Consider the following 121,896-nt stretch of genomic DNA (forward strand, 5'->3'; position numbering starts at 1 on the left):
AACAACGTAGAGTTGAATTTCAATAACCAGTACCTTGAATTGAAACAGGTAAACTGATTGATAGCCGATGGAGTGACTGATATGCTGCTGTAACTTAACACTCACAAATTTTGTGTCTGCATGCATTTCCCAGATGATGTTTATAACATCAGGTCTGAAAAATCTGCTTATTTACTCCTCTGATGAAGAATTCTGGTGAGCTCGAGAGCTTGCACAAGTCCTAATAAAAGATATGCATTCAGTAAGAACGTGACATACATGCACCACCTAGCCGGGCTGTGGTGTTCTGTACTAGCTGTAAGTTGAATGATCCTCCTTTTCCTGAGATTGTAAGAGAGCCAGTATAGTGTAGAGAGGTTAGAGTGCCCACACCAGGATCCACTCTGAAAGCTTGGCCAATCAGTCTTGAGCAGCCTAACCACAACAAGGAGGTTGTGAAGATAAAATGGAGATTGATGTGGGCTTCTTTTGGTTTCTGTGGTGGAGAAACATGGGGTATAACTGAAATTAATTCAAGATGGAGAGTGTTAAAAAAAAAAGATGGATAGTGTTTGTCTGTAGCAGTCAAAAAGAGCAAGAGGTCCAGTAGCACCTATAAAACTTAACAAAATTGGTGTAAGCTTTTGTGAGCCACAGCTCACGTCTTCTGTATCTGAAGAATCAAAAAGAGTCCAGTAGCACCTTTAAGACTAACCAATTTTATTGTAGCATAAGCTTTCGAGAATCACAGTTCTCTTCGTCAGATGCATGGTACAGATGCATGGTACCATGCATCTGATGAAGAGAACTTGATTCTCGAAAGCTTATGCTACAATAAAATTGGTTAGTCTTAAAGGTGCTACTGGACTCTTTTTGATTTTGCTACTACAGACTAACACGGCTAACTCCTCTGTATCTGAAGAAGTGAGCTGTGTCTCACGGAAGCCCATACTCTACCACCAATTTCGTTAATCCTGTAAGTGCTACTGGACTCTTGCTCTTGTTAATTCAGACGCCCCTTTACATGCCCTGCGCTATTTCCCTTAACTAGTTTTTCTTCCCCTGAATCCTCCCCCTCAGCAATTGGGGGTGGTCCTCCCCTGCTCCGAAATGGCTGTATTCTGAGGGACAACTTCTCCCCTTTCCCCGTTGCCGGCTTGCATGCGGCGCTCCCGGGCTCCGAGCTGACGCCTCTGAGGGAAGTCAGCTGAGCGCGGCTCACACATCTTTGTTTATCTTTGAGGCGCTGCTGGGCGCTTTAATTTTGCCGCCCCTGTGGCGCGATCGCCTCCCCGACACGCAGCGCAGCCTCTTTTTCGGAGCCGAGGCTCGCCGCTCGGTCGCTTGTGAACTTGGCCTCCGAAAGGCCGCGGCAGCCTGAGGGCCGTGCCCCTGCGGCTCGCGCGTGAGGGGGGGGAGGGGGGGCTGGCCGGGCAGGCCTGAGGGAAGCGCTTCTGACCGGAGCAGCCTCCCCTCAGCCGAGTGCGCGAGGCGAAGCGGGCGGGAGGCTTCTGGCGGGCGGCTGCCCCCTCCCTGCCGGGCTCCGTCCGGGCGCGCCTGCGCAGTGGCGCGTCAGCGGCCCTGGCTGGCAGGCTCCCAGCCCCTCCCGCCCGTCATCATCCGGGTCCTTCCGTGCGGTGCAGCAGGTCGGTAGGCGGGAAATGGCGACTGGCCGCTGCCGGGGCTGCTGAGCGGCGACGGAGCCCCCGGCGGCGGCGCTGCTGCGCGCGACCGACGCGGGGGCCCTTCTGGGCCCGGCCCGGGCCTGCCGCCGGGGATCCGCGCCCCGCGCGGCCAACTGACGGGCGGGCGGACGGACAGCGGGAGGCGGCTCCCCCGCGCCGCGCCTCCGCCTCCCTCTCCGCGCCTCACAGGTAACCGCCGCCGAGGGCAGGGCGGGCGCGCGGGGCAGGGCAGGGCCGCGCGGCCCAGGGGGGGAGGACGGGCCTTGGCGGCCGGGGCCGGAGGGGGCGCCTCGGGGCCGGGCCCGAGAGTGCCTCTGAGCATGTGCCGAGTGAGGCCTCCCGGGAAAGGAGGGCCGGAGCGCAACAGGAGCCCGAGGGGAAGCGCCGCCGGAGCAGGGCCGGGCCCCGCAACCCCCCCCCGCCCCCCGGAGAACGGGCGGCGGGAACGGCGCGGGCGGGCGGCTGCCACGTAACTGCGGGCCGAGGCGGAGAGGGCCGTGGGCGCCGGCATCCCCGCGGTGGCCCCGGAGCCGGAGGGGCCTTTATGATGAGGCTGCCGGGCGCCCCCTCGCATCACAGCGGCCGGTCGCCGCCAGCCTCTTGCCCGGGCAGCCCCGGCGTCGCAGGTGGCGCGTCTGCCCCGAGCTTTGCTTTCCCTCTCGGGGGCCAAACGCCGGGCTGGAAGGCGCTGCTGGCCAGGTGAAAGAGCAGCCCGCCCGCTGCGGGTCGCGGGAGTCTCGGGAAGCGCCGCCGCTACTCGCGGGGACCGGCGTGGAGCGGAGCTGAGGGCCGCAGACCCGGCTTCGGGAGCCCGAGACACAAGCCCCACTGGGCGGCTTTCGCTCTCAGCCTACCTCGCAGGGTGGTTGTGAGTTTGGGGGCAGGGAGAGCCCAGCATCCAGGAAGGACAACGTATACCTTTAATAAATGTCCATTTTGCACAGGAATAATCAAGTTATGAATTTGGGAAGGGAATTATCAGTGCTCTTGAGGGTCACAGTTCTCCGCTGTAATAATAAGTGTAACTTGCAATATAAAACAAAACTTGTTTCATGGAAACACACACACACCACCTCCTAAGTTGCTTTGCTCGCCTGGAGGAAAGTGTTTTCTAATTTGGTGATTAGCGACTTACACATTTTGGCTTGGCTTCCCTTCCACCGAGTCCCCTGTACATGCCAGAGATCTGGATGGGATGGTGCGTGTTATCTCTTCTTGCCCAGGGCTTTGGAGCAGACAGAAACAGCGAGTGTCTCACAGTGCTTCTGCCTGCTTCGAAGCTCAGATGTGCAAATGGAAACCCCTCACCTCTGTACTTACCTGCGTTCCAACTTTATCTCTGAAGTCTCTCTTGGGCTGCAATGACTCAGCAGTGAAAGACTGGGAGCTTTGGGGGTCAGGTGCTGGTAGCACTGATATGGGGAGCCAGAAAGCTCATTTGGTGCTGAGAAGGAAGCTAAGCGGGCTTAAAAACTCGACAAAAACAGAACAAGGAGAGAGGAAAGAGTGGGCTTCCCCTGTGGATGTGTGGCACTGGTTTGTGTGTGGTATGCCAGTATTTCTCACGTCTTGTGAATCCTCCCTGCCATATTTAAAGTGCCTGTGTCTTGAGCACCTTGACAGGATCCACCTGTCACACTTTGCTTCCCTTCTGGATTTCTCCCACCTCCATCACTCTTCGTGGTCTCACTGCCAGACTGAGCCTGTAACAGCCTGTGATTCCAGCCCCTTTCCTCCCTCTCAGAGATTTCCCACACTTAGGAAAACTCTGAACTGCAAAATATTGTTTTGTCCCATTTTCTAGGCCTGGTAAATTATTTCAGATTCTATTGGCGCATATGTATTATTCGTACTAGTTTAAAATCTAGTATTTGAAGAGATACACGATAAAGCTAGTTGGGTGGTGTAGGCCCTCAAAGATCCAAGTTCAGTTCCTACTTGCCATGAAACTCACCTGGTGACCTTGGTCGTGTCACTTTCTCAACCTACCTCATAGTTGTTGTGAGGATATAACTAGGAAGGGAGAACTATAGATCCTACCTGGAGCTTCTTAGAGGAACTGGGAAATTTAAAAAAATGCAATAAAAGAATGTTTTCTAGCATAGTATAATTATGCTGTTGTTGACATCAATCCTATAATTGGTAAGATGGTGTGTTCTCATGTTTTCACTGTATATTCTGTTGCCTTTTCATTTGCACAGGTCTGGGGAATTTTTTTGTATTAATGTTTCATCACCAATTCTGAGTTATTTATAAGAGAGCCAATTTTCTAATAATGAGTAAAGTTAAGTAGATGTTTGGTGATCCTTTGTAATGATTGAAGAGTCCAGTAGCACCTTTAAGACTAACCAACTTTACTGGAGCATAAGCTATCGAGAACCACAGTTCTCTTCGTCAGATGCATCTGAAGAAGAGAACTGTGATTCTCGAAAGCTTATGCTACAGTAAAGATGGTTAGTCTTAAAGGTGCTACTGGACTCTTTTCTATTTTTGCTACTACAGACTAACGGCTAACTCCTCTGTTTCTAATGATTGGTATATGACTAAAAATCTATTTGAAACAAGTATACCTGGGGTATACAGGTAATAGGTATACAGTATTTATAATCAATTAATTGACATGAATTAGCTGCTAGAGAGAAACTTTTCAGTCATTGCCTTGTCTTATACTTGCCAACTTCATATTGCTGCACTCTTAATGAGTTCGAGCAGCATAATCTTGGCTATCTTGGGAGCAGAACTGGGAAAATACTTTCAATCCAAAGTGTTCAAGTAAGATTCTTGAAAGACCTCAAAGTTTCAGGTGACAGCATTAAATGTTTATATGTCTAAGAGTCTAAGCAAATAGGAGTTTTTCAAGAGTGTGTAGAGACAGCAAGTCTCTGCTGTAAGAGACCTTTCCATGTTGGGGTTGGGTAGTTGAATTCTGGAAAGTGAATTAATTGCTGCCTTCTCAGAGGAAGACGAAGGACGTGCATTTCAGATGACTCCTGTGAAATATGACCTATGTATGAGATCTCAAAGTTGTTCTCCTTGAGGTATGGTTTTCTTCCCCACCACCAAACATTGGTTTTGTCTTTGAGCATCCATTTTTAAAAAACTTATTTACATCCTTCACAAAAAGAAAATACAAATGTATAAAGATTTGAAAGATGGATCAAATATAGTTTTATATTAAGAGTACAAATCGCAGAACTAAGAGACTTCCTATCAGGAAGGAATTGCCCTTTAACTTAATATATTTGGCATTCTAGTAACTTATGAACCACATCTATCTTTGCAGTGGAGCTTTTTGTTGCCCGTCTTTAACTTGCATATAGGAAGTGATTTTGCTCAGGGCCATAATTTAATATGCAGCTGTACATAAACTTATTTGGTCTTCCACTGTCTGGCATACACTATTCTTGCAGGCACTGCTATCATATGAAATATTAACATTTGTTGTTTCTTTAAAACTACTCCTTTTAAATATATTTCTAAGCACATTTCAGGGTCTAAAATGAGATTAAAGTTCAGTGCTGCATTTAAAGGACAGATTTTTAGCATCCACTATTTATTTATTTGGAAAACTTATATGCGGCTGTTCCAGAGATCTGCACAGTGCAGCTCACAAAATAAAAAATACAGTACAATCATAAAACTAGCATCAAATTATCAATATTAAAAATACCGCTTTGCTTTACCACAAAATTATCAGCGTTGTAAAAAAACAATATTTATTATGATGATATTTCCAACATTTACTGCTGCCGATGTAGAGCTTAAATGATATATTTGTATATTTCCGAACACTAAATGGTAGATCAGTTTTTAGTGTTTGTCCCCTATTTTAATATATCTTTCCCCAAATTTAATGGCGTATGATAAATCTGTTTCTAGTTGAGGTTTGGTCCAGTAATGATCTTAAAACAACTATTCATTCACTGATTTTGAAAGTATATTGTTTGAAAATAGTTTTTAAAAAGGGGATATTAGTTCTTTGCATTCTGTGTTGTAATTGAGCATTCATCCTAGCATGGCCAATATCCAACTGCAGTATCTATTGAATTTCCAATGTTTCTAACTAGGAAAAGGTTCAATACTACCATTTCTATATAATTCAAAGAAGAGGAGAGTTTCTTGGATGTACAATTTTGAATTGATTGAAGGTTTACAAAATGATACTTTCCTCCAGATTATAGCATTTAGTGGCAAAGTAGTTGAGATGCTGGGATGTAAAGTTTCCAGAAATGCTGAAATTTGGGTGGAAATTACAGCAAATGCTGTATTTAACAACTAAGACTTATTTTACTGATTTTGCAGCATTAAATACATTGTTAAATTTTGCACTCTTCAGCAGTGTAGTATCATTGTACACATTACAGCATTTTAATTGTGGACAAAACTAATCACATTTAAATAAACAATCTTTAAAATAAAGTATAGTCTTTCTACAATTGGCTTAGCATGAAAATCTTTATACCTCATATTTTGAATGAATAAAATGTTGTCTTAAGTATCTCACTCTTTCTAAAAGAAGATATTTCAGAGGAGGGTTTTTTTTTAGTATTCTCCAAAATTTCCAGTTTTCTATTGGGAAATTGAAAGAAAAAAGCCTTCTGTTGGAAAGAAGCCTCCTCCCTCTGAATTTTTTGGGGGGAAACCCCTACTACTTTAGTTAGGGATGTTCATGATCCTGCCATTTAAAATGCTAATAAAATCACTTTGGAGTATTGAAAAAGTAGGTTTCTCCCATCCAGTGCCATTCAGTATATTGAACCTCACCTTCCCCATACTGGTTTTAGCCTAAAGGGGCGGGGGGAAGACAGCCTGTATTTTTGCAAGCCAGTAACAGTGCAGCCTGACGTTGGTTTTGATTTGTGTAATCATTTATTTGTTTGTTTGTTTGTTTGTTTGTTTGTTTTGTTCTGCCCTCCCCGCACAGGCAGGCTCAGGGCAGATTACATTCAATAAAAATGTTACATTAAAATGCACACTTTAAAACAGTTTAAAACAGCAATACAATATAGATATTTAAAAGAATACAAAAATAGCAGCAGTCAACCAGTCAGGAGCAGTCAGTCTGTCACCTAAAACCATCATTAAAAAATAGACTAGATGGTGGAAGTCTAATAGGGAGGGATTCTGATCTTTCTGTTGCCCTCATCCAAATCAGGCCTTTGCATGGCTTATTTTAAAAATTCAGGAGGATCCAGGCATGGAACTTAGTTTGATATAGAGAATATCTATTTCTTGCCTGTTGTAGAAACAAGCAACTAATAATTCAAGGCTCCAGGAAAATCCAAGGTTTCCCAGTGGCTTCCTCTCTGCATTCTAGTATAGTCCCAGTGCTCTCTTCTCTTAAGAAGTGCTTATTTTGGCATGTGAGCGAGGACAGGCAAAAGGAAGCAAATACTAAGGTGTACAAGAAACTTCACTGCAGTTCACACTGGCAAGGAATGGGTGAGAGAGCCCTCCTTTGTCACACTGAATGGTGAGGTGCATAAGGAGAAGATGGCCCAAGTCCTGCGAAAGAGGCAGCATGAGAGCTCTTTGGCTTCTGCAGGGGTGAGTGAGAGGACAGAGCTGATTTCTGGACCAGCACAGGTCTCTGCTTAATAAGGAAGATGGTTGCTACGAACAATTAGTTGCCAATAGGGGCCTGTGCTGGTTTTACTCAGTGAGTTTTCCCAGGTTAGGCAGTTGCATTGACTTGAAATGTTCACTTCCTTTTTTGGAATAGTGACATTTTATATTTGGGTGCCTTGGGTATCGGTAACACATTTTCAATTCCGTCAGTACTTGTTAATATTAGGGACTTGATTTTTTATTTTGCAATCTGAAGCATACTTATTTGAAAATAAGTTCCAGTGAAAATCATGGGACCAATGTAGTTGGGTTAGGACTTTTTTTCCCTTATAGGAGAAAAAAACCCATCACTTTTGTTTTACTTAATTTCCCACTAAAAGGCACATTTAGTGAACAAAACTCAGATGCTGTAAGTATGACTAGGAGCCAGAAGAGTGATGCGTTGTATGGCTTAGAGGCAATTGTTTCACTTATTTGGACCTTAGGCTCGTTCATATATTATTTTATTTATATCATTTATAGTCCACCATTCTCACTGAAACTCAAGGCAGATTACACAGTGCGAAATTAGTACCGTCAGTTATTTGTAGAGACCATGCAGTCCTCTTAAATGCAACGTTGACATCTCTTTCTACAGAATGGCTAGAGTCATAAAGAACCAAGTGTGGCAGATGGGGGTTTATGCGATCTTAACTTTGAGGAGTGTAATCTGAGAATGTCGCATAGGGGAAAAGATGGTTTGCTAGAAGATAATTAAGAGTATTTCTTCCACCACTTTAATCTTTCCAGTTTGTATTCTCTTTCTGTGTAAAATTATTTGCCATTAAGGAAAACAGTTTAAGAACTGTTGCTTTTCATGGGAGTTTCAGAGCTGCCACCAAATCTTAGCTTTCTTTGCTAATTGATGTTTTCCATAATGGCACAGAATTTGTTGTAAAATTTATACTTCGTAACTATTCAGTATCCCCCCCCCCCCCGCAGTTGGTACTTTGTGTCACCTGTTTATTATTATTCTTTTTGAGAAACGTTTGTGCAAAGTCTGATATATGTGATTCCCATATGGGAGATCATTCATACTGTAGTGTAGGCCAGTGGTGCTCGACCGTTTGTATCTTACATCCCACCAGTCACTCTGTCAAAGGATACGCGTCCCACCATGATAGAAACAAGAAGCCCACTTGTTTCAAGAAAGAGACTTGTATGTTTACAGGCATTCTGTTGTTACATTTTGTCATTGTTGGTAAGTTTCTAAGGACAACTCGCACTCTTATTGTTGGGAGTACATTTTATTGCTATGGCTTTAAAACAAACAAAAATAATAGTTTCATTAGTACCTGAAAATTGTAAAGACACGGTTGAGTATAAATTTTACTGCTATGATAACACAGATTAAAAATTGCAGTAGTATTTATTGGGATTGAAGGAGGGAGAATTAGTAATGGTTAGGTAAACCCTGCATCCTGTCTGGACTAATTTCTGTGTCCCACCTATGTATGCCACTAGTTGAGATCTCAGATTGGACAACGTTTTTTTTTTCCCTGAATGTTTGGATGTCTGTAACTTATTTTCACCCATGACTTTACCGTGCAAGACTCCTAATGGGCAGAGTCACTTTGCGGCTGATGCTGCTCGCTTTTTCTTTTTTCCCCGTCATCTTCCCCCCTTCTGCTTGGGAAGGAACAAATGCCTGTCCCCGCAGTGAGTGCTCTGGGCATAGGCAAATGTTCTTTAGAAGATAAGCATATCATGTATGCTTGGAAATAAGGGTGCCTTTGTTAATTTTTAGTGGATATTTAAGATTGCTGTTGGTGGTAGTGATGCGAATGGAATGTCATTTACAAACTAAAAAATGTATTGGCTAGGAGCAGAGTTTAAATAAAATGAATTTTAGTCTCCCTGAAGGAAGAAAAGGATGTTCAGTGTTTAGGCAAAAAATTAGACACTACAGTTATCCTTCAAATTTACTCAGAGGCGTATACTAACAGAAGTAAATTCCAAGGGGTTTTCCAGCCCGTTTTCCAGGTGAGGCCACAGTGGGCATTTCCCCAAATCTGTAAGGTCATTATTGCACTGCACAGTATATGGCTGACCTGTAGAATATGGCATGACTTGCTACATCATAGTCAAGCTTGCATTTTGCTTCCTGCTCAGTACTGTAGAAGCAAAAGCATTGGAAGGTGCAGTGAGCTGAGAGGCCATTGCTAGAATTTGGCCTCTGATGGAGAAGGGCTTTGCCTCATGATGCCATAAAGAAAAATCAAATATGTTCTGGTCTTTGCTGAAAACCCATAAAGCAGAGAATGAATTGTGCTGTCAGCAATTGGGACTTTTTCATTTAGTACAACTGTGAGACTCTTCCTAGTGCTCTTGGTCTGCTTTCCAGATTTGTTCCTCCCGTAGAGGTTTTTTGAGATATTGTAGTTTCATGCCAATAATTTCTGTACTGGCGGTGCATGTGATTCAAAGGGGTGTTTTAGGTGCAAATCAGATCCTCTAGAGAGGTGCTGTATTGTAGAAACATACAGCCTATCATAAAATAATGTACACAACCCTAAAAATAGTGGCATTTGTCTCGGCTTTGATTACTGCTTTTGAAATGCCTCAGGTGTTTAGCTGAGGAGGAACTCTTTCACTTCTGTGTGTTTGCAGAGTGCCAGTCTTGTAATTTGCAAATTACTAAGTGTTAATAGTAAGCAACCCCCCCAAAACAAATCACACATCAAGCACTGTAAAATCCATTTGTACAAACATGTAGGAGCAACAACAGTCAAAGCCATTAAAATGTTTTCTAGAACTTATAATTATTTCACAGCACTTCATTTTATTTAAAATTATGAAGGTGCCTAAAGTAAGCTTTTAAAAAATACCAATAAAGTTGTTATTTGAGGTCATGACTTCTAGTGAAAAACTTTTAAGGAAGCTTTTGGCATTTTGTCTCTGTTACGCTAGTTTTGTAACATGACTTTGTCTGCCTTCCAGATTTATTCCTCTCGTAGAAGTGTTTTGAGATATTGTAGTTTCACACCAATAATTTCTGTACTGGTGGATGCAGTGGATCTTTAACGTCTGAACTTCTATTTCATTCCAAAATCCCAACAGGAAAGTCACAGGTTTTGTTTTCATTTACAGCCCACTAATTACTGATGCAGAGAAGTTAGCCGTGTTAGTCTGTGGTAGCAAAATCAAAAAGAGTCCAGTAGCACCTTTAAGACTAACCAATTTTATTTTAGCATAAGCTTTCGAGAATCAAGTTCTCTTTGTCAGATGCCTGATACAGAGACTGTATCAGGCATCTGTATCTCTGTATCAGGCATCTGACGAAGAGAACTTGATTCTCGAAAGCTTATGCTAAAATAAAATTGGTCTCTGTATCAGGCATCTGACGAAGAGAACTTGATTCTCGAAAGCTTATGCTAAAATAAAATTGGTTAGTCTTAAAGGTGCTACTGGACTCTTTTTGATTTCACTAATTACTGACTAACTAATATTGACTAACACTGTGTAATCTACCTTGAGTCTCAGTAGTAAAGGCAGAGTATGCATAATACTTGTCATACAGCATCTTAAAATTATTTGGAAAATTGGTAAAATTCATTATAAGAAAGGATGAATACCATAAAACTGTCATTATAGCAAATGTGGCTTCGTAGCATTTTCTCTAATGTAGAACCATACTAACAACCTATTAAAGTTTTTTGAATTATACTGATCACCTGTCAGATTAAATTTATTTAAATTTGCATGTTTTAAATATTTCCATATACGTGGGTTTTTCGAGGATGGGGGAGGGGGAATATGATAAACTGATGTGTGCCATTCAGTCTTAGCTACGATACTTATAATGTTAAGCGAGTAAAGTAGGTTATTCTGTTATTTCCACTGATTACTGCTTGCAGCCTTTCAGACACATACATTCTTACAGTGAAATCCTAAGCAAAGTTCCTCCAGTCTGAGCCAATTGAAATCAGTGGTCTTAGACTGGAGTAACTCTGCTTAGGATTTCACTGTTAATGTAGCTTCACGTTAGCCAGAAACCTAGATACAGGGATTGGCACAGTTATTGCTGTGTTTCCATCTGAGGACATGAGTTCCAACTCTCACAAGTCTCCTCTGAAGTCAATTTGCTGAGTTTTTAAGATGCTGCTGGATTGCAGTTTTATCATTGTGAGAGTGGGTGATTCAGTCCATCTGAAAGTGCATCTCCTTTCATCTTAGGCAGAAGTCCTACCTGCATTCTGGGGTGCATCACACCCCGTGACAACCTGACTGGGTAGAGCTAGTTGGGGATGTATCTGCTGGATGTTGACCTCATACCCCATGTTATATTTTCAGTGATTACTCAGAAAAACTAAAAATGTAATATTACTAGCTACATCCTCCCTCTGGCTTCTCTCTAGAATCTGCCCCAATTCATAATCCGGAGGCATGTTTTGCAGGTCTGCTATGCAGGGTTTGCTGTATTCATAGAAGCATTGCCTCATGCCTGCAATTTCAACCTCCACAAGTCTATGCCTAATGGGCTGAAATACACAATGACAGGCAGCAGCAGCTGCCAATTACAACAGCACTTCCGAACTCCTGTTGATTGATTGAACTCCCAGAACTTGTTCTATACAGAAGAGGCTGTAGCAGCAAATGCATCCTCGTGTAGCAAAAGCTTTTCTCAGAATGTGGTGGGAGGAATAAAAAAAGCATTGGAAAAAGGAGCTTTTCCAGTTTTGGGGGGCAGATTCTTTCATTCTTTTGATTGCTGAAAAATATCTGAAACCTGCAGGGAGGAACAATCATTGCTCAATAGGCAGAGAGTATTGGCTTTGCCAACAGAAGGCCCCAAGTTCAGTCCCCGGCATCTCCACTAGCAGTTCCTGAGAAAGACCCAGATAATTGACATCCTCCTCAGAAGTGCTTGAACCCTTTAGAGAAGAGGGGTTTCATGGCTGTAAGGAAACCAGAAAGACTTCTCTGAATGCTTTATAAAGTAGAAAGCCGTTTTCCATGTTGTCCCATCCGTCATGAGTTCTGTCACTATTTTTGGTCTCTCCAGAGTTTCTCAGACTTGTGCAGCTAGTAGTCTTATTACTTCCTGATGTGCTGCCCAAAGCATCTGCAAACCAAAAAGGAAGTGGAAGACTGGCAAAACCTGGACTCCTTTGTAAACCATAGATATACTTGGACACCATGAGAAACTCTCATTAAAACAGAGGCACGATCACAGCCTGGTAAGCCTTAGCTTATGGGGAGAAACAAACTCCAGTTTGCTCCTGCTCCTGCATTCAGACCTTATGGCAAATTAAAACTTGATAAAATGGGAAGTGTTCGCTCAAATTCTGTACAGCAGAAGGAGGGGTATACATGAACACAACAAAGAAACTGTGATTGTGCCTGATGCAGTTAAATCTTTGTTTAATTAGGATTTGTTGTGAATTGTGAATGCAGTTCATATGTGTAACAGCAGTATGTAATTTCTTTCCTTTTTCCTTTCAAGCTCCTTTGATCCAATGATCTCGAGCAGCGGATAGGGAGTCTTTATTTCTTTAAGGAAAATATGGTGGAATATGTAATTTCTGATACCAGGCAGTTCTTTTTCTTCTGTGTTTCTAGCTTGAGAGAGGGTTAGAATTCAAACTATATTCCTGTAAAACTGTGTAACCTTTTCTATGAAGGGGAAATAGTGCATCTGTTGAATTTTTGTTTGCTGCATAGCTATTAATGGTGCAGAATTTCTTTAGGTCCTGATGAAAAATCTACTTATATATTTACATATTTAAAATATTTATATCCCACCTTTTGGCTTGTAAAAGCCACCAAGCTCACAAGCCTGTGTGTTTTCCCTGGAAGTTTGTGTTTGGGTGCAATGCTGTACTACCATTGGGAAGGATACAAAACAGGCCTCCCTGTGGAGAAGGTTTCCCAGCCTTGGTGCTAGTGTTGAAAAGCCGTCCTATGTGGCTACCTGAAAGATTTCTAGTAGGAAGTGGCGAAGGATCTCAGAGGCAGATGATAATGGTCCATCTAAGCGGATGGTTCTTGAATGATCCTGGCACCAGGCTTCTAGGGCTGTAAAGGTCAAAGCCACTACTGAGAATGTCGACCAGAAACCAACAGGCAACCAATTCAACTAGTGTAACATGTTCCCTCCAGTTAGCTTGTTATCTGTGGTTGGAGAGAAGTACTGTAGAAATCAATCTTATGTGAATAGGGTCCACTTTCCAGTTTTGTTCCAGCCTCGTGCTTTGGTAGCCTGAGTATAAGGAAGAAAAGCTTCTCTTTTTTTGCCTTTTGTTCTAGGAACTGCTGGCTTAGATTTAACACCTGCCTGCAAGAATATGCCCAATGTAGGTAGTGATATGTACAAGCAGCACCAGGGATTGCTGACAAAGCGAAGAGGCTCTTACCGCAAGTTTGAAAGAAGTACTGAGACTTTAAATATGGTGAAATCGAAGTGAGTTTTTTAAGGAGAACTTCTAGCACGCTCAAGCAATCGAGATAATGTAAAGTATATAGCAATAATACACACTCCAACACTATAATGCTTGTTTCAGCACTGATATATTTCAGCTGCACTCATACACCATAACTTGTGTTACTCAAGACGGGATGGCAAAAGGCCAAGGAGGTAAACCAAGAGGGTAGATCAGAAGAGATCTCTATCAATCAGTGCAAATCTGCCCAAGATCCAGTGGAGCACAGGTCCAAGCATCCGAGCAACAAAACCATCCCAAAGGGAAGAGAACAGGGTCCTAACCTCACTCTGGAACTAGAGCGGGTCAGTGGGCAGAGGCATGTGATGATATGACTAGAAATAAGAGGCAGTATGTATAGTGGTTAGTGTAAAACTGGGATCTGGGAAACCCAGGTTGAGTCCCCACTCTGCATGGTTGGCCAGCTGCATAACCTGTGCCATAGGATTCTTGTTAGAATAAAATGGAGGAGAGGAGAATGTTATAAGCTGTTTTGGGTTCCCAGTTGGGAGAAAGGCGGGGTATAAATGCAGGAAGCAAATGATGAATAAAGCTGAAGGCCTGGGGGCAGAAAAAAGATAGGTTGATGGGAAGAAGGAAAAGGGAATGGATATGGAGGCTGCCAGCAGAAGGGAAAGAGTAGTATGGGGAGGGGAAGGATACAGGGGGAAATTAGATCTCCCTCTTGTCAGTCCTTGTGGGTTTCCTACTTGTATTTCCAAATAAGGAATAGAGGGGAGGATCCTGGGTAAGCAGGGGCGTGCTGGAGACAGTCTAATTTACTTCATTTGTGGTGAAAAATTTCATCTAGTCTCCAGTTATATCACTGTAGACTGAGAACCTTTTACTCCATTCTAAGTGTCCAGACAGCCACATTCTTCATGCCAAAATACTCCTGACTAATAGCTTGAGTGGTCATGATGAATAGCTTGCCCTCTTCTGGGGGAGGTTCCTCTTCTCTCTTGGCTTGTTCTCTTATCTTGCTGTAAATATGATTCGATTTGGTTCAATTTTGCTGCTTTTCCTAGACCTCGGTTCTCTGAGGTGCTAAGCTGGGAAGATGTGCTCTGGCTCCCTGATGCCTCTTGAAAGATACGGCACGCCTAAGCCGCAGGCATAGTCGAGGAGGGGAATGAAACTTAATCTAACTCAAGCAGTAGACCTATGCTAAGATCAGATGCATTCCCAGCCAACATCTGGATCTCCCTTGCCTGTGCATCCTCATCCAGCATCATAGATCCAAGTCCCTTGTCTAGAAGCCCCCCTCCCTCTCTCGAATCAGATCTGAAAGGACACCCGGGTCTATCTGTCATCAGCATGCTGATAACTGTGCTTCCACAAATGATCTCCCACAAGCCTTCTTTGTAGATGTCATCGGATATTATTGAACATCTGAATGAACATGTCCATCTATTTTCATTTGTGTGTTAAATCACACAAAGTCTGAGAACCGCTCTGAATTCTGGTTGCATCAAGAGCAAACTTCTGTCATCAGGAGGATTGTAGGTAACTGTTGCTAAGACCATTAAGGTATTTATAACTGAGGCTTGAGAGTCAGGATGTGAAATCAGCACTTGCATACAGCTGAATTGAAGGAACTATGCCACAGAGGATAACTTTCAAGGTATAGAGGTTGCTGCTCAGAAACACAGACAGGTGCGTGCAGTCTTCTCTTCTTTTCTGTATGGAACATAGATGGTACTAGCTAATACTAGTTTTAGGGTTTTTTTGTTTATTTCTTCATGGAGTGAACGTATCTGGTGAGGTGTGGGTTCTGACCCACAGAGCCTTCTGCCACAGTTATTCTGTTAGTCGTTAAACAGAGGAGGGCAACGAAGATGCTGAGGGGTCTGGAGACCGAGTCCTTTGAGGAAAGGTTGAAGGAGTTCAGAATGTTTAACCTGGAGAGGAAACGACTGAGGTGATATATGAGAACCATCTTCAAGTACTTGAAGGGCTGTCATATAGGGGATGGTGCGGAGTTGGTTTCCACTGCCCCAGGAGGTCAGACCAGAACCAAAAGGCTGAAATTAAATCGAAAGAGCTTTTAGTTAAACATTAGGAAGAACTTCCTGACAAAGCGGTCCCTCAGTGAAACAGGCTTTCTCGGGAGGTGGTGGGCTCTCCTTTGGAGGTTTTTAAGCAGAGGCTGGATGGCCACCTGACAGCAACGCTGATTCTGTGAATTTGGGTAGATCATGAGGGAGAGGGCAGGAAGGGTTACATCTGTGCTTATTTCTCATGGCCCCTTCCTACATGCCCAGGGTAAGGCCGATTGCCACTTTTGGGTCAGGAAGCAATTTTCCCCAGGCCAGTTTGGCTAGGGATCTTGGAGGTGTTTTGCTATCTTCTGATCATGGAGCAGGGGTCACTGGGGCAGTTGGGGGTGGGGGTAGTTGTGAATTTCCTTCATTGTGCAGTGGGTTGGATTAGATAACCCTATAGGTCCCTTCCAACCCTATGATTCCGTGATTCTATGATTCTAAAGTGTCACAATTTTTTGCTGCAACAAAACAAATTCTGTGGAATTTGTATTCCTGAGGGCACTTGAAGCTTTGGTCTCCTTTTCTGGGACAGAGGGCTTTTTTGTTTTTTGATGATGCAAGTCTGTGTTGGTAGTGCTCTAAGCAAAAATAGTTTTGGATACTGAACTGGTGATTAATGGACTTCCCCAGGAATATTGAGGACAGGCACACAGTCTAAACAAAGTTAGTAAGAACATGACAGCATAGTGTCGTCACTGTGAACCAAATGCTTTAACTTCCTCCTGTTGAGATATATGAGACATCAAGTTACTTAATTTGTCTGGATCGTGCCCTCAGTATCCTAATGGAAATTCCTGAGAGGCATTTTGTAATCTGGTAATAGACTTGCAATAATATGATCTGATTCCAGTAAATTAAAACTGAGCGATCTTCCTCCCCAAGTCTCAACCAGAATCCATAACCTATTTGTTTTGGCTACTTCAGATGTGAACTCAGAGATGCAATTTCACGTGCCACGTGACCCCCTGTGATGTAAGATCTTTTCATTTGCTTCCTGTTTCTCAGGATTTTTAGTGAAGTATTCCAGAAAATTCTTTAATGCATCGGGTTGACCTGCCTTTTGTCAATAGAGAACTTTGTTATTGTTTTAAATAAAAACATGACAGAAGAATTGCTTTCAGCTAGGGATGTGAAGCCCTGGGGAACAAATGGAAAAACCTGTGGGATTCCCCCCTGAAAACTTGGAAATTCTGAGTGAAATTTTTTTCAAAGGCAAGGCTTTGCTCACTTAGAAGGTATAATATGAAGATGGTTGTTCAAGACAATCTACACACTTGAGATAATGATAATGTGTATAGTGTCGACACACAACATATTTTCAAAGATTATTTATTAAGTGTAAGTAATTTTATTCACAGTTTGCTATAATGTTTGCATGATAATATACTATTGAAGAGTTGTGGAGGTGATCTATGGAATATTAGATGTATTTGAAATTTTGCTTATAGACAGCTAAGGCATTTATACCCAGTAGTACAGTTTTATATGTTAACTAAATCATGTGTTTTATGTTAAAGTAGTAAGATAAGTTTAGGTCCGATGCAGTCCCCCCCCCCAAATAAATGTTTATTTGGTCCTCTTTCTCCAAAAAAGAGAGAGAAAGAAAACATTTTTCTCCATGTCTTCAGTGTTTCTGGAAATGTAAGGTCTCTATCTTCAGCTAATTAAACTATTTTAATAACTAAGATTTGAGCGGTTAGTTAACTTTCCTAAGATACTTGCATACAGAGTGCCTGTGGTTAGCAGCTTTATCTGCCCTTTCCTTAAAGTTCACACTATTAGTGGAAGTTGGCTTCCTGTCTTCCTCCCTCTAGCGTGCCACACAAACATATTTTTCCCCAGATGGGAATTGAGGAGTTAACAGGCTGTGGCTTGCCCCTCTCCATGTAGGAAATGTGTAGGAGAGCTGCAAATTGATATGGTGTGTGTTGAGGTGCCAGTTAGTGAATTGCACATTGGCATGTGCCCATGTAGAGAACAACATTTGACCTCCTAGACACAAATGTTCAATTAGGATTTGATTAGGACACCAGGGTTTTTTTTAATGGCAGCTTTAAGTCTTGTTTTGCACTTTGAGAATGCAGCAGAGTAATAAAGCTGTCTGGTACTGCTTGAATCGCTCTGTTCTTTGTGTTTGCATTGTAGTTCTTGTGCAGTCGAAGCTTCTTGTATAAATGTAAGTTGAATTAGTTAGCCTTGGATAAATCCCTTTTGGTTCCCAGTGATTCTATGTTGTCATATTCTAGTGTTCTGTCTTTTGGTGTGCAGATACTTTCAGGTGGGTAGCCATGTTGGATCTATAGTAGAAGAGCAAGATTCAGGTCCATTAGCTCATACCCTGGAAATCTAGTTGGTCTTGCAGAATTTCTGGTGGAGGTTTTGGTGATAATCCTTCTGTGCCTACAGATGAGATGCCTACAAGATAATCCTCCACATACCGGGATAACCTGCAGGAAGGAAAAATACCTTCAGTGCCAATTTGTCCTTGCATTGGGGACACACTGCTTTAAGTTTTTTGAAAGTGAAGTTACCTGGAATAGGAGCAGAACTCGCTTTTACATGAACAAAAGTATCCAGGACTGGAGCAAGTTTTGCCTCTTCCAGTGACAAAGTGCACTCCTTTGATTACTTTTTTCATCTCTGGCAGGTCAGGTAATTGGCACCCTACCTCCCACCCCAAGACCTGGCTTTGATGATCCGTGCCACAGTCACCTCCAGGCTGGACTGCTGTAACTCGCTCTATGCTGGGCTCCCCTTGGACTTGACCCTGAAGTTACAGCTGGTCCAGAATACAGTGGCACGAGTCCATATGGGGACTCTCATTTAGGGCACATTTCCATCCAATGCAGTTCCAGCTGCTCTGGCTCCCAGTCGAGTTCCAGATACAGTTCAAGGTGTTGGTTTTGGTATTCAAAACTGTTAACAGACTGGGACCAACATACTTATGGTACCGCCTCTGCCATTATGTTCCCCGCAGGGCCTTGCTCTCAGTGGATAAGCAATTACTGATGGTCCCTGGCCTTTTTGGCTCTGGCTCCAGCCTGGTGGAACACTCTCCCGTTGGAGACCTGGGCCCTGCGTAATCTGTTGCAGTTCTGCAGGGCCTTTAAGACAGAGATGTTCCGCTGGGCCTTTGGTTGAGGGCTGGTGATCTGTCCCTTCTCTGACTGCCGTGCCCTGTTCCTGGCCGCCCTGAGCGCTCTATCGTGGCTGGACCTGTAGCTTTTTATAGTCTTTGTGCTGTTGATGACGCCTGATAGACTGTTGATTGATCTCTGTAATTTTATGATGTTTTTAACCCTGTAATTTATTGTTGTTAGTTGCCCTGAGCCTGTTTGTGGAGAGGGCAGGACATAAATATAATAAAATAAATACTTTAAAAAAACCCTGAGTGCCTATTGTTTTTCTCCTGCAAGGCATGTTTCCGAAAAGCATTCATGAGGAGTATCATTGGAAAAACATGTAAGAGGCTGAGAAAAAAAAGCTAGTGTGTATTGAGTAGGTGCTGCTGTTGCCTTCATAAATAAGGCTCACCTTGGTGTTAGGGAATATTCTTAGATTTGGTAAGAGTTGTAGAGTCAAATGAATGTCCTTTATCCCCAGTGCGCTCTATAATTTCTCAAATATGTGTGTGCCATCCTCGGTTTCCAGGAGAGCCAGAATTCAGTTGTGAAGGTTACAACAGCTTCCACTTAATGCACAGAACCTGTACGTAGTGTTGGGCTCACCAGAAAAGCTTACAGAAGTTGTTCAGATCTTTCTCCACTTCCTCCAGCAGCTGGCTTTTTATCCCCAAAAATCCTCTCTGAGGGCTAGAAATCCTCACAAAGAATACCAAAGTGTGGGGCACGGTAGCAACAGGTGAGTGGATTCAGATAAAATTGCCCCCTTCTTCTTCCATCAATAGCAGAAGAGGAGCCAGTTTTGCCCAGTGTCCCCCTTGTTGCTTCAGCGTTTCATACTGTAGTGCATCTGATTGTGGTGCTTTGATTTTTGAAGGCTTCTTGGAGAAGAAGATGGGAAAGATCTATTTTACCATCTCCTTCCATTACCTTTTTTGCTGGATCCATCCCATAGTGTTCTGTGTTCTGTTTTTTCACGTTGAATGAAAAAGCATCACACTTTCTTCTGTGTTGGATTAATTCTTGTAAGTGTGATACAACTATAGAGGATTAGTACTTCTAGGTTTAGAGCATTCTCTGTTCTTTTTCTTTTACAGTTTTACATGTGATACCAACAAAAATGAGGCTGAGAACGCGGAAAGCTTCTCAGCAGTCAAATCAAAATTACACGCAGCGTGCATTGAGGGTAAAGAGGAAATACTCAGAGGTGGAAGAAAGCTTACCTGTTGGAGGAGGAAAACCACAGAAGAATGAAACTGGCTTATTGTCTTCAATCAAAAAGTTCATCAAAGGGAGTACTCCCAAGGTAAGGGCTCAGTAGCTATTTCTAAAGTTTTAATTTTCTTTAGAAAAATTTATATGCTGCTTCTCCATCCAAGGAACCTGCTTGAGGTGGCTTACAAAATAAAATATAATAAAAAAACATAGTTAAAAACCCAGCCAGAGCATAAGACAGCACAAAACACTGAGCAGTTAAAATGAGTCTGATAAAACAGTTGCAGACTAAACGCAGACTATAACAGTGATGTTAAAAGATGACACCTTAATCAAAATTAGGCAGATTGCAACCTTGGCATTTCTCCAGGCTAATTTGGCTGGGAATCCTGATGTTTCTTGGCCATCTTCTGGGCATGGAGCAGGGGTCACTGTGTGTGTGTGTGTGTGTGTGTGTGTGTGTGTGTGTGTGTGTGTGTGTGTGTGTGTATTTATGAATTTCCTGCATTGTGCAGAAGGTTGGACTAGATGACCCTAGAGGTCCCTTCCAACCCTATGGTTCTATGAAATCCTAGCCCAAAACATTTTGCCCTGGTGCCTAAAAGAGAGTAGGGTAGGTACCAGGCAAGCCTTGAGCAAAAGCTCTGGTCACTTCCCACCTCACCTTGGAAGGCAGGGACACAGTGAGCAGAGCTGGTGAGGAAAATCTGGCAGGCTGGACTGTATAAGAGAAGGTGGTAGTTCAGTTACCCTGGCAACAAGTCTTTTAGGGCTTTAACGCTAAGAATCAGCACTTTGAATTGTCATCGTAAACAGCAGGCACTTGGGTAATATGATTCCCATATCTTACCCCTGGCAGTATATCTGTTTAGAGAAATAAAGTAAACACTGGACATTTTGAAAATTGCATATTCTTTAGGTGGCCGTGGTCTACATGATTTGACCCCTTGTATAATGGTGATTAGGGGAAAAGAAACATCAAGTTTTGTGGTGTTTTCTTTCAATGCATTCTATCCAGGGCTTTTTTTCTGGGAAAAGAGGTGGTGGAACTCAGTGGAGGAACTCAGGACCGCACAATGATGTCACTTTGGGTCAGCTGGAACAAGGGGAGAGTTTTTTATAAGTTTAAATCGCCCTTGGTGAAAATGGCCACGTGGCTGGTGGCCCCGCCCCCTGATCTCCAGACAGAGGGGAGTTTAGATTGCCTTCCGTGCCACTGAGCAGCACAGAGGGCAATCTAAACTCCCCTCTGTCTGGAGACCAGGGGGTGGGGCCACCAGCCATGTGACCATTTTCAAGAGGTTCCGGAACTCCGTTCCACTGCATTCCCGCTGAAAAAAAGCCCTGATTCTATCAAAGAAATGAGATCTGATAACATCTGAAAAATGTATGGCATCAATTTCCAGTCTAACTCTGTGGGGTTTAGTCTTATTTAATGTGATGTTAATCATTCCAATAAGAGACAGGTTTTTTAAAAAAAAATCAGAGGAAATGCATAAGTGCTTTCAATAATTTCTGAAATTTAATATTTTTCTGAAACACAGCAGTTTCCATAATATAAGAAGGTTACTACTGGATTTGACCAGTTGTCCATCTAGTCCAGCATCCTGCTTCATACGGCAGCCAACCAGTTGCCAAGGAGATCCAATAAACAGCAGTAGAGGTCAAGAGCCCTCCTTTGACATTGCCTCCTAGCTATTGGGGTTCAGAGGTTTATTACCTTTGAACATGGAAGTTCCCTTTGGCTATAGCCAATTTAGTATGAAGCTCAAGATGCACATTTTGTTGTGTAAACCAGCGATAGCAAAGTCCCCCATTCCAACAGAAGAATCTGTTCCAAAGAAGGAGGTTGGTGTTTTCTCCCCTCTTTTCCTAAAAAAAGTAGCCATGATGGATCAGGCTAGCAATCCATCTAGTAGCATTTCCTTTCCCTAAAGCATCTGATTGGCCTCTGTTGGAAGTCCTCATGCAGGTCCTCAGGCAATAGCCAATTCCCAGCATCTCACAGTCAGGGGCATTCTGTGTCAGAATCCAGAGGCCCCATTCAGCTGTCCTGGCTGGTAGCCAGTGATAGATTTATTATTTAGTGATTCACTTCAATTATACCCCACTGTTTTCCACATTGAAAACAAAAGCAGCTTACATCCTTCTCCTCTCCATTTTATCCTCACAACAACCCTGTGATGTTGGTTAGGTTGAGAGGGTGTGACTGGCCCAAGATCACCTAGCAAGTTTCCATGGCCGAGTGGGGATATGAACCTGGTCTCTCAGATTGTAGTCCTCTAAGCACTACACCATACCAGCTCTCATAAATCCTCTATACATTTACTCAACACCTCTAAGCCCAGGGCCATCCCCACTGAGAGTTTCATAAGTTGGCTACCTGTTGTGCGAAGCAGAAATTTGTCTGTCTTGAATCTAGTTTCAGCCAGTTTTATAGAGTTGCCCCAAGTTCTAGTACAATGGGAGTTGGGGGGGTTCTTCACTTTCTCTCCCCCCCCCCCCTGTGCATAACCTTGTGGATCTCTAACATATCATCCCACACTCATCTTTTTTTAAAAAAAAAACTAAAAAGGCCCCGATGCTTTAGCCTTGCCTCATAGGGCAGGTGCTCCAACCCCATGATCATTGTGGTTGCCCTTTTCTGCACTTTTTCCAGCTCTTCCGTATCCTTTTTGAGATGTGGCGACCAGAACTGTACACAGTATTCCCTATGAGGCTGCACCAGGGGTGTCATCTGCACTGTGGAACTCCTCCCAAGGGGAGAGTCACCAGGTCTGCTATGTTGAGATTTTCAGGTGGCTGGTTTAAAAATATATTGACTTCTGTCGGATTTTCCATGAACCTTGAACTGAGTGACTTTACTTTTGGCTTGCTGCAGTTAGTTCTAGATGTACTCGTTTGAAAACTGACTTGCTGATGAGCATATTAATAAATTGAACATAGACAGCAAGATCAAGAATTGTCTGACAGGAACTCCCCAGGGATAGCAAGTAATAGGATCGAACATAGAAACGTAGGGCTGGAAGGGTTCCCAAGGTCATCTAGTCTAACCCCCTGCACAATGCAGGAAATTCCCAACTACACTCCCAGTGATCCTTGCTCAGTGCCCAGAAAAAATGCAGGACACTCCCCCCCCCTCCCCCCAAGGATCCCTGGCATATCTGACCTGGAGGAAAATTCCTGATCCCAAAGTGGTGATTGGCATTACCCTGGGCACATAAAAAAGGCCATAAGAGCTGAGTGCTGTTTCATCCCTTCCTCCCCTCCCTCTCACAAACTGTCTAAATTTATATTGAGTCAAGGACAAAAGCATTGTTGATCAGACAATTGCAGTTTGCTAATTCCCTATGCGGAATTTGAATACTCTGCAAAAAATAAGGCCTGCTATTCCAGCGTTACAGTTAATATCTATATTAACTCTATGGAGACAAATTTGATTCATCACTTGCAGCCGGGGATTTTGCTGGCTGTCAAAAGTGTGGTCAAATCACTGTAATACCGATACAGCCTGTAACCTCAGTGTTAGGCATCAGTAAAGTGGGTCAGATGGTTCCCTTGTCCTTGATCAGAATGGAAAATTACTGGGGAATTTCCTTCTTTCAGAATAATGGAAGTGGGGCAGTCTTTAATTGGGGGAATACAAAGCATTTTGCATCAACCCAAAGGAATGTGTTTGATCCACACTCTCGGAAGGTTCTAGAACCATTTGTAGGCTGTGGTGTCAGAGGCTCTCCTAACTGAATAGAGGGATGAATTTCCATATGTTCCTGGAGTGAAAACCTTCTACGGGGTTTCAAACAGGGACGTGGGAAAGTCTTCAAGATGCTTTTAAGCTGCGAAAAACGTTCAGTGTGCTTTTGTGCTCGTTAAAATCGTATAGGTAATTGATGCTTATAGCAAGACACAGCAAAATCTCAAGAGTATGTGAGGACAGGAATACATCAGCCAGCCTCAAAATTCTTGATAGCATGGCCTTAGAATTTGGTACTGTTTAAATGAAATGAATTGGAGCCTTTTAGTTTGGTTTCCGTTGCATGAGGTGTAGAAATCCTGTTTTTTAAAAATGAAAAGTGGACTTTGGAAGTTGTGTGCTGCTTTCCTCTGCCTTTTAATATGAGGGGGGAGATGCAGATTGATCCTGGCTCCTTTTATTTCAGTCACAATCCCCCCTAAAAAAGAAAATTCAGAAATGAAGCTTGCAGAATGTAATGATTATAAATGAGGCAGATGTTAATGTTTACTGCCACCTTCATAAAAGAGAGGATCGGTAGAAATTGACCTAGAAAATTTGCTAGTAGCTGGCCAAAGAAATTTCTGGTTATGATTTGGTTATGTTTTCTCTTTTAAGGATGAAACAGAACATCCCGCAAAGAGAAGTCGAATTGAACGTGATATAGATGACAGCTTGATTACTTCTACTCCTCGAACAGGAGAGAAACCTAACAAACAGATCTCTCGAGTGAGGCGGAAAAGTCAAGTGAATGGAGGTTTGTGAATATTTCACTCCAGTCTTGCTTACGAAGCCTTTGTTCCTTCGGCATCACTGAAGTAATTAGGACTGTTGGCACTGGTTTAATGGAAGAGAATGATGGAGCTCAAAGTGCCGGGAGTGCACTGGCGACTACTGATACCTTTTATGTAGTGCTTTTATTGTGTAAAATGGGTTATGGTTTTTTCTTGACCCTTACAGCAAACATCTGAAGCAGGCTCCCTTTTTTTCAGGAGGGGGAGTGTGTCAGCATGCAGACAGACTGTAGACATCTTTGCTCGATTCTGCCGCTCCTTCTATGCCTTGTCCAGATAGATAAACTGGCTAGTCTAGAACTAGTCTTAATTCCCTGTGACATCTGAATCGGGTACCTTAACAAATTGCAATTACTTTCTGTAGGGTTCTAAACTGCAATTTAATTCTGGCCTGTAAATGAGAAACAGGGTACAATTTGTTACGCTCCCAAATTGGGTGTCAAGGCGAGTTGCAGTAAATTCTAACCAGGAAGACTTTGTTGGTGGTGCTGCATACAAAAAAGGAGGGAGCCTTGCCTGGGACCACGCAGTGAGCTTATCACTCAGCCGGGATTTGAATCTTGGTCTCTGGGGTTCAGTTCTGATGTACCGGATTGTGCTATGTCACACTAACCCTATGTAGGCAACCAAACCAAGTGCTCTTGGCGTAATAGCCATTATATGGCTTGCTATAGCCTAGGAACAGTATATGCAGTGCGAATGGCCTTTCCTCCTTCATAGAAATGGGCTTGAATGACCATGCTTCTGTATCTTCAACTCTTTTTTTTTTTTGCATAAATTCATCACTTTTAAGAAGTAAATGTTCTCTCTTAAAAAATCAGGATACTGGATATCCCAGCTGTATCGGTCAGTGTATAATTATTGTAATGTGCCACCATTGTATGCTCCTAAAGATTTCTCTAGTGGACATGGTGACTGTATCCTGAAAGGGGTTCCCATTCCCTGATTTGGCAAAGTCAGAAGTGGCCGATTATGATGCTGTCAACTTCATTGCCTTAGAGGCTGCAGGCCAGGCAGTCACACCAGCTCTGATGGGTTGACTGTATATTTATTTATGTAGTGTAAGTCAATATGATCAACAGCTGGGGTGTTCAGTAAACAATACAATAGCATATGGTTAGAAGAAATACGAAAAACAAATCCAAATACAGATCTGAAAACAATGTTGAAACAAAGCATAAGCAACTTGATACGATATATTAAATCACATGGAAACTATCCAGTAGGAGCATTCTTACAGCAACAGAAAATACACAGTAGTGGAGTCTACATTTTTCCAAACCATCTTTCTGAGCCATTTCCTTACAGCACAGCCCAGTTACCTGTTTTAAAAAGCCCTCCTGAATCATTCAGTTTTGCATAGTTTGCAGAAAGCTAGGAGAGTGGGAGCTTTCCTGGCCTCTTCAGGGAGGCAATTCATCAAGGTGGAGGCCACTACAGAGCATGCACATGTATGGGCAGATGCTGGTTTTGCCCATTTGCAGGGTGGTACCTGCAGAAGGCCCTATTCTGATGTTTATGCAGAGCATAAGGGGAGAGGCAGTTTGAATGTTGAGGTGTAGTGAATGGCTGTTCTGCTCTTTATTTCTGCCAGAAGGTTGTATTCTGTATTAGGGATTTTTATCCCCTGAGCCTAAGCGTATGTTTCGGTTGACTTAGAATATTGTCTAGTGATGTTTGGTAACAAAGAGCTTTGTAGCCTACTTATTTTATCATAAGCTTTTATGAGTCAGAGTCCCAGAAGTGGTATTAAATGTAACACTATTTTTCTTTCTATACCAATTTTCATCACATGGTTTAAACGTAAATTCACATCTCTGAAAAATATTTAGAACGGAGGTTTATTTAATAGTATGTTGTAACATTTGTCACTCCAACCACCTAGTAAAATGATAACAGGAACATAGTGGCGTTAAGAGTATTGTCTAGTGCAAGTGTTTTTTGTGTGTGTTCTAGAAGCTGGAAATTATGAAATAACTAACCAGCACGTTCGGCAAAATGGAAAATTGGAAGATAATCCCAACACCGGCAGCCCCCCACGAACTACGTTACTGGGGACCATATTTTCTCCTGTCTTCAATTTTTTCTCACCAGCAAATAAGAATGGCAAGTAGTACACAAAGTTGCACTTACGTATGATGTACTGTGAAATTCCCATAAAGAAAATTTCTCTTCTTTTCAGCAGGAAATGACAAATAAGGATGTGTTTTGGAGATTCATTTTTAAAAATCTTAAATCTAAAATGAAAACATGAATGTTAATTCTCAGACAGCTTGATCTGAACGCAGTGGCAACCTGTAAACTGAAATCTCATTTCAGGAACTGCTGGCTCAGATTCTCCAGGGCAAGCCGTGGAAGCGGAAGAAATAGTGAAACAGCTGGATATGGATCAGGTTGATGAGATCATCACCAGCACTGCAACCTCAGCCAATGGAGCATCTTACACCAGTCAAGCAGTGCAGGTCAGGTCAGCTATCAACAACGGCTTGGAGGAAGTGGAGGATGTGCCTGATCGTGATCTGCCCCCCCTCACTGGTAAGGGCCATGCGTGTTTTGGTTCTCCTTTGGGCACTTGCACCCAGACCCGTTCATCCAGTTCCAGCGCACACCAGTGAAACAAGCCAAGGTGGCCTTGCAGTTTATACGGTTGTCTGTCTGTGATGACAGTGGGAGGAGCGATAAGTGTCTGGGTCATTTGCTAGATCTATTTTTTGTACCAAGCAGATTTCTGGAGAAGTGATGAAACCCTTGGCATGGTCACTTGCTTCCCTGTTAAAGGCAGTGGGTGATTGGGTCCTTCTCAGTCTACAAGGGCCCAGTTATGTTAGTCCACCTTTTGAGACACTGGATCTAGTAAGTTTCCAGAAAGCTGCGGGGGGGACGGGGGGGTGTTAAGATACAGGCCAGTGACTGAAGTAAGGTCTTGATGAGGATTTGGAATTCCAGACTCCTCAAAACCCTGGACAGTATCACCCTCCAGAATGCTCTTGTTTTACCAGTGAGCTAAGACAAATAAAGAGGGTGGGGAGACATCTAGAGGGTTGCTGGCAGAAGACTTAAGCCAAATCAGGGTGAGGATGCCATAGAGCAAGTTTGAAAGTCTGTAAAGTGGCTGTGATTGCAGCAAAGAATTCCTTCTTCTCTGCTGCTGTTGCACCTGCTGAATGCCTTCTAGCTCAGTTGTTTAAATTGTGCACAGCCTGGCAGCACAGAGGCAAGTTTTGGCCAAATTGGAAGTAAAGCCTTCTTAATCCAAGACGGGTAGCAGTGCTAGTCTGTCTGTAGCAGTGGAAAAGAGGAAGAGTCCGGTAGAAGTGAGTTGTGACCCTACCACAAATTCTGTTAGTCTTACGGGTGCTACTGGACTCTTCCTCTTTTCCTCTTCTTAACCCAGTCCAGCTTGCAGTCTGGCTTGGCAGTAGAGGTGTCAGAAGCACCGTCTACTCAAATGTATGTGGATGCTGAGGATTATGGGAGGGCCATTTCATGCAAGCTGGATCTGCTTTAGTCATAGTTGCTAAAATTGCATTGGGAGAAAGTTAAGGCACCTAAGGCTCAGGTTATTGACAGTCTTTTGTTACAGGGATGCTTCCTGAAACCTTTAAGGGAACCTGTTACTGAACTTTTATTTTAAAAACCTACAATGCCAGTACATGCTCAAGCTGGCAGTAGACTGGTGTCAAACCTGTCCCTTTTGTGCAAAGTGACTGAGCAGAGCATCTTCAGGTATTTTGGGATGACACATAGGGTCCTGACCCTTTTCGGTCCACTTTAGGTCAGGGTTGGGAACCAACTGCTGGCTTTAAAAGCTCAGTTTACAAATAGATAGGGATAGTGCCTTGCAGCTGGTTTTGCTAGACCTGTCACCAATGCTTGGCACCATTGATCATGCCATCCTATTCTCCCACCTGGAATATGAGGTGGGAGAAAGAGTAGACCTCCAGTGGTCTCAGTCTTGTGTATGTGAACACAGAGTGGTCAAGGGAGATGGGGAACTAGGGGGCCAGTAGACTGGCAGAATAATAGCAACGACAACGATGACGACAACAACAACAACAATCAATTTATATACCACCCTTCAGGACAACTTAATGCCCAGTCAGAACAGTTTACAAAGTGTGTTATTATTATCCTCACTACAATCACCCTGTAAGATGGGTGGGGTTGAGAGAGTTCTGAAAGAGCTGTGACTGAACCAAGGTCACCCACCTGTTTTCAGTTGGAGGAGTGAAGACTCAAACCCAGCTCTCCAGATTAAAGTCCTGCTGCTCTTAACCACTATTCCAAACTGGCTTTCAGGCCAGTAGACATACAGCCCGTGTTTGCAAAGGGAATCTGCAAAAGGGGAAGGACTTGTGGAGGATGACAGCCACCCCCTCCTCCCAGTCCTCCAGTGTTGGGTTGATGGAGGGTCACGCACACAGCCAAGCGGAGTTAATTGGGACAGACACACCATGTCACTCCCTTTCAACCAAGTCTCGGTTACACAAGTCAGATCAATTTTCTCTTCCTCTAGCAATCTGAACAGGAGAGCAGTTTTGCCCCTCGCTGATATGGCTTTGCAGAAGACTAGTGGATATAGAGGAAACAGAGGCCCTTGCATCCGCATCTCTTGGGATGCTGTGGAGATTAGATGAGCAGCAAACGTTCTGTCCTAATGATGGCCATCTTTGAAAATTCCCACCCCTATATTTACCAGCCGCCATCTGCACTGAAATAGCACATTCATCGAACATCCTACCCTGTATATAAATTGCCTCCAGAACTACTAAGAACACCTCCCACCATGTTCAGTATCCTTCCACAGAAAAGCCATAAAGCTGTGCAGAGCTGACTACCTGGTGCGTTCCATTAGTGTTGTCCAACAGGTCTTGGTTGACTTCATTTTCAGTGCTTCTCGTGTCGTCTGGGTATATAACTCAGCTGTCTCTCCCCCTCTTTTGTACTAGTGGAGTTTCTTCCAATTTCGGTGTGAGAATGGCTGGGCCCCTGGCGCAGATTCCTCAGACAAGATCTCTTGTGCTCTCTCCCTTGAACTGTTAACCAAGAGGCTTGTTCTTGGTGCTGGGGTGCTGACCTTTTGAAGCTAGAGAAGTGCAGTTGCTCAGCTTAAGCAATGCAAAAGACATAGGAAATAAACTTCAAGCAGGCGCTGTGGGCATTTCTTCCCACCCCTGAGTACCCAGTTTGACTCGGCTACTGGGTTCAGTTCAAGGTACTGACTGTCAAATACATGGCAGCTTTGTTCAACTGTTGGTGGCTTTTGGAGTGTGCCACCCTATCAACAAGCGAAATCAACAGCCACCTGGATTCACTTCCTCTGATGCGGCCCCCACCGCTTGGAACGGCCTGCCTGAGGAGGTCAGGGGGGCTCCCATGCTCCTGTCATTCTGCAGAAAGTGTAAAACAAGAGTGGTTCAGGAGGGCATTTCCATGTAGGTAATAGGGCTGAACTATAACAGAATGGTTTAGGAAGGTGCTTTACAAAAGGAAAGGGGCTGTGAACTATACTTCTGTGTGTACATTGTATTATTCCCTATTGTGCTGCATAGCTTCTATTGATGTAATACCATTTTTCTTTCTTATATTTGCACTCTGTATCATGTCTCATACTGTATTCAGAGTTCTCTAATCCTAATTCTGGTATGTTGCTTATTAAATGTCTCTTCATATCAGTTATGATTTATGCTGTGTAATCCACTTTGAGTGTCAGTGAGAAAGGTGGACTATAAATACAGTAAATAAATAAAACAACAAACAAATAAATAAAAGCATAGGGCTACCTTTAAAGAGAACGCAGAAACTTTGGTTAGTACAAAATACAGAAGCGCAGTTGCTGATTGGAGCATGGCACTGAGATTCCTAGACAGCTGTGTTAGCGGTGCGGTATGTTTCCAGATCCAGTTGATGGTGCTGGGTTTAAACATTTCATGTCCTTAACAGCCTAGGGCCCACATACTTACTTACTGGTCTGCTTTCTCCCAGTAAGAGCCAACAAGGGCTCTTCGCTCCTGACAGCAGGAATCGCTTACTAGTCTGATGATGAGGGAGGTCCAGACTGTATCGGTCCAAACAAGGCCTTCTTTGTGGTAGCTCCCGTCCTTTGGAATGGAGCATCCATTGAAGTTAGGGTTGTATCATCTTTGTGGTTGTATAGAAGAAATGGTAACACAGGGCTTTGGATTAATTTATGATTTTGATTTTTTCTGGAGAGAGAATACTATTTTTTGAAGTTACAAACGTCATGCACTTGTTTTATGCACTGTTTTACTATTTTATGGAAACTGCTTTCAGCAATGTGGAAACACGATATATAAATCCATTTTCAGTAAAATGCTGCTGACTTCCAATCTGCTTCTAAAAGAAACATTCCCTCTCCCTCAGATTAACTAAGTAACCGCTAATCACGTTTTCTTAGCGCCAGTGTCTCCAGACAGTGGATATTCGTCAGCTCATGCAGAAGCCACCTATGAAGAAGACTGGGAAGTCTTTGATCCGTATGTATTCATATTTTATTATCGTTTGTAATTCTAAGTATTTTATGGGATACATTTAAAAAATCATTATGAGTTTGCTTTGTTAGTGATTAAAGGAAGTGAGCCAACTTTAAATACTTTATAATACCTTGATTCTGACAGCCACAGTTGAGGGGCCTTGATAGTTAAACTGATATGAAACAGCCTCATTTAATCTCAAGATTCATAGGCACCCCCAGCCTCTTTTTCATATAGGAAGTAGTTGCAGGGTTTGCCGTGTCCAGCAGGGACCTGGATTGTATCAGGCACTGACTTACAGTCCTAGTGCCTTATGCTGGTGCGCTAGCCCTTGATACTGACTTTGTTTCTGAGTCGTTCACCATCTTGGCAATCACTCCAAAAAGCCTTCGCTGAAATAAACCAATATTATCTTGATTTGTCTTCCTCCTAGCTACTATTTCATCAAACACGTTCCACCGCTGACAGAAGAACAACTTAACCGGAAGCCTGCTCTCCCACTGAAAACCAGAAGCACACCAGAGTTCTCCTTAGTTCTCGACTTGGTAAGGATTTTGAATTATGCTTGGTAGAAATGTGGACTTTGTATTGTGGCATTTTCATGGTGTACAAATTGGGGGGGGGCGGGGTTTAGGTGTGGAATCTTTTCAGATAATACTAATCAGTTGTTAACGTTTGACCTTTTAAGTCTTCCCATTTTCTTAATTCTTTGTAGGATGAAACGTTAGTCCACTGTAGTCTAAATGAGCTGGAAGATGCTGCACTCACTTTTCCTGTCCTTTTCCAAGATGTTATTTACCAGGTAATCAAAACCCACGTGGGGTGAAGGGGTAAACCTATTTGTACGAATTGATGGGCAGACACTCATCTCGCCCTTGGTGTCTTCTTGCTCTCCCTAAGTGCCAAAAGTTAAGTGGTATTGCTTACATTCTATGACATTTCGTTAGGCAAGTTTTCAGATACGTGAAGTATCGTGGCACACTGCTCAGTATTGGGTCAGTTGCAAGGTTGATTAGTTGTAAAGATCTCAAAAGTTAGGAAGCCAGATGGATTCCTCTTACCTATATTTCTTTCTAGTAGTCTTTCCAGCAAGTGGAGGCAGGAATACTGAAAGTTTTCAGTGGTGATTCATTTGCCAAAGAAGAGCTCCTCACAGACACTCTTCCTTGCCCGAGGAAACTAATCCATGCTATTGAATTGCTTATTTCTGCAAAAAAAACCAACAACAACAACTTTCCAGAGCTGCTGATTATTTGCCCTCAGAACAGATCCCCCTCTTCATTTCGAAATGCTGCTTTTGTGGCAAGAGTTGCTTTTGTTGATGGAGTCTGCCAGATTGCTGGCTGTTGGTTGTGCTTCACAACACATTCTTAGCTTCCATCTACTGGGCGCTCAACAATTCTGTCAAGGAAAGGAGCAGGGGAAGGAGGAGGAAGAGGAGGAGGTGTGTTCCAGCAACTGCCAAAGATGCTGCACTGACCCCGGCTGTTGTTCTCAGGTCCCTATTGTGTGATGTACCTGGGAGTAGCAACAGCTTCCCTCCATGTAGTTCGCACGATATTGGACCCCTCTGTAGTATCTTTGGAGAATGACATCAGGCACCTTAAACGGACACTTGTCCAGGTACTTTACCCTAATTTTAAAACTTGTCTTTTGTCTTTTGTTTTATTTTTAAATTCTTTGAAATTCTGAGGCTTAAAATGAGATTAAAAACCAACAACATGGGTTTCATGTCTCCTGTTACGGTGATGACCATGTTTAGTTTCCTCTTACACTAGAAGGGAAGAAACAGTTGATTCTTGGATAGTAAATGTAAAAGCTGGAAATTTGCTTTGGCATTCTTTCCACCTGTGTCGGCTGTGACTGCCATGCTCCGTTCTCACGTCGGACTTGAGTGCAGCTGAGTAGCAGACACTGTTCTACGAAGTTCTTTATTTGATAAGTTTTTAAAAGAATAATTCTGTTAGTGATCTGGGACATATTTGATTTGGGGGGGAAATTAAACCTAGAATTTATATTTTGACACTGCCCAAAATGGTCTATTTTGCCTGAAATGTGTTCTTGATTTTTGAGCAGCTGTCCTCGTGTCACGGGGGCTGGCATCTCATTATACTTCAGCTTCTGCAGTTATTTGCCTGGGAGTGTAGTGACTTCCAATCCTTACCCTGTTTACTGATTCTGTTTCATTAAAAGTTCCTTACAAGTAAACAGGCTGAGAAGTGCAGCTGTGAACGCTCCGCAGAGGTGGTCCTTATCCATGAGCATTTTGCATTTCAGGGACATTTAGAAGTGAATTTTACTGTTTTCATTGGTACCATTTTCCAAATATGTGCTTAGGATCAAGTTCATAGTCATTTAAGGCTGTTACAAAAACAGAAGTTGCTTCTTGGGAAACTCGCTTCTACCACTTTCTTTGGAGACCAAGAATCCAGGCATTTTATCAGTATCTGAAATGTGAAATAAACTCATTCTTCTCATTTTGGTTGAGACAAATTTTGGGTCTTGCGCATGCACACATGCACCTCCAGGATACCCTTTAAGCATTCCTTGCTTTTTTTCTGCTGACAAGGTGGAAATAAATGTAGAGAGAGTAGAAAGGAATATATGAGTGGATTTTAACTGTAGTGCGCTATTAACCCTTTAAAATAATAGTTGAAGTTGTCCTATTTTTTGCTATGTTCTGAAAAAGTAGCATTTAGTCAAATTCAAAAAGGGTAGCTGTGTCGATACCTTGCAGAAAAAATCATCAGGAGCTCTGAGACACGGGTTTTGTAGGCTGGAGTTGGTGTCATTAGAGTCTCCAGCATTTGGAACTTCCTTGCTGAAGACAGTAATGATGCTGATAAATACATGTCAGGACAGCAGTCAGGCATTGCCGAGAGGGGAAGCTCCACTGGGTACTGTGCATTGTCAGTGTGACTGGGGAAGTGTCCAGTGCCTGGCTCTGTTTTTGGATGATCCCTTTCTGCTGGATGCCTGGGACTGCGTTTGGTACACAGGTCTTCGACGGCGGTGTTAAGTGAGATGAGAAAGATGTTCATGTAGTCTTTGGCAAGTCTGCCTAACTTGCTTCTTTACAAGGGGGGCACTGAAAATTACCTTAGGGATTATCAGATGGGATGAGCAGGACCCAGGTGTCCTCATTATTACCAAACAAATCTCATTTTTTAAAAAAATCTTCTTTTTTCCCACTTGACAAAAATGTGCATAAATGTCACTTTGTTCTGATCTGGAAGTGCTGCAGACTTCAGGGTTGTAATACAATCTGCGTACAGTTACGGTTTTGTAAATGCCTTTCTGTTTGTTTGTTTTTTCCCCCTTATGATTAAATTTACATATAAATGTTGAAGGGATTTTTATAGTGTACAAATAGAGTGCCTGTTATGAAACACATTGATTGGAGATGATGCGAAGGTAACGTTTGTGGAACACGGGCTTGCTGGTTTTCCCTTTGCCACTAAAGGATGCATTATTTTTCTCCAGAGGAATATTTTCCTCCAACCACTGGCTCGATACCCACCTGCGTACCAATAGAAAATCGGACTTGATGCTTTCAAGGGTATTGGTGATAGAATGCTGATGTCATCACTGTAGCCTATTTCGTTAATGAAGTTTTAATTATTCTTTCTGAATAGAAATCTGTAGGCTTTTGAAACATTTTGGCTAATGGCTGCTCGGCATCCCATGCAGCAGAAATGGGCTTCCATGCCTTGCTTGAAGCTTTGTCCTTCAAGGGTGGGTATGGAAAAAAGGGTGACATAGTCTGGAATATGTGTAGCTGGGAAAGGCATGTTTAACTTCTTACTAGGGGTGTGCAGGGCCAGGGTGATTCGGGTTTCCCGATTCGGTTTACCCGAATCGGGGGGAAAAATTGGAATAAAAGGAATTCTGAAGCAGCAAGCCACTTCAGAATACCCAATTCGGAAAGATTCGAGTTTGCTTCGTAAAGATTCGGCCCTTGTTTTCAATGGGGAACATGCTCCCGGCTTTCCAGGAGCCTGGGGGGGGGCGGTATTTTCTTTAGGAAGCAAACCAAACTTGGTGGGGACCTTCTTCTAACTCTCCTCTAACAACCCCTCAAGTTTCAGAATGCTTGGACTTCGGGGGGCCATGTTATGGCCCCCCAAAGAAGGTACCCCATCTCCATTATTCCCTATGGGGAAAAACAAAAGGGCTTTCTAGGTGGCTTGGGGTGGCATTTTACAAACAAAATGCACCCAATTTTCAGGGGACCTGCTCCTACCTCTTCTCACACCCTCCCCCAAGTTTCAGGGAGATTGCACTTTGAGGGGCCATGTTATGGCCTCCCAAAGAAGGTGCCCCCATCCTCCTCCACTCTCACTATCCCCTATGGTGAAAAACAAAGGGGCTTTCTACATGGCTTGGGGTGGCATTTTGCAATTCCGAATCGGAGCCAGAAATACCGAATCTTTCCAGAACGGGCCCGATTCAGGTTTTTAACCCGAATCGGATATCCGAAGTGCACACTCCTACTTCTTACAAATCGGTGCACATACTTGCAGAGCTCTTGTAAGGGAGGCTTGCCACACAGACCCTTGGAGACTTTGCTGGTTGATACTTTTGAGTTTTCTTACTGATGGAAGATCCAGAGTTCTGTTAAGATGAGAAGTTAAATAGATAAAACTGTGTATAGTTACTCTGGATGACAAGTTCTTGTAAGTTCCCTAAATTCTAATAGAAGCTATGTTCATAGATCCAGAGGAGTTAGCCGTGTTAGTCTGTAGTAGCAAAATCAAAAAGACTCCAGTAGCACCTTTAAGTCTAACCAACTTTATTGTAGCATAAGCTTTCGAGAATCACAGTTCTCTTTGTCAGATGCGTGGAGGGCAAGAAGACCTGTTTCTGGTCTGACCAGTTTCTTCTTGCCCTCCATGCATCTGACGAAGAGAACTGTGATTCTTGAAAGCTTATGCTACAATAAAGTTGGTTAGTCTTAAAGGTGCTACTGGACTCTTTTTGATTTTGCTAAAGCTATGTGGTATAGAAATGAATTATTGTCTCTGCTAGAGGCAAAAGACTTGATGGATTTTGTGTTGTTTCCTGACCACAGTGTTAACTTCTGAGATATTTCCTTGGGCCTGAATTACAGTGAAATCCTAAGCAGAGTTATTCCAGTCTAGTCCATTGATATCAGTGGGCTTAGACCAGAGTAAAACTCTGCTTAGGATTTCACTGTTAGTGTACTAATCTGACAGAAGCACTCTGTCTGAAGGAGAACTCACTCGTCTGAGGTTCAAAAGTTTGATTTTTTTTAAATTTTATTTTTTCACAAATGGGCTTTAACTTGGCAGTTCCATTCATGATATCTCTGATGGAACCTTAACTAGTTGGTTGCCAGGAAGGGAGAATAGCTCTTTGGGGTAAGAGAATGCTCGGTACATTTGCTGCTGTATCAGTTGAAATAAATCACTGCTATATGTTGTGATGTTAGACCTGAAAATAGTATTAGTAACAAATACTGTATTATAAATTCTTATTGCTGACTCTGGTGTTAACAAATGTTTCACTGGACAATTTACCAGCTCTCTGTAGTTTTACTTTCAATGTGAAACTTTCTGATTGTTGTACATTCTGTTAAATTGTTTTTGTGTTCTAGGTTTATGTGCGGTTAAGACCATTCTTCAGAGAATTCTTGGAACGTATGTCACAAATTTATGAGGTAATGTGAGTTGCCTCGGTCTTGCACAGGTGTCTTTTCATGATTTCATGGTTGGGCAGGCGATAACTGTCTCCTTGCTTCATTCGTAGATCATTCTTTTTACTGCTTCTAAGAAGGTGTATGCAGACAAGTTATTGAACATACTAGACCCTAAAAAGCAACTGGTCAGGTAAGCCTGGCCACAACCCATTGGGAGGGAGACACCTTTACGATACAAAATTTTATTATTGCATTTCAGAATTGTTGTCCTCTTGAAACACTGCAGCATGTACAGATGCTCAACACACATGTTTTGCTGCCCTTGTGTGATGAAAAGCTGACTTGATGTCAAAAAGAATTTCAGTCCAGTGGCATCTTAGAGACCAACCAGTTTTTCAGGGTATAAGTTTTCAAGAGTCAAGATACATGCTTTTGAACTCGTCTTTAATATCTTACTTTCAAAAGCTTGTATCTTGTTCGTGTCTAAGGTGCCCGTAGACTCAAATCCTGCTGTTCTACTGCAGACCAACCTAGAACTTCCTTGATTTCAAAACAAAGCCTTAATTATACTAAAAATGGGCATGTTAGTTGTGTAGTTAAAGTCACCAACATGGAAAATTAACTTTGGCAGCATGGCTAGTGATCTTATCTATGTGACCCCTGAATTCATGGTGGTTTTGCTGCTGTCAGCCTTCATGCACGGAAAGCATCAGGGCTTGGTTAATTTGGCTTCCTTCCTTAGGTCTGCACATGGGACTCAGTATCTATATACAAGAATGCTTTGCCATAATTGACCATATGAGATTTTCTTCTACAGTAACGGCATGGGCCTCCACCTCCTGGTCAAATTAATCATTAAAGCTATGTATTCTCCTTTGGTCTTGAGGCTTTGGGCTCTCTTAAATTTATACTGTTGTGAGAATGCTGCTGTGTTTGCCCAGGTAATCCCCACTTGATTAATTCAGTTAATCTTACATTGCAGGGTATGGTCACTTTTTATCAAGCTTTTGCTAGGGTACGGCATCACTTGGCCACAAGTTTAGAATGATGATTGTACAGCAGAAGATGTAGGTTTTGTTGGTGCTTGGGCAGGTGGGGCTGTATTCAGCCTTTGGGGAGATGGGCTTCCTCTGCAGGCAGCAGCTCCACAGTCTGGCAGTGCGGGAGCCCATGTGACTTCCATGGCACAAAACACCAACTTTGGTTGATGAGCCAATGGATTGCTTTCTAAGAAAGGGCAGAGACTTCAGCAAGAGTTCTCCATTCACTAATTTAGTACAAGATCTCATTGGTAGGGCTTCTTTTAAAGACCGTTCGGAATTATCCGCTCCCAATACAGTAGCTAGGCAGTTCAATAGGGATTCGCCATTAATGATTATATTTCAGGATGGGTAGAAACCAGTGATGTAAAAATAGTTGGATTATCATTTAAATGTTTAAGCTGTTCCATTTCTTGTAAAAATAACCTAGCTTGAAATGAATTGACACTTTATGCAAACATATAAAATTGAACGTATTCTGTTAGAAAAGCTGCTCTTCCTTATAAAGAAAAGTGGGAGCAGATACCTTTGTTAGTTGTCAGTGCAGCACAGCAATTTGTCCGTTTATATTATGAGTTGATTCCGGGACCAGGAGCAAGAAAGTGATCTTTTGCTCCTGAGCTACCCAATAATGACTTCGGCTTTAAATTTTGGATTTGGGGTGATGCTGGGCAGTTTATATGATGAACTAGAAGGGCAGGCATAGGAAACATGTCTGGTGTTGATTCCAGCCCCCACCTCTCTATAGAAGCCTATTGTGGCTGCAGGTTTTTTAAATGGGGCAGTGAGCATTATGTTATCTAGAAATCATCCGTGTATCATTTTCTTAAGCAGTGAAAATATAAAGTTATATGTAAGAGAGAATAATAATGGAATTTTTAAAAGTTAAAGCAGGCCTTCTTCCCTTGGTAATATAAATTGATGATTTGTCTCGATTTAAATTTGTCTACTCTGGCATATTTTTCAGGGCAGAAAAATTTGCACTGCCTCCTGATTTGTTTCTGGGCACAATATAAAGGTCTATGTGGCTTTGAGGAGCAGTATAATTAAAGGGATGCCTCTTCTAGAGCTTCCTTAGAGGCTCTGCTCCCATTGCCCCTCCCCTCTTTGGTACTGGGTGGCCTTTCCCATGATTGTACTGCTTCTCTGGTAGCCAGCGTTGGTCTGCACATGATGCCTGAACAATGGTACTGCAGTTTGCTGCAGTTTTTTAGCTTGTGAGTTGTAGTAAACTGCCTTGAATATTAATGGCACAGAGGCAGAGTAGAAGTGCTTCACATTCAATAAATGTGATGGTCTAAGCGCAAAACAAAAAGTGTCTGTCATTAGAAAGTTTGTGCTTGAAACTGAGCCCGTCAAAATGGGGAAGCTTTGGAAGAGCAACCCTTCATTGTGCTTGTTTTTCTCTTAAGTAGTTCGAATGTATGTTTTTCTTTTAAATAATTGCAGGCATCGACTTTTCCGTGAGCATTGTGTTTGTGTGCAAGGAAACTACATAAAGGATTTAAACATCCTTGGTAGAGATCTCTCAAAAACCATCATTATTGACAATTCACCACAAGCCTTTGCCTATCAGGTGAGTGTGTCTTCTTCTTTTTCAAATCTCACTTTCACAAATGTGGGAAAAAGTTGTTTGTTGACGTATTAACTATTGAGTGGCTTCTGATTGGGAGAAAGCAGTACCTCCTCCTCCATGACCTCTACATTGTTGGGGGATCTACTCTTACACGGAGGCAGCATTTCTACACAGTTTTGTCCTAAGAGCGGGAGTCCTTCCTCTTCCCTCTCAGAGGGCTGTCCCTCGTGTCTGCCTGATCCCCCAGGGGCAAGGACAACTCCTTCCCAGTCTGTTCTCTAATATCTGCTGTTAGCAACTAAGACAACATGATGGGGTTTTCTTCCCCATCACAGCAAGTGTCTGGACTCTTGTTATGATACCACTACCCACACACACATGCATGCCTGCGCTCGCTACTTGAACTATGAAGGCTGGGTTTTTTTGTAGGTATTTCTATTCCACCAAACTAACACGGTGGGGTTCTACAGAAGCACAAGTGGAAAGAAGATTGTTGAACACTTCCACCCCCCACCCCGCTAATCCTTTGCTTAGTGTCAGGGAACTGTTCTAAGTGAATTACACTGCCACAGAATTGCATCTTGCGTTGTCTGGATGTGTTTCCTACCCAGCCTGGGCCCAGAGTCACACAGAGGCAGCCTCAGGTAGCAGAGAAACCTCTCCTCTGCCTTCCCTCATTCTGCCCTAGCAGGAGCTCCTGTCTTACATTTAATATCCAGCTAGATGGAGTAAGCACCCAAACGTGGACTTAGATCACTGCACTGTTTGTTTGTTTGTTTTTTGGGATCATTGACAAAGTGACAAGACAGGCAAGGTTGGAAGGAAAACAGAGATGGTTTTAACAGAGTAGACGGAGAAAGCGTATTGAGGGCGGTAGACAAAGTAATACTTGAAGAGGTTGCAGCAGAGGTCAGTACAAGTCTCTGTGCTCACACAGTATTTATTTACCCAAACTGTGTACTGCGTAATTCAGAGAATGGAGAGTTGAGGAGGGAGACGGGAAGAAAGGGGATCTCAAGGAGAGTGGGGGGGGGGAGATATTACTTGGTATGGAGGTGTCATTTGTAGTGGCTTATAAGCAGTCAGGTAGGCAGTAATCCAAGCAGACCTCTAACCTACCCAATCCCCAAGTTCCAGGCAGCATAACTTGGCAAGGGGGCCATGTGGGGATCCAAATAAAGATTTGCGAAATAATCCCAAGGGCAGTTGGAAAAGTATGTGGCGAAGGGGGAGGGAACATACCCTCAGGGTATGCAATGGACTGGCCTGGTCTTCCAGTGAAGCAAAAGGCCTCCTGCCCTGGCCCCACTGCTCCGGCTGCTTTTGGGTGGTGCAGCAGCAGCAGCAGCACAGTGTCGGTGAAGTTGGCATCACACTGATACCACAATGTTGCTTCTGGTGCAGATCCAGAAGTGACATCACTACATTGACATGACACTCTAGGATTCACCCAAAATGCTATGTGATGCCATTAACAGCCAGTTGCCAGCCTGAGTATACAGACATACTGCAGAGCTAAGCATGACTTGAAAGGCTGAGGAGTAGTTTATGGTTTAGGGGCCAGAGAATAATGGGAACAAACGTTTGTTTTTTCCGACGCTGCGGGGTGGTGGTGGTTCCAAGTGAAGTCGAAGATGACTCCTCTAATGGGACAGGGGAGAGGTATGCCCAGGAAGAGTTTTCACAGCAGTGAGTTTTCCAGATAAGGAAAAGGAGAAAGGATTAAGGAGAAGTGTGATACAAGCTTTTGGAGTAAACTCCATTAAGCTACAGGCTGAGATTGGGGGTGGGGTGGGGGTTAGTTAGTAAGACTAAGGCAAAGTAGCCAAGTATTGTGCCCAGTGGAATCTTGATTGGATTGGAACACACAGAATACTAGTAACTAGAATTGAGGGAGACTGGTTAAATCATTTCTCTTTGGATTTCTCCCTTGTGTAATGCCACTGTTTTCTGCCACTGAGTGAGCTGGCCATTGTGTTTCATGATGAAAATTCAGAGGGGTCTGCTGCTACCTGTTCTAGCTAATCTTGCCTCCTTTGTCTTGCACACACCCTTCTATTTGAAGATTCCACAGTTGTTTATTTTTTTTAATTTATTTTTTCTCTTGAACAGGGGCTGACCAAACCTTTCTGAGAGTCTCTCTACACTATACATCTTACACGAGGACTCTCAAGTGTAGGGAGACACAATATTAGCCAGGAAGCGTAATTTAAAAAGACAGAGCCCGCAGAGATTGCTCCTCAGAGGGTTTGTTAATTTCATCTTCACCTCCCCCAAAGGGAGGTGAAATTGACAGAGCCTTTGAGGAGGCAAAAATGAAATTAATAAACCTTCTGAGGAGCATCCTCCACTGGCTCTGCCTTTTTAAACTACCCTTGTGTAGAGAGGTGAAATTGACAGAGCCTTTCGCTCTGTCTTTTTAAACTATGCTTCCTGGCTAACATTGTGTCTCCCTACACTTGAATGTCCTCACGTAAGATATATTGTGTAGAGAGGCTCTGAGTTTGGTAGGACAGGTGGGCTGGTTACAAACCAAAGGGGTGCTGACTAAGACTGAACAGTTGAGGTGAAAATCTGCCTTCCTCTTAACTGTTTGTGCAAGAGGTGGAAGCACTTTCTCCTAATTTCCACCTTTCTCCTCCCTGCTGGTAGCTCTCCCATTTTCTGTATGGGGTTCACCTAATACTCAGTGAAATACTTCTGGGGTATGAAGCCGGCAGCTGGTGGAGGAAAGACGAAAAAGTGGGGATAGATGTGTCTCCTCGGGTTTTCCCCCGTAGGATTAAGAACATTTTCAGCTGGAAGTGGCTTTAGCATTTTACAAAAATACCGGTTGTCTTCATGCTGCATCAGTTTCGAGCAAGTTGACAGATGTGGCCCGCATGCACCTCTGGATCAGGTGATAGGATGTGCTTCAGTACTAAGCATTGCATTTCTTGAACTGAGTGTTGCTGGTGTTCTCATTTTTGTTACGTTTTGTACATTTTTATAGGAAACAAAAACATTATCATCTGTTGACTCAAGAATTTTCTCTCCATTAACTCTAGTGAGCTCAGATATATACTTGCACTCTGGGTTTAAAGGTGCATCCCCTCCCCCAGCTGTTTTTCAGACTTGGGGGAAGTGTAAAGTACAGTTGGGCTCATGAAGGGCAAGCTGCAGAGGAAACTTGCTCAGCTGAGAAGGTGGTTTGAGGAGGTGCAATTTTATGTGCTTCTGAGTCATAGCCAACACCACCGTCTCGCTTCTTTTTGGAGAAATTCTAGCACAAAAAGTTAACTTGCTGTGGCTTTTTTTTTATTGCAGCTTTCAAATGGAATTCCTATAGAGAGCTGGTTCATGGATAAAAATGATAATGAACTCCTAAAACTGATTCCTTTTCTGGAGAAACTTGTAGAGCTGGTATGTACTTCAGAAACTGATCTTTGTATCTCTTGTAGCTTCATAAGATTTCATCTGCACATGCTCAGGATACTAAATTGGATTTTAAAAGCCTCTTTCTCAAATATCTGAGAGGCCACTAGGCTTCTGTCACAGTCTCTTAACCTGCTAAGAGTATATACAAGGGAATGTAAAGAGGTGTTCTGTGTAGCCCTTTATGTGGGCTCTTTGTCTCTGAAAGGTCAGTGAGCCAAAGCCCCTTCCTAGTTCAAGGATAATGGCATTTGGTGGAGCAAGTTGTATGGGAGTAAAAGTAGGGGATTGTGATCATAGCTAAATATGTAAAGTGTCTCTGTGCATTATTTTTATATCTTGTCTTCACTGCCTTGGCCCTGTAGAGTAAGATTGGGGATGAATTTAAAATCCAGGTTTAATGGATTCTCTCTGAGGAAGTATTTGGGACCCATGAAAATTTTGTATAGAAAGGACTGTGCAGGTGTTACACTTGGAGAGAACAGGATCACGCCACCTTTTCTCACCCGCTCCCTACATATAATGTATATAACTTCGGAACAAAGCCTGAACATGCGCCTGCAGTTTGTACAAGTGTGCAGAAGTGAAACTCCGCATGAATGGGGTGGGCAAGATCCTGTTCTTCTTTCTTCCCTGTTCCATGTGTGTTTCATGTCCTCTAATATAATTTCTGCACTGTCTCTCATTCCCTGGATTGTGCATTTACTGGCAGAACTGCAACTAGGAGTCTGGACATATAGAATTCCCTATTTCAGTTCCAGGCCTACCACACACAGTACCCGTCTGCTAACTCTTCTCAGCTACTAAAACAGAGCTCTAATAATTACTTTGTGGACTTGGGTTATATATGTATGTCATTTACAGTCCGCCTTTCTCACTGAGACTCGAGGTGGATTACGCAGTGTGAGATTAGTACAGTCGATTATCAAGGACATTTCCATACAGTGTCAAGGACAAGGGTTGTAATAATTTTGGCAAATAAAAATATCTCTATTGGCAGTAGTTAGAGTAAAAATACTGTTTCTAACATGGAAGAGATTACCTTTTTTTGTTTGTTCCACTCTCCAGAATGAAGATGTTCGACCTCACATCAGAGACAGATTTCGTTTGCACGACTTACTACCCCCTGACTAAACACCATGCCTTTGTCAGATGACCGAGGGGGGAAAATGCAGGAACCTTTTTTTTTTCTTCCTTTTGGACTAAAACAAAAACATTGCCATTACTGTTGAAATTTTTGCATTTTTGTACCCTGTCTCACTTTTCTTATCTCTGATGCCCAACAATAATCAAGGGTCACAGAAGGACTTTATATATCACCAATGGAATACAGATTAGTACAATACAGCAGGTAGGCTAGGACAGAAGTGTCTTTAGAACTAGTGCAACTCCATTTTTTTTTAAATGTACAGGACATCTGCCGTTTTTAAAGAATTCTGTTTCTGCCACCAGCAGTTTGACCTGTAAAAATGCAGGATTTTATGAATAACAGAGATTGAAAATGGACTCTTTGTTTTCTCTCTGTTCGGTGCTCTCTAAGTGGCTTTGTAGCCACTTTTGTGTTACTTTTCAGATCCTCATTTCAACAGGAATGGCCAGTAAACGTTGGGTTGGGGTTTTTTCCTGTTAAGGTTTATAACCTTTTTACATTTTTGACCTGTATTAGATTTTAGAAATTCATTATGCATTCCTTTTAGTTGAGGCGGCTTCATAGGTTTTTTTTTTTTCTTCCAGAAATAGCCAAATTTTATTAGTTTTCTATGATACGATTGGATGGCCGTTTTCCTGCTTTGTCTGCCTGCATACTGTATATTTGTTTAAATATATTATCTAGTTTTTTTCCATGTAAGTTTCATTTAGAAATCTGCGTTTATATATGATTTTGTTTTTGTTTCTGTAATATTCTACTGTAATGGAAATCTTTTCAAAAATCAAGAGACTGGCTAGCTAAGAAGAAATATAAGAATTAACTAATATTCAGAATATTTAAACCATTGTGATGGCATGTGCTCTGGACAGACTATCTCTTGCGGTGGGTCAATGGTTGATGGACAAGAACCAATACCTCAGAGTCCACTGTGCAGACGAGTCCTTTCGGAGACCTTGTGTGGTCAGATGCCGTTTAGCTTACTGCTGTCTTCGGTGTCCTCCAGGAATGAAGTACGGTGGGAGCAGTTCAGTATCTGAAGCTGGCGTGCGTGGGTTGGTGGTCCTTCTGCTATACAGTTTGTTACAATCAGTTCTAAATTTTGTGTAGCATTGATCGCCCCACCACAGCAACTATGCAGAATCCTGTGGTCCAGTACACTCCTTTGCCACCAGTGCAGCTGATACGCTATCAGAGTGGTTTCCTGGGCTCTGTGGAAATGGCCCTCAAGCCTTGGTTCTCTAATGCAGCTCACACAAGAGGTGGATATTTTTTTAATGGAGTGTAATCTCCTTTTTAGGAGGCTTTTTATGGAAGGGAAAAATTTGTAAAAGTTAGTAAGTTTGCCTCAAAACTGCATTAACATGCCATAGGCTCGGGCTGTTTTTGTGTAAAGGATGTCGCAGAATGGCACTTTTTCTAAAGAGAAGTTTGATATTTTGTATGCTTGTTAAAGAAAGTACAGTATTGGAAATTAAAGGTGGACAACTGATAATTGAGAAGTATGTCAATTAATTTTTTATGTATATTACCTGTTTACTTGTACAATTTTATTGTACAAATTACACGCAGCTTCATTTTCCAATGAGTCCTTAAAATAAGGAAAATCTTTTTAGGAAAACATTTAATTTTTGTATTTTTTGATTTTAAAAGGCATGAGTTATGTCAACTTTTTCCAGTGTATTAATGAAAATTTTAACTTTTCATCAGGTTGAGTGTTTTCTTACTATATTATCTGTTGTATATGTAGCTAGCACATTGTGTCACTGAACTGTTTAAAAAAAAGTTAGCATGTAGAGCAAGCCTGCTTTGTGGGAAATCATTATTCATTTAAAACAAAATCATGGTGGATTTTCTGCAAAAAAGTAAAAAGTATTTGCTATCCAGAATGCTGACTTTTTTTTGTGTGTTTTAAGAAGGTGTTTGGTTTGCAGGAAAATGCTACAGATTCATTTAATGGGAATCTTTGAAATGTATTTAACTTTAGGGCATCTGAGCATCTTTATGCTGTTTATCTTAATGTCTTTATTGAAATAAAATGTACATAATGTTACATTTTTAAATATGTGTGTGCATATATATATATATATATGCACTTCAGTTAAGTGTGCGTGTTTGTGCACAAGTGACCCCTGTAACCACTCCCTCCCTGTTTTGCTAATAACAAGGGATAAACACGCTTGATCTGAAAATGTAAAGTTGCAAATTTCTCCATGGATTCCTTTTAAATAAAAGATAAATTTAAGAATAGTTATCCCAGAATATTGCCAGTTGGCAGCTCTGGCGGGGCTCAGGCAGTTGGAATCGAACTAGCAGAGGAGGCGGCCAGGTTGCGTTTCTTCAGCACCATCTGCAACGGGGAGGAGGGGCCGTACCAGGAGCCTCCTTGAGGAGCAAGAGATCCCTGCCTTTAATTGTGAAATGTGGGTGCAGAGAGAGAGAGAGAGAGAGAGAGAATGCGTGCGCCGCTTTCCCATTACCATAACTGTTTGTTTGTTTGCTATGCTGTATTAAGAGATTATTTTCTACAGTTCACAAATAAGTAAGTCCAGTATATTAGACCCTACCCTGAATAAAATAATTGGTGGACATTTCTCTGCGACTCAAAAGAAAACTGTACAGCTCCTTTTTAGAGTACCTTTTAAAAGCATTTGTGCATTTTCAGTTAAGCTAACAAACACATTGCATATTTCAAATCTACCTGTTCTGTGATGTCTGGTCACTGAAGAGAAGAAAGAAAAAAAAACAAGAATGTGAGCTCTGACAACCTGGGTTATCAGAAATGTAGGGAAATCTACAGTCGTGTTTAGGATTATGAAACCAACCAGTGCAGGCTGCTCTGTAAATACATATTAAAGTATTGTTTTGTAATATGCTGCAAGTCTGATTTTTAATTCTCATTTTCCCTTTCAGGGGAAACATTAAAAATGCTTGTATAGTGAGTTCCCAAGGCTCTGAGAATCCAAGTCTTTTGGTACAGTTGGGTTTGGTTTTACTGAAGAGGAGGAAAATATGTTAAAAGTCTTCCTTTTGAACTGTATTCATAGCTAAGGACTTAAGACAAATAATTCCTTCCATGTTTTGTTTATGGAAAAGCTTTGTAGAAAAGAGGTATGGGACCTCAAAGAGTATAATGGCACTTAACCCAGTTGAAGTCTTCCTTGTGTAATAATGTCCAAAGTTGTTCAGGTTGTCTAAAGCAAATTATTAGCCATATTTGTCTTACTGGATCTGCTCAGCTAATACGCTGCAAGCGTCTCCGTAGGCATCCCAGTCACTCTAGCTTTAATTGTAAACCGAAACATGATTTACAAGATGAGTTTTGATGATAGTTCCCAGTTCTGACTTTCTGGCCAGTTGTATAACCTAAACCATCATGTGGCACGGTGGTTGAACTGAGCTGAGTCCTGCGATGTTCTCACCTACTACTAGTACGGAGCACTTTCCATTTGTTAGTGTGTTCAATCTCAGTGAGTTTATGGGATAGGGTGAGGCCTTGGTTTCCCCAGGATTCACTGGGGGGGGGGCGGTCCCTACATGGAAAGCAGGAAGGCCCCTTATTAAAGGGGGAGTGTCTCGTGACGTGCCAATTCAGAACATGAATGGCTGTTTTCCACTTGAAGCCAGATTAAAAACAAACATGTTTTAAACTGGTTTAAAGGGGAGCCTGCAAAGTGAGCTGCCGTAGGAGGTTCCACCACACACAGGGAAAGGGGGTAGTGGTAGAGCTAAGCTCTCGAAAGCTCATACCCTGGAAATCTAGGCCTCCAAGGTGCTACTGGATCTAAAGCTTGTTCTACTACTGACCAATACGGCTTAAAATAGTGTGACAAAGCTCATTACCACGTGCCACCCCCACCTCTTCCTTTTTAGTTCTGTAGTAGTAATGGCTTGGTAGGAAAAGGAGTTCAAGTGAAACAGTGAAAAAGAGAGTATGGTGGGGGGAGCAGCATGTGGAATGGGGTGGGTGGTATAGATGCAGCCTGGAATAGGTTTAAATCAAAGCAGCTGTTATAGCTTGCTCTTGAATTGTTCTATTTATTTGCTTTACAAGTAGATGGTGGTATGTAGCAGTTGGAGTGGCCATTGGTTAAACCACATAGGAAAGACAGCAGCATTCTGCCCATAAACATGCATGACGAGAATCCTGTTCCTCATAAAACCCATGCCTGTGGTCCCAGAAGGATGAAATGTGGTCAGATAAGCTAGTTAGCAAGTGGTGTAATCTAGTCAAATTTCAGACAGATGTGTTTAACGGTCAAGCTTTTACGATGTCATTTTTGAAACATGGGCTATTCCTTGGTTGTGATTTTATGCACAGCCCTATCTTGGCGCTCTCTCATTTGTGGTTAGAATTGCCTCAAAAGTACAGAAATAATCTAAATTTTCATTTTGTATCCAAATTACAGCAAGCCCAAAGCACATCGACATATTCTCTGTGGAATATGTTCCCTGAAGAAAAACGGCTGCTGGAATGTGAAGGAGGCAGGAGCAGAAATTCCCCATTTGGCCTTTGATGGGACAGCTCTTAATATCATACCTCATTCCTCTGGTGACATGAGGATGTCCGGTTGGTACATTAGCTAGCCTAGATTCTTAGGCTTCATTTAAAAAAAAAAACTTTTAAATTTCATTCATTTAACAAAGTTTATACTGTGTCTTTCTGCCCTCATTAGGGGCTGCCAAGACGGCTAACAAATTGAAACATATATAATAAACCTTAAAAGCCATTATAACAAAATCAGAGCTAAACTACATACAAAAACATAAAAACAATTAAAACATTGGACAGGAATTCAGGCTCACTGAGGGGAATGCCAAAGGAAGCAAGTCTTCACCCACTAGCAGAAAATGGCAACCGAATGGGACACATGAGAGTCCCTGGGAGAGAGTTCAAGAGTTCATGCCACCACTGAGAAGGCCCTTTCCCAAGTTGCCTCCCATGCAATCTCAGGAGGCAGAAGCGCCTGAAATAGAACTTCAGAACATGACTAGCTGTTAGGTAGGTTCATAAGGCAGTAGTCATTCCTTCAGGCATGCTAATCCCAAGCCATATAGAGGTTTAAATGTCAACACACCAGTACCTTGAATTGTGCTCAGGCATAAATTGGGAGACAGTGTAGACAGGCCAAGACTGAAGTGATGTATATAGTCCCTATGACTCGCTCCAGTCAGCATCCTGACTGCAGTGTTTTGCACCAGCTGCTGTTTCCAAACATTTTTCAAGGGCAGCCCCATGTAGAACACATTGCAGTAGTCAATCTAGAGGTAATCAAGGAATGTGCCAGTGGCCTGGTCTTTTCTGACAAGAAAAGGCTGCCAAACACTCCTGGCCACAACTGCCACCTTATGATGGTGGAGGCACGGTACTTCCCAATCCTTTAGGAGGAAGCAAGCCTACTTCCACTGATAAGAATAGCTGTATCAGGTTTCGTATTTTTCCCCCTGGGATGATGAGACAGGATTTTGACTGGCTTCCCTTTTTGCCCCTTTTCAAATCAAGCCACCCGGAGTCTTGGCTCAGTGCAATTATAGAGTAGCATCAAGTTGGTGTCCTTCCGAGAAACGGTTATTTCGTGCAATAATTACAGAATTCATAGCTGAAAGGTACAGTGATTATGGCTAACTAAGATGGCTTTAAAGCAGAAGGAACTCCATCGAAAGAGGGAGCCTCTCTCTGGCTCAATAGCATGGACTTCTGAGTATCTGGAGAAACACAATGGAGAATTGGTACATCTATTTAACGGGCGTGGGGAGGGTGTTCTAGACCTGCCGCTTGTTCCGTATGAGATGTTTTCTGGGACTTACTGGCGGTCACCATTTCCTTGGTGATGATAATTTTGCTGTCAGAAAGAAAGATAATAGGAGGTTGTCCCTTAGAAAGGGCCCATTCTGGAGATAGTGAACTGTCACCTCGTTAGGGAGGGGCTCTTGAGCAATGCTTGTAAAATCTGTATATTTCCGCCCTGCTCCACCATCTCATCCACAGATACAGAATTTCCGCTGGACCTAGCAGTCTCTTGCAGGTGGAATAGGATGAGAATGCTCATTGGAGGTCCCAAATGTTACCCTCTTAATTTTCCCCCTGCGGGACAGCACAACTCCACTTCCATAGCTTGAAATATCTCTGGATATCCCATCTACTCCTGGTGATTTGTTTCTCTCAATTGCTTTCAGAACACCTTTTTAAAATGGCAGGTTCTTCATCAACAGATTTTTGTTTCAATTAATCTGCCTTCCTTCTGTATAGTTCTTCAATGTATTGTTGCCATCTTTTCAGATTACAGAATTATAGAAGACTGCAAAATAACATACATAATATGTACAGCACACAGTGCAATAAAACTGGATCTCCCAAAGAGCAATGAAATAGCAACACTGCATAAACTGGACTGCATAAACCGGATTTCACAGTCTGAGAAGAGTGATCCCCAAAACTGGAGATCACGTTTAGAGAATCTGTGATCCTGTAACTTTAGCCCATGAGATCCAGTTTTCCTTTGCAGAGGGAGTCTTTGCCCTCTTTCCATGCGACAGCCCTTGAGGCAGGGCCAATGCAAGGGCTTTTGGCAACCTAGGCCAGCCAAGAGTAGGGCACCTCCTACCAAGTATTGATCATCTGTGCTTTCAGGCACTGCTCCAAGCAGCCGTGTACAGAGACCTTGGCAAGCTGGTGGCCGCCTACTCCTCCTTCCTTTGTGGGGGTGGGGGAAGCATGCAATGGTAACCATGACATGTTCCTAGAGAGTGGCACTTCCTCCTGCCACTGCCAGGCCTCTTTTGGTGCCTGTGGTGCCCCCGCTGCTTCTGGTGTTCTAGGCATTTGCCTAGGCCCACCTCATGAGCCCTGCTTTCAGTGCTTGCAGAAGGCCCTGGTGTCTTGCCTTGCGCAGGCTAAACAAAGTCCTCTGAACCAGTTATCATGTGCCTGTATCATAAACCACAGTGCCCAGAACTGGCCAGAAAACAGTTCGGAGAGCGCTAACAGCAAAATGATTTCTTGTCCCTTTGCTGCTCTGCCCCTAGGAACGCAGATGAAATCTCACAAGCCCTTTTTTGCAGCCTCGTCATGCTGCCTGGTCAGGGTCAGCTTCACAGTCATTGGCCCTTCCAATGTGCTTCTGCCAAGCTAAATAGAACAGGAGTCAAGGGGCACCTTCGAGCCTTATTCCGGTGTAAACTTTGGGCAAGCACGCATTCCATGCCTGCGCCTTGGATTCTTTTTGCCCAAAGGCAGAACTTCTGCATTTACCTCTCATCATTTCAATATGCTGGTTCAAAACATCTCTCCCTTGCTTTTGCCCTGCTGTGGGTGGGGCAATCTGGCCGGGGGTAGAGCCTGCGGTGCCACTTCAGCTCAGGAAACAGGGGCAGGCATTGCGGAGCAAGATGGGACAGTGTGGGCACTGCTGCATAGGAGCATCCTCTGCTGGAGGGGTGGGCCTGGCTGGGGAGTTCAGAGCCAGGGGGATGGGAATGAAGGGAGCACATGGTACTCCTTGGTCACAAATATCCTGCAAGGCATATTCATTTCCATAGATACACATGCATTTTAACATCTTAGTGTTTCGACTGTGCCACCTGAACTGGGTGGCAAGGCAGCATGGTTTTTAAAAAACAAAAGTGGGTGATGGGGGGCTGTGGTGGCATGGCAGGGGCCGGCTCCCCCCCTCCTGGTGATTGGCTGCACCCCTCCCCATCACAGACCACACACCACAGTAGGGTTGCCAGCCTCCAGGTAGTGGCTGGAGATCTCCCAGAATTACAACTGGTCTCCAGGCCACAGAGATCAGTTCACCTGGAGAAAACGGCTACCTTTGGGGTGGACTCTATGGAATTATGCCATGCCATGGCCCTTTCCCTCCCCAAACCCCTCTTTCTCCAGGTTTCATCCCTCAGATCTCCAGGAATTTCCCAACTTGGAGCTGGCACGGTTTTCTGTGCAGTTCCTGCGCTCCCCTACCTGTTGGCGCTGGGGTGGGGACCTCAGGGAGCCCATGGGATCTCCCTTAGCTGGACTAGTGGCACCAGCCAGGCTGAGGATGGGGCCGCATATTAATTACCTTCCATGCTTAGTGATCATGTTGATAATCCTCTTCTATTTACAACTTTCAAAATCAGGCCTAAACGGCCTAAATTATCATCTCCTAATCCATCCCCTTTACAGATTTCTTCATCTTCATTTTAAACCTCTCGATATTAATTTAGACACAAGGGAATGGCTATCGCATGGGAAGCCCTGCATGGCCTTGGGCACCCTCCAGGACTGCCTCTTCCATGGTACAAAGCAACAGCTTTGCTCATCTGAACCAAGCCTTCTGAAGGCGCCATCCGGCCAAAGGGTAAGAGCTGCCTATACATGAGCCTCCTCTGTTGTGGATCCCACTTCATGGAATCATTTGCCTGAGAATGCCAGGAAGGCTTCCACACTTCATTCCACAAATGGGCCTATTTATAAAGGGAATAGGGGTGTGGACAGGGCTTTTTTCCAGCCGGAACGCGGTGGAACGGAGTTCTGGCTCCTCTTGAAAATGGTCACATGGCCGGTGGCCCCGCCCCCTGATCTCCAGAGGGGAGTTTAGATTGCCCTCTACGCTAAACTCCCCTCTGTCTGGAGATCAGGGGGGCGGGGCTGCTGGCCATGTGACCATTTTTGCCGAGGGTGATTTAAACTTTAAAAAACTCCCCCCTAGTGACGTCATTGTGAGGTTCTGAGTTCCACCACTGAGTTCCACCACCTCTTTTCCCAGAAAAAAATCCTGGGGTGTAGTATAATGGAATGGATCAGAAAAGCACTTTTATCAGGGGAACATTGTTTATTGAAGATATTATCTTGATTTTACTGGAACGTTTTCTGCTTTTGTGATTTTGCACTTTTTTTGAATTTCTGTAAACCATTGTTTATTGGATGACTCATCCATTTGATTCCATCGTTTGATACTGTAATCCACTTCAAGTTTCAGAAAGAAAGGCAGGCTATAAAGTAAATAATTAAAGACAATATAATATGGAACCTGTCAAATATCTGTTATAATGACCAATGCATTCACAACAATTCTTTAAACTAAAACTTACATTGTGCGCTCCACCTCTTACATTGGTAAGAGGTGGCGTGCACAATCCCAGCCTGGATTGTGCACTCCACCTCTTTTGTGGCTTTTGCTACTGATTGCATCTACTCCCCCCTCCCCCCACCACCTATATATATCTGGCCAGTTTCTTCATACCCTCCATGCATCTGACGAAGAGAACTGTGGTTCTCGAAAGCTTATGCTACAGTAAAGTTGGTTAGTCTTAAAGGTGCTACTGGACTCTTTACTATATTGGTACAACTGTGTTCATTTTGTTCAGAATTCTCTTCCTAGGCCACAAGTTTCAAGGATCCGAACTCCTTTTCTTTTAAAATCAAACTGAATTGAGGGGGGAAAGTTGGTCTCCCAAGTACATAATTTATTATTAAATCTCCAGCTTGGTAATTCCGATATTGTTCATAGAATGTGGGGGGGAATATTGAGTGCTCTCAGTTTATGAGAGATTGGAAAAGGACTGTGGGTCAGTGGTAGAGCATCTGCTTGGTGTGTTGAAGGTCCCAGTCCCAGTCCCTGGGCTCTCCATTTAAAAAGACCTGGCAGTAGCTTCTATGAAAGACCTCTACTTAAGGTCTAATTAAATATAAATCAAGATGGGTAGCCGTGTTTGTCCATCTGTAGCAGTAGAAAAGAGCAAGAATCCAGTAGCACCTCTAAGACTAACAAAATTTGTGGTAGGGTAGGAGCTTCTACAATCACTTTATTCTCCAATATATAAGGACAGATGGACTCGCATTCTAGCTGTATCTGAAGAAGTGAGCTGTGATTCACGAAAGCTCATACCCTACAATAAATATCTGGAGAAGTGAGCTGTGACTCACAAAAGCTCATACAATAGAACATGGTGCTACTGGACTCTTGCTCTTTTCTACTGCTTCACATGTTCTTTAGTTTATGAAGCAACAAGACAATAATCCAAACAAAGGAACAAAATTTAAGATCTCATTCTATAAAAATGGAGCAAAGATTTTACAAACTCACCTAAATAACTGGAGAGAGTACATTGGAATTGGCAGACTGCTTCGTGTACCATTTGTCCTATAGTGAAATGACTCCTGAGATCAGCAGAAGAGTAGGGCATTCTAATAACCCCGATGCTACAAGAGTGTTCTTAAATGTATGCATCCCAGTATTTCAGTTCATCACACAGAGAACCTCTTGGTGGTCAATTCTCAGCAGCCAGGAAACCTATGACAATTCAATGAAAGGATCACAGATACATGGATAGAAAAGCCGGGGTCAATTATAAGTGGAAAATTTTAGCCCTGGGAAACCTGTTGTGCAAGGCTATCCTACAGAAGTTCTCCAGTTCAAGCCCATTTAAATAAACGGGGCTGTATTTGTGTAGGATACCTTACCCTTATACTACCCTGAGGCCAATCTGCCCGAGCAACTTTGGCTTACTTTCATATTCTATATTGTGCAAAATGTTTAGTAGCTATAGAATCCCAACTCAATATAAAGTTTTGTTGTGTTAGGAAAACTTTTGAGAGAACTAAAACGTAAGTAAGAACATGATTTTGGTCTTGGTTACACCATACAGGAACTCTGACCAAGATAGCCCAGGTGAGCTTGATCATGTCAGATGTCAAAAGCTAAACAGGGTTGGCCTTGGTTAGTAGGTGGATGGGAGACTTCCAATGAAAATCAGGGTTGTAGAGGCAGGCAATTAGCAAGCCACCTCTTAGTCTCTTGCTGTGAAACCGCACCAGGAGTCACCCTAAATCAGCTATGATTTGACAGCACTCTCTACCAGCACACAATAAAGGAATGTGTACAAGGGGTTTGTTTGGATCAGCGATGTGGGCATTTATTTATTTGTGTCATTTATAGATTTTCTCACCGAGACTCAAAGATGTTTACATAGTGTGAGATTAGTTGGAGTAGGGGTGGGAAATGAAACTGGAAAATATTCTGATAGTTTAACCAGAGGGACATCTGATTGAGCAGGTTTATTTTGACTTAGTTTTTGTAAACCTGGTTTTAAAAGTACCCCAGTTAATGTCATGTTTCAATAGTAAAAAAAAAAAAAAAGTTGAACTACAATCTTTGATTAGGTTTAAAAAAAATCTGAGCATAGTTCAAATGTTATCTTAAAAGAAATCCCAAGCTTTATGTGGCCATTATTTCTTTCTCCGTGGTGGCCCCTGTGGAATGGCCTGCCTGAGGTCAGGAGAGCCTCCACTCTCCTGACTTTCCGCAATTGGTGCAAAACCAACTTATTCAAAAAGGCTTTTTACAGATAGCATGGCTGTATTGTAGGGAGGGAATCTCAGATGATCCGCTAATGAGTTAGGGACCATAGACTTCACCACTGTGTTGCCTTATAGATAACTGTTGCTTTAAATATGTACTCCTCTATACTACCTGTGCTTCGTGTTGTCTAATGTCAGTCCTAGAATTGCTCATGTTCTGTTGCAGCATTTCTTCAACTCTGTATTGGATTCTTGCTAGCGCTATCTCTGTAAACTTGCTTTTATTTACCCTGCGGCATTATTTATGGAAATGTCCTTGATATTGACTGTACTAATTTCACAGTATGATTCTTGATTCTCAGTGAGAAAGGCGGACTATAAATGACATAAATAAATAATACTGGGAAGGGTCTAAGGAACTGAGACCGTGTAAGAAAAATCAAAGAGTCCAGTAGCACCTTTAAGACTAACCAATTTTATTGTAGCATAAACTTTCGAGACTCAAGTTCTCTTCGTCAGATGCATGGTACCATGCATCTGTACCATGCATCTGTCGAAGAGAACTTGATTCTCGAAAGCTTAAGCTACAATAAAATTGGTTAGCCTTAAAGGTGCTACTGGACTCTTTTTGATTTTGCTACTACAGACTAACACGGCTAACTCCTCTGGATCGTGCAAGAAAAGATGCCAAAATCTGACTGGGGCGCAGCTAAGCGAGGAGGAGGCCCCCAGGGGCCGGCGCGGCTCCCCCGCACCCCTCAAGCGGCGCCCGCAGCGATGCTGTCACCGGCCGCAGAAAGCAGCCCTACGCGCCACCGCGTCTCTGCGCCGCTGCACTGCCCCTCATTTGATTGGCCCACAGCCGCGCCCGCTCCGCCCACCAGGCTCCGCCACTCCCTCCCCGAGCGCCGCGCACCCGGAAGCACCGTCCGGCGGAGGGCGGGCGCTTCTTCCGCTTCCGGCGCCTCCGCCGCTATCCCGGCATGCCGTGCGCGGCCTCGTTCTGGGCTAGGCCTGCCTGGGCGACGGAGCGCGATGGCGGCCGAGACGGACTCCTGGGGTAGGTCTAGCGGCGCTCGGCCCGGCCCAAGCCCCGGCCCCGCCGCCCCTCCTGCGGCCCTAACGCGGTTCTCGCTCTCTGGTCTCTCCCTTAGACGCGGACTCCTTCGAGCCGGCGCCGCCCCTGGCCGGACACCTCCCGCTCCTCCCCACGCCGGGCGCCGTGGCTGCCGACCGCTGGGCCGGCGAGGACGAGGAGGACGACGTCAAGGTGGGCGCGGGCGGGGCAGGGCAGGCCGGGCCCTGAGGAGAAGGCGCCGCCTGGGCTGCCGGGCGGGGCCGCGGGGTGGGGGGGGGGAGCGGCGTCGCGGCGGCCTGGAGGGGGCACTTGACCGGCGGGGGCGGCGGAGCCCGGGGCTGAGGCTGGAGCCGGGTGTCGAGAGAGGCCCCGCCGCCCTCCTGGGCTCGCCCGTCCCCCCTTTGCAGGCGGGCGAGAGGCTGCCTGACCTGCCTGCCGCCGCCGCCGGACGGGCCGAGCGCAGTCGCTCTTCCAGCTGTTTCGGGCGGAGCCTTCGGCAGGTACGACGCGCCGCCCTCGTGTGCCCAAAGGGTGGCCTGCCAGGCGGAGGACTGAACGGATGCGTAATCAGCTGGGTTAGATGACAGGTCTTGGCTTAGGCTAGACGCTAATGGAGGCTTTCGTTGTATTTGAGGGAGAATTTCCCGACGGTGCTTTCGACACGGGAACAGTCTGCCACATGATTCTTCAGCATTGGAGATTTTTAAGCTTCGATTGGGTATCTATTTGTTCAGGGATGTTGTAGCTGTAATTCTTGCATTGGCAGAGGGTTGGACTAGATGGCCCGGGTGGTCCCTTCCTACTCTGAAATTAAATAAATGGATAAAAGGGATGTGAGGGCGATCTGGCTGAGACATCTGTCACCTCATTAATAAATGAAAAAAAATGCTGGAATTTCAAACCCAACCCTAACTAGAAAACAAATTACACCGAGATTATCTAACTACACTGATTGAGTCAACCATTCAACACTCGCTTCTGTTTTAATTTCTTGGGGTTATGAAATATTGAGCGTTAACATCAAATTTTGGCGTTCAGTGGCCATTTCTAGCCACTAGACAGAAATGTATCTGTTCCTTCCAGGGGAGAGTGTTGCTAGCCAGGGCTGCTCAGCCCCACCATTAACTATCACTTTAAGAACTTCTGCCTGAGAGAATGATTGAGATCTGACAGGTGCAAGAAACGCTTGGTGCTTTTTGTTGGGTTCGACTTATTATAAGATGCTTGGGAGGTAGAAATGTTTTTTAAAAAACGCGATTAGCCCTCCTACCTCCCATCTCCTCTTCTCCCAGCTCATCCATCTCCTTCCTGGCCTTACGGCCCACTTTTGGGCCCCCAACTTAACAGGCTGTGAATGGCTGCTCTAGAAGTTTGTCTCTCCAAATGGAGGGAGGGACCATCAAATCCTTTTGGCGCTGTAGCTTGTGTAAAAGTAGCTTGACTTAGATAAGTGTGCGGGTGAAAATAGCCACGTTCAAAAGCTGGTTCTTTTCTTTTAGTCAGCAGCTGTGGGCAAATGTGCTGGAAGCATTGAGGGAGGGCAGAAGTGCTGATGCTTCTGCAGGTGGAGCATCCCGGGATGGGCGAAGTTGCCTCCCTCTTCTCCACATAGCTGAAGTGTCTGGAGTCAGTAATTAAGTCTGCTATATTGCAAGTTGTCAAGAACACGTTCTACAGAGCTTGGATCTGGTGACCTGCGCAGATATTGATATATTGCAGCAGCCATAATTGCTGGAGGATGCGGTCCCTAGTAGAAGCTGTTTTAGGTGGGAGTAGAAAATGCTTCAAAATCCAGTTCAATGACTCTCAGGGCAATGCCTTATCAGGGTTCCAATTCTGTAACAGTTGCGCTCTGAGTTTCTCAGTTCCTTTGGGTGGGAGAGATGGAGTGAGAATTCTGCGTGTGAGGGCTGCCACCTGGTATTCAGATACTGATAAGAGGGGCCACTTGTGATGATGATCTTTCCCCTCTAGGATAACTGGGATGATGAGGAGGAGGAGGAGGAGGAGGAAGAAAAGGAGGTGGAAGTAAAACCAGGTAAGCAGTAGAGGAGACTACGGCAGATGCAGAGTCCTAGTTTTGGGCTTGATCCTTGGGAATTTGTGAGTACTGATGCCACCCTGTTGTGCATAATTCCCACGACTGGAGTGGAAGTCCAGAATGGGACACTTGGCTATTGTGCCTGGCTTAATCGCGCTGCTTTTTCCTGACGTTATCTCAGCGTTTTAAAAAAAATGATGTTGTGCACTGTTCACAGAGCCCAAAGTTTCAGAAAAGAAGAAAATAGCAGAAAAAATAAAAGAAAGGGAAAATCAGCAGAAGAAAAAGCAAGAGGAGATTAAAAAAAGGGTAAGGCTTCTTTTAGTGGAGATAGGTGAGCTGCTTCTGCCTAAAGGGGAACCAGCCATCTGAAGCAGAAACTGCTTTTCCAAAGATTGCAATTGCACAGATGCAAGTGTTAGAGTTGAGGGAGTTGAGTTGCGGGCGTCAGAGTTGGGCTGCTGCGTGGCAGGCTCTTTTGTCTGGATGTGTTGGGTTTGTGCAGTGTGGTAACCTGTGCCACCTTCAGTTGCTCCAGACTTGAATGGTTGTTGCAAGTGTAGCTGCCCCAAGCGAGCCTCTTTGTGTAGAGACTGTCGAGTAAGGTCTAATCAGAGAGGCATTCTTAATGTGCATGATCGCTCTAGGCTAGGTAAGCTTGCTCCTATGGCTTAGACTGTCATCTCTGACTTGGTGTCTCCTAAATGACAGAGCTAAGGAAGAGTTAGATTAAATATTTATTTGTAGAACTTCTGCCAGCTTCCCAACCTGCTGGTGGAGATATTTAGAAAAAATGGGTAAGAATGCGAGAGTAAGAGAGGCAAATGTCCATTGTATAAACCTGAAGCTTCCATTTTACCTTCCAACTTAGTTTTAGTAAATAGCATTGAACGCGATGACCTAAGAACTTCTGCATGTCGTTGATACTTGGTTTTATATCTTTTTAAAGTTAGAGGTATCAGAAGAATCTAAAGAACTGACGCCAGAAGAACTGTTAGCAGATAAACTCCGGCTACAGAAATTACAAGAAGAGGCCGACCTTGAACTAGCAAAAGAAACTTTTGGTAAGTTCAGAGGCAACTGAAATCCAGGCAGATCCTCTTGTGGTGGTGAGATAGGAGTGTGTGTGTGTGTATTTGGCTAGCTACATTCCAAGGGTGTGAGGTAGGGAAAAAATGGCTGTCAGTGAATTATCTACAAACATTTGCAAGGCCACAGATGCCCAGGTATCCTAAATTTGCAACTCTAATCAGCTGGCTGTCCCTACCGTCTGATCTTTCCTCTGCAGGCGTAAACACCACATTTGGAATAGATGCTATGAATCCATCTTCAAAAGATGACTTCACGGAATTTGGCAAACTGTTAAAAGAAAAAATAACACAGTATGAAAAATCCCTATATTATGCTGGCTTTTTGGAAACATTAGTTCGAGACATTTGTATTTCATGTAAGTATGTTAGAAAGGAATTCTTTTGTATGCTGTTTGCTTTATAAATGTGTATGGGGGGGCGAGAAATGGGGATTCAGCAAGAGAAACTGGGCAGTTTTAATTTCAAGAGGTAATGTTGTCTGGATGTTTACAAATCTTTGAAAAGTACTTTATGTGTTTTCCTGGAAAAATACTTTGGCATGGGTACATGTGCAGTATTTACTGCTCTGTTGAAGCTTTGTTAAGAACATAAAATGTCCCCTTGATTACGAGCACATAAAATTGAAATATTTGGCATGTTTAAATTTCTTAAATACTTTAGTTTTGTTCAAAGGGTAAATATACCCACATGTGTAGCTTAGAAGCTACAGATATCTTAGTTTCAGCCAGAACAAACTTTATCTCATTTGTACACGGCACCTGCTTCCTTCTATTTTATCCTCCAGCCACTCTCAGCTTTCTCAACAGGCTGGTTGTTTCCCTTTAGGAATCTCTCCTTTGAAAGGATGGGGGAAAGGTGGAGCACAGGGTCAGGTCAAGAGGACAGCAAAGAGATTCAGAGTACCAGCCGGTTTCCATTATCTCTAAAGTAGACCAGAGTTTCCAGATGAAGGCAAGCTAAGAATGCTAGGGCTGCTGCTCTTTTGAGAATGACAGTGCAGAAATGCATCTTGGATTGGAGTGCTGTTTATACTGTAGACAGGTACAGGAGTTATCATTAGCAGTGCTGTAGGTTGTTCTGCATAAAAATCTTCATTGTTCTCAAGAGGCCTTTAACACCTTGTCCTAAAAAGCATTTCACCCTCTCCCATTGACAGAATATTTCATAGGTGTTTCCAAAAAATTTCCCCCCAAATATCACAATTTTCTCTGGGCCTTTATCTTTCCTCTAGTAGAGTAAAAAGTAGTTCTGTTCCCAGCAACTGGGCAACCTCCTCAAGGAAGACGGGGAAAGCCGCCTCTGGGAAGCCCGAGAGAGGGCTTTTGAACAGCACTAAGTTCTGTGATGTCTTCTGTGTCTCATTTGTCGTAATTAGTGCTGCAGCTTCGTATTCACTGAACTAAGGTGGAAAGTGTGGATTGTGTAGATGTCAGTGGGGAAAAAAGTTGAACAGCTGTTTAAAAGGATCTGCATTTTCCCTGCTGTGCTGTGGCTCTAGCAGTTCTTAGATAGCATTCTCTCGCAGCTCTGCCACATTTGCCCAGGAGATTCTAGGCTGTGCCTGCCACCAAGCTTATGGCTCTTCCCTTGTGCTTCCTTTCCATTCAACTTGATATTCTAAATACTTTGCGGAGCAAAAATGCTTACTCTGATTCCTAGCCACTCGTACAAAATCAGTGTTTACTCAAAACAATATTCTTGAATACCAATTATTTGAGAATTAGAAGGATTGCTAGGAAAGATGTGCCTCAGAGATGCCTTTTGCTTTTATTTCCCATGTAGTGGAAGTTGATGACTTGAAAAAGATCACAAATTCCTTGACAGTTCTATGCAGCGAGAAGCAAAAACAAGAGAAGGTGAGTCTTGGGCATGCTTGTTCTCTGAATTGGGGTGGGCTGGATTAATCCGAGCTTCTTTGACCACTATCCTGTTGTCCCCTGCTTGTAGCCTTCCGCTTAATACAAAAAGGGGCGCTCATTTCCTTTGCTCTTTTTTTATTGTGTACAATCAGTACCACCCTTTATCTAATTGCTGCGGTGTACTGCAGACATGTTGAACTACTTACAGTTCAGTATGCAATCTTAAGCCTGCATACTGAATCTTTTATTTCAGTAGTCTGATTATGCTATGCACAAGTTAGTCCACGAGTGTTCAACTTGCTGATTAGGACATGATCCTGAAGTTGCTGGTTTTCTTTTTCCAGACAGTAGAAATTGTTTCTGTAAGAGAGTACTTGAGAAACTTCCTTTTCCACTCTCTGAACTATTCTGTTTTTACTATTTAAGGAGAAGGTGCTGTCTTTATACACATTTATTGGATTAAGGCTTCCTAAATGGATCTGGGCTTTTTGTCTCCTCTAGCAAAATAAAGCCAAAAAGAAGAAGAAAGGTGTGGTGCCTGGCGGGGGCTTAAAAGCAACCATGAAAGACGACCTTGCAGATTACGGTGGTTATGATGGTGGTTATGTCCAAGACTTCGAAGACTTTATGTGACACTTCTCCTTTCTGTTGTTTTTCTGTTGCCCAGAATCCCGTAAATGTGTAGCACAACTTCTTTCTTTTAAATTCTGCCAAATGCAACAATCAAAAGTGCAGTATTTTTGTGCTGGCAGCCTGTTGACCCTTGGCTGCAACTGCATTGGGATGCGCATCTTGACGGCAAGGGAATCAAATTGAGGTTCAGTTGCTTAATCATAGGACAGGACAGAACTTTCAGAACATTTGACTAAATAGCAGCAGAAGCAGCACCAGATTGGAAACGCAAGGCCCAAATTAGGTTACCAGCACCACATAGTAATAACATCCTTAACTGCGCTCTCCAACTGACTTTCCACCCAGATAACAAAAGCAGTTTGCAGCAGGCATGGTGTGAAGCAATTAGTATTAAAAATGGCTTTTATCTACACATTAGAGCTTGAGATTTTTGCAGTAGGTTGGCAAATCGGCTGTAGGGGGAGGATTCTGCACTTGGCAATCCAACCTGTGAAACTCTTCTTGCTTGAAAGCAGCAACTAACACCCGTTTGGGCTGGTTCTGTTGTATTGGAAAAAAGCCTTTTCTCAAGTTGAAGCAGTTCAGCATCCACTTCTCTGACTCGATGGGGATCCTTTGCTACCTGGTCTTGGCGGCCGTAGTTGAGCTCTGTCTTCTCTCATTTACAGAAATCCTGCTTTGCAAACTGCAGCAGTTATGACAGTTGGGCAAATTGTTATGTTAACAATTATGACATCTGCAGTGTTTTATAAAAGTAACTAATTTAATAAAATCACTATTGCGAGGGCTGAGAACTTTGTCTGTTTGTAACACAGAAGGTGTTGGAGCTAGCAGAGAGCTGCATTAGGCATCTCAAACCTGTAGCACTTGCCAGGAATGGAAGGCCCTGAGATGATGTGGCAGGAGCACAGGATGGCATGGACATTTTTATTTATGAGCCCATCTGCAAGTTCTACTGTAGTGGAATCTATACAGGGAAAACTGAAAGAATGCTAATTTTGTTCCCATTGCTAAAAAGAGAAAAACGTGACACAATAGGCCACCAAAACCCAGCCATGTAGCCCTAATAGGCTCTCCCTCAATCACATGGGTAGATTAATCTTGCAGAAAGCACAAAAAAACGTCATCTCCAACAGCGCTTTGTAGCCCATGATAATGGTGGGCGTGCAAGTGAGTAACTGAAATATTAAGTTTAGCACTGAGGGGAAAGATGAGGAAATGTGCAGTAGAAGAAGGGGGGGGGTTGGCTGGTGCATCTCCAAGGAGGCATGCAGGATAGCTGGTGTGGACTTTGTAGGGAGACTGGAGAGAGAGAAGCAGCAGGTGAACCGACTACACCTGATAAAAATCAGTCAGTACAACAAGCTACCATTTAAATGAACTGTGGTTTATTGTCAGTTACTTCCAGACCTGTCCCATTTTGTCACGAAATCTTTCTGGGGTAATATTTACATAATGGCACCTAAAAAGTGACACATACAGTGCAAGGGGGGGATACCAGGCCCCAGTATTTATGCAGAGTTGAAAAAGCTATTTACCAACAACTTTTACAAGCTGGGGCACCCTTTCAGGTTTTACAGAAGTAAATACAAGGTATTGAAAACAACTGCAGTAGAGGAGAGAATAAAGAGGTAGCAATCATACCTATGTTCTTGCAAGAGTTGCCTGAAACTTTTTAAAAAATGAAATTTAGCTAGGGAAAATAAAGTGCAGTAAAGGTATGGTCTGTTTAATACACTGATAATTAGAAATTTACAAAATAGTTTTATAAAGTGTCTTTCCATTGCAAATCCCATTGACCAACCGGACTGAAAAGGCAAAAACTGACCAGGTCTCCCTCTGCCGCATTTTGTAACCCAGCAGCAGAAGTCTCCTGCTTCATGCTTTCCTGGGCAAGGGGCAGTTGTGAAACACCTACTTGCAGTAGCAGAAAAGCGCCCCCCCCCCCCCCAGAGGTCCTGCAGACAATACTTAATGTTTTTACAAACTAATACTTATTTTGAAAAGTCTATTCTGACTTCAGCAGTCAATACTAGTTTAGAACCAAGCTTGAAGTTAACAAATGACCACCACTGTTTAATACAGTCAATGGAAAATAAGAAAGAATAGTGCAGGTAGAGTATTTATATTCCGGATTCTGAAACACAGGCTGATGGGTGCCCTCGGCACAGAGAGTCAGCTCTCCCGCAGTTCCAGTCCTGGCTCCAGCTCTCCTTCAATGCACAGCCTAGTTTGATAAAAGGTCGTTCAGGCAAGAGCCCAGCTGAGCATCCTTCAGAAGCATGTTCACCACATCGTAGAACTGGTGGTCATAAGCCAGCTTGTAATACACGTAGATATCATCGCAGTAAGTTAAAAGCCTCTTCAGGTTCTTCAGAGGAGCTGCGCTTCCAGGGCGCTGCTTGAACCTGGAAAAGAAGGTCACACCCGTAATACCTTTGACAAGATGCTGCAGGTCCCTATCTCTCGCTCCACCCCTTAAACAGCAATGATGTAATTACGGTTCGTCGATCTGTTGCAGTTTAGATTGTTTAATGGATATTGTATCGAGGATCTGCTTTGGTTTAAGCCAAATATTGTAAGCCATCTCGGGATCCCCTTTGGGCTGAGAGGCGCACATTCATTTTTTCAAAAATGAACAATCCGGGTGCTCTTGCGCAGCAGCCAGGTGAATACAAGCTACGACTTCCCTTGCTGATACAGAGCCCTGTTGCCTAACTGTACAGAAAGCACAATGCGGAGGAGAGGCCTCAAGAGGGAACTGGCCTGCAGGCAGGGAAGTGCTGGGCCTCTGCAGCAAGGACTCACTTCTGTGCAATGTCCTCGAAGGTGCCGGCCTTGAGCAGGCCACGGTGCTTGAACTCCTCCAGGTAGCTGAAGTCACCCTTGACAAGCACTTGCTGAAACAGGACTTCAGACCAGTCCGGGACAAAGTCATAGGCGTCAGCCACAATTGCAGCCTGGAGGGGGTGGGGGAGAGAAGGGCCAGAGAGGTCACCACATTGGGAACGGAAACATTGTCATTTAATGGTGAATATCCATTCTGGATGGTTTCAAGATGGGGCAGGCTGTTACTTCTAGGAAAGCACCTCCCATAGTCCAAAGACAAGTGCCTTCTGGGGGTTGCTAACTCTTGGGGAAGGGGCTCCCCCTTCAAAACTGCAATTTTAAAAAATGCCACAACTGGGCAAAAGGCAAACCTCCCAAAAGTTGAGCACAGGGTGTCCCATGTGAACTGCTGAAATCAGTGGAGGAAGATAGATGTGGGCTAACCCAGAAGTTGCTGTGCCGAGGTTCTCAACCATACAACCCTGATATTCTTGACTGGGGAGAGAAGGCTGCCCTACCCCCATAGCCACCAAGAATGGAAATTCACGGGCAGTGACAAATTTTCTCCCATAGTTCTGGGATGGGGCGGTCCATTGCTCCATTGGGTGTAGAAAAGCAGAGCATCTCTAGGAAAGCGATGAAAACGAATCTGGAATCACCCTTCTGAAAACTTTTATCCCAAAAGAGAAGGCAAGCGTGTTTATGCAATTGTGAGCTGTAAATGGCTATGTCGACTTCCCAATACCTTCCAAATAAGCAACAGAAGAGAAACCCTTCATACTGTTCCCCTCTGAGGGTGACCTCTGCAGGGGGATTCTAATTCGGCATACTGTGCATCCTCTAATCCACTGGCCAATAATGGAATAGCACTCGAAGTTCTCACAGAAAATTTTCTGAATGAAATAAAGAGATCCCAACTTTCCACGATCTTTGGTTCTCAATATATAAAAACCTCAAGGCCTGTTTAACATGTAAACGCCACCATTCTCCCTCCCGCAGATGAGAGGGACTGGAACCCTCTACCTTTGGGCGGGAGAGCGTCATGTCCCTCAGGGACCGTTTTGTTTTTGTGAAAGGTGCATTAACTCCACTTACTGAGAGAACATTTAACCCCTGTACTGTGGAGCTCAGGGCTCCTCTGACATTCTGAGAGGGAGTGGTGGTTGCCACTTCAAAATGGCAACCGCAAGAAGCAGAACCAGACTCAGTAACTTCCTCCTTGTTTTGCAACAGAATTGCAGAAGTGGAATAAAAAGAAATGAAGGGAAAATCAAAGGAGGAGGAAATAGGAAAGAGAAGGAGGAATAAAAGGGCGGAAAGCCAGAAGGGGAATGGAACCACAAGCCTGTGTGCTTACCGGTCTTCCTGCTCCCCCAGTGGCTGCAGCTGCTTTGGCAGCCATGGAAAACTCTTTCATTCAAATGAGGGCAGCCAATAACATGCCCTGCCATACAACGGTCTCAGGAGCTTTCTGAAAAGCTTGGTAGGTGCCGGGGAAGCACTGGCAGGCACCATGGCACCTTGTTGGAGCTAAAATACTACCCACCTGGAAAGAGGGTTTTGCCAACTCCTTAAAGGGCAAAATGACTACAAAATGACTAACGACTCTTTCCGAGAACTAAGCTAAGGTTAAATGGAGTAAATGTTACAGGTCCCTTAACTAGGAAGACAATGTTTTGTTTAGAAATCTTATAGACTGCTTTTCCATTTGAAGTTCATAAAGAGAAATAAAAATTAAAACAAAGCTGCATATTATACAAGCAACCAGAGACCGAAGCCACTTTGACTGAAGTGTGGAGAAGTGGGATATAAATTCCCTATATAATAAATAAAATAAATCTTGCATGCATAAGGTCTTGATAGAATGTAACATCTGAAAAACCTCTTAACGTTCACTACACTCTCACAAACCCCAATCAGTACAAGTCTTGGAATCTTAAAACCATGTTATTATTAATAAATAGTGTTAAGATTATATTTTTAAAATGTTGACATTCACTTGGAAGCTTTCATGGTTCAAAAAGCGGAATGGATTAGTAAATACAAAAATCGCTGGAAAGTACAACCAAAATTAACAAGGAGTGGAGCCACTTTCCCTATGAGGAAAGGCAAAAGCACTTGAGACTTCTTTTTAGAAAAAAAAAGATGACTGACGACTGTGGGCAGACAGGATGGAAGGTAGGTAAAGGTATTCCCCTGTGCAAGCACGGAGTCATTACTGACCCATGGGGGGGATGTCGCATCACGACATTTTCTTGGCAGACTTTTTACGGGATGGTTTGCCATTGTATGGAAACATACACATTTTATACACGGCATGGGAAAAAATTTCCTTACTCTTTCATAATTTAAGAACTCGCAATCACCCAACGAAACTGAGTTGGGAGTAGATCTAGGAAAGACAAGAGGAAGCATTTCTTCACCCAAGGACATGGTGATAGAAACTGGCTTAAGAAGCTATAAAAGAGAACTAGACAATTCACAGATGAGGAAAATCTACCCACAGCTGCTCGCCATGATGCCATGTTAGTGTAGAGGTTAAGAGCGCGGGACTCTAATCTGGAGAGCTGGGTTTGATTCCCTGCTCCTCCACCTGAAGCCAGCTGGGGGCCCTTGGGGCAGTCACAGCTTCTAGGAGCTCTCTCAGCCCCACCTACCTCACAGGGTGTTTGTTGTGGGGATAATAATGACATACTTTGTAAACCGCTCTGAGTGAGCATTAAGTTGTCCTGAAGGGCAGTATATAAATTGAATGTTATTATTGCTAGAAAGAAGTGGCAGGGGGAAGTGAGGGGCTAAAGCCTGCTTGCCCTACTTGTGAGGTGCCTGGGGCCATGTACTGAGCCACATAGGATTCAGGATGCTACTGGACAAGATGATTATAGTCCAATCCAGCAAGGCTTTGACCTGGTATAAGGCTCCCTACCTGGTAGAATCTGGGTAAGTTCAGGATGCACTCGAGCAGGTCTTGCCTATTCAGGTTGATCAGCTTGGTGCTGTGGCCGGTGTTCAGGAAGTGGAGCTGCAAGGTGATGAGCTTTGTCAGCCGGTTGCAGCGCAGCGACTGGCGCACACAGAAGTCCTGGAAAGGAAGCAGAGAAGGGAGTCAGACGCACCAGGAGGAAAGCTGGCTGCTGCAGCAGTGCCCCCTCCTGGCTTTGAGGCCACCAAGACCACCGGTGAGACCTTTTTGGCTAGTGGTCAGATTGGCTGGAGCTGCAGGCGACTATTGAGGGCACTTGGCATGCTCAGACCCCGCCCCCCCCCCGCCCCGTTAGCTCAGTACAGGAGGAAAAAACTAAAGCATTTGGGCTTGTTTAGCATAGTGGAGAGAAAAAGGGCACGGGGGAGATCCTAGTCCCTTTCACATACTGGGTGGAACCTGCCTTGCTGCTCACCTAACAACTCAAAGCATGTTCTGTTTACCTTGGAATAGCTTTCAGCTGCGTCTATGAAGAGGGTCAGGGCTTTCATCAGAAGCTTCTTCAGGTTTGGTACATCCTGGAGGCACTCCTCTGGAAAAGACACCAGATTTGGTTGCAGTGGGCAGGGGTACGCTGCCTGCTCTGGGTCAGCTGGCCAGCTGCTTTAAAGAGTTACTCTTAAACCCAGGCAAGATTATCTGAGTACCTTCGCGAGATGCTAAGTGCATAAAAAATGCCCTGTTATGTACCAGCTTACAGTTGCTAATACTATGTCTTTGGAAACCTGTATTCATTTACCCTATATTGTTGTTGATGGAAATGGCTGCCCTTGCCACCGATTGTACTAATCCCACACTACCATACCTGCAGCCTCACCTAGGCTGGCCCAAGAAAAGAGAACACTTTCGTGATCTATGCGTATGGGGCAGGAAACAAACAGTTCAGACAAGGCGCCTGGTTTCTAAGCCTTTCATAAAGCTCAACTTTCTAAGCTTCTCAGCCATGAGTTTGTCACAGAATGGAATGCTGGACTGAAAGGGAGGAGAGCTTGTCTGTTTTGCATGTTGAAGGGCCCAGGTTCAATCCCAGGCTACTCCAGTTAAAAAGATCAGGTAATAGGGGAAAGTCCTCCACTGGAGATCCTGAAGAGCCACTGCCAATCAGAACAGACAAGAATAAGGTCTGATAAGGCAGCTTAATGGACACTCTGCATAGTGAGCATCATAACTCTTAAAATAGCAAAGGCTGCCTCTTGCAAATTGGAACCGTGCCTATCTTGACTGATCAGCTGTGGCTACGAGAAAGTGAGGGCGCGGGCAAAAATTAATACTGCATCGCTGCTGGAAAGAATTTTTCCCAGATTCTTGAAGGAAGTAGTAGTTATATCGCTGCTGAAAGAAACTCTTTGGTGGGAAAAAAAATGTGACCAGTTACGGGCTGGCTTTTTGTCTCCCTTTTCTGGCTGAGGCAACCAAGAGAGAGGCAGCAAAGGAACTCCAAGGGATACGTGAATGAAACTTCCACCTGGCCGCCTGGCCTTTTCCAGTCAGTGGTTTGGGGACTGCGACAGCTTTAGTTGCTCTGGGGGCTGATCTCTGGCTAAAAGGAAAGCCCACAAATGATTAAAAGGGAGGCTTTTTTCAGTCCTTTTTGATGGAGACCTTTTTGTCTGCAAAGAGTTTCACAGTTAGAGATGTTGAATCACCACTTAGGAACCTGACATGTGAAAAGCAATCCTGCTAGCCACCTGTTTTGAAAATACCCGACTTATGGAAAAAATGACACAGGCAAACACTAGATTTATGCGGAGTCCTCACCCCGCCCACTAGTAATATTAAGCAGTTTGGCTTCCACTGACTCTATCTAGTGCATCATTTAAAACTGATCTGCAGCTCTGTTAATACAGCCATCATCAACTTTTATCCTTCGTTAAGGGGCCCCGCGTGTCGCCTTTGGTATGAGAGACACATCTGATCAACAGAGGGGGGTTTATTTACAGCTGTAGGCTGTCACTGCTCCCCCACCCCGAACAGCAACTGGACACCAGCTCCACCTGGTGCTATTTTATCTATTCAAATCTACCCGGCGTTTTAGACCAGATACAGACAAGAGGCATTGAGATCATATACAGAAACAGCTCACTCCCCACCCCTTTTTTTGTTTGTTCCAACATCCAGCCTGAAAGCACACACCTTTGTTATTTTGGTTGATAATATTACTAAGCCATGTTCTTACAAGAAGCATGAGTGCCCACTCTACCTGAAGCCACCCCAATTCCAAACCAAAACATCTCCAACTCTAATGTGAAAGTCAACAGGCAGAGGAGGGCGTTTGCTGTGCCGCTTTCTGGCCCTCTAGCCAAGCAGCCCTGCTTCCTCAAGGGAGGCAGGGCAACCACCCAAGGAAACATCCAGCCTGATGCCCAGAGGTACCGGCTGGATATTAGGAAAAACTTTTTCATGGTCAGAGTAGTTCAAAAGTGGAATCAGCTGCCTAGGGAGGTGGTGAGCTCCCCCTCACTGGCAGTTTTCAAGAAGAGGCTGGATGAATACTTTTCAGGGATGCTTTAGGCTGATCCTGCACTGGGCAAGGGGGTGGACTAGATGGTCTCTGTATGGCCCCTTCCAACTCCATGGTTCTATGAAACGCTCCCAGTGCAAGCCTGACATTCCTCCCACTCTCCATCACCACCACTTAGAGGGCTTCCCTCCTCCTTCCGTGGCAGGGCTCGTGGCACCAGCTGGCTCCACTTGGCTCCCTGTGTGCCCCCCACCCAGGCACAGAGGCTATTTACCCCAAGGATGAGACTCCATCAGCTTCAACTGGACGTTGGCTGCCGCCTCGTGGTTCTCCCCGATCTCCCTGCACATGCTGAAACAGAGAGCGATCATGTTGTGCTTCTCGCTGTCCCCCGGGCGGCATCGCTTGATGTAGTCCAGCAAGGCTGTCTTGAGAGTCCCACTCTGGCAAGAGAGGGTGAAAGGACCGAGGGCGTCAGGCAGGGGACGGCGGAACGTGCAAATCTCGGGAAACTCAGCGCACTAGCGTGCTCATGCCAAGTGGTCACAGAGGGCACCCTCTTCCAAAGACAAACGAAAAACCACTCCACAGGACAGGAACCAAATTTTCTCACAAGGGAAGGCAACGGGGCACTCGCTCTGTAGCTTCCAGAGCCACGTTCACTCAACCAGAAGAGCCACGTTTGCTTCCGTCCCTGACGTGAGGCCCATGCTGCAGGGAGGCTTGCAGCTCACCAATTCATCTGGTGGCTGCTTCAAAACGAGAGCCAACTGCCAACCACAAGTCTACGGAGCAAAGTCCGCGCCCGTTTACCTGGAACATGGGGTAGGCAGGCAGTGCTCACAAGAGCCACAGGTATCTCCTGAGCTGCTGGTGTCACTGGTAGTGGATGGGGGAGGGGAGCTGAGCTAAAAAGTTCTGGGGTAGGAATGCATGGGTTTGGATGGTTATCTTGTAAGAGGGAAACGGGCAAGGATAGGCATTTAGACCATCTTAAAGCAGCAAAGTAATTTTAGTGCCACAAAACTGAGTGGCCAGCAAAAACCTCTTCAGGAGTCGTCAAAACCAACAGCGTCTTCATCTCATTTGGACCACTCGTGACCATCTGATGGAGTTCTGAGTTTCATCTGTGTCCTGCTGAAAATCTGGACCCTTTCCCACATTCATCTAAGAGGCCTGGGTGCTGGCTAGAAACCGTCCCTCTCACTCACATACCCCACGTCCCGGAGAAGAGCGGACTGTTTTCTCTTTACCCACCGGATCCAACTTCTTTCTCATCAGCACCTCAAAGTAATGTTTTTCATGCAGCAGGTCAAAGATGTAGGTCATCTCATTGTATCTGCTTATTCCAGTGAGAAGCCGAACCTGGGAAGAGAGAACAGCCTGCACGTCAGTTCAGGAGGAAAGGTCTCCAGCTGAGTCAAGGGCTCTGGGTCAGGGGATAAGGGAAGGAAGCATGAGCCCCACACTTCTTGGCGTGGGGCAGACTCGCTACCTGTGGAACGCTGTTAGCCAGGGACTTATTGCATGATGGGGGAGGGCAGAAGGGATGGGCACGGCTGGGGGCAAGAACCACATCAGCTTCAGCCAAACCAATTAACCAGTGGCAAAGAGGACGTAAAGGCAGCTGTACTGCCAGACCAGGAGTAAAGCAAGCCAGTTGATTCTACTCATCTGCTAATCAATATGGCACATGTCTAGGGGGGGGCAATGCTGCTTCTAAAACAAAAGAAGCTGCATGTTGTTGGTAATGAAAATCAGCGCAAAATGCAGCAGCAGAGCCACCTTCTGAGGTCGGAAGGAGGCTCTCTCGGAAGGGCAGCCACTGCCTTCCCTGCTCAATGGAGAAGAGGACGAGAAGCCCCGCCCCCGGCAGACGCCACAAGGAGACCACCTTGAGAACGGAGAGCCTGGAGCATTCGCATACCATGAGGCCGTACTTTTCATTGGGTGCCAAATGTTCATCCGTGAGCAACCGGGCAGCCTGAAGGACACGAGTAATCCCTTCCATGTGACAGGTCAAGCTGAAGCAGTTATGGGCAAGAATCAGCAGCTCTGTAGCTAAGGAAGGAGAGAAGGCCGCCCATCATCACTTAGCAGCAGTGCTCTCAGCTACCAGAGGCTGGACCTGGAATCCCTCGGTTCAGGTCCCTCCCTTGCTATAGGACTGTGTGGGGCTCACACTCAGTTTCACTCAGTCCGCCAAATGGGAATAAAAGCTGCGGGGAAAAGAAGCTATAGGAGGCAAGATGCTTAGAGCTGCTCAGAGACCCAAGGGGTCCCCCTCAGAGGATCCTCGGCCCCACCAGCAAGGATAAGCCCCATTCCCAGCATCAGGGACTCCTGGACAAAAAGATTCCCTCCCCCCTCAAAAGACAGCTAGTTTACACATTATGAAAGAGCTGCAGCGGGAAAGGAAAACCTTTGTTAATCTCCAAGGCAAAGTTGCACGGAGAACTGCAGCCCATGAGCTGGGCCGTCCTCAAAATCAACTCTTAGCTTCTCAGCAGCCCGTTACAGAGGCATCTTTCTGAACAAGGGGAGTAAGGAAAGTAACTAAAAGACGGACTCTCCTCCCTGAGGGCACTCATATAGCTGGTTCTGACCACGTTTACTTGGAAGGAAAGTTCCGCAGACTGAACGGGGCTGGTGTCCAAGGAAGCATACATAGGAGGGCAGCTGTGGTCATGTCTTTTAAAGGGGATCTTATTTGACTTTGAGGAGTCCTGAGGAATCCCCTTCCTGCTCACCACCACTGGGCGACACCAATACTTACTGCAGGCAAGCTCCCCATGTGGCACAGAAGAGATTTTATCCAGGAGCTTCATGCCAACCAGAGTGTGATCCTGGCACAGTTTGGCCAGTTGCAAAAAGGACTGGCTCTCCTCTGCGGGATTCAGTGCTCGGTTTTGCCCTGTTTGTATGAAAAAGATAAACTGTGGCACGCACAGCACAATCTTCAACAGGCCACGGGGGCAGGCAAGGCAGCGGCCCCCTCCTCCCCATCACAGTCCAAGGCCAATCCCAGGAGGGCCCCCTTTCTTCCATTTGGCCCAGCTATTTCACTCTTTCTAGACTATGCCCGTTCAGATTTTGCTTCTGTGATTATGACTGTGTGGTGAAGAACTTAGGCATGACGGCAGTGGCAGGGGCATGCGGAACATGAGACCCCAACACAACGAAGTGGCAAAAAGGCCGATGTAAGTCTTAGGTTGCACCAAACCCACCCCTGGCACGAGGAGTCACCCCCATGGACAGCTGAAAACGCCACGGCCTGCCCCACTCACCTCCTCCTCCTTGCGAAGGGGCCAGCAGCTCCCGTATGACCTCCTCAGCCACCAGCTCAGCCACCGTCTCTGGATCCAGCCCCTGGGCAGTGATGAACGCCTGGGCCTTTTTGCACCTGTCTGGCCGCTGAGAGGAGAGGATGGCACGGAGCAGCCGTTCAGGGTCCTGAGCAGAGATCTCGCTGAAGGAGCAGCCGAGCTCCTGCAAAAAAATTACCAGAGGGAAGGAGGAGAGGCAATCCTTCTGTTATGTGCAATCCTAAACAGTTTATCACCCGGTGAACCTCCCGATGCCCTCCCAGTGGCTCTCCTCTCTCTACTGCACTACGAGGCTTTTCCCTCCCCAGTTCCAGGCAAGGACGTACCTTGGACAGTTCGTACAGGCAGAGGACCTGTCGGCAGTAGTTCCGCCCATGCACGCACTCGGCTGCCAAAGCCTGCAGGCTGCCTACGACCTTGTCGTCCGAACACGGGGCCCCCAGAAGGGACCAGGACTCCAGGCTCAAGGCTGGAACCAAAAATCAAGATTCAGAAGAGGAAGGAAGAAACACGCCAAGCAGAACAGGCCCCACACAGCAAGCCTCTCAGAGCCACAGGCCAAGAATTGCTAGCTGCAGCGGGTGGGGTGTGCCAGCCTAAGTTGAGCAATTCAAAAACACTTGGAGAATTTATCATTGATCAGTCAGCCACCCTCTTTCCATTTCAACACCTAAAAACATCATGAACTGCAAATCTGAAACAGGAGCTCAGCGGCGGAAAACTCTACATGGATTAAGGATGTCGACAAGCAAGTCTCCCATCGTGCTCAATGCTGTACAATAGCACAGAATGCCGCCCCCTGCTCCCCAACCAGAGACAGCAAATAACTAAATTAGCAAGAGAGGCATCTCTGCCCAACTGGTGCATTCGACGGCCGGTCCTTACTGCTTTGCAACTGCCGGCTCTGAAGCTCCCTCTCCCCTCCCTCCTCTTTCTTCTCCTTCTCTTTTGCTGCAAGGACAGCTTGAACCTCGGGGTGGCAGCAGCTGTGAGAGGCTTCCCCAGAGGCCAGGGCTCTGCAATGCAAGACCAGCAACACATCCCGGTTGTAGAAGTTGAAATATCGGCACACGCGGCTAGCTTCGTGCAAGCTCCCCTCGTCAAGAAGGCACCCCATCAAGAAACCCAGCGAGTCCACTTCAGCATCCAGAAGTGCGGCCTGTGAGGCACCTTGGGAAGGAAAGTCCTCAAGCCGCAAGTACTTGGGTGTGCTCAGAGCAGCTAGCTTGGAAAAAGAGAACTCTTTGGCCAAAGCGTCGAAGGAAAGTTCACCACTCATGGAAATCTGGGGAGAGAATCTGGGCTTAGCCCGCTGGGGGCCCCGGCTCAACGCATGTTGTGTGATGTGACAAAGCCAAATTTTCCTCTCTATGTCTTCAAGCTCACTGAGTGGAACTGGCTCGCGGCTGGCTAGCCAGTGGCCAGCCAAGGTGAGCAGAAGCCGTCTCTCCTGAATGGGGGACGTTTTTTCATCCAAGGGCTCAGACACCAAATCTGCCTGAGCAGAGAAGAAATCGAAGGCTGTTCGGTTGGAAACGGCGTTCCTCGCAAAGTTCTCGTGGCACTTCTTCCAGAATTCAATTCTTGTCTGCTTCTGAGGCCAGTGGCCAGTTTGCTTCAAGAGATGTAAATTTTGGAGGATCTGCAAAGCACATGAAGAATGAGCGGCGTTGTCAGATATATTGAAGAAAAAAGTTGTTAGAAACCCAGAATTGTTAGTTTTGTATGAACCTAGAAGAATTTGACAAAACGGACAGGATAATGGTATTTTATATGACTACGGCGGCTAGGATAATTTATGCACAGCTGTGGAAGACAAAAGAGATACCGTCGGTGGAAGATTGGATTTTAAAAACATCGAGCTTGGCTGAAATGGATAAACTAACGAGGAAACTTCGAGAGGAAGATATGGAAGAGTATGTAACAAGTTGGGAGAAATTTAAGAATTATATAGAAAAAAAGTGGGACATTAAAGGGAAGGTGTGGTCTTTGGATACTTTCGGAGGGGAGGGTAGTGTTCTGTTACTTTGAATTATTATAGAGGTAGTAATCATTATATTATATTAGAGGTAAAAAATCTAGTCTGTGATAATATACCATTTTATTGATATATGTAGGTATAATATGTTATAATTTACTAGGTTATAACGTTATGAATTGGATAACAATATAAAGGATATTAATAATTTTGAACATTATAGATATGATAGATATATGTAATAGTGCTATCTAAAGATATGCAATGGTATAAAATATATTAATACGACCCATTCTTAGAATGTAGTATATAGCTATTAATATTATATTGTAGGTTATTGGATATTATTTGTAGATAGTACTAAAACATATGGAATGTTAGATAATGGTATTTATCATTAGATAGGTATTATTATTCTATATATAGTTTAGCTTGGTTAAGGTTTTATTTAAGAGGTAATAAAGGGAATGGAAAACTGTCGGAAGTCAACGGAAAAGGGTGGGGAAGGGTGGGGGGTATTACAATATGATGGAAAGTTAACTGTGTATGTTTTTATATTTGTATAATGACCCATCCAATAAAAATTTATTAAAAAAAAAGAATGGAAGTGGTGACAGTGAGTCACCTGGGGCCAGTTTACCAGGCTACACACCGTAAGACAACTCACTCTGCTGCAATTAGTGGGGAAAGGCAACCGACAAAATGTAAGGGTGAATATCACTCAACATCTGTGAGTGGATCCAGCATACCTCTTGGATAACAACATGGTCCACAGGCAGCTTGGCCATTTCTGCCACGTCCCGCGCAATGGAGAACAAGCTTCTCTCCTGAAGCTGCTCCAGAATTCTTCTGCACTCATCCGAGAAGTTCTCAGGAGTATAATTGCTTAGAATGGCACGATCGATGGAGACAGATGTATCCTTCAAGATCCAGCTGAGTGCACTCAGCTTCTTCATATCTGGCCCTGGGTCCGACAGACAAAACACACAACAACAGGATTCTTAAGTGGGTGTGGCGCTGTCTGCACTTCAAAGAGGACAGCTTCAGAAAGCAGCAAGGGTGTAGCCTGCAGGTCAGCACCCAATGAGGGGTGGGGGTGGGGAGTGAGGAATGGAGAGGGAAAGCGATAGACAAACTGGCAAACTATTCGGAGGATCTTGGACTTGTATTTAAACCAATCACGACTCTTTGTTGACCAACCAAACATCTTCTGGTCTCCAGACCACCTCTGGAGTGAATGGTTCTATTACAGTTATTTGTCGGTCAAAGGGGTCTTATACATTTACTTGGTTTGCAAAAAATGTTTATAATCATCTCACAACTGAAGTTCCCAAGATGGTTCACAGTAGTTAATGCAACTGTTAAGATCATCGGTACAATAAAAATCTATCAGCAATTTTTAAAGGAACCTCCCCCCGCCCCCCAAGCAACAAAACTGCTGCTGTTAAAAGCAACAATAATATAACTGCCAGATAATTCGTGTTCTGGCCAAAGGCCTTGGGAAAATAAAACATCTTCACCGGTTGCTTGAAATTCGAAAGAGTGAATTGCCAGGAGAACAGGTGCAGGACAGGAACTCCACTGGCCAGGCACCAACACGGAGACAGAAGCCCGTCTGTAGCAGCTCTCTTGCCGTGGAATACGGCAGCACATACAGCAAGTTTTCAACCATTATTGTAACAGTCAGGCAGCTCCACTGGGGGGAGGGGGGCCATTAAGATCCCCCAGTCCCAGCTTGAAAAGAAAAGACCAATCAGCAGCCAGGGAACGTCTATCAGACCTGGCCAGGTATATTTCTGGGCATGGGTCCAACCCAGCAGTCTCGCACTGAGAACTGACATGTCTCAATATTCTTCAAAATGAGCCCACCCTGTATCCTTCTTCTTCCCCTGCTTTCGGACCCAGGTCTTGAACACTAAGACTAAAGAAAACTTAGATGGAACCCACGTCTAGAAACACCTCCCTTTGACACTTCCCTGCGGCCTCTAGAAATCGAGCAACAAAATAAGTGCGTTCGGAGTCGGAATCCTTTAAGAGGAAACGAACCTTTTGCTCTGATGTCGTTAAAGGGAACATATTCCGTTTATCAAAACAAGGCATAATCCATTTTAGCCTAAACTGGAGCACGTGAGAGCATCGAAGGAGAATATGTACAAGAGACTCCGCCAACAAGAGGGGGCAGGGACGTAACTGACCCAAAAAGGGCAGGGCTTTTTTTTCAGCGGGAATGCGGTGGAACGGAGTTCCGGAACCTCTTAAAAATGGTCACATGGCCGGTGGCCCCGCCCCCTGATCTAAACTCCCCTCTGTCTGGAGATCCGGGGGCGGGGCCACCAGTCATGTGACCATTTTCGCTGAGTGCAATTTAAACTTTAAAAGACTCCCCGCTTGTTCCAGCTGCCCCCAAGCGAAGTCATTGTGTGGTCTTGAGTTCCACCACTGAGTTCCACCACCTCTTTTCCCAGAAAAAAAGCCCTGAAAAACGGCATTCCCAAGCAGATGACCCAACAATGAAAAGGGGCAGTTAAATTGTGCATGCATAAAGGTCATACATAACTTTGGGTTAACTAAGAATTCTAAATAGGAAGGGCGTTTACTTTTAGACGGAAGGCCCAAGGCAAGCAGAGAGCATGTCCTCCTAGTATCAAAATGGGTATAGCTCTTATCTCTAGCATAAATTTGTTTGGTCATCTGATTTCTACACTGATTTACTGAGGAAAATAAAAAAAAATTAAGGTTTATACATCTTATTTATAAATATAAATATAAATATAAATATAAATATAAATATAAATATAAATATAAATATAAATATAAATATAAATAAACAAGACTTTAAGATTTATAAGAGACAACTTCAAAATGAGCCCTACGAAGAGTGCACTGTAATAATCTGATCTAGTTATGATCAGGGCAACCATGACCAGTCCAAAGGGCTAAACATTTCTGTATTGCTATTTTAGGTACATTGTACAGATTTTAAAGATTCTGGTATTCGTTTAAGCTGACCTGAGTAACACTTAAAATTAAAAGGTGGGCTGTAATTTTCTAAGTCAATACTTATTTCTTTTCTAGGAAGGAAAGGGGCACAGCTGGCAAATTAACCAAGTTTGGTTATGGGTATCATATGGTACAAATAGAATCTGGGTGCCCATCTGCAGAAATCCAAAGGAGTTAGCCATGTTAGTCTGTAGTTGCAAAATAACAGAGTCCAGGAACACCTTTAAGACTAACTGACCACAACTCTCTTCATCACATTGTCAGCTTTCGAGAACCACAGCTCTCTTCATCAGATGCATCATCTTAAAGGTGCTACTGGACTCTCTACTACATTTGCAGAAAGAGATTGAACAGAACCCCCAAGCTTCAAAACTGTTTCTTCAGGGAGAGTGCAATCCCACTCGGAAGAAGCTGGCTTCTCAATTCCGAGTGAACTTGTCCATCAATGACCCATCACTCCTGCCTGGACTGAGCTTCAGGTTACTGGCTCAGATCCGGGCCTCTCTGTTCAAACCTCACACATTCAATGGCTCTGTTGCAAACAGTTTTTAGAAGCAGGTCTTGATCAGCACTGAGCCAAACTGAGCCTTGGCAACTGACTTCACTGCGGCCAACACATTTCAACAAGGAGAACACCCGTGGTTCTTACCATGAGGAAGAACAGTGCCTGTATCAGCAAAAATCTGAAGGAGTCTTCTTAACTCGTATTGTGTTCTGCACTGTTGCAGCATCAGCTCGAGAAGAAACGAAACCTGCGACTTCAACCATGGTGTGGGCAGGAGGGGAGGAGATTCTTCATCTGTGGCTTGAAGCTGATTAAAAATATTTAAAGTAAATCCGGCCCCTAACCCCTCCCCACCCAGCTCTCATCAAAATTAAGGCAACTAATACAAGATGACTGAAACACTGGAAATCTAGTGAGGGTTCATTTCCTCAGGTGGATTGGAGGACACCCTTCTGCGGGTTTCCTTTCCCACCAGATCAGCAGGCATAACTTTGCATCATCCTTCCACTTCCAGTGGGAGGCAAATTTATTTATGTCATTTATAGTCCACCTTTCTCACTGAGACTCAAGGTGGATGACATAGTGTTAGATTAGTACGATCAGTATCAAGGACATTTCCATAAACAATGCCATAGGGTGAATAAATAAAAGTTTACAAAGACAGGGCATTAGCAAGGATCCAATACCCATTTCCTAGCCAGGAGGAAAATTGTGGAACTTTAACTTCCTACATTTCTGTAAACAATCTGAATAAACTGTGGAATAAACGTTACTTAAATGGGGATCTGGAAGACATTCCACTCTGACTTCTGGTTCTGAACGGACTGGAGGTTCTTGGCAACTATCACACTCCTGATCACCTCCTGGGTCATAAGGATACCCTTCAAATCCTCTGGTGAAAAGAACTTTCAGAGTAAGTCCCGTGTAACATGTTCCATAGACAGAGGAGGGTCTCTTTCTTAGGGCTGCAAAACAACTTAAAGAGTATTCTGGGTGCAAAAAACCCACAAGGAACCTCCATTGCATATAAACGGGCTGGAGCGTTTGCCTTGCAGATTAACCAAAGACACGAGTGTCCCCTTTGCAGTGTCTTACAGGAAAGCCTATGCATTTCCTCTATAGGGGCTTTTATGGAAAGAGCTGTGGAGGTCCCAAAAGCATGGTGAGCAGATGGGAGGCACCACTTCTGCCAGGCAGGCAGGCAGGGTACTTCCTGGGGAGTTACCTTCCATTGGAAACAGAAGGACCATGCCAACCTGTGACACAGCCCTGTCTGAGAAGCAAACAGGATTAAAAACCCTCGAGAGATCCTTCTCTACTCAAGAGATACCGTCAGCCATTCTGAACAGTACACATTAAAACTAGGAGTGACATAAACTAGACGTGCCCTAACGAACTGTTCCTAGTGAGGCAAGTTAAACCTCACACCTAAAAAACCCACAAGGTTCTAGTACATATCATACACCTTAAAGACGTAAGAACTGACTCCTTTGTAGTTAAATATTTAAACAAATAAATAATTGGCTTACTTTTGAAAGACGCGCTTGGAGCTCAAGGAGTTTGGCCTGAGCTTCCTGGTAATTTTTGTAGTCCATGCACAATTCATACACCTCGAGCATTGTCAACAAAGGAGAGTCCTTCGATACAGTAATAAAACACACACATGTATGTGAAAGTAAATTCAAAGCAAGATGCACAATTATTTTAAAAATGTATTGTTAATGTTGAATGTTCCACCACCTTAGAATCGGTAAGTATAATCACAATAGGGAATGCGGTGGAGGGACAGAAAGTGTGACCCTTTCTTAATTCACAGCAGAGGGGGAAGAACTTGGCTTCCAACTCTCTTGCAGCTTTCGATCTCTCTTTTTCCTTGTGTCCCCCCTCATCCCCTTTTGGAAGCGAAAGGAAGGACTTGATTTTACTGCGGAAGGCCCAGTCAGCAGAGGAGACCTTGGTGACTGGTCTCCGTGGCAGTGAGAACAACTCCTGTGTTTGTATGATGGTTTGGCATGAGTTTGAAAGGGGGGGGGGACACATACAGCAGTCCTGTTGGCATCTGTTGGCCAGGAGAGGCTGCCTGGAGATGGGCACCTGGTTAGCTCTTCAGGGATGCAAAAAGGTTGTGGAAAATCCTCTTTATGTGAGTTCTGACCTGCCTCAAGACCCTTCCACCTGGTCCAGCCTCTCTCAGCTCAACCAATATGGAGTCTTGTTTGAGAGGCCTGCCCTGCCACAGGCACTGCCTCCACTGGCTTCTCCCCAAGGGAAGAGGCCCAGTGCCTCCTTTCTCTATATGTCACTGCTGCAGTGCCTCCTTTCCCTGTATGTCACTGCTGCAGTGCCTCCTTTCCCTGTATGTCACTGCTGCAGTGCCTCTCTTTCCCAGAGGAGGCTAGCTGGGCCTTGGAAGATCACAATCCTGTGACAAGCTGCAGCTGCACTTCTAACCTGGCTGAGGCACGGGGAATGAGGCACCACAGCTGTGGGGCGTCCCCAAGCTGGACAGACAATGCCCAACTTGTGCTGGATTGGTGCTGATGGCAGGTAAGGGAGGGGGAGCTTACTACCACCTCCTTTTGAACAACTTTCAAATCACGCCTCTCTTGGCACAGAATTGGGAGGCCTATCAGTGCAGGGGATGGCTTCTGACTTGCAAGCTGTATGCCAAACACTTCCAGTGTAGATCCAGAGGAGTTAGCCGTGTTCGTCTGTAGTAGCAAAACAGAAAAGAGTCCAGTAGCACCTTTAAGACTAACCAACTTTACTGTAGCATAAGCTTTCGAGAACCACAGTTCTCTAAGAGAACAGTAAAGATGTTATAGTAAAGTTGGTTAGTCTTAAAGGTGCTACTGGACCCTTTTCTATTTCCAGTATAGTGTGTGTGGGCGAGGGGAAGAGTCCAGTTCCACAACAGCTTCTCCCTTCATTCCAGGGATCTGGTGATGTAGTCTGGTGCTCTCTAGGCCTTAGATAGCAAGAAGACAAAATAATCATGAAGTTGTGCATTCCCGTTGGAATGAAGCCAGGAACTTGTTGCCTGCTAGCCAAACAGGGCCAACCTGAGGATCAAGAGAGAACATCTCCCTCTTGGTGCTAAGCTTACTAGAAGAGGAGGTGCTAACTTAGCAAAGACTGCCCAGTTCCAGAATGGAAGAAGAAAGGGAGCCGCACACAGCAGAATTTCCAAAGGCACCCACATGAGTCACCAAGGATGGTACAGACCCCCCCTAAAATACCAAGCCAAGAACACTTACCTTCAGAAAGAACTGAAAGCCATTAAGAAGAGTTCTAACTTTTTGTCGTCTTAAAAGAATCTGCCAGAGGGCGGCCAAGTCCTGAAGATCCCACTCATGGGTTTCAACGGAGCCTTCAACATGGCTGGTCACTTCCACAGCAGTGGCTTTATCCAGAGAAGTTATTATCCAAATGCAGAGGCAATGAAGAATGTTGGCATCCTACCAAATAGGTGAACACGGACAAAAGTGGGGGAGAAATTAAAGGAAGAGAAAATCCCCACTGCCTAGTAATATCTGTGCAAAAAGTCTACACCCACCATACCTACGATTCCCTTGCACAGGTCTGACTGAAATGAACAACATGGAAGCAGATGCTGTATAGTCACCTCTGAGACAGGGTCCATACCTGGAAGCAAGCAGCAAGCAAACTCAGGACAGGAGCGTGGTGCTTCACCGTTTCTCCCAGGAGGTGACTCCAAGGGCACGGCTGGTTCTGACACTGAAGCAGAACGTGGAAGAGATCGCTTGTGGGACTCTTTGGCTTCTGCTCAGGCCTCAGCAAGCAGGGGCTGCCATCTTGACCTCTCACTTGAGGGAGGGAAAACCGCAGACTCTCAAAGGCCAACCTCAAATGATCCTGCAGAGGAAGGCTGAAGTCCTGGAGGATGCCAATGACCTGGGAAAGGGAACCCCCAAAGTTAAAGAAGCAGCCAGGCAAAGGAAGTGGAGAAAGAGCACAGAGGAGCCACTGGTGGTTTACCTTTTTACCCTATCAGCACAAGAGAACACATACCGGGACTGGGCCCAGCGTATCTGTGGGACCGCCTCTCCCCATGTGCCCTGGAGGATGCTCCGATCGGGAGAGAAACAACTATTGGTGGTCCCTGGCCCCAAGGAAGCCCACCTGGCCTCAACCAGAGCCAGGGCTTTCTTGGTCCTGGCTCCAGCCTGGTGGAACTCTCTGTCTATTGAGACCAGGGCCTGGCAGGATTTGTTATCATTCCACCGGGCCTGTAAGACAGAGATGTTCCACCAGGCATATGGTTGAGGCTGGGCTTAGCCTCCTCTGGCTGATAAGAGGGAAAAAATGGAAGATCTGAACCCTCCGTTAGGATTGCCCACCACTCTGCTTCTAATTAGTGTTTATCAACTGCTGCCATCTAGTTATTATATATTGTTGTATGTTATATTATGTAAATGTTTTAAAATGTTTTTTTACTGTTCTATATTATATATAAATTATATGATGGATTTTAATTTGTTGTAATCCGCCCTGAGCTTGCTTGTGGAGAGAGTGGAATAAAAATCTAAAGTAAATAAATAAAATAAATAAATGATTAGAAACTATCTGGCACACAAAGTGTCATGTCTGTGTATAGCCATGCCATAATTGTTTGGTTGTTATGTCACTGATGCCGCAGAATATTGCAGTTACAATGCTTTAATGCTAACCTGATGTATTCTCTCCTTAGTTGTGTTCTTTCCATATTATAATTGTTACTTTTCCGGACCCAGGATGGGCCTCTCATGTTATCTCACAGAACTATGCGTCTCCTAGCTAGAGACTACCTTGGAGTCTCCAGACGCCAGCTTTTGCTACTTTGCCCAGATGCTGGGAACCTATTATTGTGTACTCACTATTTAGCCGTAACTATAAAGGGTTCTCACGGGGTCCGTGTAAACCTGCACGCCAAAACCTTAACAGTTGCTGGAGCGCAGGAAAATCAAGTATAACGTAGACTTTTTGTTTTGCCTTGTCACTTCTACCAAGCTCCGTGATGGAGTTCAGACCTGAACTGTAAAGATCCTAATAAAAGCTTTTCTACTGGAATCAATGTGTGTTCACTGGAGAGGGGCTGAGGGATCTACCTGGCAGGAACTGACACAAAGACTCATCTCCATCTTTGTGATTCAAGGGAAAACGTTCATTCTCTCCCCCCACCTCCTTTTTTAATTCTAAAGCGGACTTTCCTGTTGGCAGTAAAAATCAAGACTGCACTCCAGATCTAAAGGTAAAGGTGCAAGCACTGAGCCATTACTGACCCATGGGGGGATGTCGCATCATGACGTTTTCTTGGCAGACTTTTTATGGGGTGGTTTGCCGTTGCCTTCCCCAGTCATCTACACTTTACCCCCAGGAAACTGGGTACTCATTTTACCGACCTCGGAAGGATGGAAGGCTGAGTCAACCTTGAGTTGGCTACCTGAACCCAGCTTCCGCCGGGATTGAACTCTGGTCACGAGCAGAGCTTGGGCTGCAGTACTGCCGCTTACCTCTCTGCGCCACGGGGCTCCAGACCTAGCACATTAAAAATACTCCCCTGGCAGTGTGCGTGCCTCCGCTTCAATGGCTCCTCACCTCAGCTGGCTGGTAATCGTACATCTGGGCTTCAATCATAAACTGCAGCCACTCGTTAGCTCGAGCACACTCTTTCAGGTAGGACGTGTTCAACTTGATGTTGTGGAGCCTGCAGAACTGGACTACCAAGGACCATTGCTTCCTTGCGGTGCTGGATGTCCTGCATCAAGAAAGACCATGTTACCGTTTCTCAGTCAACCAATCAAAAACTCTTTTTAGGGGGAGCACGGATACGTTCAAAAGGAGGCGGGGGGGCGGGGCGGGGGGGAAGGACACCAGTAAAAACAAGCAAGCCTATCTTCTGCCCAGCAGGATCAGCTCCCAATGGACTTTTCAAAGATTCACTGCATGGAAAAAACAGAGGGTTGGTACAGCCCCAGATGTCTCAAGTACAGAAGACAAGACACAGGGGGAAAGATGGAAAAGTGCAGGCGTGCACATAACCAGGGTTCCCAACTTCAGGAAAATCTTCCAAACAGCAAATGTGGTAACTGGTGAGAAAACGTCTTTGCCAAGCCTTCCTCAAAGAGACATTATTTTGGGGTGCAATTCCACAGGTAGAAGGTTCAAGGATTCAACTTTCTACAAATCCAAGCTGCAGCTACCTATTGCTTCACAAGTAAGCAGATGGCAACTCTTCATAGAACCAGGGCTCATTTTGAGGGGGAACGTGCAGGAACGCAGTTCCGGCAGTTCCCCAAAGAGGTCACTGTCAGGTGGCCCCGCCCACCTGACTCTTGGCCATTTTGGGCCTGTTTCGGCCTGGATTGGAGACAAAACAGCCTGGATTGGGCCTCTGACGGGTGGTGGATCACTCTCCCACTCAGCAGCGGCCCGATCCTGACCATTTTGGGCCCCGTGTCGGCCATTTCCAGCCCCTTTTTGCCATTTTGGGCCCAATTTCGGCCCTGAATGGCCAGGATTGGGTCCAAAATAGCCAGGATAGGTGATGCCAGGGTGTGTGGCACATGCAAACCAGGCATGCTAATGACACACTTCCGACGATGGCAAGGGGCGTGGCATATGCTAATGAGTTATGCTAACGAGTTCCTCCAGCTCTTTTTCTATGAAATGACCCCTGCATAGAACTCATTTGGGCCAACATTCCAGCAAGGTGCCTGAAACAGACCTTGCACTCTCTTGCACTCATTCCAACCTTTATCAAAGGCAGTACTAAACTAAGTAATACTAGACTAAGCAGTACTAGACTAATGCCCACCATGACAGCTTGCTGCACCCAGCTCGAAGAGGTGGCGTTTAATAAAATGTGATCCATGATCTCTTCTCTCTGTGACTAGCTTTCTGGTAACTGAACTAAATTGTTGACTCACTTCTTTATTTTTTGGTGTTCAATCTTGTCCCAAACTGCTTCCTCCAAGCACACAAGGAGCTCTTCGGCTGCTGTTTTTTCACCCTCAGCCAGCTCTGTCAGTTTTTCAACTTAAAAGAGAATAAAGTAAAGCATTTTATTTCCTAAATTTATGTCTTGCCCTTTATACATAAGATTCCCAGCGGCTCTCCCATCCTGGCACTGGTCACACTCAGCAAAGCTGCTAGATCATATGCTGTTCGTTCATATCTGGGAGATTTTGCAAAGAAAAAGACCTTTGTCTTCTTGCTGATGCAGCACACTTAAAATCGTATTTCTTTTAGTAATGGTTATCTTAGATTACAGCAGCGGTCCTCAAACTGTGGGTCGGGCTCCCACAGTCGGTCCTGTGCTACAAGGCCAGGAGAGTGGAGGTGCTGAGCCAGGAGAGGAGGTTCCAGAAGCCGTAATGGCCATGGAAAACAGTCTGTTGCTCAATACAGCTATATATTTATAAAATACTAAACATGAAAAATAAAAAAAAATTGGTTAGTGTTAACTTAAGTGAGATTCTTGCTTTTTATGAGGGTGGGGGAGCGTCCTGATGGGATGGCCCAGGCTAGCCTGATCTCAGATGGTAAGTAGGGTTGACCCTAGTTAGTAATTGGATGGGAGACCACCAAGGAAGCCCAGGGTCGTTACGCTGAGGCAAGCAGTGGCAACCCACCTCTGTTCATCTCTTGCCTTGAAAACTGCAGGGATTACCATGAGTCAGCTACAACCCACAGAGAATGTAGAATAGAGTTACCTTGCAAACGGGTCATGAAGACCAGTAAGTGGAGAAGCAGGCTCCACTTCAAAGAGTTTGATAACTGCTGGCTTACAGTCAACCTGTACTAATCAAGCAGCTAAAACAGCGCATCTGTTTGGGGATAATGATGCCTTTTCATTTAAAAAATATGGTGTTTCATCCATTACAATTCCTCAACAAGGAAAAAAATACTTATGCTTAAAATGACCACAGAAAGATGTGTATGCAAACGTATTCCCACATTAGCTATGGATTTTTGGATTCCTTGTAGATGCTGGATTTCTTGGAGCATATTCAAGTTGCAAAAGGACAAGTAAAAACTCCATTTTTCTGAATCACCGCTTCCTTAAAGCAGTGAACTCCCTTGCAGCCAGGCTACTTCGTCCCCTGAAGGAAGGCAAAAGATACTACCCAAGGACTCCCTGATGGAAGAGTGCTGCGGTTCTTCTCTTCGAGACATGAAGCTCAAAATCACATTTGCCACTTTAATGTCCACCCGGAGCTTGAGACTATCCAGGCCCAACAATTCCAAAAAACAGACACAGGCAGCGACAACAGAAGGGACGTGGAACAGAGAGAGGGCCAAGGCATAGGCTTCGTTGCCTGCCTGCTGAATCCTAGAACAGGAAGTAGGGCAATTAGCATGCTACAGTCAAAACACAGAGATCAGCTGATACGAATGCAACTTTGAACCAACCTGAGATGAAAAACCAGACACTAAATTCTGTCTCTTTCCTGGCCTTTGATACTGTAAAAACCACCTTACTTTAATTTACTATTGTTTACTTACTATACTAACTATATTTTTTCTGCTGTGAAAGCTAGGAATATTTGGGGCTGGATCCGGACTGAACAGGCAGTTTCCTCTGAGCACCTCCCCACCCCATGCAGATCTGACCAAGCCATTCCTCTAGCCTCTCAAATCCCCCAGGAGCAGCACTGGATGGGGCAGTGGGCTGCAGTGGGAGGGGGGGAGGCACGATACTTCTGTTCCACTGATGGAAAATGTAGCCTTGAAAGGTTTTACACTATAACAACAACTGCGCTTATATACCGCTCTTCTAGACAGATTAGTGCCTCACCCGGAGCAGTGAACAAGTTAGTGTTATTGTTATCCCCACAATACAGCTGGGGAGCTGGGGCTGAGAGGAGTGGCTTACCCAAGGCCACCTACTGAGCTCATGGCAGGAGTGGGGTAGAGTGCTGATTCGCAGCCAAACCACTTCACCACTGCGCTACAGCAGCTCTTACCCTGATGAGACCACCTGTTTTCTCTTTGCAAACAACTGCTTGGTTTTAAATACTCACAGTTGCTTTGGGGTCTTGCTCTTTGCTAGCTGCTGGACTAAAAAGGTCCCAAAAGCAAAAGAGGGGCGCTCATGTTGCAAGTAGTAGCAGAAGTCCAGCCGTTCTATTACAGCATATTTGTTGATGAGACTGGGGCATGAGAAGTGAGGAAGATCACTGCAAATGTCTGCAAAGAAGAAAGAAGGACCAGTCCCTAAAAGTGAGTATAATACTGGAATGAAAAACATTAGATGCAACAGGTTGGCAGCGCTACCTCTGTCTTGGCACTACAACAACAACATTCGATTTATATACTGCCCTTCAGGGCAACTTAATGCCCACTCAGAGCGGTTTACAAAGTATGTCATTATTATTATCCCCACAACATACACCCTGTGAGGTGGGTGGGGCTGAGAGAGCTCCAGAGAGCTGTGACCAGCCCAAAGTCACCCAGCTGGCTTCAACTGGAGCAGTGGGGAATCAAACCCAGTTCTCCAGATTAGAGTCCTGCCGCTCTTAACCACTACACCAAACTGTCTCAAAGAGAGAAACTGGAACTTGCAGATTGAGCCAGCACAGGGGAAGTGTTTAGAGTGTTGGACCTTTCAATGTCTCATTACCACAAAACGCAAATCTAGGTAGAATCTTCCAGCAGAATATATTATTAAGTCGGTCTCTTTTTGGAAGCTAATACATATGATGTTGAGAGATTGGTCTGAGCAAAAACCATTTCGAAGCCATTCTGCTAGCCTCCCAAATCCCCCCAGGAGTAGCACTGCATGGGCAGTGGGCTGCAGTGGGAGGGGGGAGATACAGCATCGAAAAATTTTCTGTCCCACATCACTGGGCTCCAGGGGGATGTGGAATGGGCTAGGGCTGTTTAATTTGGGCATGCCTTACAGACCGAGAAGAGAACGTTGGACTTGCCATGAGATTCTGTATGGGCCAGGAGAGCAGACAGACCCATTTATTCTCTTTGCTCAGTTATTATGGATGACACCCCCCACCCCCAGAAAGGCGTTGGACTAGAGAAAGGCTTCCATTTGTCCTTTCCTTTAATGGCTTCTCCTGTGCTCATCCTTTGGGGGATGGCTTCTTTCGGGGTTCTCAGAAGTTATGATGTTTTGAATTTGTCATTCATGCTGTAAGCTGCCCTGAGCCCATTTGTCGGGAGGGTGGGGTATAAATCTAATAAAACAAACAAATAAAATACTTACCAGGCAGGGCAAGTGAATTTGCTGGCTGCCAGCCAAACAGTTTAGCGGGATCAAATGGCACTAATGCCTGAAAAATTAGAAAACAACAGTAAACAAACAATACTAACAAAACTTCAGGGATGGTTCCATGCAAAACACAAGAGCTGAACTAACTGGGATTAAGTGCAGATTTTTAACAACTTCCTTATATGCAGCAGAGTAACTGACTCGTATTTACCGACTATTTTAGGATAAAACATTCTTCTCATCAAAGAATGCAGCTGAAGAGAATGTGAAGAAAGTCAGTGTAACGATTCCAAGTAAATGGGTGCCTGTGTCTTTAAATGCTTGGTTTGAGCTAGGTGAAGAGTGGGGGTGAGAGAGGGAAGAGTGAGTGATGTGATTGGTTGATGACTGAGAGGGTGGGCGGAGTGAAGGCAGTTGAGCCTGAGCAGGTTTCATATTTCTGTGAATGAGAGTCAGAGGAAAGCAGGCGAGCTGTGTGCTGCCTGAGTATATTGGAGGATTTATGAGAGAAATATAACCTGTGTGGAACCTGAACTGAGCATGTTTGTGAAAGGACACTCAGTCAGGGCAAGAGAGGCCGGCTGTGTGCTGCCTGAGCAGGTTTCATATTTCTGTGAATGAGAGTCAGAAGAAAGCAGGCTAGCTGTGTGCTGCCTATATTTGAAGTATTTGTGAGAGGACTATTGAGTCTAGTGAAGGAGGCTAACTGTGTGTGAAGCCTTAGAAGAGATCTGTGTGAATGAGTTTATAGGAAGTAACTTTAATAATAATAACATTCGATTTATAATACCGCCCTTCAGGACAACGTAATGCCCACTCAGAGCGGTTTACAAAGTGTTATTATTACCCCACAACAATCACCCTGTGAGGTGGGTGGGGCTAAGAGAGCTCAAGAGAACTGTGACTCGCCCAAGGTCACCCAGCTGGCTTTGTGGAGGAGTGGGGAATCAAACCCGGCTCTCCAGATTAGAGTCCCGTGCTCTTAACCACTACACCAAACTGGCTCTCGAACCTTTAAGAACCGAGAACTACGTTTATGAAACCGATACGCTTCTTGAAAAATAAACATTTATTTTGTTTGTTATATCCCAGTGTAGCTGTCATTGCTGTATCCCATTCCTATCCTCGGGGCCACATAGAACCACGAAGGAGCCTGACACTTAGGAACATTACCAAAGGGGAAATTTAAATAAAATATCTTGAAATAATATATTCCTGGTGGCAGCAAACTACCCAGAGGGTGTAAGGGGAAGATTAAAAGAAAAATCTCCCCCAAAGAAAGTACAGGTCATAATAGTCAGCCTAAGAGGAGAAAATTATCTACACAGGATGAAAGGCAACATTTTTAAGATTTGCTCTTGATTCGTAAGTTAAGATCGTACTTGGACAGCCCACCTGGCCACCCCGATGCTTACCACAGTAATCTCTAATTACACGCTATATCCATGGCTACCCACCCTTGAAAACTGCATGGAAACTTCAGCTCAAACGCAATAGAAAAAGAGAGCTATGGTAGCCCGCAAACAAAAACAACCAGGACCCCGCCCCCGTAACTATGTAACTAAGAATGTGAATCACAGTACAGTACTGAATAGTAAATAATAGGCGGCATTCTTAATAACGGCAGGCAGAAATGACAATCTCAAAATGCCCACAAAAAGGGTATTTTACATCATCATCCTACCAATATTTTAATAATAATAATAATAACAACATTCGATTTATATACCGCCCTTCAGGACAACTTAATGCCCACTTGGAGCGGTTTACAAAGTATGTCATTATTATCCCCACAACAGGTGGGTAGGGCTGAGAGAGCTCTAAGAGAACTGTGACTCGCCCAAGGTCTCCCAGCTGGCTTCAAGCAGAGGAGTGGGGAATCAAACCTGGCTCTCCAGATTAGAGTCCCGTGCTCTTAACCACTACACCAAACTGGCTCTCCATAAAAATGACGTGTGCAATACTAAGGATTATACAATCTCAAAATAATGAAAATAATGTACGATCAAAGAATCCAACAGTATTTTTGGATTTCCATTCTAAGTTAGCAAGTTGGGGGGGGGGGTTTCCGGCTTGTTTCCATTTGTGAACTTCAGCTGGCGCAAAATGCCGTGGCTCAACTGCTGTTCGCAACCAGTAAAAATGTGCATATTACACCTGTTTTGCGAGGACTGCGCTGGCTACCTACTTGTTTCTGAGCACAGTTCAAGGTGGTGGTCCTCCTTACCTTTAGAACTCTTCACGGCCTGGGATGCTAACACTGGAAGACCACCTTTCCCTGTATACTCCCCCAGTGGAAATCACATCCCACCAAACAAGATCTGCTTTTAGTACCATCCTTCAGGCAAGTTGGGACACCGGCCACCTGGACTACAGCTTTTTCTCTGTGGCAATGCTGGTATTGTGGAATAGCCTACCTGCTGATATATAGGGGCTCCTACATGGATGGCTTTCCAGCCTGCTGCAAAGCTTCAGTCTTTTAATGTGACTCAATCCAGGTGGTGCTCAAGTTTGTCTTATTTATGATTTTTTTAGCCTGTTTTAAGTCTTTTAGACTTGGTGCCTATATTTTTGTATTTTTTTATTTTAACCTGCCTCGGAGCCTTTGAAAAACAGGCAGGACAGAAATGTTTTAAACGAACCAAAGAATTCCCTATCAACACAAGCACAAAGTAAAGGTAGTCCCCTGTGCAAGCACCGAGTCATTACTGACCCATGGGGGGACGTCACATCTCAACGTTTTCTTGGCAGACTTTTTACGGGGTGGTTCGCCATTGCCTTTCCCAGTCACCTACACTTTACCCCCAGGAAACTGGGTACTCATTTTACCGACCTCGGAAGGATGGAAGGCTGAGTCAACCTTGAGCCGGCTACTTGAACTCGGTTTCTGCCAGGATCGAACTCAGGTCATGATGAGCAGAGCTTGGGCTGCAGTACTGCCGCTTACCGCTCTGCCCCATGGGGTTCTTAAGCACAATGTATCTGTTGCATTACAGCATACTGTTATAGTGGGAAATGAAGGCAGCTACTCTCTTTCCATCCTTTTTTCTGTTGTATTATACTTGTAGCCATTGTTTTGATTTAGAAACTGCCTTGAATGTGATAGCAGAAAAAGGAAATATAAACAAATGAAACAACAAACAAAGCAGTGCTTGCCATAGTATCATACCTTAAGAGTTACATCATCTAGAAGAGGACAGAATGGGCCTGCACTAAAGCAACTCCAATTTAAATCAGACTAGCATTGCTGCTACATGGTCACAGCTTCCATACTGGTGTAATTTCTACACAGGTGTAACTAAATGGGAAAATGATTAGCAACTGAGCATTGACTGGGGTGGTGGTGATCAGATGTACGGCCGGCTTACTTGGGACATTATCCTCCCGCAGGGATAGAGATCCTGCAACAACCAAGAGACGGAAACCCACATTCCTACGGACTGTAGGAGCTCTCTCTGCAACCCGCACTGTCTAAATAAAAGCTGTTGCTGGTACTTGCACACACCTCTGGATTTCAAACAATTGTTGTGCGACAAGACTAGATTGCCTTGTCCACATGGAAAAATCCAGTGGTGAATTACCGCGAGAGCAGATGCATCATGAGGAATGTTTTCCGTCGACATTGGTGAGTGGGGTCTTCTACTCCTCTGCATTTTTATTTTTGTCCCCAATTCTCTCTCGTCTATATTGCCCTTCCAGATCTACTTCATGTCAACGGTTTGTGCTGGACAAGATGCTTCAAGAAGCACCTGAGGTGTTGATGTAAGGCTGACACAATGTTGTCTGGGAGGAGAACATCATGTGGACACCTGCTTCACTGCTACAAGTTTCTGAGGTCGGCCCAGTAAGATGAACAGAGGCACTGGCAAAATTGCTTTCAGCTTAGCTTTAGAAGCCTCTTGGTGATACTCTGTGTAGGCTTGAGAACCTTGTGTTTTTGTGAACTGGTACTAAAAACATGAGTTCAGCCCTTCTTCTGGAGCAGGCTTCAGAGGTCAGTGGGGAACTCTTGTGCTCTGTGGGCAAGCAGTATTTCCCTTAACACTCCCGGCATTGTCACAGGTTAACTGGTGTCTCCTATACATGGTTAACGTGCAAAGAGTTGCCCAGGAGCAATACTGTGACTGACAACAGAATTGCTGGGAATGTTCTGAGGGCAGCCAACAGTGTTGCTCAGTCAACTCTTCCTTTCCACTGTTCCTGAAACCCAGGGCTCATTTCGAGGGGGAACGCGCAGGAACGCAGTTCCGGCAGTTCCCCAAAGAGGTCACATGTCAGGTGGTCCCACCGCTGACTCTCGGCCACTTTGGGCCCGCTTCGTCCTGGATTGGGGCCAAAACGGCCCGGATCGGACCTCCGATGGGTGGTGGACTTAGCAGCGGCCCAATCCTGACCATTTTGGGCCCCTTTTTGGCCCTTTTCAGCTCCTTTTTGCCATTTTGGGCCCAATTTCGGCCCTGAATGGCCAGGATTGGATCCAAAACAGCCAGGATAGGTGATGTCAGGGGGTGTGGCACATGCTAATGAGTTGGGCTAATGAGTTCCTCCAGCTCTTCTTCTACGAAATGACCCCTGCTGAAACCTTCCTCCCGCTGGGAAAACATCAGATCCCTCTTCATTATGAGTGGCAGCCATTTTAACCAGGTGGTAGTACTGCAACGGCATACATACCTGAAGAAGATGGTACAGAGAGACATCAGAAGGTAAGACGCCATGAGAGGCAAGCGGAGAGAAAAGGGCTGCTTTGAGCTTGGGGTAAGGAGCAAGAGCCATCCTGAACAGCTGGGCATCCACCTTCTTGGAAGGGTTCTCTCCTCTGCTTCCATTCTGAAGGATCTGCAGAGAAGAACGCCAGAAGGGCAGCCATGTTAGCCCGCTGCATTAAAAAAAACACGCACAAGTCTCGTGGCAGCCTTAAGGCTGACTTTTCTACATAGAAGCGGCCACTGATGATACTTGTCAAGAAATGGGAATGGATCATTTCACTGACAAGCCACAGAAGATCATTCATATCTGGCTAAAGGCTTTTATCCGCACCTGAGAGGCCAGGAACTGATCCCGTCTAGCCTTCTTGAGGCCAATAAATGGATGTGAACCCCTTGACATTTTCTGCTTGTCTAAAGGAACAGTGCACTATCAATAAATAGCTTGCGACTATTTTGGAACACACCTGGTCAATACCTCCAGGAGCATACATTGTGGTGGCGAGGGCGAGAAGCGTCCGTCCTTCCAGAAGCATGGTGCTCACGCTGGCCTGGTTGCTCGGAATCAAGATTTGGGCATTTGCCAGACTAGCCTGAAAAATCATCTGTGCATCTAGCAGGGGAAAAAAGAAAGAAAAATGAAAACGTCCTCTTCCAAACGGTATTGTTATTGAAAGTATTTACACACTGTCCAAATACTGGACTCCAAGATGGCTGAAAACAAGCCAGTTAAAATACAAATAACAATAATTTTATCTTGCTTTTTAGCTACCCTGGAGTCCAGATTTCAGGCAGAAAAGCAGCATACAGGACAGAAACTGCTTTATTTTCCCTAGGGGATGATCTCCATCTTCGGCCAGACAGCAGACATTTCTTTTAAATCTCTTCAGCAACCTGTGACCCTGATGATCGCATTATTCTTTTGATCCAGAGGAATTAGCCATGTTAGTCTGTAGTAGCAAAATAGTAAAAAGGCCCAGTAGCACCTTTAAGACTAACCGACTTTATTGTAGCATCAGCTTTCGAGAACCACAGCTCTCTTCGTCAGATGCAACTGTCAGGTTGCATCTGACGAAGGGAGCTGTGGTTCTCGAAAGCTTATGCTACAATAAAGTTGCATCTGACAAAGAGAGCTGTGGTTCCCAAAAGCTTATGCTACAATAAAGTTGCATCTGACAAAGAGAGCTGTGGTTCTTGAAAGCTTATGCTACAATAAAGTTGCATCTGACAAAGAGACCTGTGGTTCTCGAAAGCTTATGCTACAATAAAGTCGGTTAGTCTTAAAGATGCTACTGGACCTCTTTACTATTTTACGATTCTTTTGGTGCATCTTGAAAAGATGATGGGAATTAAGAGGAGATGCACTCTGCTGCTTTAGGGGCTTCCGTGCGTGTGTGAGTGTGAGTACAGGGCGACAAAAAATTTCTAGAAGAGACGTAGAATCAGCAGCCTGGGACCAAACAGCTGGAATTCCTCCAAGAATCTATCCTTTCTCCATGCTTTTCAATGCTTTATGACAAACCACTGGACACGGCCCTAGAACTCTCCGGGCAAAGATCATCAGTCAGGACTGGAGATGCATCTTGAGAGCATCCTGAGATTTAACCAAACCCACTGTGGTATCTAAGTCACAGCAGATGCAAGCTGTTTTATCCACTGCGTGAACTGCAAAGAGTCATTGTGAACCGGCATGTTTTCCAGGTCAACACAAGCCATTCTGCCTTCTCCAAACCTCTCCAGCTGACTCTATAGGTTCAAAATTACGGATACCAATTATGACTCTAGCCCCACACAAAATACTCTGCAGCAACCTATCTCTGATAAAGCTGACTGAGAAAACAAATCTGCCAAACACCAAAGTCCACACTGGAGAGAGAGAGATGGGGTGATAACACTCTCCATGCTATCACAGTGAAGAAGTGCTGGACACTTTTCAAAGCCAGCTGTAGTAATCTCATCTGTACACCGCAGTTATCTAATCTGGAGGCTGATCAGCAGGGAGTGGGAAGGACACATCTGCCGTATCAGCTGAAGCTGGCAAAAGACCCTCTTGGACACAACCATCTGGATTATCCAGAAACAAGGCCGAAGCCAAGGCCGAAGCCAGGAGAACGCCCAAGCTGTGAGGAAATGCAACCTCGTCCTGGACTATTACTGACGTATAGTTATTGGTTCAGTTCCGGTTTACCACGTTTGGAAGGGACGCACAAACAGGGATTCCTACCTCCAGGGTGGCTGGCAATGCCTCGACACTGCACTAAAAATTCAAACCAAGGATGAGCTTCATGTAGTGCCTGATCACCCAAAATGGGACAATTTGAAGAAAATAAACTGGAAAAAAATTTCAAAAGCACAGGATCAGCTTCATACAATATGTATTCCCCCCTCCCCAAAATGGGACATTGTCTGAAGAGTTAGGCCCAGCAATCACCAGCAGGCTAAGAAAGACACCTGCCTCTTTCCTGGAGTGTGGAAGAGGGACTGGGTGGGGTGGGGTGGGGGGCGATGGTGGTAAGTTCTACCACCGTCTCTATGACCCTCGATGGGGAATGCATGCTTAATTTTCTCTCCTTGTTCTGGCCAGTAGGCCAGGCTTCAGCTATAGACCCCAAACGCAAGTTAACTTCTCCCTTGAAGGCATGGGGGACAAAGGTTGACTTTCTGCTGTCTTGGGGGGGGGCGGGGGGAGAGACCGAGCAGAAAGGCTGAAGGAAGAATCCATGCTCAGTCTGAAGAAAGCAAATACAAAGGGTGGACATCGGCTCCTACAATTTCTCCTAAGAGATCTGAGGGTCGAACTACGCAAGCTGCTGAGAAGGAATCCATCAAAATAGACATGCCTTAAGATCTATTTTTCATAAATTGTGCCACATTGCAGGTATTTTCTCTATGTACTTGTACTCTAAATTCGTTTTTGATACAGATTCCTACCAATAATAGTCTAGATAGGTGTAGAGTAGATGGTTCAGCCCATGATCTAAACAGTAAAGGATAAAGCAGGCATGGAAATCTAAGCCCCCAGGTGGCAAACGTTCTGAGACGGGTGGCGGGTTCTGCATCACTCCTCCAGCAAGAGTCAGTCTCTGAAGAAGGCACTTGAAATCTTCCAGTTCTGCCGGTACAAAACCCCCATTTCTATCAAGAAAAAGACAGCAACAGTTGTAGGCAGTTGTGTGTTTTCAATGGCATTACCAACTAAAACAATTACAAACTTCAACAACCCTTTCTAAAACAGATAAGTTATTCTATTGTGGTCAGTAGACTAAAATGGCTATTTCAAAAGAAACAAGATTATTAATCAAAGGTGGTGATGGTGTTCTCTGTGTGTGTGTGTGTGTGTGTGTGTGTGTCTCTCTCTCACACACACACACACACACACACGTTAGGCAGACTGAGAACTTTGTGCCCAATATGCTAGCTAGGTGAACAAATCTTGTTGAGACTTCAGTTACAGGGAAGCTGAGTTTCTGATTGGATTGTCTCAGTGTTCCAACTAGGTTCATGAGCAAACTCCTAGACTCTAAGTAGTAAATCTCAACTCAAAATTCTCAAACTGATTTTTCTTTTCTTTCATTTTACTACATGCACTTTTTAAAAATTGGGGGAGGTGGTGGCAGCAAATGGACTGTAGGGTGGTGATGAGGTGGCAAGAGAACCCGAAAGCAGCTGGATCATCCGCAGAGAGAAGGCACATACCGAGCCAGGCTGTCCAATATTTCGTTTCTCATATAGCAGCTGCACAAGGTACTTCTGTCAAGAGCCTCCGTGGTCAGCGCTGGCCAGTTGGTGCTGCTGCCCTGCGACTGAAATTCTGCAATCCATGAACGAATGTTCCCCCAGTCGTGCCAGGATGACAAATGCATCCAAAGGACCTCTGGATTACACGACTTGAATTCTGCATGGAAAGAAAAGATCAATACATGTCATCACTCACACAGCTTTTTATGTGTATCTATAGGATCAGGATGCGATCAACGGGGAATAAAAGCTACCAAGTTGGAATAAGTATGAATAATATAAGAGCTCTGGAGGATATTGGCCTATTCAGAACTCCGTTAAGATCAAACTTTTTTGCCATTTCTTTAAAAAATATATGCATAGATCAAAGGCTGCTCCTCTGCAAGGGAAGTCATTCCCCCTCCATTTCCTCATGCCTTACAGTGCCCGAAGTACAGTCTGTCAGGCTATGGATGACAGGATACAGCAGACAGATCTCTGGACCATTGCCGCAAGACACGCGTTCTTGGTCAAATGGCTTTTATTCAGAGATCAGATCATTTCCATATACAGGTCCATAGGACTACTTAGAAGCAAGGTAGACATCTAAGCAGCATGAGAAGAAGTTGATAGGAATGACATCATATGAGAGAAACTTCTCTTTTAACATTCGAGTTTGCTCCTTTCCTCCCTCTCAACGCTAAACAAAGCTTTGGAGCTCTCCTGGTATAAGAACGTTCTACATATTTGTGATATCAACTTGAGCTACTATGAAACAAGACATAGCAAAGTCTGGGAAGGAACATAAAGGCCATAAACACTGGATGCTGTTAAAGTCCAACAGATAAACACCTGTGAAAGCCTGAGAAAGAAATAGTTATGCCCAGGGCTTTTTTTCAACTGGAACGCGGTGGAACGGAGTTCCGGAACCTCTTGAAAATGGTCACATGGCTGGTGGCCACGCCCCTGATCTCCAGACAGAGGGGAGTTTAGATCGTCCTCCGCGGAGGGCAATCTATACTCCCCTCTGTCTGGAGATCAGGGAATGGGGCCATCAGCCATGTGACCATTTTCTCCGAGGGCAACCCACTGAGTTCCACCACCTCTTTTCCCAGAAAAAAACCCCGGTTATGCCACTAGCAAAGTGGTATTGTGTTACAGTAGGAGACATTTTGTTCAGCACAACAGCATCAAAATTGGCATGGGTGGGGCTCAGACATGACATAGTTCTGAAACACATTAAAGCCACTCAGGCAGAAACCACCAACTGCTTACCTTTAGGCGATCGTGTGGGGAGAAGAACCGTCTCTTGCGTGATTCGATCCCATGATTGAGCCCAGTTTAACATAAGTCTGTGTTCTCCATTATGAATTCTGTCCTTATTGCAATTCATGACCACATCCAAAGCGGCCATGTGGGCAGACCAATCATTTTCCTTCCCCCAGTGTCTGGAAGTGAGAAGAAAACATCTTAGTGAAGGCCATTATTTTGCAGCATCCCCCTTTTATTTTACTTTACAGAGAGTACAATGACAAGCTCTTTCGTATAACACAGACCTATGATACGTATCAGACACAGAAGGAAGTGCTATAAGAGCACACTATATATGACAATAAATATAGTCATGGCTCAGTGCGATAAGTGGAAAATAACTATCATATATAAACCAATCCTCACCAAACTGTTACACTGCATATCAACCTCTCCCTTACATCCAATACTGGAAAGTTATTTCTTAACATGTTTCATAGACATCCCATACCTACCAATAACTCATCAAAAAGACAGCTTATCAGCCTTCAAATGCACTCTACGATCTGTTGTTGCACTTCACAATATGCATTATGAATTGGTAATTCCAATATTGAACAAATGGGGACTAAGCATCTACAAATGTGGAAGATGAGCAAGATTGTGTGTCCACATATAGGTTGCGATCAGATTCATAAACCACACATACCAAACTTTATTTAACCATCTGCTCAATGATGGAGTAGATTGCTGCTTCTGGGCTATAATCATTTTATCTGCAATAACCAATCGCCGTAGCAAAATTCCCTGTCACTTTCTCATTCTAGATGGGATTTCACCCAAAAGATAAATTCTCAGTGTTAAGTCAAAAACATAAAATAATCTGTATTTCTCTATGAGCTGTGTTCCAAAATTTTGGGGCCAATATACAGGAGCACCATAGGTGGAAGAAAATCTCCTTTCTCTTTACCGCACTTCCAGCACAACTTTGACACTGCAATCGGGGAGGGGGAAGTGCTCTGGGAACTGACCAGGAATTACGCGTTCTTATCCTGGACTTATGCCAGTGTAAACCCACCCACCTCCAATGCCAGCATAGCCAGCTACAGTGGCCATGCATGGGCATAACCACGGCCTAAGTCCCTGAGCTGGTGGACAGGGGAGGGGTTCAGCATGATTTAGTCGGCTCCCTAAGCTGTTTCAGGCACAGTCATGCCCCCAGCAGCAGCAGAAAGCTTGCTCCACTACCAAAGGTGGGAATGTCAGGCTTCAGGCTGTTGTTTATTTATTTATTTCATTATATTTCTATTCTGCCCTCCCCACGAACGGGCTCAGGGAGGATTACATTAGTTAAAAACACAATCACAATACAACAGCAATTTACAATTTCATAAAACCACAAGTTCATAAAACCGTAAGTTCATAAAAGCATAATCCAGGCTCTAGTTTCAAGAGACAGAGAGTTCCACCAGGCCAGGGCCAGGACTGAAAAGGCCCTAGCTCTGGTCTAGGCCAGGCGGGCCTCCCTGGGGCCAGGGACCACCAATAACTGAGTATATCCCTGAGCACATCCCTTTTTTTTGTTTTTGCTAAGAAAAAAATGAGGCTAAAGCTTTATTACCTGGACTGGACATTCTCGGCATTCTGCTGGGAAGCTCCCGAGTAAACTTTCTCCACTTGGCGTACAAAGTCGATCATTTCCTTTTCAGCTTCAGAAAAGTAATTCTCCTCTTGCAGTACTTTCACCTTGAGAGACGACAGTTGATTAGCATTTCAGGATGAACACGTAGCTGCCAGAAATGTAACTTCATTTGTTATCAAATCACAAATACGACCAGGAATAAGAGCAAAGGATGGGGAAGAGGGGGCACAAAGGACTCGGGAGGGGGGCTGGGGACTCAGTGGGGCAAAAATTAAGAAAAGGGGAGATGATGCAAATAGAACATGGCAGAAGACCCACAGAAAAGAAGATTTTCTTCACTTACCAAGAAGTCACGGACAGATTGCTCACTGGTATAGAAACAGATTTTGTGCAGGTGCTTCATTACATCAAACCCCTATCAAAAACAGCCAGAGGGGAGTTAAAGATTAGAATGTTGCACTAGGATCAGACAGACCCAGGATAAACACCCCATTCAGCTGTGGAAGCTGGAAGGGTGACCTTGGGCTGGTCACGGGCCCTCAGCCTCACTTATCTCACCTGGCTGTAGCGAGGATAAAACGTACACTGCCCCAAGTTTTTTGGTGGAAGGCCAAGACAAAAAAATGTAAATAAATACAAGTGCTAATAGAGAGGACTTTATAGAAAGGAAAGCATCAAAACCTGTATGTATTTTCAAATGAATTTAGGCCTTGATAAAAGCTTGCAAAACACTGAATTATTCATAGATGTTTTAGTACACAGCCAGCCAAATGGGCTTAACTTTACTAAGCCAAGCCCTAAACTAATTTTTTCCCATATTACATGCTTTCCCCCGCATTATGCAAAATATAGAGGGAATTGAAAAAATGAAAATTTCAGCTTATCATAATATAATTTCAGAAAAAGAAATTATCAGTTTACCTATCCTGCTAGTTTTCTGATGTAAACATTCCCAATGACCAAATTAATACAGCATCTGAAGAAGCTAAACGTTGCCTGTATATGCAAAGAGGCCAAAGTGAATGTTTGGGAACTGTCCGGTGATTGGGGCATCGTAACTCACCATGTTCGTTAAGAGCTTGGAGGCCTCTGTGCCATCACCCTTCAGAAGGCTTTTGTACACCAGATCCAGTCCTATTTGGATCAGCACTTCTAGCTTCTGAGCAGGATTGCAAGTTGTCCGGAAAAAGGTCTGTGCCTCTGGCAGCTTGTTGTTCAAAACAGCGTCGGCGACAACGTGCTGAAAGATTTTTTAAAAAAAAAGATGTACAAGTGCTCCTTCTTGGGAAAGGCAGGAATGCAGCGCTAGTTGGACAACCCAATACTGAGAAAGTGAAATGCATGGTTGGCCTCCCGCTGCCCCAATCAATAGGGTCTCCAGCTTAACTTTGACTGGACTGTGATCTATGCATGCCCTTTGCTTGTTTTGTTTTGTTCTTACGATGAAATAGTTTAGGAATTCTTTGGAGAAGCTGGCTCCGCTTACCTCGGTGCTAAACTGCTCCCATTTCTGGTGTTGCTGTATTTGAGGAACATCTTCTTCGAAGTCACATGGTGCACTTAGGACATTGGACTGCTTACGGGGGAACTTTATCATAAACGTCCTAAGTTTAGTGATGTAGCTGGTTAAAATATTCACACATCCATCCAGATTTTCATCCAGTTCTGTGAAGAATATCAGGAAGATACTTAAACAGGTAACCAAAATCTTTTCTCTTTGATTTTCTTGTGAGCGGAGGCTGGTGCATGTGTGCGCACTCTCTCATACATGCCAAGGCAGGATGGGACAATGTCACCATTAGAGATGGGCATGAACCAGGAAAATGATGGTTCACTGCTGTTCGTGGTTTGTCACGTTACACGAACCACGAACCGTCTTGAAATTGTCCAGTTCATGAACCGGTTCGTTTGGTTCATGAATTCATCATTTCTGGGGCAGCAGAAGGTCTGAAGAAAGCCCATCCCCCATTGCCTAGGCAACTGATTGATCGGCCCCAGGCTGTCTGCAGTGACAAAATGAAAAATGAACCAAACAAACCAGCCTATAAATCATAGCAGTTCATCGCGGTTTGTCAGAAATGCCCTCTGACAAACCGCCGGTTTGCAAACCAAAAAAAGGCCCAGTTCAAGACAAACTTTGGTTTGTATTTTGGTTTGTGCCCACCTCTAGTCACCATTAACAATAATTCTATCTAAATTAATCAGCTGAATGACAGCCACACTCTGCTTGTGCACCCTTTGTTGGAAGTCAACTGGTGTTAAGGATACACGGCTGAAGTTGCACTGGGGTGACCAAGATTCAGAGCTGTACCTTTTGACAAGTTACTCTCTCTCAATCTGGCCTCTCTTTCAAGATTACTGTGCAGATCAAATAGGAAAAGAAATGTCTGTCTCTCAGAGCTCTTTGGTGGAAAACAACAGACACGAACAGAGAAAGAGACCACGGCACTGCTGCCACCTCTACTAGTGCAATAACTGTACAGCAGCAGCGAGCCTTCAGAGCACTGGGAAGTGAGTTCAGTGGACACAAAAGCACAAGGATTTAGCAGTCTTGTGAATTGCACATGCTCAGCCCCACCTTTGATGTGGACGAAAATCTCACAGAGTTGTTTGTTAAGGAAAGACAAGGTGAGGCTCAGCAGCTGCTCCGAGAAGTGTTTGCTCTGCGCTTCTAGGTCGTTTTCTTGGATTGCCAAACAAAGCAAGTCCAAGGCTGGCCTCAGCTCTTCGACGCCTGGAAAACATAAAACACACAAAAAGATCAGAAGATCCCCCCCAAAGGGTCAAAATCTATTTTCAGAACAGAGATGCAGTCTACTTCCATCTCCACTATGGTGTCCAACTGTATGCCATCTACCCCACTAGGCATTTTGAAAACACGGGTTACTTACAACATGCCTCTAAGGAAGTTCACTCAAGCCAGATCGTCTGCAATGACATCCAGGCCCTCTGGCAGTTCTCACTCACTCACTTGCTCATTATCACTCAGCAATGTTAATCCCAAACAGATGGGACTCATGGCCTATGGCTCTCGTGCCCACTATGTTGTGCAACGCTTTGTATCACAGCAATGTCTGTTCTCACGCTCACGTAGTTTTACTTACTCTTCAAGTAAAAATCCGATGTGATATTTGGAGTCTCATCTTGTAAGGAACAAGTCGAAGAGAGAATGAAAAGATTCTCCTTGTTCTTTAAAAAAAAATCCACAGTGTCCAACTGACGGTTCTCCAAGCCAGCCTGAACAAAAGCAAAATGTCTGTCAAAAAAACTTTTTAAACTCAGCTTTGCTGAGGATTTTTGTTAATGACTGCATTCAGATGTTATGAGAATCAGGGCTTAGAAACCACAGTGTGGTTTGCTGTGATAATTCCAGATGGGTTTACTGTGGCAACACAAAACAGGAGTTCAGTCTTAAAGACAAACAAAACTGATTTTGGCACCCACTGACAGAGTTTAAAAGCCCCTGGCCCTGTGGTTCTGGTTGCGAAGATAAAGCAGAGAAGGGGAAATTATGTTGCAAGCCACCTTGGGTCCCTGTTAAGGACAAAAGTGGGGTGGAAATATCTTAAAAACAAACAAAATTAGGAACAAAATTGATTGCCTTTCCTCACTGGGCAAGCCTGGAGTCCGCTTTACTGGGGGCCAGGGGAGCGTTTGGGTGACCAAATTCCAAGCCACAAAATGGATCATCAGCTTCTAAGGAGATACTTTGGGACAGCCAAGAATGACTCCACTGCAACTGCTCAGTCCCACCAGTGGACACGGTAAGGTTAGGTCCTCAATTATCCTGGTATTTTCTATACCTCTAAGGCATGTATGGGAATAGAACATCTTCCCCATCCATTGAGACAGCAAAGAGAATCCACCGTGCTGGCACTTCCGTGGATTATCAGTCGATTCAAGAATTCTTCTTGTGTTAAGCCAAACAGAATCAAAGAGAGGCCAAGCTCTAAAGGTTAAATAAAGTATAAAAAAAAAAAAGGAGAGATGTGTCATATGCACTGTCAACACATGTGATGCTTTAGGGATATGAAAGTCAGTACAACTTCCTCTAATTGTTTTCAGAGTACCGGCACTTAAGAACTAAGCTTTCTTCTGCTTCTAGACTGGAAACTTTGGCTTTCGGATGAAAGCAATAATGCTCACCTGAGAGAATGAGACATAACTGCTCCTCTTGATCACATTCCACAAAGAAGGAATTTTTGCCTGCATGAAAATGCATGATATCTTGAGTCTCCAAATCCCACAGAACAAGAGTCAGTCCCTCGTTCTCACTTGAGACAGTGAATAATGCGCTGAAACCCGTCACGGATTGACATTCAATTTTCATACAATCTCCTGGCCCTCCTGCATGCATGTTCTTCCACTGTCTCTCTCTTTCATTCGTGTTTTTGTGCTCTTTCCTTCTTGTCTTTGAAAAGACAAACGCAGCATCTTGAAGAAGAGAGTTCTCGGAAGCTTCATGGATCTTACAGTCATTGTGCTCCGGACTCTGACGGTGCTGATACCAAGGTAAATAAACATCAGCGATCAAATTGGGAGAATAAAATCCTTTCGTAGTTTTGTATAATGACATTAAGTGTGCCTTCCATGACCTGGAAAAAGGAGAAAAATTAGGCCATCGTTTTAACTGATGATGCCGTAAATGTCTCAGAGAAGTTAAGAAGGATCATAACACAAAGATAAAGATGACTATCTGCAGAATACAGTATAGCTACTGCAGATGAAAACACTCCTGAGAGTTCCCTTGATAAAACCAACTATACAGAGTTGGTGCCTCTACTAGGAAAGAAGCCCAGAGATCTCAGCTTCCACTCTTGCTGTCTTGCCACCTTAAGTTATTTTAGTCACAAAAGAAGCAGCTTGTGCAAGAGCAGTAAAGCGACATCCACTTGTGAATAAACTAACCCATCTCCTACACCTTAGGAGACACAGAAGATCGGTTAACATACCTGTCTGTCCGAAATGCCTGGTTCACAAATGTCATGCTGTAATCTGAGCTTCGGAGGTCATCCTCGTCAGTTTCCTTCAGTTGTTCTACAGGAAGAGTGTTCACGTTTTTCTTACCGAGTAAATGGTCAGGATATTCTCTGTGGGTAAAGAGTCATCCTCATTATCAGTTGGCTACCTCCCAATAGCCTATAAACCATCACCCCTTAGAACAAAGTATGGGATATGAACAGTGCTATGCCCCCTTCTTTCTCTTGGGTACATTTGGTCTTTAAGCCTTTTATTCTTGCCCCCTTTTGGTAGATTGCTGCCACCAGGAATTACATTCCAGAATAACTTGAATTTATCCTTTTAGTAACGTGCCCAAGGGTCAGGCTTTTTCATGGTACTATGTGGCCCTGAGGAAAGGAATGGGATATAAGCATATCGGTTTCATATTATTTCTAAAACTTGATGGTTTTCTAAGAGTAGTTCTCAGTTTTTAAAGTTACTTTACTTAAACCCAGTTACACAGATCCTCTCTCAGGCTTCACACACAGTTTGCCTGCTTTTCATATTAATTTCTCTCTCAATTACAAGTAAGGCCTTTTCTCAGGCGCACACACAGTTTGCCTGCTTTTCCCTGACTGAATGTTTTTTCACAAACACAGAGTTCAGGTTTCCACACAGGTTATATTTCTCTCAGACAACATAGACAAGCTCAGGCTGCACCCAGCTTGCCTCTCCTGCCCTGACTAAATATTCCTCTCAGAACTGCTTAAACATGCTCAGGCTGCACCCAGCTTGCCTGCTTTCTCCTGACTGAATATTTCTCTCAGAATGGCTTAAACATGCTCAGGCTGCACCCAGCTTGCCTCTCTTGCCCTGACTAAATATTTTCTCTCCCCTCTCAGTCCAAAACTGCCTTCGCCCACCCTCTCAGTCATCAACCAATCATCTCCCTCACTCATCCCTCTTTCATCCCCACTCTTCATCTATACCACACCAACCATTAAACACACACACACACACATTTACTTAAAATCATTACAAACAGTGTTCCTTCTTTTCATGGCATCAGCCCAGAAATGAACCCAACATTTCACCCTTCAAGTCCCTCTCACTTGCTGCTCCTCTTTCCATCTCTCTGATGTCATCCACACTTGACTTTGAGATTGCCTGGCTATCAAAAGTGAAAAATGAAGTGAAACTTTCAAGTCCTCAAGAGGCACATCTCTGACAGATTGACGAGTGCCCCAAATGAAACTTACAGAGATACAAGCACACTGTAACCAAAAGGAAGCAAAAGATCAGGAAAATTCTTTGGAATAGATTAACGATAATACTGGGGTGACTGGTCAGTTCCCTGTTCCAAGGTTTCACCCACAGGAGCCTGCCTAGAAAGTTTATTCAAGGCTCTCGCAAAATCCATTCTTAGTGATGCAGAACCAAATTAAGATTTTGCTCCAAAGGAAACTAGTAGATCATAAAAATGGAAAGTCTGCATGCCGAATAGTATCCTTTAAAACACCTACTTGAAATACAAATCGAAGTCAACCGCTGCAGCATAGCCGGAAGAGTTGGTGATCACAGCGACACTGAGATCGTGTGAGACACTTATCGACGTAAGTGGTGACAAGACAGTTGGGTTCTTCTCATCTGGCCCCTCTGCTTTATAGAGGGCAACATCAACATAGGCCAGATATGTCCCATCTATTGCATCAAAGGCATCTTTGCAAGAACATCAAAGAAAATTACTAACAAAAAGCAAAAGGAAACCTGCCATCCAAGGGACACTGACTTGGAAAGAAGCCCCAGTTGTACTGGGAATGCTCAGCCTTGGCAAGAGCGCTTTGTATAGTACTCCAAGTTCTCCTGTTCTTGCCATGGTCTGCGAAGACAAAGAATGCAGTGGCAGTGCTAGAACCAGCTACTTCTGTGGGCTAGAGATGGTCTCTATGGAGTCACAAACTCTTCCTCTCTGAAGTCAGATTGATTCACATCTTTTCCATTTAATGTTGCGGTTCTGGAGTGTTGACTTTATGCCATTTTTATCTGCTGCTTTCCTTTCTTTTAATACTACTATTCCTATAGCCTTTTTCATATATAGTTAAAAATCTTGAGAACAACCCTGTAAGGAGATTGCACAGGGGTAGATGTGTTAGACTGTAGCAAAATAAAACCAAAGTTCAGTGGCACTTCAAAGAATAAAAATGTTTATTCCCCCATGAGCTTTGGTGAGTCCAAGATCACTTCTTCAAGTGCTAGGATTACTACGTGGATTATTACCCTCCGGTTGTAGATGAGGGAGGTAGCCTTGGGGCCGACGGAGCAGATTGCCTGAGGCCACCTAATGAGGTTGCGCCAGAGATCAGAGGTGTGCTTTGTTTCAGAAAGATTTCATCTTGGTGTTCAGCTTTATGCCTGTTTTCGAATTTTCTGCTACCATACCCTATTGTATCTCGTTCACTGAATGTCCGAACTGTTATTCATTATTGTACTTTGCTCAGCGAATGTCCTAGCTGCTGATTATATTGTATTTCACTTGCACTGTGTAATCTGTCTTGGACCTCAGTGGAAAGGTGGACTATAAACAACAATAATAATCGGGGTCTTCATGGGACACAGCTTAGCCTCTTGACCACTACGTTACAATTTTACTGAGCAACTCTTCTTGGTAGTTTTAAATTAATTGTTCTAACCAATATTTTAACTGACTTATTATCAGTGTGAACCACTGCAAGTGTGAATTACTGTGGTTGAAAAGTGGACATACAGACATTCAATTTACTTAGCTTTACTTAGAAATAAGTCTTATGTAGTTTAATAACGCGTCGTCTCAACCAGTTTATTCACCAATCCCAACAAAGTACACAACCCAAGATAAATAAAACAGGACAGACTAAGGGCTGAAATTCTTTAAAGAGACTGGCATTTAATCTTGATTTGTTTTAAATCAAAGATCTTGGAGCCTTCAACACATTTCAGACCTATTCCCCCCCCCCCCACACACACACACTTAAGGCACATAAAGGATACATATCCATCCTGACTGGTCTAACAGGATAACAATGCCTCTGCAAAAGGAAACATCCACTATCCTTTCCAAAACCCGTGGAGACAGGCCAAGAAAAAAACAGCCGTCCACTTCTTCGGCCTCCCGTCCTCCTCCCGGAAAAATAAGCCGTACAATAATGAAGCTGTTGAGCATTAGCAAAACTTTGCTGTTTTCAAACGACAGCACTCTCAAAGAGGAGACCGGCGGTAAACCTGAACAAGGAGGCGAAAGGGACATTCTCAGATGCAGCAGCAAAGCAGACAGAGAAGTAACAGCAGCCAACAGCCTGAATCTCTCTCTTACTCTACCCCCCCCCACCCCCCACCCCAAGGTGGGAAAAGCCACAGTTGATCTTACCTGTCTTTGTTCAAGAGGGCAAGTCTAGGGACAATTGATATAGCCCACTTAAGAGTGCAATCTAAAGGACAAAATTGAAAAGAGTCCATTAGCACCTTTAAAGACTAACCAACTTTACTGTAGCATAAGCTTTCGAGAATCACAGTTCTCTTCGTCAGATGCGTGGAGGGTAAGAAGAAACTGGTCAGATATATAGGTATATATAGAGAGAGGTAGATATATATCTGACCAGTTTCTTTTTACCCTCCACGCATCTGACGAAGAGAACTGTGATTCTCAAAAGCTTATGCTACAGTAAAGTTGGTTAGTCTTTAAAGGTGCTAATGGACTCTTTTCGATTTTGCTACTACAGACTAACACGGCTAACTCCTCTAGATCTAAAGGACAGTTACACTCTATTAAGCCCATAGGGACTGCTTTCTACCTTTCACAAATACCTGCCTAATCGTTACATCTCATCCTCACAGACTTCAGTTCCTGTAGCTAAGAAGGCTGCTATGTACTGTGTGTGTGTGTTATGTGCCGTCAAGTCGCCTCCAACCTATGGCAATCCTATGAATGAAAGACCTCCAAAACGTCCTATCATTAATAGACTTGCTCAGATCCTGCAAACTGGATGATGTGGCTTCTTTTATTGAAGCTATCTTGTTCTAGGTTTTCCTCTTGCCCTCCACTTTTCCAATCTGTAAAATGGGTTTTCTCGATTAGCGCCCCCCCCTCCAAATAACGTAACATATTGTGTTTCAAATAAATGTTACATATCAATACTCACTAATATTTTTTTGTTCAATCAGCTTCTTTAGCCGGTTTTCACTGCAGCTGTGCAGGAGCGTCAGTTCACATTTTCGAGCCTTTGGAGAAATTTCATATATGGAAAGATCATGGGTCTGGCTCACAGCCAGTAGTTTCTGGTTGTTCACTTCCGGATCGCTGTTTTCTAAATTCTCCCACACAAAGCTGTGAAAATAAAATTTTTAATATATGACCTTTACTTCTAATTGAGATCTTCTGAACTTCTCAGAAAACTGTTCCTTTATAAAGATGATACCTGTGACAGCATTAAGTGCCTATTTCTGATTTTCTGAATACATTTATTATTTGCTTTACCACTCAAGAAGTCTGAGAGTGACTTACAAAAAATCAGCATGGAGTAACATCTCAGTGGGATGGCATGCAATTCTAGAAAAACAGGCACAGGAACTGACGAAGGTAAATTTCAAGACAGGGAATCCAGCAAGCAAAACAATTTTTTTTTTTGCCTTACAGACAAACAGAAACACAGTAATTGCTTCCTATTACTCTCAATTTTTGGGAAACGTGTCAGGTTAGAAGGAATCAATGCAATGAAGGGCTGTTCATTGTTCATACCTCATGATTACAGAACAAGCTGTACAAAGCTGGCCGCTGGGCTGCCAGCAGGAGCCTGGCACATGCATGCCCCTTATGGCTGCACTCAGCAAGGCCTTTTCTGAGCTGGCCCCAGTTCTTTACAGCTCTCTTCCCCCAGAAGTTTGGCAGGTTCTGTGCTGCAGGGGAGCCAGGACTGGCCTTTCAGGGTGCCTGCAGGTTAAGCAGCTTTGTCCTAGCAGCCAATTTGCTTCTTCTGCTGCTGTCACAGATCTGGGGATTGATTCTTGGACTTGATTCTGGTTACAAACCAACTAGGCTGGGAGTTGCTGCAGCCGAGAAACAGCCTTCCAACATATAAAGGAATGACTGAATGGAGAAGGACCAGTTAGCCTGACTCAGCGTCATACTTGCATCCCTGGAACAGCCGGCGGAGACGCTGTGAAGGCAAACTGAACTGGGGTTGCCAACTATGGTTGGGAAATTCCTGGAGATTTGGGGGTGGAACCTGGGGAAAATTGGAAGGGGAGGGACCTCAGCATGGGCAGCCCCAGTTACACACATTGATTTCAGAAGACAGTGAGTGTTCAATCCATGCTTAAATCTGGGCTACCGAAATAACACGCCTTACAATTGCTTAACTTTCGCCCGATTTATTTATCTATTTTTAGTTTTTACTAACCAGGTTAGAATACAGTCAAGATTTACTAGAGTCATGTGCTTCGCTTATTTGTTTTGTAATAATCGGCCTTGAGTCTCATGGAGAAAGGAGGGCTATAAATGAAGTAAAAACAATGCCGTGGAGTCCACCCTCCAAAGCAGCCAGACCCTCCAGAGGGACTGGTTGCTCCCGTCTGGAGATCTGCAATTCCGGGAGATCTCCAGGTCTGACCTGGAGGTTGGCAACCATTCCCGAAGGGCTTCCTCGTTCCCATGGAAATAGACGAGGCCCAGAAGGGGGCTCCTCCTCCCAGCCACTTACTCTTGGCAGGCGCCGGGCAAGGCGACGAGAGCGGGTCGGTGGCTGCTCCCTTCCAGTCCCGTCTCCGTCCAGCGCAGCGCCTCGCCGGCGACGGAGACAACCGCCAGGGCCCCTTGGCGCCTGCTGAGCTTGGCCCTGGCGAGGGGGCTCGGCGGCGCCTGGAGAGGCAGCAGGAGCACGGGCAGGGCCCCGGCCATGCTCCCCTCAGCCAGCTCGTTGAGCCGCCGTCCGGCAGGAAGCAGGAACCGGCCTCGAGACTACATCTCCCAGAAGGCGTGGGGCGGCGGTGCGGTGCACGTCGGGATAAGTAGTTCCTGGGTCGCCGGCCTGCAGGAAGTAGGAACCGGTCCCCAGACTACATTCCCCAGAAGATCTGAGGGGCGGAGCGATGCACGCCGGGACACGTAGTTTCAGAACCGCCGCTCAGCAGGAAGCGGCCTCCAGACTACATCTCCCAGAAGGCCTGGGGGCGGCGGAGTGATGCGCGCCGGGAGTCGTAGTCCCAGCCGCACGGACCCCTCGCCCGGGTTTGGTCAAAGGGCAAGGCTGGGAGCCTGAGGGCAGACGATATGGACGTAGTAGATCTTCCCCGCCGCGGCCCTTCCGGTTCCCGCCCAACCCGCAACCGGAAGTCGCCTCCTGAGGGTATTGGGGCCGGCCGGCCGATGGAGGCAGCTGCCGCTCCCGGGTTCGGCTCCGGGCGGGATGCTGACCCTGCTGTGGCGGGCCTTGTGGTGGCAGCGGCGGCTCCCTGGCGGGGGCCATGAGCCCCCGGCGACCGGGCGGAAGAGCCGCACCCGGAGCGCCGCTATGGCCACGGAGCAGGAACGGGCGCTCGAGGTCTACGGTCAGTGGAGGCGGCGGCGGGGCGGGTGAAGGCGGCCTTTCTGCCTGCGGGGAGCGCCTGCCACTGCTTGGGCCTTCTCTCCGTGTCTCGGCCCCAGCCGGTGGCCTTGGCGGGTGTGGCATGGCGGGCGAGAGGGTTGCCAGCCTCCAGGTGGTGGCTGGAGATCTGCTGGAATTACAACTGATCTCCAGGCCATAGAGATCAGTTCCTCTGGAGGAAATGGTTACTTTGGAGGGGGAGGACTCTGTGGTGCTTCACTCCATTGGTTACCGTGGTCAGTTAAAGGTATTGGTCATTACATACAAAGCTCTTGGTCCAACATACCTACGGGACCTCCTCCCTCCCTGGGTCCTTCCACGGCAGCTTCCCTCATGTGAACAGGGTCTCTTGCCAGGTGCCAGCCTATACATTGTCGAAATCAACAGCAGCCCATACACGGGCTTTCTCTGTGGTGGCCCCTACCCTGTGGAACAGCCTGCCTGAGGAGGTCGGGAGAGCCCCCACACTCCTGGCTTTCCACAAACAATGCAAAACTGAATTATTCAAAAAGGCTTTTTACTCAGCTAAGAGGGTGGTATTGTAGGAAAGGGATCCCAGAAGTTTCACTAATGAGTTAAGAACCATAGATTTCACCATTATGTTGCCTTACATATTATCTGTTGCTTTGAATATGTTCTTGCATATACTGCTCGTGCTTCATGTTGTCTAATGTCAATCCTAGAATTGATTATGTTCTGTTTCAGCAATCCTTCAACCCTGTATTGGATCCTTGCTAATGCTATATCTTTGAAAAATTGTATTCATTTACCCCACGACACTGTACGGATATGCCTACTCTTGTCCTGATTGTACCGATCTCACACTGCCTTGATTCTCAGTGAGGAAGGCGGACTATAAATGGCATACATACATACATAAATCATGCTGAGGTCCTTTCCTTGCCCAAGGCCTGCCTTCTCCAGACTTCATCCCCCAAATCTCCAGGAATTTCCCAACCTGGAGCTGGCAACCCTAGCCCCCAGGTGTGGTTCTCTTTTTTTCCTCCTGCTGAGAGAGGCTTTAGGGAAGTAGTTGCGTGGCAAGGGGCAGGCAATGGAGAGGACACCCACTCTGGGAAATGGCTATTCTTTGTTTCGATTATATAATGCGAAATTAGTACAGTTAGTATCAAGGGCATTTCCATAAACAATGCTGTAGAGGTCAAGGTAATCCCGTGTGCAAGCACCGAGTCATTACTGACCCAAGACATTGCATCACCGCGTTTTCTTGGCAGACTTTTTGTTACAGGGTGGTTTGCCATTGCCTTCCCCAAAACAATGCTGTGGGGTAAATAAATACAAGTTTATAAAGACATAGCACTAGCAAGAATCCGATACAGAGTTGAAGAAATGCTGAAATAACGCATAAGCAATTCTAGGACTAGCATTAGACAACATAGAACTACCCAGTAGAGTCATCCTTAAAGCAACTGGTAATGCATAGGAGCACATACTAAAAGCAACAGATAGGTTGTGAGACAACATAGTGGTGAAGTCTGTGGTTCTTAACTCATTCACGAAGCATGAGACCCCCTCCCTACAATACAGCCCTCCTATTGTGATGTGATTCTCCTTATGCACAGACATAATTCGGACTATCCGTGATCCAGAGAAGCCCAACACTTTGGAAGAACTCGACGTGGTCACAGAAAGCTGTGTAGAAGTGCATGAAATCCACGAAGAGGAGTTTTTGGTTATAATCAGGTTTACGCCGACCGTACCTCATTGTTCTTTGGCCACGCTCATCGGTAAGGCTTGTAGCAGCTGCTTAGGGTGCAGGTCATGATCTCTGTGGTAGACCACATTGTTGAAGGGCTTGGAGGCTTTAGGGGAAACATTTTTCTCAGCTTCTTTGGAAAAGCATGTTGAAACAACATAGAAACGTGCCTTGATGCATCATAGTGCACTTTTAAATCAAACTACTCGTCCCTTGGGGAAACTTGTTTTGTTGCTCTTTGTTTACAGGAGTGCTTGTAGGGAATGCTGAAAATGGCTCCGTTGGTAGCCTGCTAGCATTTGAACTAGCTAAGAAATTCTGTGTGCTTTAGCTCTCAAAGTTTCAGGTCGGTAGCTGTATTGACCTGTAGTAGAAAAGCAAGGTTTGCATCTGGAAGCCCTTTAAGGTAGGTAGGTTTATTGTTTGTAGCCAAAGGCCATTACAATCCATACACATAGAACACATAAAACACTCTAACATAAACTTATATAGAGATATTAAAAGATTAAAATGATCTAGGCAGAAAATACCAGTCAGTTAAAAGCATTGCAACCTCTGGAAACAGCTCTAGTCCAAATGTTCTTGGCTGCTAAGGTGAACAGAGAGACTCTTAAGAAACAAATGCAGCAGTGTCAGACAAGAGAAAAAACCCTTTAAAGACCAACAGGATTTCCAGGGTATGGGCTTTTGAAAGTCAGATATCTGACAAAGGAAGTTTAATTCTGGAAATCTGGGAAATCTTGTTGGTCTTTAAGGTATTACTGGAGTCGAATATGACTCCCAAAGTGACTTTCAGCCACTATAATATGTGCGGCAGGTGGCCAGGGTTCTCTTGAGGCTGGGCTCAGGCACATTGAAGGGTTGCTGGTCGCTGGTCCACCTCGCTCCAGTGGCCCATGGCAGTCCTGAGAGATCCCAGTGAAGGGCAAAGTACAGAGACTTCTAAAAAAATTTCTCTGTTTTGTGGCCTGGCAATTCTGTGGTGTGCAAGGGGGAAGAGTTTGAAGCTTCTTACCAAGTGAGTCCTTAGATAATGTGTCTGTTGAACACTTGTACTTGAAAATTGTTGCTGCTCATTTCATTTCAACCCTTTTTTGCAATTTTACCTGTGTGATGATTGGACGTAAAGAAATACTTTTTTTTTTAATGAGTGGAATTTAGGGCGGAGAGGGGACACAAAGATGTCACATAGTATGAAGATTGTTACATGACAATTTACGTAATGACTATTTCTGGTGTTTATTGTAGATATGGTAGAACATATTTCCAAATATGTGTTTTCTGTTTAAATGTGACTAGTTTTGTCCCCAATTAACGTGTTTTGTGATAATACATTATTACAGTTCATTGTTTTCAGTGTTATAAAGCTAAACTTGATATCCAAAAATCCTACTAGAGCTGTTGTGACTATGTAAGATTTCATCAGCCCAAAATAATATTTTTTCTCAAAGTTGTTTTATTTTTGTTTTATCTTTTTCGTATCTCTCAGATGGCAGGAACTGAGATACATGTTCTAAAGTAGCAGATGCGTACAACTAAAATGTAAATGATGCCTTGCATGCTGTTAAAGCAGTAAAAGGAGCTTAGGCTTTATATATATTGCCCCCCCTCGCCCGCTTCAAAATTTATGGACATTTTATATTTTTTCTGACCAAACCATTATGCCTCTTGGCCATTCAGTAAAAAAAATCATTAAATGGTGGTTTTTAATGATCTTTAGAAAGAAATTTAATTTTTTTTCCAATTATAGGGCTGTGCTTGAGGATCAAGCTTCAGAGATGTTTGCCTTTTAAACACAAGGTATGTTATATACATGTTAGCATTTGCATCCGAAAACATGCAAGAGAGGGGTTTCTGGGAACACATATGTAGGGTCAGGGTGCTTTCTCCGTTCCATTTTTCCTTCTCTGACTTCTAAGGATATTGTTTGGGAAGGATGCCCAATTTATGGTCAAATAATAGTCTGAATAGGTTGCCAGTGGAAGGCACGTGACTCTGCCACATTCCTCTGAGCTCCTGCAATCCTGGAAATGAAAAAATTAGATACCTGGGATCCTGGAACTCATGTGGCTTAATAGCCACATGATTGGGGCGGGGGGCAAAAATCTCCCTCCCTCCCTCCCTCTCCTGTCAATGGAGCTGTGCTGATGGAAGCGGGAAGATGGGGCGATTTTGCCCAATTTCTCACACAGGTCCTAGGAATCTGCTTTACCTGGGTTGGAAGGCACTGCTCAGGGTGGGGGAATGCAGCGAAGATCAGTGCTTCTATTGGTAGTAGTTAGAATTCAGCCCTAAGTATGTAGTAATCTTTGGGTGCCAGCATCTAACTTCCCCAAGATACTTGAGGCTTTCTTTTGAAGACTCTGTGATATGATGAAATTCAGGATATTTCTGTATTTGTTTCATCTTGTAGAATGCAATATTTAGAGAAAACAAAACAAAATGGGGAAGCACGAGAAGGTGGTGGTGAGAATGGAGCAACTGGGGAACGATTGTTAGTTAGGGAGCTCCCCCAAAAATGCCAGATGCAGCTGCCTCTCGGTTTTTTTCTAACCCCAACTCAAACGGGCCCTAATTCCTGGTACAACGCTTGTTTGCAAGAGCAGGTAATGCTGAGAGAACTTCTCATGGTGGATACATTTGAAGTTTAAGTGTTTTAAGCCAGTTTACATAAGTAGCAAAGTGTATTCTGTACAGATACTTTGGCTCCTATGTTAAAAGACCAGAACAACTCTAAGCCGTCTTTTCTTTCATCTAGCTGGAAATTTACATATCCGAGGGGATGCATTCCACTGAGGAGGACAGTAAGTGTGTCTTCAGACTGTGTTTCCAAACAACCTAGCCCTTTCATGCAACAAAAGCTGCAAGGTGGCTTTTCCTGGCCTGGAAAATACCAGGGGCAGACCTGGCCATCCTTAAATAAGTCCATGTGTTTTTTATGCATGCATGTCCGGGGTCTGAGGCACAGCCCCCGGCCTCACCGGGAGGAAGCAATGGGAGACAGCCGGGAGGCAGCTGCCCTGCTGCCCCAGCCAGCCAGCAGAGCCAGAACCTGCCTGTGCCAGGGGAAAGGGGCAAAGGTCCAAGGCCCCAGAGGGCTGGAAGGGGCAGGGCGAGGCGAGCCAGCCCCACCCTCCAGGGAGAAGATAGGGAGCTAAGCAGGGCAGAGGGAGGGGGCAAAGGCAGGGGGAATAGGGACCCAGCAGCTGCCCAAACAGCCCTTGCCAGCCGAGGAGGAGAAGCAGCCACAACAGCTCAGAGCCACGCCCCAGCCTATCCACCAGCTAGAAGGCAACAACTAGGCTCAGGGAGTGCCAGGAGCAAAGCGACTCCAGGTGGAGCTGCCACAAGCATTCTGGGGGAGGAGATGGGCAGCTCTGCCCAGCATCAATGGGCAGGCAGCCCAGAAGCTGGCCAGGGCTCCTCGCGAGCAAGGGCAGGGAAGCTCAGCAGCGCAGAAGCCGACTGGGGCAGCTCCTCAGGAGCAAGACCAAGGAAACCTCAGCTGGGGTTTGTTCACATGTAACCCCACCCTGCCAGAAAGGCAAGGAAGCCTAGAAGGGATTAGTGATGGGAGGGAAACACCTGAGGGGAGGCGCAGCTGGGCCCTGTCAGGAGAGGGAACGAGCCTGGAAGGAGGGCGGGGCGGAGAAAGAAAGCCCTATAAAGGATGGCTAGGAAGGGCTCTGGGGTGGTGGGTTTGAGTAGGAGTAATGGAGTGGAGCAGAGCGAGAGCGAGGAGGAGAGTGGATGAAGGAGGAGATGGCGGAGGTCAAAGGGGGTGAGTGGCACAGGTTGAGCAGGCCAGCGAGTGGACTGAGAGGGAGCCTGGGTGATGTATACCACCCCTCCTTCCACAGAGCAGGGTCCTGCAGCATCCCTGGCCCCCCTTTGACGTCAGGCGCAGACTGCCCAGTGCCACGCCCAGCGGGGGCCGCGGCAGGCCCTGACAAGGCATGTGTCCATGCCCTCAGCCACTTGTGAAATAGGGGTAGCATGATGAAATTAAGTAACCCTAGCAAATAAATGCACAACAGTTGCATCACACAAGATTTAGCCTGCCCCGCAGGAATCTAGTCTTGGCCTTTAAAGAAAAATGTTGAAGATAATCCAGCAGCTCTGGGATCACCAATTTATAAGGGCGGGGTGTGTGTGTGTCAATATTTGTTTAACCTTAATGTCATTTGAAGGGAACATGACAAAAAATGAAAAGTTGTATTCCGAGTTGTTTAGGGGTCTGCCATGGCCTTTTGTCTAAACTGGCTCCTATTTGGGGCTTTGTAGATGGGTTTCAGTGTTCTTTCTCCCCTTTGCCCCCTTAATTTGAGCCAGGGAGGCAGAAGTTGGGCAGGAGGTGGTTTTACTTCCAGGGCTCAGTACAAAAGATTACTAATGGTCCTGGGTGCTAGCAAAGTGCCTTTTATAGTCATCAACTGAGTTGAACCAGTCTTTCATAAACAAATTCAAACAAAGACTTTTTTTGTAAAGGGTGGCTATACCTTGCAGCTTTGGCAAGCGCCTAATGAGCTCTTCAGCCATAGAAGAATCACACCTATGAGATGCAGAGAACAAGCTGAGTCTTTACTGTAACCTGCTGCTACTTTATGTGGTGTGAAAAAGGACCTAAGCAGCAGCAGAGGTCTCTGCAGACGGATTTGCTGGAGGCTTCTGGGGCCAGAGGCACTGGTTCATCGTTTTGTTCCACAATGTGGTTTTAAGAACTATTGACGCCACCGCAGGTTTTCATTCAGGGGAAAGTTAAGGTCTGTGGCAGACGTCCACCAAATTCTGATTTCTGATTAATCTGTTACTCTAAATGAGACGTGACCCCCGCTTTTATTTTTCAAATTACGGTAAATTCTTACGCACGCGCGCACACACACACGTTTTCATTTATACTATCACATAGTAAATTTTTGTTGTTCTTTCACTATCTGTTTACAGTCAACAAGCAAATAAATGACAAAGAGAGAGTAGCAGCTGCAATGGAGAATCCAAACCTGCGGGAGATTGTGGAGCAGTGTGTCCTGGAGCCTGAGTAGCTGCCCCGGCAGCCCCTTAACCTGAGAGCTCTCTGACATCTTTTGTGTTGGTGTCTTTGTAAAAACACGGAGGCCTTTGATTTTTACCAGAGGGTTCCTTGTATTTTCTGTATATTTTTAAAACCATTTTATTAAAATCTAAATTACAAGGAGGGTAAGAAGAAGCAAAATGATCGTGTTTAAATGAATATAACGAATACATAATCTTTGTTGAAAAGAGATTTTATATAATGATAGAGCCACTTTGCTATCTTATGACTACATAGAGTGATGAAATAAATTCTGGTTTTGAAGGTTATTTCTCCACATTGTGGTGGTGAAATATTTTTTTTCATAGCACGACTGAAGAAAATGAATAAAGTATGAAGTTCTTGCAACTGCCTTCAATATCATTAAGTCTTTTAAAAAAATCTTTCAATGATATGCCAAAGCAGATGAAGAAAATTACATTGATCCTGGCATTGCTTTAAAATCGGGGTTAGGTTATGGTCAGAATTTTTGCTGTAATGTTAACAAGTTGTAGAAAGAGTGGGTTCAGAGTGGCCTTCGTGGTTCTCCTATCCTCCATTTTATTTTCACAACAGTCCTGTAAAGTAGGTTACGAGTGAGACAGGATCGGAATACGAGTCTCCCAAGTCTTAATACACTTGCACTGAACTGACTCAACAATTTGAATGTATGAGTAGCTGTAAAATACCTTGCTATATCCGGAAGTAATATTTCTTTTCTAGCCAATACAGGTTACTCTTTTCAAATAGTTTCAAATAAGTCGTTTTAGTTAAGTTTTTATGTATTGAGAGAAGGAGCACATTGTGAAAACTTTGGTAGCGTTTAGAATTTTTTTTCTGCAGTTAAAAGTATGGTTCAATATTGTTAAATTTCATTAGATTTTGGCCAGTAGAAATGCTTGATTTTCCAAAAAATTTAAAGATATGAAGACTTAATAGTTCGCTTCTTGAGGTGATGGTCCTAAGCAGTCCAGAAACTACAATTTTTCCTTTGACAAAGCAGACTTTTTGGATAGCTGGTCTCTTCCTGCTAAATATTTTTATCCTTCATGGAGCTCTGGGTAGTGCACCTTCATTTTATCTGTACAACAACCCTGTGGGGTAGATCACAGGGTATTATTAACACATCACCTAGCAAATTTCCTAGTAGAGATTTAAACCTGGATTTCCCAGTCCTAGTCCAACACTAGCCATTATACTGTACTAGCTAAAATTCTGTCGCATTTCTCCTTGATGGGAGAAAGTTTTAAATATTAACAAGCCTATGGGTATACTTTGCTTTTCTTGTAAGAGCTGTACTGGGACCAACACAACATACTCCTTAAAAGTTAAAGTTGTGTTCCTCTCTGCCACTAGAGGGCCTTCCAACACTGATAAACGCTTCCATCCATGCTGTAGTTTGTGCTGTTTTCAGTTGTCGCTTGGTTGTGTGCCTAGAGTATTTCTTAAGGCAAATGAACATAGTTTTCAGTTTTCAAGTCTGATGTCTCAGTTGGATATTATAGACCTGCTCCCTAACCCAAGGCACACAAATGCCCTCTTATTATAGGACTTGGAAATTCTGTTCATCGTATAACAATTCTGAGTTTGTCCCATCAGTTTGAAATTTGGTACAGAATACCTAGATTACTACCATTTCAGAAAAATCTTAATTTTTAAAATGTCCCAGTTACAGCAGTGGAAAAACATGACTTGAAAGGGTATGACAGATAGGTAAAGTGTCAGGCCGTTTCTGAAAGGGAAGAAAAACAAAACTGTATCTTTTGCCCATGGTAGTGGGATAAGGAAAGCCAACAACATAACCTGGGATAATCAAAGGGCCAGCATTATTTTAATTGGTCAAGGAGATGTGCAATGCGCTAATAATAATAACTGCACTTATATACCTCTCTTCTAGGTAGATAAGTGCCCTACTCAGAGTGCTGAACAAAGTGTTATCCCCACAACTGGGGAGCCAGGGCTGAGAGGAGTGGCTTGCTCATGGCCACCTGCTGAGCTCATGGCAGTCGTAGGATTCGAACCTGTAAAGTGCTGATTTGCAGCTTAACCACAGTCCAAATCTATCTCAAAACCTTAGTGCAGTGTGGGTAATTGGAGGACGACAGAAGCATCAGACCCCCTCTTTTTGTGCATTTCTGATCTTATGGGTGAGGCCGCCCTGGCTCCAAGCCCTGAGCTGTCACATGGCTATGGCTCATGCTCCTTGCCAAGCCTCCTTTAATGCTTAAGGGAGGTGTGTCATGACCTGCCCCCTAGGTGCAAAGTCTACGGGTCAAGATTAATGGCATCCCTCAAAGGGTTTCTGTCCCAAGTCCATGGAAGCATTGAGGCTTTTGGTCTGAGGATTACCCATTCATCCTCCAGGCTGATGTACTGGGCTTTTGCTATTTGCCAGGGAAAGGGAAGGGGCATCTTGGAAGCTGCTCCTAAATGTCCTTCTTTGGTCTGCCAGTGATAGGTTGGGCTCTCCCCTCCTGCAAAACCATGGTAAACATGCCACTCCCCCCACTTCATTTGAAAGGAGGAGGTGCTGGAAGGGCCTTCCTCTTGTTTGGATTGCGAGCAGAGCAGCTACAGCCAACCAGGATCCCTGGAAGGGCTGGAGGAGCCAAATGGGGGGGAGGAAGTTAGGGTCGGCAGCTCCAGAAGTCCCACCTTTTGAGTGAGGGCCTGCAAAGATAGTAAAGTGGAGACAGGATTTTGCCACTGGAGGAGTGTGCTAAAAATAAATCTTTTTAGGACACTGTTGTCTAGGGAAAACTTGGCTTCAAACTGCTCTTTGGACTCTTAAATTATTGACTGTCGCCATATAAATGAATGGATCCAGCAGTACTATGTTGCACCTGTAAATAGTTTCTATTCTCTCCTGAACCACCTTATTCCCTTATCCCCGGGAATAAATAAAATTTACTCTTATTTTTCTGGGCAAGGCTCGAGTCCAGTAGCACCCTAAAGACCAACAAGATTTTCTAAGGTGTAAGCTTTTGAAACTCAAGCTCCCTTTGCCAGAGGAAAGTAGGAATGGAGCTT

The 121,896-nt window shown here is 44.6% G+C and overlaps 4 protein-coding genes and 1 long non-coding RNA gene across 5 annotated transcripts; 3 read left to right on the top strand and 2 right to left on the bottom strand.

The window, feature by feature from the left end:
- The first annotated feature begins 1,606 nt into the window (after positions 1 to 1,606).
- Positions 1,607 to 46,807, top strand: CTDSPL2 (CTD small phosphatase like 2). The gene is made up of 13 exons (XM_055002819.1): positions 1,607 to 1,853; positions 19,958 to 20,166; positions 24,427 to 24,565; positions 26,559 to 26,708; positions 26,922 to 27,137; positions 31,021 to 31,099; positions 31,530 to 31,641; positions 31,812 to 31,898; positions 36,714 to 36,776; positions 36,866 to 36,945; positions 39,245 to 39,371; positions 42,678 to 42,773; positions 43,854 to 46,807. Exons 2-13 carry the CDS (start codon positions 19,981 to 19,983, stop codon positions 43,917 to 43,919), a joined length of 1,401 nt encoding a protein of 466 aa, XP_054858794.1. The 5' UTR covers positions 1,607 to 1,853; positions 19,958 to 19,980; the 3' UTR covers positions 43,920 to 46,807.
- A 5,977-nt stretch (positions 46,808 to 52,784) lies between these two features.
- Positions 52,785 to 57,122, bottom strand: LOC129345755 (uncharacterized). Its single transcript, XR_008598607.1, has 3 exons — positions 56,723 to 57,122; positions 54,003 to 54,209; positions 52,785 to 52,908 (listed from the first exon to the last, which is right to left on the bottom strand). It is a non-coding gene; the product is annotated as an uncharacterized LOC129345755 (long non-coding RNA).
- EIF3J (eukaryotic translation initiation factor 3 subunit J) lies at positions 56,156 to 62,702 on the top strand. The gene is made up of 8 exons (XM_055002983.1): positions 56,156 to 56,276; positions 56,371 to 56,486; positions 58,269 to 58,332; positions 58,553 to 58,644; positions 59,285 to 59,399; positions 59,624 to 59,782; positions 61,209 to 61,282; positions 61,787 to 62,702. The coding sequence occupies exons 1-8, from the start codon at positions 56,252 to 56,254 to the stop codon at positions 61,916 to 61,918; spliced, it is 777 nt and encodes a 258-aa protein (XP_054858958.1). The 5' UTR covers positions 56,156 to 56,251; the 3' UTR covers positions 61,919 to 62,702.
- A 582-nt stretch (positions 62,703 to 63,284) lies between these two features.
- SPG11 (SPG11 vesicle trafficking associated, spatacsin) lies at positions 63,285 to 111,430 on the bottom strand. Its single transcript, XM_055002600.1, has 40 exons — positions 111,215 to 111,430; positions 109,658 to 109,842; positions 108,510 to 108,740; positions 107,006 to 107,201; positions 105,494 to 105,631; positions 104,688 to 105,136; positions 104,345 to 104,490; positions 103,646 to 103,778; positions 103,120 to 103,275; positions 102,028 to 102,206; positions 101,605 to 101,781; positions 100,885 to 100,956; positions 100,521 to 100,645; positions 98,924 to 99,096; positions 97,628 to 97,826; positions 96,863 to 97,066; positions 96,156 to 96,262; positions 94,399 to 94,544; positions 93,900 to 94,064; positions 89,223 to 89,289; positions 88,027 to 88,192; positions 87,130 to 87,335; positions 85,930 to 86,038; positions 84,599 to 84,758; positions 82,646 to 82,915; positions 82,258 to 82,458; positions 80,530 to 80,637; positions 79,145 to 79,307; positions 76,245 to 76,459; positions 74,403 to 75,159; positions 73,844 to 73,986; positions 73,479 to 73,680; positions 72,968 to 73,105; positions 72,119 to 72,252; positions 71,449 to 71,556; positions 70,466 to 70,634; positions 68,174 to 68,262; positions 67,674 to 67,829; positions 64,727 to 64,878; positions 63,285 to 64,326 (listed from the first exon to the last, which is right to left on the bottom strand). Exons 1-40 carry the CDS (start codon positions 111,409 to 111,411, stop codon positions 64,146 to 64,148), a joined length of 7,272 nt encoding a protein of 2,423 aa, XP_054858575.1. The 5' UTR covers positions 111,412 to 111,430; the 3' UTR covers positions 63,285 to 64,145.
- Positions 111,431 to 111,790: 360 nt separating this feature from the next.
- CIAO2A (cytosolic iron-sulfur assembly component 2A) lies at positions 111,791 to 119,235 on the top strand. Its single transcript, XM_055002696.1, has 5 exons — positions 111,791 to 112,061; positions 113,683 to 113,847; positions 115,567 to 115,616; positions 116,575 to 116,620; positions 118,761 to 119,235. The coding sequence occupies exons 1-5, from the start codon at positions 111,920 to 111,922 to the stop codon at positions 118,856 to 118,858; spliced, it is 501 nt and encodes a 166-aa protein (XP_054858671.1). The 5' UTR covers positions 111,791 to 111,919; the 3' UTR covers positions 118,859 to 119,235.
- The last annotated feature ends 2,661 nt before the right edge of the window (positions 119,236 to 121,896 follow it).

The sequence above is a fragment of the Eublepharis macularius genome, chromosome 18, assembly GCF_028583425.1.
Source record: "Eublepharis macularius isolate TG4126 chromosome 18, MPM_Emac_v1.0, whole genome shotgun sequence".
Taxonomy (NCBI): Eukaryota; Metazoa; Chordata; class Lepidosauria; order Squamata; family Eublepharidae; genus Eublepharis; species Eublepharis macularius.

What these genes read in the sequence shown, in the direction of transcription:
- CTDSPL2 (XM_055002819.1), top strand. Translation starts at nt 19,981, where the DNA reads ATGAGGCTGAGAACGCGGAAAGCTTCTCAGCAGTCAAATCAAAATTAC. An exon ending in GAAAAGTCAAGTGAATGGAG is followed by an intron (nt 24,566 to 26,558) that starts GTTTGTGAATAT and finishes TGTGTGTTCTAG; the next exon opens with AAGCTGGAAATTATGAAATA. An exon ending in CACAAGCCTTTGCCTATCAG is followed by an intron (nt 39,372 to 42,677) that starts GTGAGTGTGTCT and finishes TTTTTATTGCAG; the next exon opens with CTTTCAAATGGAATTCCTAT.
- EIF3J (XM_055002983.1), top strand. Translation starts at nt 56,252, where the DNA reads ATGGCGGCCGAGACGGACTCCTGGG. An exon ending in ACGAGGAGGACGACGTCAAG is followed by an intron (nt 56,487 to 58,268) that starts GTGGGCGCGGGC and finishes TTTCCCCTCTAG; the next exon opens with GATAACTGGGATGATGAGGA. An exon ending in ACTAGCAAAAGAAACTTTTG is followed by an intron (nt 59,400 to 59,623) that starts GTAAGTTCAGAG and finishes TTTCCTCTGCAG; the next exon opens with GCGTAAACACCACATTTGGA.
- SPG11 (XM_055002600.1), bottom strand. Translation starts at nt 111,411, where the DNA reads ATGGCCGGGGCCCTGCCCGTGCTCCTGCTGCCTCTCCAGGCGCCGCCG. An exon ending in ACGATTACCAGCCAGCTGAG is followed by an intron (nt 82,916 to 84,598) that starts GTGAGGAGCCAT and finishes TCCCTTTCCCAG; the next exon opens with GTCATTGGCATCCTCCAGGA. An exon ending in GCCTGTACGAACTGTCCAAG is followed by an intron (nt 73,681 to 73,843) that starts GTACGTCCTTGC and finishes ATTTTTTTGCAG; the next exon opens with GAGCTCGGCTGCTCCTTCAG.
- CIAO2A (XM_055002696.1), top strand. Translation starts at nt 111,920, where the DNA reads ATGCTGACCCTGCTGTGGCGGGCCTTGTGGTGGCAGCGGCGGCTCCCT. An exon ending in GTTTGCCTTTTAAACACAAG is followed by an intron (nt 115,617 to 116,574) that starts GTATGTTATATA and finishes TCTTTCATCTAG; the next exon opens with CTGGAAATTTACATATCCGA. An exon ending in GCATTCCACTGAGGAGGACA is followed by an intron (nt 116,621 to 118,760) that starts GTAAGTGTGTCT and finishes ATCTGTTTACAG; the next exon opens with TCAACAAGCAAATAAATGAC.